The 110,921-nt window shown below is 43.6% G+C and overlaps 5 protein-coding genes across 12 annotated transcripts; 2 read left to right on the top strand and 3 right to left on the bottom strand.

Annotated features, from left to right (window-relative positions):
- The first annotated feature begins 259 nt into the window (after nucleotides 1-259).
- Nucleotides 260-20,382, top strand: NUP85 (nucleoporin 85). Its single transcript, XM_063120270.1, has 19 exons — nucleotides 260-360; nucleotides 2,294-2,387; nucleotides 4,504-4,666; nucleotides 5,013-5,083; nucleotides 5,470-5,513; nucleotides 7,106-7,175; nucleotides 8,116-8,237; nucleotides 9,064-9,198; nucleotides 9,847-9,969; nucleotides 11,114-11,245; nucleotides 11,910-12,016; nucleotides 12,292-12,375; nucleotides 12,951-13,016; nucleotides 14,049-14,200; nucleotides 14,299-14,416; nucleotides 16,214-16,314; nucleotides 17,120-17,271; nucleotides 18,046-18,132; nucleotides 20,190-20,382. The coding sequence occupies exons 1-19, from the start codon at nucleotides 328-330 to the stop codon at nucleotides 20,289-20,291; spliced, it is 1,956 nt and encodes a 651-aa protein (XP_062976340.1). The 5' UTR covers nucleotides 260-327; the 3' UTR covers nucleotides 20,292-20,382.
- A 2,003-nt stretch (nucleotides 20,383-22,385) lies between these two features.
- Nucleotides 22,386-57,858, bottom strand: GGA3 (golgi associated, gamma adaptin ear containing, ARF binding protein 3). 5 transcript variants are annotated; one of them, XM_063120285.1, is made up of 17 exons: nucleotides 57,816-57,858; nucleotides 46,976-47,060; nucleotides 45,017-45,092; nucleotides 43,530-43,628; nucleotides 41,652-41,775; nucleotides 40,806-40,909; nucleotides 37,942-38,022; nucleotides 36,440-36,577; nucleotides 33,127-33,208; nucleotides 31,137-31,253; nucleotides 29,265-29,543; nucleotides 28,288-28,358; nucleotides 27,597-27,907; nucleotides 25,830-26,086; nucleotides 24,330-24,499; nucleotides 23,918-24,028; nucleotides 22,386-23,791 (listed from the first exon to the last, which is right to left on the bottom strand). In XM_063120285.1, the coding sequence occupies exons 1-17, from the start codon at nucleotides 57,853-57,855 to the stop codon at nucleotides 23,681-23,683; spliced, it is 2,256 nt and encodes a 751-aa protein (XP_062976355.1). In that variant the 5' UTR covers nucleotides 57,856-57,858; the 3' UTR covers nucleotides 22,386-23,680. The 5 variants fall into 5 exon arrangements, with proteins under 5 accessions (XP_062976355.1, XP_062976360.1, XP_062976358.1 ...); XM_063120290.1 differs by lacking the exon at nucleotides 57,816-57,858 and adding an exon at nucleotides 49,806-49,922; XM_063120288.1 differs by lacking the exon at nucleotides 57,816-57,858 and having other exon boundaries at nucleotides 45,017-45,085; nucleotides 46,976-47,057.
- Nucleotides 57,859-61,101: 3,243 nt separating this feature from the next.
- MRPS7 (mitochondrial ribosomal protein S7) lies at nucleotides 61,102-67,704 on the top strand. The gene is made up of 5 exons (XM_063120271.1): nucleotides 61,102-61,210; nucleotides 62,570-62,761; nucleotides 64,023-64,086; nucleotides 64,852-65,019; nucleotides 67,052-67,704. The coding sequence occupies exons 1-5, from the start codon at nucleotides 61,134-61,136 to the stop codon at nucleotides 67,271-67,273; spliced, it is 723 nt and encodes a 240-aa protein (XP_062976341.1). The 5' UTR covers nucleotides 61,102-61,133; the 3' UTR covers nucleotides 67,274-67,704.
- A 679-nt stretch (nucleotides 67,705-68,383) lies between these two features.
- On the bottom strand, nucleotides 68,384-82,735 carry MIF4GD (MIF4G domain containing). 4 transcript variants are annotated; one of them, XM_063120300.1, is made up of 7 exons: nucleotides 82,663-82,735; nucleotides 79,540-79,676; nucleotides 77,177-77,286; nucleotides 74,104-74,259; nucleotides 72,449-72,541; nucleotides 71,219-71,449; nucleotides 68,384-68,572 (listed from the first exon to the last, which is right to left on the bottom strand). In XM_063120300.1, exons 2-6 carry the CDS (start codon nucleotides 79,619-79,621, stop codon nucleotides 71,222-71,224), a joined length of 669 nt encoding a protein of 222 aa, XP_062976370.1. In that variant the 5' UTR covers nucleotides 79,622-79,676; nucleotides 82,663-82,735; the 3' UTR covers nucleotides 68,384-68,572; nucleotides 71,219-71,221. The 4 variants fall into 4 exon arrangements, with proteins under 4 accessions (XP_062976370.1, XP_062976371.1, XP_062976372.1 ...); XM_063120301.1 differs by lacking the exon at nucleotides 82,663-82,735 and adding an exon at nucleotides 82,357-82,650; XM_063120302.1 differs by lacking the exon at nucleotides 82,663-82,735 and adding an exon at nucleotides 81,859-81,880.
- Nucleotides 82,736-86,360: 3,625 nt separating this feature from the next.
- On the bottom strand, nucleotides 86,361-96,750 carry SLC25A19 (solute carrier family 25 member 19). Its single transcript, XM_063120272.1, has 7 exons — nucleotides 96,693-96,750; nucleotides 95,104-95,290; nucleotides 94,209-94,364; nucleotides 93,218-93,388; nucleotides 91,852-92,035; nucleotides 91,287-91,417; nucleotides 86,361-89,738 (listed from the first exon to the last, which is right to left on the bottom strand). The coding sequence occupies exons 2-7, from the start codon at nucleotides 95,233-95,235 to the stop codon at nucleotides 89,547-89,549; spliced, it is 966 nt and encodes a 321-aa protein (XP_062976342.1). The 5' UTR covers nucleotides 95,236-95,290; nucleotides 96,693-96,750; the 3' UTR covers nucleotides 86,361-89,546.
- Nucleotides 96,751-110,921: the final 14,171 nt, after the last annotated feature.

Consider the following 110,921-nt stretch of genomic DNA (forward strand, 5'->3'; position numbering starts at 1 on the left):
ACTTGCAACAACACAGTCACAGCTGTGCTAAAATCTTGGATATCTTCATTGCTTTCTATGAGCAGTTCTCATTTCCAACCCGAGGGCGCAATGGGGGCGGGGGTGGAGAGCGAAGGTATAAAGGAACCTGGAAGTGCCATCTCTAGATCACGCTTAAACGGCCGAGCGAGTTGTTCTACTTATTTTCTATCTCTGGGAAAAGGGGCCCTTTCGCGAGCATGCGCACGTGAGGCATGGCTATTGGCTGGGAAATCCCGGCCTCAGCGCAGAGAGGAAGCGTCTGTTCGAGGCAAGAACGGAGCGCGCGCGAACTGTCGGGAATTCGAGATGGAGGAGCTGGACGTGGAGCCTTCGGTCACTGTGGGTTATTGTGTCCTTCTCTCCTGGATGGTTGCGGGTGGCGTTGCGGAAAGTAGCAGCTTGAAGAGGGCAGGACTAGACTGGGCTGGGCCGGGCCGGGGGGGTTAGCCTAGACTTCCATTCCATAACCTTGTATCTTCCCTATGGTTTCGACTACAACGCCCATCAACCGCAGCCAGCATAGTCAATGGCGAGGAATACTGGGGGTTATAGTTTAAAAAAACATCTGGAGCACACCAACTTGGGGAAGGACTTCAACTGTCAGAACGCAAGGCTTTGTTTTGTTTTTTAACTGAAAGAATTTTCAATAAAAGATTATTTTAAATAGAAATGAAAAAGGGAATTCACCTCTATGTTGGCTAGTCAGTCCAGTCATTTGCACACACAGCACTATTACTGGAAGCGATAGCATAATAGAACCTTTTTTTAAAAAAACACCCCGCCTTTCTTCTGAGGATCTCAAGGGTTTTGTCCAATGATAGTCCTACTTAAAGTAGACCCAGTGATATGAATAGGACGAGTTAGACCAACATTGGATTTAACCCCAACTCAGTACACTTTGTTTTCTTACACACTATTTTATCCTCAGAACAATTCTGAGGTAGGTTAGGTTGACAGATTGTATGACTGGGGATTTGAATCCGACTCCGACATTAACTGTTGCACCATACAAGTTCACTATTTAATCATTTATTTGATTAATTTAAAAGATTTGTACCCTGATTTTGCATCCACTTAGCTGCAAGGCAGTTTATAAGAAGTTAAAACGAACACCCAATGGGCTTATTCAGAAAGCCTTCCTCTGGCTTCTACAGTCCCAGGGCAACTAGCAGTTGGGTCTGACTGCTCTTCCTGGCATGGAGAGGGCCAGCAAGCTCCTTGCAGCTGTTCCTTCTCTGGCTAATGCATGAAGTCACGCTGGTCTTTCCCTTCTTTCTGGAGCCAGGAGCTTCAACCTCGGAGTGGTTATTGGTCACCTGGTTGATCCCATAGCTTCTGCATTCCACAGGGCAATGTGATATGCAGAATTTTACAGCTGTCTTCTTCAGACTGGGAATGGACATACTGCTGAGCTTTTCTGCACTTTATTTAGGTCTTATGATGTAACAATGGCAGCCTTTCCAGACAAATTGGGTTCAAATCATGCTCTTACATACATCCTAAATAGGATGGTATCAATTCATACAAAGCTCAGTACTAAAGACTCCCCCCTCCCCAATTGTCAAAGAAAATGGCTGGGCTGGGGGGGGGGTAAGCTGGTATTCACTTTTTAGTGTGTAGCTGAGCAAATAGAAGATGAAACTTCGGTGGTAGTCTTACACAGAAAGCCCATTAAATATCGAATATCAATCCTTAAACTGTGGATACATATACAACATAAATGATGCTCTGCAGGAGATTTGACAATAATTTCAGAAGAAATAGGGTCAAGTGTTTGGCAGATGGTGAGAGATGGAAGTCGAAGGGAAATGATTTAATGAGGCAGAATGTATAGCCCTATTCACAACTAAAGTGCACATGTTCAATCAACACATGAGCAGGTATGCAGTAATTAGCCTTGCATACCCTGGTTTGCCCGCCTTGATATCCACATGTACTGCACAAATGTATGCAGAGAAGAAGTCTTGTGTACAACTAGATGTGAAGGCTTCCTCTCTGCAGATGTTTGTGATATGTGCAGATGTGAAGCAGTGGGGTAAGCCAGCATGCGCAACGTTGAGGCTGAGGCTGTTTGGCACAATGGTGTTGATCCCGTGAGATGTTCTTTTGAATAGGGTTACTCCATTCCAGATTTCACTGCTGCTAGTGTATGTAATTGCAGTTGTATTTAATCCTTTAAAAAAGTATAGTCCGTAAAAGATGAAATGTCTTTTGATTTAAGCAATGTCTCCATATTTGCCTGTCCTATTCTCTCCCTTTTTAAAAACAACAGCTGATTCCAGGAGTGAACTCTGACAACAAACAATTATGCTTTGCGTGGGGACCTGGGGAGATGCTGGTGTGTGAAACATTGTTTGGATCAGCAGGTTGGCAACATATGTTATTAATATGCATGTTTTTTTTTAATGAATTCATGATGATCAATAGACCAAAACTTGGTAGTATAATGCATTAGCCCTTTTGGAGTAGGCCATGCTCCAGGTTTTTCTTGGCTCTTGGGCAACAATATCTTCCTGCTTTGGCGCTACCTCTTCTTCTAACCACCTTCCCTCTTTGGCCCTTTCTACACCTAAGGATTATCCCAGGAAAATAGAGGGATCCTCTGTGTGTCATTTGCATGCACAGGGATGATCCCGGGATGATCCCTGGAAAAAAGACAGGTGTAGAAATGGCCTTTGACTCTTTCTACTTTAAACAAAAACAAGTCTTATAAATGTAAAATGTAGCCACTGTTTTTCTGGTTCCTTTGTTTTTAAACTGAACAATTTTAATTTGCTATTACAATCTTTCTTTTACTGTTTATACCTATGTTCACCGCTCTGGAATCAGTGTTAGATAATTGAGTGGTATATAAATATTTTTTTATATTCCAGATATTTTTTTATCTGGTTGAGCTTTTATATTGTATTTTATATTATGGTTTTATACTGTTGTTTTATACTTTGAATGGTTTTAATTTTTGTGAACCTCCCAGAGAGCTCCGGCTATTGGGCGGTATAAAAATGTAATAAAATAAATAAATATTGCAAATGATAACAATAATAACAATAAGGAATTGTAATGATACGTTATAGTGGACATGTACTTTTATATTGTATTTTTTATAATGTGGTCTTAAGGTTTATATTTTATATTTTACGATGTATCTTATGGTTTTAATTTTTGTGAACCATCCAGAGAGCTTTCGCTATTGGGTGGTATAGAAGTAAAGTAAAGTAAATAAATAAATACAATAAAAGCACTAAATAAAACACGTGCTGGTCCAGACCCTGAACCAAAATGAATACCAAGTTGTAAATTGGTATTATTCCACTAACTATGCTGTTTGTATTGATGGTGTTTCAACCTGAAGATTATAATTACCAAGGGTGCAATTCCAAGCATGCTTACTAGGGATAAGCTTCCAATTAAAAACAGTGCAACCTATGTTTGAATAAACATGCATAGAATTGCACTGCACAGATCTGAATTTACAATATGCTCTAGTGTATATTTCCAAGCACTGGTTTGTGTAAATGTTTATATACTACTGATAGGTTTTCATAAATAATAACTGAAAAGTTTTGCTCCATTCACTGGAAATGAAACACTATGTCTACATTTTGCAGTATGTTTCCACCTCCTTCTTCCCCTGGACTTTCCTTTCCTTTTCCTATGGCAATCTTATGTGCCTTCTCTCTCTCCCTCCCCTTCAATCTCTCCTTCATGTTCTGTTTCTCAGAGAGAGAGAGAGAGAGACTTCCAAGATACCCCCATAGATCAAAGTGGGAGTTGTCCATAGAAATCAGCAGGCAAATCTAAGATTCTACTATATTTGTGATTGAAAAGCAGGTGTCTTCCCCCACCACACCCAAAAAGTAGCAGCAAAGACAAGAAAGCAGGGCTTGGGTTTTATTTAGTGTACAGAATTTTTATTTTTATTTTTATTTTAAAAGCACAACACATCTACATGCAAGTCAATAAAGCACAAGTCAATAGTGCATCTGCATCTAGTTGACCACTGGATTTGACCTGGAAGACATTTTGAGAGAGCAATTTAATTAGATCTACCTTCGTTGCAACCTGAAGGGTGGTTTATATGAGACTACACAGCAGGATTGCTGTAAGATACTTTTAGCCCAACTTCAGACATGGGGACTAGCAACACTTGAAAACACTGCAGGGTAGCTCTAAACCATGCTCTCAGTCTGACCCCTATCCTGCAGTATTCATATATTTATTGAACAATGGGCATTATTTTGTTACTTCTGGAATAAGTTTAATGACAATGTACAAGAATATGTGTTTCCAAGTCATAATTGTATGTCCTTTCAGTTGCTAAAGTTTTGAGTTGCTATGTAAAATCAGTACTTTATATTTTAATTTTAAAAATAATAAAGGAAGCTCCTCCTGTAGTCAGGATACAATTGCATTCTTCTAATTGTGGATTAATAATCTTTGGCTGTATTTTTTATATTAAAACTTCTAACTGGTTTGTTTCAGAGTGTAAAGAGAAAAGGCCAGGCTGTCCATATGTCTACGTTGTTCGCAAAGATCAAGACGTATACTCTCAGACTTTGCGGAAGCTTTTCAATGAATCTCATGGGATCTTTGTTGGGCTCCAGAAGGATGAGAAAGAAAAGGCTGGGAAGTCAAGGACTGCACAGTAAGTGATCTAAAGAACCTGATGCTGCGAAACTATCCAAACAGGATCGGGGGTTTATATTAACTTGTTCTTTGATTTGCAGCCCAGTGGCTTACACGTAGATGAGCAGCCTCAGCATATTAATCTGTTTATTTGATCTGGATGTCTACCTTATTCTTCTGTAGCTTCTTCTATTTTTGGTGAATGTGTATTCACTTGCTGACAAAAAGGAGTACTGAAACACCTATAATGCTTGGAAGTACAATTGTGGCAACTGAGAGAGCAAGATTGCTTCATCCTTCCATCAAGGGGCTTGTCATAATACTTAAACAAAATAATTCTAATCAGGCTCTTCTACATTTGGCAGATTGGTTCGAGTGAGCAAAAACTACCGCTCAGTCATAAGAGCCTGCATGGAAGATTCGCATCAGATGGCAAGTAAGTTGTTCTACACTATTTATGTGATATCAGTAAGGGATCATTTTAAAGGTAATCTGAATGATCCGTGAAATCGAATTGGTGTCTACAAACATGTCTTAACAAAGTCAAGTCAGTTTGTAAATCTCTTGGATCAAGATAGGATTCCAGGACTGCTCAACAAATTAGTCCACTGAGACTCAGGTGATTGTAGCAATGGTGGTCTAAGCATAGGATTGGGCACTGCAGTCTTTTGAATGTAGCTAACAAAGCTTATAATTAAGCACACAGAACAATGTACAGATCTCTCTCTACAGTGTGGTAAATCTGGAATAAAAATACTTTTTGGTTCATTGAGTTGGAAAAAGGGGGGAAAAACCCTGACTGACATATTTTTCTCTTGTTAGCTTCTACACGGGACCCAATAATGCACATGCACCACAGTACCCAGGTAATCTAAATACTTTTGTTGACACATTTGAGAATGATCTTCTGCTAGCATCTTCCATAGATTTTTTCCAGCGTTGATGCATTCAGATGAATTAGCTTTTTGGATTCTCTTGGGATATTAGCCAGAGATCCTGTTGCAATAGCCAGAATTATTTGCTTGGAAAGAGTTAAATGGTGCTTCTGGAAGAATTTGTGTGTTCTGTTAAAATCCTTCATTCTATCCAAGCTCCCACATATGTGAAGCTCCTAAAGATGAGTTTTTCCTTCAAAATATCCTGATGCTATTTACCTCTAAATCTGAAAACTGTCCACTGAGGCCCTAATTATAAACACTATATGCAAATGTATATAACAAAAGCCCTTTTTCTAAGAAGAAATTAGCTCTTGGGGAAGAATTTGGAAAGGAGATGGGGATTGCTTAACCCTTCCCCCAGATGCTACTTCTTCACTCTAAATCCCATCCCCAAACTGCTTTACACCTGTGGGTTTCCAAATGTGTGCATGACACACTCCTTCTCCCCCACTATTCTAAATCTCATTCCTGAAGCTGCTTTCCCTAGGAGAAGCAGCTGTTGGGCATTTGATACATGCATACGCTTCTGACATTTATTTCTACCTTGAGATATTAACACTAATTAGATCTTTATAGAAAAAACAAGTTGCCTTCAGGTCTAAGTTGTATTTCAAGAATTATGAGACCACTGTAATGCAGAATTTTGCAGGTTGTGCATACAATACACTTTAGCTTCTTTTTTTAAAAAAAAATAAGAATAAATCCCAACTCTAGCTATTTATGTGGTCCTCATGGAAGGTGAGAAACAATTGATATATTGTGGCAAAATCTTTTGAAGTAATTATCTAGTATTTATCCACCTTTTCTTTGGTATGCGACTATATTCAGAGGTCCATGAATTTCGACTGTCCTTGGTAGCCAGCCAAAATGTGTTCTCACTGCTGATCCCCCTTTCCTCCTGAGAGGGTTGGGGGTCTAACACCATGTTAGAGCCACTGAGAGGCAGTGTGGTGTGGCTAGAGTGTTGGACTGGGAGTCGGGAGATCCAGGTTCTAGTCCCCACTCAGTCATGGAAACCCACTGGGTGACTTTGGGCCAGACACAGACTCTCAGCCCAACCCACCTCACAGGGTTGTTGTTGTGAGGATAAAGTGGAGAGGGGGATTATGTACGCCACCTTGGGTTTCTTGCAGGAAAAAAGGCGGGATATAAATGCAATTAAAAAAATATAATGTTGCATTTCAAAGGCACTCAAAACCATCTCCAAAGAATGGCAGAACACTGTAGATAAACTCACTTCCCAGTCCAAGCTACAGAGGAGGGCAGGCACCGGAGTAGGGAGGAGGAGGCTCGCCATAGTGAAAAAATTTGTGGAGCCTTGACTGTATGTTGTATTTGTCCTCTGAAACTTTCTAAGCGTCCAGTTACTTAAAGTGTAAAAGTAGATGATCAAAGTCTTATTTTAATAGCATCTTGTTTGTATACAGCAAAACTCATCTGAACAGTATTAGGCTATTTGTTATGATGACTCCAAGCTCAAAACATGAGGAGTGTCACTCTTGAATTGGTGTCTTTCCCAGGTCTCCATTCTGTCTGCAATGGAACTGATCTGGAATCTTTGTGAAATCATGTTTATTGAAGCAGCACCAGGTGAAAATTGAACTACAATGAAGTCAAAATAGCATACTTTTGTGTTAGCATGCTTCCATTTCAGAAATGTGTATGCTGTCCTTAGGAGCTATAAAAACGATAGAAGGGAAAGGAATGCCTTCTTTTCCCCTTTCTGCCTTTGGCAAGAAATATATCCCATTTCTTGAATTATATATTGACATTGCATTTCTAACAGTGACGCATGCATTTTTCTCTTGGTCAAATGTTATGGAAAACAGATGTTAAACAAAAGCACATTCTAAACTTGAGTTTCATGCAAACTGAAGTATAAAATGTGATCAAATCTGCAATAGTAATATGGAGAGAAAATTCAGTATTTTCTGCTGCTCTAGCCCATAATGCTTGCGTAAGAGCCCTCAGGTTCAGAAGACCCTGAGGGCTCAGGTTCCTCAAGGTCTCCTGATGTGAATGGTTCAATGGCATCATCCGTCTCTGGGGGCAGGGACATAACACCTTCTGAGTACCTTATGGATTTATCAGGACAGTGCCATCATGTGTTCGAGCCTGTGTGTTGGGGTGGAGAAACAGATTGGGAATATCTTCTCCCAATATGTACACGCAGCAAGCTAGTCCGGTGAGCTCATTACAGTTAATACACCTTTCTATATGAAGTGATACCTTCTGTGTCAGAAATTCATCTTTTGTGAAATTGCTGTAGTTAACTAATATGAATCAATGTGGAAAAGAGTGACAACTTCCAAGAATAGTAGCTAAGACAGAGCAGACATAATTTGTTCTGAGGGCTAGGCTGTAGATTAAAGGGTGAGGAGGGAGTAAGAGCATGCAAGGCTGTGAGTTGGGTGTTTTTTAAGGTGCTCGGGGAAACATAATTCCTTAAGCCCAAATATGTGTGCATACATTCAAGAACGAGAGTTAAGACTAAGCAGGAACTTTATAAAAAAAAGGTTTCTTTTCCTAGCTGGTTCTCTTCTGTGCCATCTTCTTGACTGGGTTCGTCTTCATGTGTGTGACGTGGACAACATGGTTTGTGAGCTTCTGAGGAGTGAAAATCCAGCAAAACATGAAAACTTTTGGAATGTGGTAAGTAAAAAATGTTCTTGTCCAGGCACCATGCATACTTGCTCTCTGTGCTTCAGTGTTTGCTTGGGAAGATGTCTTGTTGGACCAAATGATATCTGCTAAAGGTTTATATTGGACAGAATCATTCTGTGGAAGGGAAGCTCTGTTGTATTTGAGCCCCCTTTAAGTGTGAATTAGAAGCCCTATACACCAAGCCTGTTTAGGGTCTGATATTGTGAGACATTTTGCCAGTGAAACAATCGTGGAGACTGAGTGGCCCTATTCAGAAGACACCTTAAACCATGGCTTTAACCACGGTGGTTAAGCCAGAAAGCCAGGTTGTGTTCAGAAGACACCTTAAACCACGGCTTTAACCATGGTGAATAATTCACCATAGTTAAAGCCATGGTTTAAGGTGTCTTCTGAACACAGCCTGACTTTCTGGCTTAATCACCATGGTTTAAGGTGTCTTCTGAACGGGCCTAGTGCAAGGCTGTAGTTTGTAGCTTTATGACTGCAATATATGTAGACCCAGGGTGCACCATGAAGCTGCATGTAGTCAGTATGGCCAGCTATGTGTAGTGCTTGTGTGCAGTGACCTTTCAGCCACCAGAGAGTTATTTGCATCAGTGCAACTTTATGTGCTTGCTACGATTGACTAACCCTACTTGTCTTGTTTAAGATGCTGCTGTAGCTATTTTGCTGTAATGTTCTATATGTGCCACTTCAGCACTATACATGTATAGGTTTGGTGTTAATATGTAGGTGATTTCTCATATTTAATTCCACACTCTACCACAACAAATCTTGGTTTTTTTCTCCCCCCCCCTTCCCCCCCCCCTTTCAGATAACTCTCTTTGTGCTTCAAGGCCGGATGGATGAGGCTCGACAATTGCTCTCTAAGGAAGCCAATACTAATCCCAGTTCAGTGAGCATGTGCAAAATTTTGGATGAATTGATGAAGAAAATGCCTGTTCTCTGTGTATGTAACTTGTTTTTTCCCCCCATACAGTTCTACTTGGCTCATGTTAGCAGGGATGTGTTCACAACAGTTCTGTCTGCTTTGACTAGCAGGAACTTTCCAAGATCTCCAGCAGTGGTCTTCCCTGCCACAGTGTCTGATATCTTTTTTAACTAGAGATGTTGGCAATTGAAACCAAGGCCTTCTTCATGCAAACCTTTTCTCTAGCACTGAACTATGGATTGATAATGAGGATTGCCATTCTTCATTATACTAGTTTCTTTGCTGTAAGAAATAAGTTTCTTTTGTGTCTGCAAAGTAATGCTATAACCATATTTGATGCAGCTTCAAGTAGAGTGTTGCTTTGGGGCTTCAGCTATAATGCCATGTATTTGGAAAGAAGTTGCCCTAAAATTATTGAGAATTATGTATAAATGTAGGCAGAAGGGTTTGTCAGCAGAATGCTGTCCAGCTTTCTCTTTTCCAAGAGAGAAGGTCTCTGATATAGTATCTACTTTGGAGTTTCAGCTTACGTGCTACTTCCATTGGGTAAAACAAACATTTAAGCTATTTCTGTTTTCATTGGAACTTTTGAAAGCACTGCTATGATGATTTTAGAGGCATTTTCCTTTAGGAAATAAAATTGCATACTGGTATATCCCTTTCCAGCCTGGCAACACCCAGACTTTGACAGAGATGGAACTGAAATGGCAGCATTGGCATGAGGAATGTCAGCGGTTCCTGAAAGATGGGACATTTGCGTCTAACCCTCATATGGAAACCCTCTGCAAGGTGTGTAAGATCTAATGATGATGGATTGTGGGTGAGCCAGTGGTGAGTTTAAAGCAGTTTGGGGTACAGGTGTGTGTTCTCATGAAGCCATTCAAGAAAAATGTTTGGGGCTGAACTCTTTAGATTTGTTCTCTTTTCTGTCACTGTGTGATCTTGGGCAAGTTGACACTAGATCAGGATGTTGATTTCATTCATTCTTAAGAGAGTAATAAACTGAATGTGGGGGCTGAGACTAGTTGTGTTTGTGTAGAGATTATATTTGATTGGGTCTGTATTCTGAAGTTGGAGGAGTCATATAAATCTTGTTCCTAAACCTGATCATCTAGTAACTTTGTGGCTTATGTGATCAGCTCTGTTGAAAGTGTTGTTAATAAAATATTGTCCTATTTGATCACAAGTATGGATTTTGTGCAATAGCAACCCCAAGCATAGTTGCTCTTCGCTTCGTATTGCTCGTGTACTTCTTAGTTGTTTAGAGGGTAGCCCCACTATTTGCCCCACTAGTTAATCTGTTGTGGGGAAATCTTTCTTTTTCCACTCTGGCCACAATATTTGTTGGTTGGAACATGCCATGCCCTGCCCAGTTATTGTGCCTACTGTTAGACTGGGATACAGTGTAGACTGTGGCTGGGAGAATGTAACAGGCAGCTATTGGATAATGCTCTTGATTATGTATGATGCCTTCTTCTCTTTCTACTCATGGCTATGCCACTCTATGGATCCTCAAAAAAAGATTTTGTTTTGTCTCAAGAGTCTTAGCACACCTCTAGAGTACTTGTACCTTTTCTTAAAGGGGGAGACTTCGAGAACACCAATAAATCTAATAGTCCAGTTTTGTGAACTTTTAAAAAATAAGGTTTTATGTTCCCTCCTCCTCCACAGTAACATTGTGGAGGAGGAAAGAACACTGCCTAAAATTAAATTTGAAACAAGCAGAACATTTGACGAACATGATGGCTCTTGGCCCTGCGTGGGGACAGGAAGATGCACCAGCAGCAGTTGAGCTTGGAGAGTTAGCATTAATAAAGAACTAAAAGCTGCCAACAAATGAAATTCCCTTAAGGTCAAAAGATCAAAGTAATGATCTATAGGGTCTCTGGCAGGGGAAATTAAGGTGTTTGTTGCTTTCTTCTTTGTGAATTAGATTCTGCTAGGAGATGAAACCACCATTTTAGAGAAGAAAGACCTCATGACTACCTGGTACCATTTCCTGGTAACCCGGCTGTTGTACTGTCATCCTACAGTGAAGCATATGGAACTCCATCTCTATGCACAGGTGACTTGGAAATTCTTCTTTTAGATTAGAGGTAGCCACAGGTTTTTTTGCTATACAAGCAGAAAAGTAATTGACAATGGTGTTCTGTGCTCTTTGCCCTCCGGCGCCTTATGACAGCGGGAGGAGGAAGGGATGATACCATTTTGGAAGGACTGTATGCAAGCAATGCACACGTGCATTTGTCATATCCATGATCGTGCCATCCATCGTCTGTGGGCACCAGTTCTCAGGAGAGCTTTAAGAAGTAGCCAGAGTTGGAAAGATTCCAAAATTTGTCTGTTGTATTGCATCAGATTCCATCTTACTAAAGCAAAGCCTTCAGCCCATTTCATAATGGTACTAGCATTGATTTGGGAAGCCCAAATGCTACCTTGACTTTGCTACTGACTGTAAATGGGCAGTTTGGCTGAAGAAGCTGTGATATGCATTTTAACTAACTCAGTTGACTTACATTGGCTAACTAGAAGCAGGGTTTGTTTACTAGATACCTTGAATATTCTTTATGAGGAAGTGGAAGGGGGGGATCTTGTTTGACATGTTTCAGTCCATGTTTGTTTACCTCTCTTCCATATCTTCCCTGTCATGCGTCTTCCAAGAGTATAACTAAGTCACACACACACATCCTTGGTGTTGAACACATCTTACCTCTTTGTGTATTCCACAGTCCAGTCTAGATCTGTTCCTAGGAGGAGAAAGCAGCCCTGAACCTTTAGACAGCATCTTACTGGCAGCGTTTGAATTTGATATCCATCAAGTGATTAAAGAATGCAGGTGACTCCATCATCCTTGTTTTTAGAAAGCTTAATGTGTATTCTGGAATTTCTTGTGTACTTTTAAGGAACGACAAGATTCTTGTAGACATAGTGAGTGCATGAGGAGGAAAGATTAAAACATAGTAGTTACAATATGCACAGAGCAAATGTAATAAAGTTTGCTAACTTGGTTGGGAGGAGGTGGTTGTTTTTCTGAGATTAAAAGAGAAATCTTGCAGTATGTGTTAAGAGTCTAAGCTTGTGTTCCCTCTCTTTCAATCCTTGTATGCGTAGCATTGCCCTGAGCAATTGGTGGTTCGTAGCTCATCTGACAGACCTCCTAGACCACTGCAATCTCCTCCAGTCTCACAACCTTTAGTAAGTTGTCCTTTCTTTGTGCCTTTTGGTCTGTTCAGTGGCCAGACATCCCCATGGGTGGTGCTATTTTGAGAAGTTACTTAGTGATCTTGTGGTGACTGGCAATCCAAAGGAAAAAAATTTATTACCAGCCAACAGGAGAATACTGGACTATCTTACAGGATTGTTGTAGAATTACTGAGATAATGTACGTGGAGGATTTTGTAGACACTGAAGTGCAATATAAATGCTAAGCATTATTTTAAAAAAGGACGCTTACAATTAAGCTGCCTTTTAAATTTTTTAAAAAATGTGTTTAAGAACCAACCCAATTTGTTATCGCTTTTCCTTATTAATGGTTAGCCTTGGCTCAGTTCTTGCCACTGACTGCTGAGTGACAACGTTGCCAGCTGCTTGCTTCTTTTGCATGTTGGTGAAAGATGAAACAGTCATGAGGTCCTTAATAAGTCAGAAGTTATGTGGATGCAGAGGTAGCCAGGGGCTTGACAATAAAAATATATCAGAAAAATATCCTAAATTCAGTGGAAGTGATTACATGGTAATGGGAGATTTATTACAATGTGTTTTTCTTTTAGTTTTGGTTCCAATATGCGTGAATACCTCCTGCTGGAATATGCATCTGGACTCTTCTCCCATCACAGGTAGCAATCATTTTTGTTTGTTTTAGAAAAGCAATTCTGAAGGAAAAACAGGAGAACATTTATTTATTTATTTATTTATTTGTATAGCACCAACAATGTACTTGGTGCTGTACAAAATATACAAATAAAACAGCGATACCCTGCCTAGAGGCTTACAATCTAAAATCACATTAAAACATATGAAGAGGGGAAGGGGTTCACAAAGCAGAAATAAGAGAATAATCATAGTAATAAGAACAGTAGATCAAGCTAAAATACCAAAAGCTATTGAAAACAAATGAGTTTTCGTGGGGCACCCGGCGCTAAATCATTCGTAGATGACCTGATGTCTAATGACCACATGTCTAACACATGAGGAGGCAGTCATGAGAGTCCTTTAGAAATTCTGGATGGAAGAGAGCAATAAAACACAATCAAGCCCACTAGGCAGAATTCTGCCTTTCTTAAATAACATAGACGTTAAGTTTGCAAAGGTGGACTAGATAATATTTATAATTGTAGTTTTACCCAAATGGGTCATTGAAAAGCCCAAAGCAAAACTAACTTCAGGGTCTCCTGCATTAACATGGGGAGTCGCATCAAATTTGGGTGTGTGTGCCCAGGGTATCTTCTGTAAAAGAGTTCAAGCACAGAATGACCTTGTTTGCACATAACAACAACCCAGAGTATGGGTTGAATTGTGGGTTGCTGTTACATGTGAACTCTGCACTATTAACAACTATGGGTTGTTAATAACGAACAACCCACAATTCACAATCCAAGAACAAATCATGGCTTCTCTTTCTGGGTTGTTTGTAGTTAACAACCTGTAGTTAAACTTTAGTGCAGGGTTCATATATAATGGCAACCCACAATTCATCAACAATCCACAATTAACCCATACTCAGGATTGTGACTTCATGCAAATCAGGCCAGTATGTGTAGCACCCTCTCTGGCTCACTGCTTATGTGTTGTGCTGCTAGCTACCACTAAGTAATTCTGTGAGAATTCCTGAAAAGAACTATTGAATAATTCTTGTCCCTCCTTTGTAGTTTATGGCAACTTGCAGTGGACTATTTTGACCACTGTCCAGAATATGGTGGCGCATACTTGCAGCATCATATTGAACGGATCCCTCTGGAAACAGAACATAAAGCCCTCAAAGTTCTGAGGATCTGTGAGAAGAGAACGATGGGAGAGCAAGGTAAATCTCCCTGAACCTTGCTTTTGTTTTTAAAAATGTAGTAATGTATTCGTGAAAATGCCAGTTACTGAGTATACCTACTTCTCCATCCTACAAAGTCCGTAGCATCTGTAAAACCATGGCCATGAAAGCTGTCCGGAATAATCGACTCGGCTCAGCATTGTCCTGGAGTATCCGAGCAAAGGATGCGGCTTTTGCCACCCTCATATCAGACAGGTAGGCTCTGGGTAAATAGAATCATTTTGTCAAGATGTAGTCGTAGCCAAGGAATAGGGAAATATAAAGGTGTGGGGGATAAGCTAGCTGTTGGGGAACAGCACTCCATTCAGAATTCATCTCTGCAGTGACCTTTTGAACATTTGAAGTGGATTGTGCATGGCCACATTTAAGGTTTCTTGCACACAGGAGTGGCAAGATGCAGAGTGGAGAACATCTGACATAAAATATTAATCTGTTCATTCCCTTCAGCCCCTTTTTGTACAGCTGGGAGTGGAGCCACATCTTGTATTTCCAGAGTTAACTGTTGGGAGACTCAATGCTGCTTCTCTCTCTAAAAGTAGTCCGATGCTCTAGTACCCTTGTGTAGCTGTGAAAAGAGGGTACCTCTGTGCTGAACGCAACAAACAACCCAGTTTGTTTAGCATGGATTGTTTGGGAGCAAGTGAGTGGTAATGTTTGTTGCCAATTGTTTACCCACATCTGCTGCGCTAAACATCCCAGGAATGCCCATGCATTAAACACCCCATTCCTGGGTTGTTCTCCATGATGAGCAAACATGGAACTCCAGGTTGTTAAGGAAGAAACAACTCAGAGTTCTCCCTCACTTACTCCCAGGCACTTCCAAAAAACTGGGGTCCCAGTCTTCCTAGGCTGAGACATCCTACCTGTACACTACACTCAACATCTAAGGTTCTCCTCCGAGTGCCTAGCTCAGAGGATGGCAGCAAGGGAGAGGGGCTTTTCAGTGGTGGCCCCCCAACTATGGAACAATCTCCCCGATGTGGTGCCGGCTGGCACCAGGTCAAGACTTTTCTCCCAGGCATTTAACAGCATATGCTGAGTTTTTTAACTGACCCCTGGATAGTTGGTATGTAGTCTGTTTTTATGCCTTTTATTATTTAAAAGTTTATATATTGGTTTTTAAATGTTCAATGTTTTTAATCTTTGTAAACCACCCAGAAAGTTTTGGCTATGGGGTGGTATATAAATGCAATAAATAATAAAATAATAATAGTCCCTGCAAGGCAAGAAACCTCCCTCTCCAAGCTGTGGGCAATATGCTAATTTATGATGAAACTGCAATCAGCATTCAAATACTACAAGGAAGAGGTGCTTTCTTTCTTGATCTAAGCTCCAGCTTTTTGAAAAATGGGAAGTAGCTTGAGGCAGGAATTCCTTAGAAGCTGGCTATAGGGACAAGCTATTGCTCAGGCAAGCTGCCTTTCATGGCAAATACAAGTTTCCATTTGCAAGCTATCACTTTGAGAGAAACACAATTAATGCTTTTGTTAAGCGAATGAAAAGCTTTTAAAAGAAATCATTTGCGGTTCCTGCTTAAGGGGGTTTGGTCAGATAGAGCTTCCCAATGGGGGAAAGGTGTGGGGTGAGCGAAAACCAGTTCCAACCAAAATTGAGCAGGGTCTGATTATGTTGGCTGAAACCGGTTGCTCGGAGGATGCAGCCACCTTTGTGCAAGAATCAGGAGCTTGTTATAAATAGGGACTCATACAGAAACATAGGAGTGGTCTGCACTGAGGATAAAAAATTAAACCTTTAAGGGTGTAAGACCAAAGTGTGCCTCCAGTTTAGTTCAGGGGAAAATGCTTGGCATGACTATGAAATGTTCAGAAAACACTGTTATAAGTACTGAAAGGCAATTCTATTCACAATAATAGGGTCTGAATCTTTAGAACGCTTGCTTGTAAGTGGAGAACTTACTGGCTTGCAGTAGCAAAATGTATATAATGAATTTTGTGAGTGTTAATCTGGCTTCCCACCCATCCTACCCTTTAGATTCCTGAAGGAATATTGTGAAAGAGGCACTTTCTCAGACTTGGACCTCATTGATAACTTGGGACCATCCATGCTGCTTAGCGATAGACTGACATTTCTTGGTGAGAGCTACTACATACAATGGTTGTTGTTGTTGTTTTTAGAAAAAGGAACAGTGTGGTGTGAGGAATTCCTTTGATGACAGCACTACTTTAGGAATCCTGACTTGATATGCATGCCTAAGGCAGTACAAATTACATAGCTCAGGGGGGGAAATGCAAGCCATAAACTATGGAATTTGGAATCACATGATGTGCTGATGGCTACCAACTTGGACGGCTTTAAAAGGTGATTAGACAAATTCATGGAGGATAAGGCTATCAATGACTACTAGTTGTAATGGCCATATATTACCTCCAGTTGGAAGGGTAGTATGTATTGCTGATTGCTGGGCGGGTGCTATTGAATTCATATCCCGAAGTGAGTTTCCCATAGGGAGCTGCTTGAGAATGCTGGACAAGATAAGCCTTTGGTCTGATCCAGCAATGCAATGTGGCTATAATTGTGCTTCACTTGGGGAACATCGTGAGCTGTACTTAAGTAAATAGCAGGCTGTCTAAGCTGCTTCCTATTTATGTCACAAAGGCCACCTTTGTTTTAAAGACGCTGTCAAAAGAAACAAACGTTTCTAGATGCGCCAGCAGTATATGTTGTTTGCTTGCAGCGCAAACCACCACTGGAATGTATTCTACTGCTGTAGGCCTCGTTCTGGGATTGTCCCCAGTAAATTGTGCTCTTCTAATAATAAACATGCTGGGCAGCAGCCCTCTTGCAACATTCATGGGTCGGAGACAAAGAAATGGCTTTGGAAGCCAACGGTGTGGAATTCTGCAAATATGACAGGGCTGACTTTATATTTGGATACAGGGAAGTACCGGGAATTTCATCGGCTGTACGGAGAGAAGCAGTTCTTTGCAGCAGCCAAGCTGCTGTTGATGTTGATGACCGCGCGTATTGCTCCTTGCTCCTTCTGGATGACTCTGCTGACTGATGCACTTCCCCTACTGGAGCAGAAAGAGGCAAGTGTGGTATTTCTGAACAACAGTTTACCCAGCCACTGGTGGTAGTCAAAGGAATGCATCCTTTTCCTGGAGAGATTACTACTGAACAGGAGAGCATGTGGTCCCAAATAGCTTTCAGAAAGAGCACAAAAAACTCCAATGCTATATTGTTGTCAAGATTCAGGCAATGGTGGTGGAGTAGCAGTCAAGTACTCTCTGCGCAATTGCTAAAATTCCAGCTGTGCTGTTCATAAGGGAGATGGATACACAAGTGGCCTTTCTCTTTGATCATCTGCTTCCTTCAAGGAACCAGTCTCATTACTGTAAAAGCTTTGCCTTGCTGCCAGTGGCATCAGTTAACCTTGACGCTTGCTGTAAAATATAAAGATCCCTTGACATTCACGTTGCTGGAGCCGATTTCTCAACGGGCTGTTTTCCAGCAGAGCTGGTTAACTCTGAATCGTTTTCAGAGTAAGGTGGATGACGTAAGCAGTGGTCTATGGAAACTAATTCTATCTGTCCCTGGCCTACAGCCGCCAAGGTGTAAGGGCATCCTAGACCATTCCTCATTTCATACACACTATACTGGACTTCCCTAAAAGCCACCACTAGCCAAAGAAATCTCAAGGGTGCACATAATGTAGATAAATAGCTTCAGCATTTTCTCTCCAGCAGCCACTGTGGTAATACCATTCATGCTTAGCGGCCTGACCTGCTTAAAAGCCCACCTCCAGTAAATACATTATGCAGGAAATTTCAATTGTATGACGGGTAACTGACATTTTCTTCCAGGTGATATTCTCTGCTGGTCAGACGTATGAATTAATGAAATGCTTAGAAGATGTAACAGCAGCGGAGTTTAAAAAACAGAAACTCCAGGTAATCCTGTTTCTGGGCAAGCATTTAAGCTGCAGAACAATGACTACTTAAGGGGTCTTTTACATGTTATGATTTTAATGTGTACGCACAGGGCATCATCTTGCCAGCATTGAGCACTTTTTTTGTCTCATTTACTTCAGTGGAGATAAGTTTAACGTGTCCTGTTGAGGTCAGTGGGCTGGGAAACAAACATTGAATGGTTGGTGCCTATAATATTCCATATGCATGTATAAAAATGTAATTTGTGCATGCGCAAAACACACCACTGTTTGTATCACAAAGCAGAAGGGTTGGAATTAGCCATAGCTTCTGCTATAGCTTCAAGTATACATGGTGATAAGCATACATTTGCCACAGAGTGGTGTGTGAAATATCTCTCAGACATTATGTGAAGGGATCCACAAATATCAACTTAGCCATCCTCTGATTGTTCCTCCCCTTCCCTGCACAAGTGGTGTGTACAGAGGGCTTCAGCGAGAAGCAGAGATTTCTCACTTTTGCATGGTAACATTTTCAAGGCACGTAACAACAGCCAACTGCATTGTGAGAAAACTTTTGGCTTTCTTCCAAGCCCTTGCCAGAGGGCTTACATGTAAAATAGAATCTTGTTTCTCTTGTGTGAACGTTTGGATAAGAAAAATAAGGAGAAATTTCTGCCATTTCTTATCTTATCAACTCCTTTATGCAAATAGAACAAGCAGCCCCAACACCAAGTCCTTGGCAAAGCCCCCTCTAGGAGCAGCAACACTAGTGTTCTGAGCAGTGGTGGGTGGCCTGGTTCTAGCCACTGTTCTAATTTCCCACAATGCCCTGGAGTGATGGTATGCTAGGGGCACTATGGGACATACAAATATGGATAATCTCAGCCACCTGTTGATGCTCAGAGCCCTGAGGTGGGAAAAATATGGGGTGGGGGAAGGAGAAGGGCAGGTGTCAGTGGTAGATTCTGCTGGGGTACTGAGGACCCAGAAGCTGCCCACAGGCAGCAAGTGCTAAATGCAGAAAACGAGGCCCCTGAGGGCTTGGGAGAAAAAATGAGTTTCGTTCATTTATGATGAGTGTTTCCTTTGCTGTTCCTTCCCTTTTTGAAACGGCAGTGTAAAGAGTCTGTCAGAGGCTGCTGGGAATCCTCCTAGCCAGAGGTGGTTTTATAAGAAGAGAGGTTTTGGTTTGAAGGTAGTAACGTAAGGATTAGAAGCAAATTGCTGTATGTATGACTGTATTTAGCAGCCTAGAACATCACTGGCTATTTTTCAAAGAAGGGAAAAAGATACCCAGAGGAACTCAATTCCGTATGCAATACAATTTCCTGTGCTATAGCACATCTCAGATGCTCCCAGGTGCTGAATATAGATCACCTGGAATCCTTTGCTTTCCTGGCAGCTAAAAAATGAACTGTCTGGAGGATCTTTTGCAACATACAATTTGCAGTTCATGTAGAATGAGCAGTTTAACCATGAAGTAGCCTATGTTTGTTAGACATATGGGCTGTTAAATAAATGGTACAGATACTAGGCCCCACCTGAATGACCAATTGCATTTCCCCTGATTATCATTCTGAAATTTCAAAATCAATTCCAGTATAAAGGCTTTTTTTAGAAAGCCCTGCTGTTTGGTAAAATTAAACAACTTATTTGAAAACTAATTTGAGTTTTTAGTGCAATTGCTAAAAAGAAAAAAAGGAAACTTTATAACTTATACAGTATGAGCTAAACATCCGATTGTTTTTCGTGAAAGTAGAGATGGAAAGGGAACATGTGTCCTGAATAAAAGTACCAATTGTCCCTATCTAACTGTATAGGAATCAGATGGAAAATGTGTCCTTGGGAGTCAAAGGCTGTAACCCTATGCACACTTATCTGGGACTAAGCCCCACTGAATACACTGGGACTTGATTTTGAGTAAACATGCTTGCACTGTAGGTGTGGGAAACTTGCAGAGATAACTGCATGCAGTTTTCTCCTGAAGAGGACATTCTGGTACTCCTGGGAAGCTAGAGAAGAATCCAGGATATGTTATCTAATTTGGTGGATTTCTAAGATTATTTTTGGTTCTAGGATGATGATGCAGAAACAATGAAGGTGGAAATGCTGAGACTTGCTCTGGCACGAAACCTTGCACGAGCCATCGTAAGAGAAGGCACATTGGAAGAACCGTGAGAGCGGATTATTGGAGTAGCTCAAAAACGTTGCTTCTTTTTACTGTACATACCATGGCTGTTTTTTCTAAGAATAAATGTCATATTTTGCATCTTTCTTGTAATCTCTTTTCCAGTGAATTCATCAGAAATCATACACCAGCAACTTAAGATGGCCTAATTATCACAGCGTAAGCCTATGCAGCAGGGTCTTGCTATTTACTGTTTTACTCTGTACAGCACCATGTACATTGATGGTGCTATATAAATAAATAAATAATAATAATAATAATAATAATAATAATAATAATAATAAAGATCTAATCCATTTTTTTCAACTAAAATGGACCCAAATGTGCTGCATTCACCCAAAAATCAAAGGATGTATATCTTTATTAATTTCACAATTGTTTTTTTAAATCTTCTACCCTAAGAGGCAACTGTCATTACAGGGCAGTCTGGCCTCTCTCCCCTATGAACTACTCCAACATCCTGGATTTTACATCATTTAGTCTGCAAGCTGCTGTATAATGGCAATGGCCAAATAAAAAGCACAATGCGATGCAAGAAGATATCCTCCATTATCTTGGTGCAGGAAGTCACAGAAACTCACATCCCCTATCTGATGGAGGGAAGAAAAAATTAAAAGATCCCACCACAGAAATAACAAGGGAAAAAACACTCTGATCTCAAACAGCTTTGAGACAAGCAGAGTCAAGACTGAATGGGGTTCTCCCCTTCTAGAAAAACGAATGTATTGACATATTTGACCCTGTCTTTCGCAGAAGAGGGAGTTAACCCTTCCCTGCCTAATGCACTCCCTCCCTATCCAAGACCTTGTAAACTTCCATCTAAGCCGTCTTTTTAGTCACAGAACCTTTGGGCCAGTTCGCACGACCAAAATAAGCCATGCTGGCTTTATTTAAATCTCAGAACGTGCAGGGTGCGATTTCCATAATCTCCACGGCTTGTCATGTAGTTCAATCCCAGGAGTTATGGCTCATTGGAGGGGAAAACCTGTTGTAGTGTTAATGCAGGGTTAATCCCTCCAACAAGCCACAGCACCACAAGCCCTGCCTGGGCAGCGATTATAGAAATTGTGTCCGGCACACTCAACAATTTAAATAAACCATCATGGCTTAAATTTTGATCATGCAAACCAGGTCTTTCTGTCACAACCCTATATAGTCGTTGAGAAAAATTGTAGAATGAGTTGTTGGACCTTGTTGCATCCTGTGATTTAGGAGCAAAACACAATCCGGTATGAAGTGTCTGCAAGTCAGTTGAAGCAGAGTAGAGAAAGCAATTTTATTGAACGTGCAGAAAAACAAACGCATCTGAGACATATTTACAGTCTTGAGTGTTTGGTAGGAAGCTGCAACTTCAGCCTATGAACAAGTAACATTCATAAATAATTTCTGAAGCTTGAAACAGTACATTTCCACACAGTGAGACTATGGGATCTTTGCTGAATTATACAGTATGGGCATGGCAGCACAGCTGACACCGAGAAAGCCATTTGGTAGAAAGCATTTGTGCTTTTTTCCGGTTTCCTCAGTCAGAAAGAGAGTGACTTGCTGGCAGTCAAGCTCTAGCAGTGAAACCTGCTCTCTATGACTAGGCTATGGCACTGGGGCAGACTTCAGTAGCCTAAGCAAAAACCTTATAGCGGGGAGTAAAATACTAGTGAGGATCAGATCCAAGAGGCAAAAGTAATGCGATCCTGTTCCCACCAGCTAAACAGCTAATGCAGTCCACCACCCACCCCATCCCTCCCCTCTTGCTCATCAGGGCTATGTCTGTCCCTTTACAGACAGTTGACGGCTATGTACACAAGTCTGACTCTTCCAAATGCCATTGAAGCTCTTCACACTGTGACAGTTTACTTTCTACTGTCTATAAAAACTTAACCTGGTGGGGATACAAGCCATTGTAAGAGATATCTGACTGTTCCATGATGCTGTTAATATGGAAGATATTTACGTACAAGGTAGCCAGAAATACTTCAGAGCTGCTGTTTGTAGCACTGGGTTTTTTAAAATGCCATTAACTTAGCTTCGGCAAAACTTTTAATCCTCAGTTGCACAGTGTAGCAAGGAGTACCAAAAACGACACTTCTCTCCATAACCCAAGCAAAATGATCAGTTCAGGACAAGAGTATAATATAAAGACTTTTGACAGAATATTCAGATCGAAAAATCATTTTATGGTGGATAAAAGGAATCTACTCCTTGACCCAAAGCCGTGAATACTCATGTTATGGCTTAGGTGCCAGATTACAGATACCACTAATATTTAGAAAGGTCTGTCTGTCTCAAAACAAGGATCTCTCCTCCTGGAGACAATTGCACTTAGCCACTTAATATTTGGAATGAATAAAATACAATATAATCAATCCAGCACATGCATTGCCATGGCTTCTCTTTCCCCTTATCTGCAGGTTCGACATTTTCCTATAGCTCTATGTACATTTTATATTCCTAACTAATAATACTGCCTTCACGAGAAGACTCAAGGCCTTCGCTGCACCACTTCCCACCTTGGACCCTGGTTAACAGTTACACCAAGAGCGGATGCCCTTCCTCAGTCATTTCTCTCCATCCTCCCCATTTGAGCAACGGATAAACTTGCCTTTGTGACACTAGCCTAGTTTCACCTCGCAACAGAATACAACTGTTGGAACGCAGAGGAGAAACGGCCCATTGAGCTGTGTGCATACAAAACTAAACAGTTGCCTGGAAAGCACACATTACAGAGTCAGATGGAAGTATAAAATCAGATGATGCAGCAGCTTCAGAGCTCTGTGTTTGTTAATGTTCACACGTGACAAGTGTAAAATACACAGCTGTTATTCACCTGTATGGGCTGTGCTGGCTTTTAGGATAGGCGTTACCTAAAAAAGAAAATGGAGTGTCGGGTCATGGCAGGAACCTCCTCTTTTGGAGCCTGTGTTATTGCTCAGCAAGCCTACAGGTTGTCCTAGTTCTGGCACCAAGGAGGTAAAAATTGAGCACAGGAACATCCATTAGAGCTCTGCCCCAAAGGAACTTAGGAAGGCATCATAGCCCTTTGTAGATATTTGACCAGCCTTAAGAGAGCACCAGCGTGCCCCCTTTCTGCTTACTGAGCTCTCCAGAATGATTGTATTTCAAGTTTAAGAAAGTGGAAGGTAGAACTGGATTGGCCAAGATACAGAAGCCAGCCAGGCCTCTGTTCCTGGCTCCTGACACAAGTTCATGCTTGGCGTTCATGCCCCGGACTGCTTCACCCCAGAGCGCAGGAAGCATTCTGGACTAAAGCTACAAGTGGAGTGGACGGAACATGTAAAGGAAGCTAAATATCACTAACGGATACCGGGCATCTGGCCTTTCCACTTCACATTCTTTCTAGTCCCTCTTGAATGCCTCTGGGTCATAGGTTCCCCCACTGCTCAACGGGGGGAAACTGATCTACCTCCCCCACTTCTGTGGTGGGCTGGTCGCCCAGTGCGAAAGTCAGTCGATACCGCAGCCTCACTTTCTCCTGTAAGGAAGAAGAAAAACAAGACAATAAGCCTAGAACGCAGAGTAGAAGGCAGTTTGTAGAAACACGATGGAAGTGTCCATCCTCCGAGAAGAGATGGAGCAACCATGAATGCAACCTTCTCACCTTTCTAGGATTTGCCAGCAACATGACCTGGGTGATAGCAGCTGGTGGCTGGATGGGATTGAATGGAGCGAGCTCTGTCCCCGAAGGTGGCTGCAACTTCACTTTCATGGACTGCAGGCAAAAGCAAAGGAGAACATGTTAGGTAACATTTGTTCACGCAGAAATAACAGAAGTCATGCTGTGTCATTGAACGTAAGTATATTGGGGGAGAGGGTTATATTTACTCAGCAGTCAGCAAACTATTAAAAGAAATACTTGTCTAGTGGACTGCAGGGAGATACACTAAGGCAATGTTTCACAACAATGATCCTGCAAAGGGGTAGCAGGAAAGGCCTCCTGTTTCACATTAGAAATAGCTAAGAAGTAATTAACTTCCTCCCTCTGAACCTGCAGTAGTCTCCGGTGCCCCTACCTTTGGCACTGCAGCTTGTAGGACCATGTTCTTGATAGGAAGGGGTGCGGTATTTAACATGGATACCACCACTACCAACACATCAGGCCGCCCAGGTGGGCCCTCCTTCGCAAAGTGCAGTAGGATGCGCAAACCGCTCTTGTCATAGGCAGTCACAGGAAGAGCGCTGCCTGCAAAGGGAAGAAATAGTAATATTTCTTACCCGCCTCTCTGTTTTGATCGAGGCGGGGAACAACAGTAAATATAAAATACATAAAAAACTGAATTAAGAACATAATATACATTGTTTAAATGTCCTAAAAACATTCTAAAAACATCCTAAAATTCCCCTGGATAGGCCTTCTGGAAGAGATCAGTCTTGATAACTTTCTTGAATGCTAATAGACTGTCAAGTTAACGAGTCTCCTCCGGCAGGCCATTCCACAGTCTGGGAATTGTTTACACAACACAAGAACACATGTGAAATCATGGACGTGCGCAGGCTTACCCCCTGGAATTCTGGGAGCAAAGCATCACTTTTGAACAAAAAATGCAGCAGAGCAGGAAGTTCGGATGAGACAGACACTAAAAGTAGATGTAGCGGTGTCTCCCTTCAGTTTACACATTGTTATTATTATCATCATCATCATTTATATCCCGCCTTTTTTCCTCCAAGGAACCCAAGGTGGCATACATAATCTTCCTCCTCTCCACTTCATCCTCACAACAATAACCCTGTGAGGTGGGTTGGGCTGAGAGTCTGTGACTGGCCCGAAGTCATCCAGTGGGGACTAGAACCCAGATCTCCCAATTCCCAGTCCAACACTTTAGCCACTACACCACACTGGCTCTCCCATATTTCTATTTGGGGAGCAACTGCCCCTTGGCAATGCTTTCACTCCATCCTTGAGAAGTTAATTGTATATCCTCCTTAGATGTGATCAAGTCAGGGAACCTTGAATATTGCACTGGAGTCTAAACCTGACATTCTTTTAGTGCCACTGGACTATATGGTGTGAATGAGATAAACGTGCAGACATTTTTGTAATTTCCGGAACATGTTCTCATTACAAAATGTTGATTTTGGGGGGAAAGGGTAGAGTGGTAAAAGAAACACTGAGTAGATGCACTGCAAGGAACAACAGATGCCAGAATTAACGGGTACAAAAAGACAGAGGCGAAGGCCTATGCTGTGTATGTAAGTAACAGACAACTACAAGAGTAGAGAGGCTGTATCCTTTGGGTCCACTAATTTTCAGACTTGCCCCTTCAACTGTAGGGTCTTTTTCTCACTAAAGCAAAGAAACGGCCACTTTGCTGGGGGTGATGCAGCCGTGCCAATTCCCCAAGTCCTTCTCTCATGCTACGCACAAAATACTTGCTTCAAGACAGTAGGTTGGGTACATAAAGGGGAAGAACCTGTCCCTGAATTGTCAAATTACAAAAATAAGGTGGCTTTAATGAAATAAAACACACAATCTAGATTCAAAGGGGAGGAAGGAAAAAGTCTGTGATGCCTACTGGGTTTAATGGACTCCAGTGGAACATGGACATTGGCCAAGGAGATCTCCGGTCCTTTCAGAGGACTTCCTTGCTGCTGGAATGAGGCTGGCTGGAAGAGAGGGCTTCCTGACCCAGTAGGGCAGCTGCTCGGGTATGGGATCGTGGGGACTCCAGGAGCAGTGACTGCAGCTGTTGCCAGAGATGCAGAAGTAGCAGCAGGCAATGCAACTCCTGCGTGGAACACAGAAGCTGCTATACTGGCTTGAGCTGAAGGCCTGGAAAGGGTTGGAAAACAAACAGAGGTAAACAAATTAAGCCACACAGCAACAAACAAACACTCTGCTAACTTCTCTACTAGTGCCAGTCTGTGCCTATATCCCCCCACTCAGTATACACCACTTTGGAGTGCACCTGTGCTACTATTGAGCCCTATCCTAAAGAACAACTGGAAATTCAGCGTTGCCCACCAATGCCTTGTTGTATGCCATGTACGTCAGCAAATGAATAAATTAATAAATAAAGCATGCCGCTGAGATACCACAGCAACAGGAATGAAGTGAGAAGTCCTGGATATATGCTCTTATACTCCGAATCCAGGATCTTTCTCCCAAGAACAGATTTTGGGGATTCAGTTTAATACTAACTTACCTAGGCCTATTGTGACCTTCTTTTAAATAGCAACTGGGTTTTACTGGACAGCAGGGCTGCAGAAGCTCCAGCCCGCAGGGCGCCGCAATTTGCCCCACACAGCTTCTTGGGGTGCTCCAGGGGGCAGGGCTGATGCTCCAAGCAGGCTCCTCCTGCTATCTCCAATCTCAGATGGTGGCGCTGTGACTCACCTGTGCCGGGGAAAGCGGCTGCTCTCCTCATGTATGGGAAAAGTACCAACGCCTCTTAACCCTGCTACTAATTCTAATCAGAGACTGGAGATCACGGCAATGAGAGGCGGTGGGTGCTGGGATTCACCCACACCAGGGAAAGCCCCTACTTTCCCCATGTGCAGGCAAAGCCCTTCTGCTTAGCCTGCCCCCCTCCTTCCCAGGAGTGGGGCAAGGAAGCAAGGTGGACAAAGCACCTGAGTCCTCCTTGCTCCTTCGTCGAAGAAGCCAAGGGGACTCAGCTGCCTCTCCTTTCCGTACCCCATTGTGGGAAGGAGGCGGGGTGCGCGAAGATGGGGTAGAGCTGACCTAGTCTCTGTCGTTCCCCGTTGGAGGAATGACAGAGGGCTAGTCTGGCTCGGGTTTGTTATGTGCAGGACTTCCCTAACCGGGAAATCCCACGTGCAGCGAAACCTGGTCCCTGGAAGATCCATCCAGTGGTTGGACCAGGGAGCAAAGAGCGTCACCTGGGCATGGCCACGGCCACCTGACGTCATACACCCCACAGAGGACGGGGTGGTGGGTCATATCAATGGAGTGGACCTCTGTGAGTCATCATTGGCCTGTACGTGCTCAGTCCCGACCCACCCCAAACTGCACAGAGGCCAGAGAGATGAACATTCATTGTCTTTTCCCCCATGGTTGCAGGAATGTACAAAAATCATTGAATGTGTCTGCACTCTATATTTTTATGTGGAAATATAATACAGTATACATTATTTCCACCCAATACCCTTTTATCAATGTCTTTTTTTTTACCAAGCATTATGCTTTCTCTAAATATACTATAATTTCACACACATCATTTCTTAACAAACGTGTACTCAGGAGAGAGAGAGAGAGAGGCAATCTGATTCATGGAAGCAATTATTTTCAAGTAGAAGAACAAGAGAAAAAACACCCTTACCCTTTGCTTTCATCCAGAAGATGTCCTAATGGATCCATCTTGTGCAGACCATTGCTTCCCATAGCAGAGCCTAGATACCCAGGGGCAGCTGGCGTTGTATTAGGGGGGCCCAGGGGTGGTCCAGCAGAGAATATGAAAGGGGCAGGGGCAGGGATACTGGGGACAGGCTGAGGGGTCGCGAAGGCGGAAGCAAGAGATGCTGACGTTCCACACCCTGGCTGGGACACAGCAGGAAGAAGAGGGTTCACTGCAGAGTTGCAGGCCACAGAAACCGGTTTTGGATTCAAGAAGTCCAGGTCTCCTGGTTCGTTCTGCAACAGAGGAAGCAGACGAACACACTGAGAACTATTTTACTTCCCACCCGTTATGCTCCTCTGTGATGGGCATGCTCTTAAAGAGGGTGGAATCAAGTGGCCAGAGGAACAAGAGATCCCAAAAGGCACTACCCCATTCCAGGCTCAGTTTGCCTTCTTGCCCCTGACAGATCTCACTATGGATGAAGGGCTGATCTTTAACCATTGAGTAAATCAGGCTGATCTTTACTAGTGCATCCCTGATAGTATAAAGCCAGAAAATGAACGCAAAGTTCAACTTAGGGCACACTCACATATGTTACCAATCATTTGGCCTGGAGACCTTCCTAAAGTGTACTTGAGTGTAAATTCAGTCCCAGCAACATAAAGCGAAATACCTGGAACATGTTCCATTGGCTGCTCTCAGTGGATTCTTTTGCTACAGTGGGGGGAGCTGGGTCATTCAGGCCTAAGCAGAAGAGACAATATTAGGGAATGGAAGGAACAGACATGAAAAACAGTTCAGCAGGGGAAAAGACACAGCAGAGTTGGTGAGCATGCAATATTATGGACTGAGATCACAGAGGCCCGAGTACGAATCCACACTCAGACATGCTTCAATGTGAGCAAATCTCTCTCTCTCTAAGCCTGCTGCTGTGAGGATGAAAGACAGGCTACAAATCTGAGAAATACATTAAGGTTGCAACCCTCAGATGTTTAGACAGAAATAAGTCTGGGTAATGCTGGGAGTTGTAGGACTTACTTCTGTCTAAACATGCATAAGATTCTGCCCAAATCCACCCCCCCCTCTCTCTCTCTCTCTCTCTCCAATAGGAGGAGTCGCTCCAGAAAACTCAGCCTGGTGAAAGACACACATGGGGTCCATTCATATATTCGCTTCTTCACTTTTCACTGCTCCCCAACTGCAAGCAGATTGCATTCATTACAATTCATACCACATTTATTTCACAACCATCAGGAGTAAGCAAGGTGCTGCAGGCAAGAGATGCTGTTCCCAGTCTAATGAGCAGGTTTGCTTTATTAAACCCAGCTCATTCAAGTAAACAAATATTGTTACAATTACATACAGAGAATTTTTTTTAAAAAAAAGGCTATCCTAGGTCACTAGCCAATCAGGCACAACCATAAGACACACATTTTGTGCTTCTAGCATCCCATCTGTGTCAGCCTCCTCATATTCAATACTTTGCCACCTACGGTAGCTCTCAACAATAACCCGTTCTAGTAAACTCAGACAGACTCTTTCTTTTCCCCCCTTAGTGACCTGTACAACAATCCTGGAAAGCCTGTGTGATGCCAGCAGCCGCTACCTGGCAGGGCCTCCTACAGCATGTCCAAACCACGCCTGCCTTACCTAAGCATAGCAGTTCCTCATCCAGCAAGGAGAGGGAATTGGCTGCGCTGATCAGCTGACCAGGGGTGGCTTCAGCCTGGCTGGACGAACGGCTTCGGGAGTGACCGGCTGTCTGAGGAGGCGGTGGGAGGATGGGGATTTCCGACAAGGCTGGAGCTGGAACTAGTGTCGGTGCCGGCGTCAGTGTTGTCGGAGGCATTGGCGGTGGCGGCGGCGTGCTAGAAATGTCCAATCCCGCCAAATCAATGAGTGTACTGATGTTATTGGCAGAATCACTTCCTGCAGGGATCCGGAGAGAACAGAAAGGATGGCAAGGGACATAACAAGCCAGAGCAGAAGCACACATACATAAAGTGGGTAGTTATATGCCGAGGGCTGCAATCAAGGAGGGCCATGGTGGCTCTAATGCCTAGGTGTTGCCAGGGTTCAAACATTTTAGGCGATGACCCTTTCCCTGAGCCATCCAGTCCTTTGAGCTTCCACGAGCATGGTTGCAGGTCTCCCCATTCCAACAAACTCTGAGCCGGAAAATTGGCCACCTTTACGCAAATGTCTTAAGTATGTGTCCTTGGACGGTGTCCAGGCACACACAAGGGGTTTAGTCCCACTTCTTGGAAACCACTGCATTAGGGCAGGAAAATAATAATAATACTCATTCAGAATCGTACACGGGTCACACACTGAACTCGAAGAAATAAACAGACTCAATTGCACCGAACTCACAAAACACCGCATGCAGGAAAGAAGGAGGAAGAGAGGTCTGCTGACATCAACATAATCCATGCTAAACAGATAAAATTCTGTTCATTCTCATATGAGTCCAGTCTTGAGAAAGGTTTCCAAAGCTCTCTGTTGGTACCCTAAACGCAGAGATCTCCACCCATGTCCATTTTTTAGTAGAAACTGAGAACTTCTTTCCCAGATCTGAAGAAAAATATCTCTTAACCCTTGATAATTAATAACGCTAACTCATGCTTTATGACACATATTGCTCTGACTAGATTCTATCAGCACTTTGTCCATTAAAAGCTGAGAAATGTAAAGTCCCCAGCAGTCACTGGTGAAATTCACAACGACATGTTGATGATAACAAAAGCAACCTGGCATTGGAAAGCTAATAAATACTTGGAGTGGGATAAAAATCCATTATATCAATCAAAGCCAGTAGTGGCAGAACTGAACATCTTGATTTCACCTTCATGCTGGAGTCTCCCTTTGAAGTTGCTTTGTTCAAGAATTAATGTCATTGTTGACCTGCTCAACCCCAAAAACCTATAGTTTAAAGCCAAAATCACATTTGTATGCTGATTTGTTGAGAAAATGAGACATTTCAGCGCCAACTTGGAATATGGCGGAAGGAGTACCCTGACAATTAAAAGAACATATTCTTTTAACTCCTTGACCCTGAAAACCTATAATTTGATACCAAACACTTTTATAGTTGACGAAAACTAGTGACTTAGAAAATTGTCCGCCATTTTGAAAATAGCTCCTAAAAAAGTTTCATGCAGGAATCAGAATGTCTACCCAAGAAATTATGTTAATCCAATACCTCAAGATCACATATCAGCACAGAAAATCTGTGGACCTCAAAAATTTTATGGCGGTATATTGTGGGGACTGGATTAAATCCTATGTAGCCACTTTTAGACAAAAGCCTTTTGCCTGGTTCAGACAACATGCTAAACCAAAATGGTTAAGGGAATGCATTAAGTTTAATGCATTCCCTTAACCATTTTGTGGTTAAGCAGCATGGTTTGGCGTGTTGTCTGAACCAGGCCTATAAAGTATTCTATGCATTAAGAGTGGCATATATTTTTTAGATCAGCTAGAAACAAGGGGAAGAGATGGCTTCTGGAAAATGTGACTCACCATCTGTTGTAGGCAGCACGGAAACATCCACTTCACCATTGATGACTTGTCCCTCAATAATTCTTTTATAAGAATTTATTACCCGCGATAAGTTGTCACTGGCCTGCAGGATATCTCCTGTAAGAAACAAATGTCACGTCGCAGATGTAAATCATTTCATTCTCAGTCCTGCTTTCTGAAGTCTAGGAATATAATCAACTCACTTGATTCATTCACTCTCATGACAAAGAACACTCCCCACTCAGAGCCCGGCCCTTCTGCCCTTTGATGCAATGCAATCAGATCCCTCTGTAGCTCTTGCCTTATCCATTTCTGCTATTACAACTTTGGACTTGTATACACAGGAACGTGACATGATTTGGCAATATTAAAAGCACCCCCACTGATTGGAAAATAGAGATTACAGATTTTCCCATCTGATTTTGCTTATGGTCTGAAGGCACCTTGCCCAAGCTAAGCAGCTTTGGGGCTGGAAAGGGCTTGCGTGGGAGAGACTGCCGGAGAGTTCTGTGTGCTTCAGTTCCATGATGGGAGAAAGATGGGATGGAAACATAATAAAAAAATGTAATGGCATTTCACCCTGTATATTTACTGGTTTATCATAGAATCATAGAATAGCAGAGTTGGAAGGGTCCTACAAGGCCATCTAGTCCAACCCCCTGCTCAATGCAGGAATCCACCCTAAAGCATCCCTGACAGATGGTTGTCCAGCTGCCTCTTGAATGCCTCTAGTGTGGGAGAGCCCACAACCTCCCTAGGTAACTGATTCCACCGTCACACTGCTCTAACAGTCAGGAAGTTTTTTCTGATGTCCAGCCGGAATCTGGCTTCCTTTAACTTGAGCCCGTGGAAGTGTGGAAGTGCAAGAGGGGAATGTACTGTAAATATAGGCTTGGATCTATCATGGGCTGAGCCCATGGTCCCTTTAAGAGAACATCTTTTTGCTTCATCCCAGGGAGAGGGAGAGGGAGAGGGGTTTCTGTGTGTCTGAAAAGGGAGTAGCAAGTGAAATGCCAAGGCGTTTGCCCCTCCCTTCAGGTGAGGTGTGGGTTGCTATGTCGTTTCTATTGGTCAGGGTGGGTCTGGTGACAAGGGGGGCCCAGAAAGGGATGAAAGGCTTAGGCACTTAAGGGTCTGGTCTCTTTCCTGTGGGTGTCAGGAGTCCAGCGTGTGTGTGGTGAGTCAGAGCGGACGGGCCAGGCCAGATGGATGGCGGAGGCTCCACGTGGCCACTGAGGGAAGGAGTCTTAATTCGAGTGGCGTGAAGCCAAGTCGGAGTGAGCAACACGTGGTTAAATCGCAGAGTTATATGTGTTTGTTTTGTTTTAGTTTAGGTTTGGGTTCAATTGGGCAAGGGACCTTGCCAGAGTTACGGCTGGTGGGTAGTAAAAGTGGGGAGTGAGTGTGAATCCTGTTAGGCTTGAGCATGTAAAGGGGGAGGATAAGGTATTAGTCCCTGCTGTCCTAAGTGTGTCATTCCTTTGTCCGTGTTTTTCCCCCAAACCTCTTATGTGTTTACCATAATGTATGGACCCTTGTGGAAGTGTGTAGTGTAAAGAATAAAAGTGTTTGGTCCCTATTTCTGGAGTGTGGCGTGCTTCCTTGAGAACCTAGACTATGAAGGGTTAACAAGCGGCAGTGAAGGGGCAGGAGTCTGGGCTTGCTAAGTCAGACCCCCCTTCTCCGGCTGGGGAATCGCTGAGTCAAACGGAGCGATTCCACTACAGGATCCAGCATCTCTGGAGAAGATTTAGAGGGCACATAAAGGCTGCAACAGGGAGGAGGGGACATGGAAGTCCTCTTCTTCTGCTGGATCCAGGCCATTGGTTTTATTCTTGTTAATGCAAAGCTCCTTCCAAAAATCTTGCCACTATGAGCCCTGAACATCTGCAATTAAAAACTATTCTTCCAGTGCCCATGGAGCATTGTCAGTTGCAACCAACATGACTAGAGTCACCTCCTGCCATGCAAAGAAAAGGTTTCTGCTTACCCAAAGTGGTGTCGTTATCCTCCGTCTCACTGGCCAACTTGAATAATGTCCGCCTCTTAGTTTCACATCTGTCATAGAGCTCCTGGAGGGAAATGTGGGAGAAAGGAGCCAATAAGCCAAATCAGGCAACCCTTCTTACTAGGGGTGTGCACGGACCCCCCGCTCCGCTTCACTTCCAGATCCGCGATTTTCAGATCGGGCCGCTTCGCTCCGCCCATGTCCGCTCCACTCCGCTCGGAGCTCCGGATCCGGATCGGAGCTCCGTTTCCGCCCCCTCCCATAGGCTTGCATTGAAAGCTAAAAAAGTAAACAACTTTTTTTCTGTTCAAGTTAGAAACCTCACGTTTGGCACCATGACACCTCATGGGGGTATACACATGCACGCCAAGTTTCAAGGGAATCCCATCATCCCCTGATTTTTGGGGAATTTTTGAAAATCGGGCACCCCATTCACACCCCTTTCCATAGCTCCGTCAATTTGCATGCTAAAAATCTCAAACTCGCCACCATGAGAGCTTATCCAGGGACACACACGCACGCCCAGACTCAAGGCAGTCCCATCATCCCCTGATTTTTGGCGCGGCTCTAACCTCTAACACACCACCCATAACCCTAATTCACACCCCTTTCGATAGCTCCGTCAATTTGCACGTTAGAAACCTCAAACTCGGCACCATGATAGCTTATCCATGTGTCCACATGGACGCCCAGACTCAAGGCAATCCCATCAACCCCTGATTTTTGGCGCGGCTTAACTCACCCCAAATTGTCCCATTCTACAACTACGTCAATTTGCACATCAGAAACCTATCCTTTGGTCCCATGACAGATTACCCATGTGTCCACATGGACGCCAAGTTTCAAGGCAATCCCATCATCCCCTGATGTTAGGGGAAGTTTTGAAAATCGGGCACTCCAGTATGTCAGGGATTTAAAGTTGCAATGCAGACAGCTCAATGGGGCCAGTTCAAAGGAAATCCCAACATGTCACGAAATAACCCTAAATCTTCTTCCACATTTGAAAAATGGATTATTGAACTTGATAAAGTCTAAGTGAGCGCAGGAAGGACTTCTCCCCTGAATCAAAGCAAGACACATACACCATCCCTGCAAGGCGGGAAGGGGAGAAGGGAGGGAAGGCAGGCAGGCAGGCAGGCAGCATGCATTGTAGTGCCGCAAGGATGGCTTGAGCATTAACGCATAGCAAACCAACCCGTAAGCGGGCGCAAGGAGCAAGTGAGGCAAAGATGGCTGGTTGTTTCTTTCTAAGCCAGCAGTTACGCATTGAGGGGCACAGAGGAGGACGACTGGGAGCAAGCGTGCTGGAGGGTGCTGGGCACGAACCGCAAAGCCCATCTCCCAGGCACCAGGCGGGCAGAGAGGGAGGCAGAGCAGGCGTGGAATCAGTCCTGGCAGATGCCCCACCACAGCAGCACCCCGGGGGAGGCGGGCAGACAGGCAGGCAGGCAGGCAGGCAGGCAGGCTGCGGGCATTTCTGGGGGCACAAGGAAGTGATGGCTGGTTTCTAAGCCAGCACTGCAGTTAGTCATGCATTGCAAACGCAAACCATCCCAGTGAGTCGGTCACCAAGGAGGAGGACAGGTCCAGCAGCAGGCTCGTGGGCTCAAACGATAATGAAGGACTTGGGGATACTCCTCCTCCTCCTCTAATGCCACCTGCCTCTTGTAAAAGGGGCACTTTTCCCATTCCCACCCTCAAAAAGAGAACGCCGGGCACAAGTTGCAGAAGAGAGTGCCTCTGCCTGCTCCTTCTCCTGCTTCTGTTGCGGAGCAGCCAGCCAAGGAGTTGCCCGTTTGATTTTCACAGCAGGAGAGGCAGCCTGCTTACTGGTGCCAGCCTGACCCTTGCCTTGACCACTGCTTTCAGCACGCCCCGCCACAGACATGCGCCTGCTCCCTCTTCTCATGATGATATTACTAATAATAATATCTATAAGAATATACTAATATACTACTACTAATATGTATAAGAATAAAATATTAATACTAATAATAATATGTATAAGAATATACTACTACTAATATGTATAAGAATAAAATATTAATACTAATAATAGTATGTATAAGAATATATGTATAAGAATATAAGAATATGTATAAGAAAATTAATGTATGTAGGGAAATGGGACAAGAAGTGTGTGTATGCTTTGCCCAAACAGGATTTGAAATGCTCAGTCAGTGGCTGTTGCACTTCACAAACAGTGCACTGCACACACAGCACGCTCACACAATCACACAGTCACACACAGAGTCCAAGTAACAGAGAGAAGAAATAGAGAATATTTTTTTTTGGTATTTTCTTGTATTTTTTGGTATATAGAAGGAAGGAAGATGAAACACAGTCAGACTTTAAGAGAGGGGGGGGACAACCAACCAACCAACCAACCAAACACACTCCAAAGTTTAAAAATAAAGTTTATATTAAATCAAAGTAAGGGAAAAACACAGAGCAAACTAAGCTAAAAGTCAGAAAGAAGCAAACACGCGCCAAGCTAAATCCTAATCTATCTCCAAAGTCCAAACACAGCAGCAGGACCTATAACTAACTCCTCTCTCCACGAACGCCAACCCACAAAGAGACACAAAGCAGAAATCTCTGAGGGTGCCTCTGCCTTAGTCCCCCCCCTCCAACGCTGGGATTGGAGGATGCTTCATGAGGTGATCACTTCTCATCAGGATTGGGAGTTGAATGTGCCTGTCATCGCTTCAAATAAACCCCGCCGCGCCGCAGCCGGGTTTACCCTACCGTTTGTATTGTAAATGTACCCGATTTTTTTAAAAAACATAGCACGCGAACCAAAGGACACAGAAAGTTGAGAGTAGTCTCAAAATGACCCCCATCCACGACTGTCTAAGCACAAGAACAATAGCTTCAAAAACAACCCAGTTATCTATGGGCGAAATGTTTCAAGATGGCGATCAGAGCGCTCCACGGAAAGAGAAGTGCTCCGAAAATGGTCGCTTCTCTTCGCCTTGCTTCTAGGGGTCTGCGGTCCGCTTCTACTCCGCCTCTGGGCAAGGCGGAGCAGGCCAATTTGCTCCTGCTTCTGCACTTCTAATAGGAGCGGAGCACATGCCTACTTCTTACTTATGCCTTGCTTGCTCATTTATAAAGAATCCATGCATTTGTTAAAACCGCAGACGTTAACATCTCCCTATGAGTGTGCTCTGAGCGATGCTGGCAACTGTTCTTGCACAGAAAGCTGCGATATGAAATTCCTTTTCATTGGAAGATGGAAGTCAAAAGAGCCCAATGATAGCAAGAATTAAACAAGGATAAGACTCGCACCCACCTTCATGAGTTCTTTATCGCCCTCTGAGGAATCTTCTTTGCTGTAGTGAACCAACATTTCATTCAACAGTTTCACATTGTTGTTTACCTCTTCCAAGGTATGCAGGCGCTTTGTTACTTTCTGTATTCGTGCCTCATCCTTCAAAGTAAAAGAGGTAAAATAAGTCTACACTTTTTAAATGCAATCACAATCCAGGACAGACAGGCTGTCTTGAAGAGCCAAGAAGCCTATATGTTTACCAGCAGCGTGTCCAGAATTCTGGCTACAAAGTTCCTACAATCTGCTATCAGAAAAGTTAAATTTTGCCTTTGGGAAAGCATTATGCAAAATAGGCAAATCTCAATATAAGAACCAGTTAGGTTCAGAGGGATTTACTCTTTGGTACATTTGCACAGGACTGTAGTCTTACTTTGCTCTCTCAAGTTCACCTTACATTGTTTAAGATAAAATTGCTGAAACAATCTGGTTTGACATTTTTGAATAGGGAACTGAGGAACTAGACGGGGAAGGGGTACAGACAGCCCTGGCCAGTATGCACGTGATCAGGGGAAGCAGAACTAAGGATCATGGGAAGAAAGAGGAAGCCATGTGAAATGAAGCACGGATAACCAAATGCAAAGGAGAACAGAGGTCTTGTACCTTTAATAACTGCCTAGAAGAGGGGTGTTTTGACGGGTGCAACTCTTCATGCAGGGGTGAGAAAAGCTGTGCATGCCAAAATGTCTCTCTTCTAGACAAAGATGAATAATACAGGGGTTGTATCCTCCTTTTCATCAGGTCACCCTAAGTGAAGCAGGTTGACACTCATCCACCAGACCTCCCCAATCCTGTCCTTTTTGCTTTCTGAGCCTTTAGGAAATGCTGCCCACAAATCTCAAGTATTTCTCTTTAAAACTGAAGAACAGAACTGTGGTGTTGTTAGTGTTGTTCATCTATAATAGTTCCAGTATATATACACAACACCAGTGTAAGATCAAAGGGAATCACAAGCCAGAATCCCATACTTGCTGAGGAAAAGGTGAACAGATGGAACTTGAGAAAAAGGGAACTTCTATCCTTAAAACCTACACCCCCAACCTCACCCTAAGCAGAGTTAGAGTGGCCTAAGCCCATTGATTTCAATGAATTCAAGCACATGAAGCTCTTCATAAGGTAAAGTTGTTCAGTAGGAGAATGAGCAGATGAGCCGGAGATAACAGAAACTACCAGAGTCAACAATCCTGATTAAATCCAAAGCTGGGAGACACAGCGGAGTTATAAATTGTGGATTGGCTTTTCTTATCTCATTACCCAAACTCTAGTCACAACTTCAAACCTAGATAAGAACCTGGTGTTTCTGATGAAGGAAATCAGAGCACTGCTTACACAGAATAAAGATGCTCAGGTCTTCTGGGATCATGCAACCCAACAGTATAAAGAAAAAAAGTTTCTAAAATGCTTCAAATTACAGAAACAAGCCCCATGCAATCATAACATCTACAGATGTGTTATTAAGTGCTTACCTCTTTCACCATGGATTTAATAAGCTTGTTTGCCTCTTGTAAATCATCGGGATTTTTGCTTTTTAACAATTTAGCTAAAAGCTGGAAAAAATAAAAGAAAAATTAAAGTGCTTAGGGTTGGCTGAACTTTTCCTGGGTTTTTAGACTTTAATTTTGAGGAACTGGTACTCGATGCTCACATTAGCAAACTTTTGACTTTTCTTTGAAGCATTCAACTCTTGGCACTTTGACCATAGCCATTTGAGGTGGAAAGGCAGGACATAAATGTAATACATAAATAAACAAGCAAATACATCACGCAGAAGCAAGAAGGTAGGTAACAGGTGCTGCTGGAAACGGTGTAACGGGTGATGCTGGAATGCAAATTTGCTTAAGACAGTGGCCTCAGTGCTATGACAAGGGAACCTATTAGCATATAACTACCCCAGAGTCAGTACTAGGGTTCCCAGGACCAATGCCGGATTGCCTCTGTTTAAGGTGTGGGAGTCTTACGCCTCAGCTAGGCCTACCGGTCTAGCGTGACAGAGGGGTGAAGATCTCGCAATATTTTTATCGCGAGATCTCTCCCTCTGTTTACACGTGGCGTGCGACGACCTCAGAGGGAGATCACATCGCGCCCACCATTTTTTTTAAAGAGGGAGCGCACCAGCTGTCATGCGCAAAAGGTAAGTGTTTCCCCCCCCCCCGCTCACCCCATCCCCGATGGTCCCAGCTCCTCGCAAGTAACTGCGAGGAGCCGGGACAAACCGCAACACCCGCCCACACGTTCCGCGGTCTCGGGATCAGACCGAGACTGCAGAAAAAGCGGGCCTAAAGAGTAGGGCCATATCCCAAGGCAAGGGAGAGACCATCCCTCCCTGATCTTGGGATCCCCTGTGCGTCATGTGAATGCACAGGGACGATCCCTGGGATCGCCTTGGGATAAAGCCCCGTCTAGCTATGGCCTGAATCTATGACAACTTTAATTAGGACTGGGTTTCACTTCGCAAAAAAAAGGAGAGAGCAGGGAACGATTAATTTCAGTTTTAGAGTATCCATTTGACACCCACCTCTATCCCAACCTCTCTCAAGAGAGCCACAGTAGACAGCAACAGTATTTCCATACATGTATGAGCTGAAGCTAACATCATGTTAAACAGCATGAGCCATTACTTGGAGGTTTCCAATTCAAATTTCAATTCAGCCCTGACCTCATGGAGTTGACCTACACAAGTCATTATCTCTCTCAGGGACTCATTGGCAAAGAGGGCTAATAATACTGGTGTATTTACAAGGTTGCTATAAGGATAATTGAGATAATGAAAGTGAAGTATTTAAGTACTTAGGAAAAGTGCTGTATAAGGACACTTTATTACTATTATTCATACATGTTTTAGTCCTCGACTCAGTGAAGGCATGCAGGGCTTTCCGAGACTTTATTTCTGCTTCATTTCCCCCCCATAATATAAAGCAATCACAAACTCTTACCGCCACCACCTGCCCACTTTAGTGTTGCTTTCAGTATACAGTAAAAAGACATTTAAATAAAGCTAATGGTTTGGTAAGCTGAGGCAAGTATTTCTGAGAACTGAGTTTTGCTCTACAATTAGAACATGCAGCCCTCAGCTTTCTCTGCCCTCAGAGCAAGAGATGGCAAGGAGAATAACACACTGTGTGAAATACAAGAGCACTTGGGAAAGCTTCCAAAACTTACCTAGGGGAAATAAGAACTATTCAAAACTTTGAACCTTGACCTTTATTTATTTGTTTATTTGTTTTGGCTTTACAGTAGTAGACTGTAGATTGGAAGGCGGGAGTTAGAATCATAGAATAGTAGCATTGGAAGGGGCCTATAAGGCCATCAAGTCCAACCCCCTGCTCAATGCAGGAATCCACTTTAAAGCATTCCTGACAGATGGCTGTCCAGCTGCATCTTGAAGGCCTCTGGTGTGGGAGAGCCCACAACCTTCCTAGGTTCCATTGTTGTACTGCTCTAACAGTGAGGAAGTTTTTCCAGATGTCCAGCCAGAATCTGGCTTCCTGTATCTTGAGCCCATTGTTCCATGTCCTGCACTCTGGGGTGACTGAGAAGAGATCCTGGCCATCCTCTGTGTGACAACCTTTCAAATATTTGAAGAGTGCTATCATGTCTCCCCTCAGCCTTCTCTTCTCCACGCTAAATATGCCCAGTTCTTCCAGTCTCTCCTCACAGGGCTTTGTTTCCAGACCCCTGATCATCCTAGTTGCCCACCTCTGAACCCCCTCCAGCTTGTCTGCATCTTCTTGAAGTGTGGTGCCCAGAACTGGACACAATACTCAAGATGAGGCCTAACCAGTGCTGAACGGAAGGGAACCAATACCTTGCGTGATTTGGAAGCTATACTTCTATTAATGCAGCCCAAAATAGCATTTGCTTTTTTTGCAGTCACATCACACTGTTGGCTCCTATTCAGCTTGTGATCTACAACAATTCCAAGATCCTTCTTGCTTGTAGTATTGCTGAGCCAAGTATCCCCCATCTTGTAACTGTGCATTTGGTTTCTTTTTCCTAGGTGTAGAACTTGGCATCTATCCCTATTAAATTTAATTCTGTTGTTTTCAGCCCAGAGCTCCAGCCTATCAAGATCACTTTGAAGTTTGTTTCTGTCTTCCAGGGTTTTAGCTATCCCACCCAATTTTGTGTCATCTGCAAATTTGGTAAACCTTCCTTGCACTTCCTCATCCAAGTCATTAATAGAAATGTTGAAGAGCACTGGGCCCAGGACTGAGCCCTGCGGTACCCTGCTCTAGTTACTAGACCCTAGCTTTATATTTACTATCCCATTCATAGCACCACAAGATAACATGGCTGTTGCTTATTCATATAGTTATTTCTTCCGCTTTACCTTGGATTTCTCCTCATCATCAAACACAGGGTTTTTAGGACGGGGTGGAGGAGAAGGGATTAAGGTTCTCTCCACAGGAATTACAGGGTCAGACATAACAATGCCTAAAAACATAAAGGGAAAAAACACTGTCACTCTTTGCAAGCAAACTCTCTGGATTTTCTTGTTCACTGCAAGCTGAACAAAAATAGTGAGCTTTATCATATCTAAGGCGTATGAATCTTGAACTAGGGTCTGCTACTTGCTAGTGGCATTCTTACTATGCTGCTAGGGCCACTGGGTATTATATAATTGCCAGAAAAACAGCCAGACATTATTCTGAATCTTGATTCTGAATGGCAGTACCTAGCTCACCTTCAGAAACGCTATGATGGACTTTTCTCTCTGCAGATGAACCCTTGGAACTCACCATGAAATGTTCTTGTCTTCAGACATGCTTCTGCTCATGATGTAGATTCTAGACCTTGCTAGCCTGTGTTTATTCCTGAATCTGAGAGCTTGCCCTGCATTCTGTTACTTGCCTGATACTTCCTGATATCGTATGACCCGACTACTCAAAACAAGCATTAAGACTTGAGTAGCAAAGATGAAATTAACAGCCAGTGAATGGACTGGCAATCAATGGTAGTGAAACAGTGCAGCCAGCACTATAACCATCATTATACTGCACACTCCGCAGCAGACCTAATATTCTGCAGATCTCTCTATGAGGTACAAATCAACCTCTTAGCTGAAGTAGTCTTTTGCCTAGGTGAGTTGAAACTCCTACCTTTGATGCCACAATATTACAAAATCCCACCTAACAAGGAAAGAGAACGAAAGGCTGAAGAAGGAACTGTTCTCCACCTTGTCTTTTCAACATGTAGTAGGCATCTTTGATTTTGGACTCATCTGGCAAGGCCACCGTCCAGCTGTACAGCAGCTCAATTATTTTGATTTTGACTTTCTCTGACACTCTGTCTCCCAGGTACTGCAAGAATGAGAAAGAAGGGGAAAGGTTTAGATTTCTCTGCCCTCAGATAAAATAATCTACTTTGAACCATTAGATCAGTGAGCTGTGGAGCAAACTATGGTACGAACAGTTTCTTTGCTGGTCTGAGATGCAGCCTCTTAATAGACAGAAGCAATTACTTATATATTTATAAAGAAATTGAAGGCACCAATCACTAGGCCAAAAGTTATTTTCCAAGAATGTCCTCAAAGAATGTGAAGGCTTTGAGATGATGATGATGATGATGATGATAATGATGATGATTAGATAGATAGATAGATAGATAGATAGATAGATATAGGGTTTTTTTACATCAGTACAAAACATACTGAAGTGGTTATCAGTCTTTGAACCTTAGTTATCTGACAGTGCAATCTTATACATGTCTGCATAAGATTCCACTTAAGACATAGTGTTCTGTGAGAACCAGACCAGTAAGTCATGGTGTAGTTTTTTGAAACCTGGGTTGTCGTTGTGTCTGAACAGATCCTGACAAACAAACTATAATCAGCTAAAACCCAGAAAAACCAGCTAAAAAACCCACACAACCAAGGTTTGGTTTTGGCTTACGATATCTGATTTGTTTAAACCATAGTTTGTTGTGATATCTGAACCCAGAATTGTGGCTTATCCCTGGATTGTTTGTGCTGTGGTCTGCCCTGAAACAGAGATGCCCAGCAAGAGCAGCCTGAAAATGTAACTGATCTGAAAGCTGGCAAAACGGGCATGAAAGGAACAAACAAGAAATAGGGAAAATAAGCTATGGTTTGTTTGATCATCTCTAAGATAACTCATGACTAAAGCAACAAATCATGATTAATATAAACTATGGCTTAGCCCATGGGTTGGGGGTAGTTTGTTAACCACACCAACAACCCACCTCCGCTGGCTTTGCACAACACAAGCTACTGGGTGGGGGCTGATTTACAGAACTGGCACCCATAAACATTGGTGGTATATTTGTGAATTTATATGTAAAATAGGTCAATGCTAAACCATGGTTTCCTTAAGTCACTGTGGGTCAATCTGATCATTTGAATTGGGCCACAATGTGTAAACATAGTCACTGACCCAGTTCGCATGTTTGCAGAGTTGTTAACAAGCCATGGGCTGTTGTTGGGTTATTTGAGGGTTGCTGCCCCCACCCACCCCAATACAAGCAAGCCATGCTGCCCAGGTTCGGATGACACAGCAAGCCACACCAGCGAGGGTAATTAAGGAAATTTGGTTGGCATGCTTGCACAGCAGGATTAAGAAGCTACCATGGCTTGATAAACATGCTCTGATTGTGTGAACTGGTTTATTGAGTTCAATGGGATTTCCTTCGGAGTGAGAGTGAGTAGGACTTCAGCCTAAAATTCCTTGCTATTCTAAATTCAGTGTATTTTCTTGGTATAATTCCTTTTATACAGCAGTGTTGTCTACTTGACTTGTTGGACATTGTCCTCCAGCTATTCAGATAAATGGCCAAGATACAGTGAGGCATTTTTGTTGTTGTTGTTGTTCTTAAAAAAACACCTGTGGAATTCTTATTTATTTATAGTCTGCCTAATCCCAAAGGAATCTCCATGAACCACAACATGTTTTATGGATTGGAGCAAGTTAGACACGTAAACATTAATCTTTGTAAACTGCCCAGAGAGCCTCAGCTATGGGGCGGTATAGAAACGTAATCACTAAGAAGGAGGAGGAGGAGGAGGAGGAGGAGGAGGAGGAGGAAACTTCATACTAACCTTGGGAGATACAACTTTAATTAGCTCGTTTAAAAAGCGAAACTTTCCTACTTCATTATGAAATCTTCGTCCACAGTTCTTCATACAAGCTTCCAGAACCTGCAATGAAACAAACAAGTGTAAGATGAATCAGGACAGGCCTGCCTGGAAGGGGTTCCCCAACCAGCAATGAGCCACAGAGGTTGCCTTTGAAACTTTTAAATGTGACCTGAGCCATCAGGGATTAATGTGAGGTGAAGCTCCCTGGAGACCTCCATCTGATTTTCTAAATGTTTGCATGTGCATTTATCCTCACTTCACTTGATACAAACTCTGTGGCTTTTTCACAGAAATATTGTGCCTATGCAGAGGTGAGACCTTTGCATACATAATACTATTTGCCCAAAGCTGTTATGTTATCCACAAGGAGTATTTTTGATAAACAATGTGGTCCCCTGAACCATGAAAGTTTGGACAACAGGGAAAGTAAATACTGGAAAGAGAGACCTATTTCACTGAGAATTCCTGGCACAAATTGACATGAAAGGATACTATCAGCTTTTTGAGTGACATGCAAAATGATGTTGCGATACCATTTTGGCATTAGCCAACCAGTTTAGTGCATTATATCCCAAACTACATGTATTTTACATCCAGGAGAACTGCCTTTCGTTTACCCAAATTATGCACTGCGAAAAAATCATTGCATATATCTCCTTTATATACCTAACTTATCCTGATTTGGATTTCTGTAGGCTTTAGAATGTTTTAGCAAGGACTGGAATTATAGGGTATGAAAGAGAGGGAGGAAGGCATAGGGTGAAGTGGAGGCAGAGAAGCAGAGCGGTAAGAATGGAGGGGGCATTGATACACAGCAGTTAACAGCAGGTTGTCTGAAACACAGACACCCCTTCTCCTAACCACTGAAAACTGAATCCATGGCCTTCAGCATGTACCACAAACACATTCTCATGCTGTACTTCACACTCATGAAAGCTAGAAACGTAGTGTGAAATGAAATACTGAGATGAATGCATCCTGACCGTATGCAACTCAAAAGTAAGCCCACTATGTTCAATGGAGCTTATATGCAAGAAAGTGTGTATAGGATGGCAGCCTCAGAAAACCAAATTCAAGACTGAGGAACATAGAAACATGCAGATGTAGAAAATATCATAACAACAACTGCTAATCTCTTTTGCAGGGAAGGAATGATGAGTCATGAGTACTATTGGTTCATAAAAAAGGTCTCAGGACTGATGGGACCGGACAATCCCCTTGACCAATGTGAAACTATCCACTGTCAACCTGCGTTCTACGTAGAGCTGGAAGGAACCAAAAGGCTATCTAAACCAAATTTTGCCACAAGAGAGGCCCATTTGCCCAGCAGCCTCCAAAAGTTCAGCTTATTTACTTTAATTAAGGCTTTATCCGATCCTCTCCCTAGTAAAGAAACTAATTTGGTTGCAAACACAGAATTTTAAAAATCAGAGTTAATGAACACCTACCGTCAGAGCCTGGACTGCCTCCCATTCCTGTGGTGACTGGATTTTATGAGCCAGCAATCTCACAGCTATCTGTGGACTGAAATAAAGTTATTTATTTATTTATAGAGTGCTAAACCATATACATGACACTTTAGAGAGAATGAGGGGACATCACCGTCCTTGCCCTCAAGAAGCTTACAATCTAGGGAAATGCAGGCAGGGGTAAACAGGGGGGAAATATGAGATTACTGTAGGTCTGGAGGCTACGGGGATTAAAGCGTAATGCCAAAAACGTCACTTTCACAACTGCCAATGCACATGCAGCAGTCTCATGTGAAAGATTTTCTCTTCAAACACCAACGGCTGAAAACTTACTTTGAAAACAAACAAACAAACCTGAAAGTCAACACTACCAAGATGTTAGCCCCCAAGTGAAGCAAAATAGACTACTAAGTGTCAGCTGCTCCCTCCCGAAGATTTTATAAAATAAGAAAGAGGCACGTAATGCAATAAAAAGAAGCAACAAATATAGCCTGAAACCCCTTTGCCGGTATTAACTGTTGTGTCCTCAGCATTGTTCTAGTGTTATCAGGCAGAGAACTGGCAGGTCTCCTTGGAGCACTGCAAATCTTACTGTGTAATCCAGGGGTATGCTGTACTTTTCTGGCCATTCTTCTCCTCAATGTGAGGGAAATAATACTTCCTCCTTGCACAGGAAGTTATGATTCATGAGGGTTTGTTAGGAAAATCTGCAAATTGTTTTAAAAACATAAAAGCCCTGCATGAATATTAAAGGTTGTGATCATTGCAATCAGGGTGGATAAAAATCAATGATTTAAAAACAAAAAAATCTAAAAAATCGGATTTTAAAAAATTTAAATCGGATTTTTTTAAAATAAAATGCTTTTTGAGGAAAAATCTATCTAAATATAGTTTTCTATTTAAGATACATTATTGTCCAAATGTTATTCTTCATGAAATAAGGATTACTTTTTAATTATGTAGCATGAGGCTGTATATTCATGCAATGCTTAAATTTTTTGGTAAATGAATTCCATTCATCCATTCACAATGTCATGCTCTTCCAGAGGTAGATATTATCACAGATGCTTGGTTTTACAGTTCTCAAAACTGTGAATTTGTGTCTGCAGAGATCACAATCCCATTGTTCCTTTGCAAATCTATGTACACAGAATCAACCCCTTACCTCTTAAGTGCGAAGTTTAAAAAAATCAATGAATAGAGTGCACTTTGGGGGGGGGGGGGAGTGTCACATGATTAAATCAAGTCTTTTTGCGTAGTGATTTAAATCAAACTGATTTAAATCAAATCCACCCTGATTGCAATGATGTCCATTTCGAGGATGGAAACCTGAAACAGTAAGCTGATGTTCCTCATATTCTGAAAGCAGTCAGAATCAGAAAATTATCTGGGTTGAACCCAAGATCTTTGTTCCACGGGTGGAATGGGACTTCCCTGTCCTCCTCTCCTCCTCCACGCAGTTTCCTACATGCCTCTAAATCTTCTCTAGAGTGCCCTGAAGACTATTTGCAGGATGCAGGGGGAGGAGAGAACAGAGGAGTCCTGTTCCACTAGTGACATCTTTCTACTTGCCAAACAATCATCTGGGATCCACCCATAGGTCAGCCTTACCCAACTTGGTGCCCTCCAGATGTCTGGAATTAACAAGTTCCAGCATCCCCCAGCCATCAACCCTGGATGTAGCCCTTGGTTTGTTTGCAGATTGCTTCATCACAGCCTATCAAAAAAAGCCCGACTGTTTTATGTTCAGAACTTCTTTACAATGTTTTTGTGTTTTAGGAGAAAACAAACTACACAAGATCTATCCAAAGAAAGTCAAATAACCGTATTTTGAACATGAATCACATTAAATGAAGCATAAAAAACGCCAAGTTTCTATTAAAAAAAATTTCTTCAATAAAACCTTGTGATGCAGCTTGAATGGTTTGGGACACACACCCTTCAAGTTCTTTGTTGATCTGATCGCAGAAGCCAATGATATACTCCCAGTCTTCTTGTCTGTTCAAGGGGTTGGTGGCTTTATCTGACGAAAAGAAACAGCAGCTCATGTGTTAATCCAATGCAAACAAAAAGCCTCCTGCATATCCCAGACAAGGCAGTGGTTGATCATTAGAACACACTGCCACCTTTTCCCATTCAAAAAAGACTTTGAGAAACAAAATCCTCTCACGCCTGGAAACTACGAAGATTTAAAGCATACTCTTTCACTTCGGAATACCTGAGATCAGTCTAAAAATGAGAGTCAAATGCTACACCTCATGCAAATGGCACCAAAATAGCTCAGCTTAGAGAACACACTACAAAACTGGAAGCTGTCTATACATCTTCTAAGTTCCGCCATAGCTGCGCAGTGGCGCTGGGTCAGTTATACAATGCAGCCGCTGAGTCGCAGCCACGAGGCTTTTCATCAAAGCTGCATGGTAAAAAAGTCAGGGACTTATTTATTTATTTATTACATTTCTATACTGCCCAATAGTGGAGCTCTCTGGGCAGTTCACAAAAATTAAAAACATTCAAAGTATAAAACAACAGTATGAAACGATAATATAAAATACAATATAAAAGCTCAACCAGATAAAAACAGCAGCAATGCAAAATTACAAATTTAAAATACCAAGTTAAAATTTATTTATAGACTGTTAAAATGCTGGGAGAATCAAAAGGTCTTCACCTGGCATCTAAAAGCATATAATGTAGGTGCCAAGCGAACCTTACTCTGACTTTTTCTCCAAAGTGAGGTCACCACAGCCCTTCTGCCATGTGACCTTGCTCCGGGGTTGAGCTGGAGGTGGATGACAACCCAATTGGTTGCTGGAAGCCAGGCAGAGGGTTAGGGTTGTGTTAATTAACTTCTCTGATGCCGCATTAATTCACCCCAATTTATATCAAAAACTGCGCATTTGTAGAGGGAGCTTTCATCCTTTACTCCAGTCTATAAAAATAGAGATCTGACTCCTTTCCTGACTGTTTGCTCAAATGGGGCAGATCTATATTTCTATAAACTGGAGATGCACAGCTGTGCATCAGCAAAGCAAAGGATAAAAGCTCCCTCCACAAATGCACAGGTTCTCCCTTCAGATCTTGGGATTTTTGCTTTTTCTCAGAACTGTGAACATAATGGAGGGAGGGGGTGGGAGCTATTACTTCCATCCTGCCCCCAACCTGGAAGTATCTTTTTCCGAGTTTTAGGGATAGCTCACTCTGCAGCATAACACTGAAGGAGCAGAGCCAATTTCATCATACTGCGGAGAACAAGAGCAATGCGCTTTCATCACACGCTAGTCAAGATGAAACCCTGGACCCTAGAAAGTGAAGCATAGGTGCACAGGAAGCGGCCTTATCCTGAGTCAGACCATCGGTCCATCTAGCCCAGTATTGTCGACACTGACTGGCAGCAGCTCCCCAGGGTTTCCGCAGGATTTTTTCCAGCCCTATCTGGAGATGCTGGGGACTGAACCTGGCGCCTTCTGCATGCAAAGCAGATGCCCTCCCACTGAGCCATGGCCCCAAGCAAACAGCCATTCAGCACCCCACATTTACCATTTGGCCCCATGTTAGTGAATTTCTGAAATGACGAACTGACAGATACACAGTTAGTTTTATTCTGATGAAAAGTGCACCTAGACTAGTCAAGCCTTTCCCAACCTGGCGCCCCAAGCATATTTTGGATTACAACTCCCACCATCCCTGACCACTGGCCCTGCTGGTTGGGGATGTTGGGAATTGTCGTCTAAAACAACTTGAGGTTGGGGAAGGCTGTACTAGTTGAAGTAAGGAAATCCTCAGAACTTTCATTCCATCTGAAACAGTTTGTAACAGTCCAAGGATTCAAAGTTACACTCTGTAATCGCTTACTAGCCAAAGAGGCAAACCAACCCAAGGTAGGTGCTTTTGTTCCACTGATTTCAATGGGACTTAAAAAGTACTTTGTTTTGTTTGATTCATATCCAAGTGTCATCCTGTTGTCTTCAGCACATCTACACCTTCAAGTACTTGATGGGAAAGACCGTTGCCTATTAAAGTTTCTGCCGCAACTAATCAATGCATATCTAAGGTGCCACAGTGCTTTTTTCTCTCTCTTCTTGCTGCTTCAGACTAACACGGCTTCTAAAAATGTACTTTTTTGGTTCCTAAACACTAAGTTCAAAGTAGAGGAAAAAGCAATACTAGCTTCTGTATGTCTTTTTCTGATTAGAAGGGTTTTTAAAAACATTCTCTCCTTTTTGCCTTTTAAACTACTTTGCAGAAAGCGTCTCTGTCATTTCAATGTCATATCTTAATCCTTTGTTCTTGTCTGCAGTGGTTTTCACAGCATTGATGTTTTCAGGGAACCCTTTCGCATTGGCTTATCTGCTAAGGAATGGCCATATCCCTGATAAGTCACCCTGTCAGTTGCTGAGGGCTCTGGAAGCATGTTCTAGACCAGGGATGGGGAACCTCCAGCTGAAGGGCCAGATGCAGCACACGAGAGTTCCCCATCCAGCTCAAAAGCTTCTTCAGTAATCTGTGATCTGAGATAAGAGGGTTTTCCAAAGCAATTAAACTTTAAACACCCTGCATAGAAATGAGCTGTGCTTTTTCAGGCATGAGATAATCTAAGCACACACAGTTTGCACGGGGCAGGGGCCAAGCCCATTATGCATGGTTCACTGTTGTCCACTTGAACTGAGAATGTCCCCTAGAACACACCCATCACTTTCCAGCAGCAGCACATTGCAGGGGAAGATCAGTAGCGGTAGGCATATTGTCTTTCAAAAAGCTTACCCACCATTAGTAATATTCTCATTGAGGGACCACTGATAAGCTTCCGAGCATCCCAAGGTTCCCTTCAACAGAGTATGCACCCTTGCTTTAGAGTAGGTACCATTGTTGAGTAGGTTGTGTTGTACTCAAAGGAGGCTTTCATATTTCTCACTGGAAAAGGGAATCACGGTTCATTTCCCCAAGGCCTGCCTCTCTGATGTTCCCTAGTTTTGAAAGCAGCAGATTGCAGAAAATTCAAGCTATCAAGATAGATTTGTGTTTCATGTTTCATCTGTTCCAGATAGATCAGCTCGCATACATAGCACTAGACCGCCTGCCAGTGAGACGCCCAATTTAACCTAATTTTTAAAGCAAAACTGACCAGGACAAAATGTTAGAGACAAAAATGCCATTTATTCTAGGGACAGCGCAATATGTGTCTGTGCCAAATACAAACGAGTGATGATTAACTAAGAACAAGGAGCAGAATGAACCAAAATGTTTGAAAATATAAACTATGCATGTAAATGCAAGCATATGCTAGGCTCTAGCAGCTAGAACAAGGGTGGGCTGATTTCACTCTAGCATGTTCTATTTTCTTTTACCACAATCGCCATGGTCGACTGGTGTGTTTTAATTTGACAAAGCAAGAGGGCACGTTCAGGAGCTCCTCACCATAAAGGCACTAATCTATACACTACAAAGGGTTCCTAACTATTTACTCTTAGTTCTAAACATTGCAGGAGCAGATCAAGATCTCCCTCCCATAATAGTATTTCTTAATATTTCTTTACAGGTTTTTTTAAAAATGGGACCCAGGCATAATGCAAAGCAAAGTGCTTCCCTTTTAGCACCATCTTTATTTAGGGTTAAAAGAGCGATTCTGTGTGTTTTGGAACTCAGACCTACCTCTGCCTTATACCTAGGTTCTTGGGCAGGTTCCTCTTCTTTTAGTCTCACCAGTTTGTCTTCTGGGAAATGAGAATTCTGTGACTGGCCATACCCATCACGGTAGCCATTTTATGAATGGGCATGCCCCATGGCACCCATTTTGTGAGAGTGCTTGCAACAGTGTATACAACATTAAATTATGTAAAAAGTTAAAATTCTGGATTAAGGTAATCAAAATCCTACCTCTAGACACAATACATATTTACATGCAATTACTTTGCTTAATTTAGTCTGCTTTGATTCTCAAGACCAAGGTCAAGGAACTGTACAGGCAATGAACCCCATTGACGCTAGAAACTCTGCTCAGCCCTTGCCCTGACACTTTCCAGTGTTTTCATATCTATCCCTAGGCATAAAGGCTAAAATGTACTTTAAAAATATAGAGACGTAGATCTTCAGGGTGCTGAATTCCATATTCCTGGTGATTCCAATGGTTTGAATATTCTGCACACCATGTAGGAAAATGAAGCAGAACTATTATACAAGAGGAGCTAATATTCCCTTTGGAAGCTCTAGTAGTGTGGCCCCAGGGATAAAAATATTTTGGACACATAGCTGTTAAATGTTCATAGGCACAAACATAGCAATACAATGTTCAAAATTATAAAAAGAAAAGTCTAGAGATAACCTTCCTTCCTTCTTATAATATTCATTCCTAAACTGGACAAGATTATACCGCCACGGTCAAAATTAGCTCTAATTGCAGTGCCAATATCTTTATCCCCAGAAAATGAAGCTTGCTTGTCCAGTTCTCCAACAGCACAAAAGAGCCTTTGATTGACATGAACCAGCAACCTGGAGGCTGGTACTTTTATAATAAACAAATTCACAATTCTGACACAGTGCAGTCCAGGTCATTTGTCACCAAGAAATCCAAGCCACATCCTGCAGTAAATGAACACTGCAAAATATATAGAACATCTCTTTGTTATCCCAAACTGAAACGTTAATGAGAGCTACCTTAATGAAAGCTACCATATAAACCAAACCAAATGCTGTTCATTCTTACTCTGGGAAACTGGTGCATTGGATCTGATGTGGGCATGGTCAGTTGGAAGAGGTGTGGAATGGGAGTGAAGGTGTCAAGTTTCCAGGGAGATGACAGAAAATTCAGGGGAGGTGGAAACATCGGTTAGAGCAGTTGTTGTCAGAACATATATCTCCAGGATGCTTTAGACTTCAGCTTCCAGTATTCCTGACCATTGATTGTGTTGGCAGGAGCTTCATGGAGTTGAAGTCCAAAACATCTGGAGATCTACTTTCTACTCACCCTTGGGTTAGAGTGGGCAGTTGTGAGAGAGGAAGGGAAAGTGATGGATTTGGAGGAAACGTGAGCTATAGTGATAATTCTCCTTAAAGCATGTGACTTATTTATTCTGTTGTTGTCATACTGAGATGTTCCCATATTCCTGGTTCACCCAAAATATTTTCATCCTATTAACTGTAAAATAAACAAAACTTCTGTTTTTGGGAAAAGCTCAAGAGGAGTATATTGTTTTCTAGACTGAACCCACATTGGCAAGGTTTGAGCACACATAAACACAGGTGAACAGAGGAAATATTACTTTTACACAGGAAACACTGATGGATTAATCCAATAGCTCTCTGACGAAAGGCGAAAACAACAACAAGCATCCAAACATAAAGCACTGAGACCTAGTATTAGAAAGGGCTAAATATTTGGACCATGACGCTGTAGTTCTTAATACCTATCTGTGGAGCAAGCAGCATGCCAAATTATAGCCAGGTGTTAATAATTAGTGTGAATGTGCCATGATAGCCAACTAGCAGCCTACTGGCTAGATACAGCCCCTAAGGAATTTTTTAAATAGACCCTGGTTTTCAAGGTGTAAGAAACAGATAATCCACACTTTAAGGTTACACCTTCTCTTTGGATTTTTTGTATGTTATATATAAAATGTATAGCGTTGTCTGTGATGTTATGGCTTAGCAAATGTGCTTTGAAACAGTGAAGTCCTTACTAGAGGATGGAACCAACTTTATGACGGTGTTGACCTGCCCCACCCTACCCTGTCCACTATCTGGAGAACAGGCCATCTCTTTCATATGGGAATCTGTAATGTATACACTCCATTTAAGAAGCATAGAAGCACTGCCTTAGTTACAGGATCCTCCTCAGTAAAACAGTTCAGTCACCCTGTCTGTGCATGAGAAGACACACCCCAATCACCTTTGCTAACACTCTGATAGTCCTATCCTTCATACATTTGTCACCTTACACCTACCTGCTCATTGCCATTTTGTGTGTTTTTGTGACTTCTGGGGCAATGTACCTAACAGATTATGTGCTAAATTTATAGACAATACCTGCTGCATCATAGATGGCTCAGCTACAGAAACAGCTGACAATGTTAAGCAAAAGGAGTTGGCTGTGTGAGAGCAACTAAGTATTTCATTTTCAGCCATTGCTTTTTAGCTGAAGGAAGAAATGGAAGCTCAGGCACAGAGTGTCATTTACCTCCCAGCAACCAAAAGCAGAAGGGGAAGAAGATGTTGCTGGGTCATCACTTATCCCACTGCAATGTCAGGACCAAAGTATAAGATTGCTCTGAGGCTCTCTGTGATAACGTGTTCCACTTCAAAGGGAGGAAGTCCATGGCAAGGATGAATCCTCCCTCCTTGGAGAAACCATTAACAGTTTTCAGATTCTTACTAAAGAATTCCTACCTTTATTCAGGGGTACTTCTTAATAGAGTCTCTGCAGAATTGTTCCCGAGTACATTTGTATTATCTAGTTTCAAATGACCTTGCAATTAAACTTTCAGCATTTTAGAAGCAGAAATTCTTCTCTATTACTTTGCTAAAATGTTTTTTTTTCATACATGGGTGGCATTCAAGGAATACTTGCCCCTAGAGTCAAAAAATATATAACAGTATTTCATATGCATTGGAATAGGCTATAAGCAAAAACAACAAAAATCAAAGTTTTTCTTCTAAAAATGCTTAGATCCAAATTTAATTTCAGAAGTATATATAAATTTATGCATAGCTAGAGAGCTGTTTTTCTCCCTCTCTCGTAATACTAAAACCCGGAATCATCCCATGAAGCTGAAGATTGGGAGACTCAGGACAGATAAAACAAAGTATGTCTTTACACGACTCATAGTTAAATTATGGAAATTTGCTACCACAAGATGCAGTGATGGTTGCCAACCTGGACAGCTTTTAAAGGAAATTAGTCAAATCCATAGAGGGTAAGGCTATCCATGGCTACCAGTCATGAAGAGTATACACTACTTCCAGGTTCACAGACTAAACAGAAGCAGGAAAGGACCATTGCCCTCGTGTCCTGCCTGTGGGCTTCACAGAGGTATCTATCTGGCCACTATGGGAAACAGAATACTGGACAGATGGTCTGATCCAGTCAGGCTCATCTTATATTCTTAGACACATTGCACATCATTAAATAAACCATTAAAAAAGACATTTAGGACACAAAGCCTATTCACCCATGAAATTTTCTTCCAAAAGCATAAAAATACAAGCGGTACCATGCTTGATCAGACCAGAAGCCTATCTAGTCAAACATTCTGTTTACACAGCAGCCAACCAGTTGCCTATAGAAAGCCCACAAGCAAGAAATGAGTGCAATAGTACTCAATTGTTTTCTTCAGCAATTATCATAGCACCCCTCTGATACTGGAGGAAGCATATAGCCATCACGACCACTAGTCATTGGTAGCATTATCCTTCATGAACTCCCCTGATCCCCTTTAAAGCCATCCAAATTGGTGGCCATCACTACATCTTGCACTAGCAATTTCCACAGTTTTAACTATGTGCTGTGTGAAGAAATGCTTCCTTTAATTTGTTCTGAATCTCCTACCATAGAATCATAGAATAGCAGAGTTGGAAGGGGCCTACAAGGCCATCGAGTCCAACCCCCTGCTCAATGCAGGAATCCACCCTAAAGCATCCCTGACAGATGGTTGTCCAGAAGGCCTCTAGTGTGGGAGAGCGCACAACCTCACCAGGCAATCAGCTTCATGTGATGATCTGGGGTTCCAGTATTAGTGAGAAAGGGAGAAAATGTTTACTCTAAACTCTTTCTCCACACCACACACAATTTTGTACACCTCTGTCATGTCTCCCCTTACTTGCTTTTTTTCTAAGCAAACGGGAGTTGAACCAGCCCCTCAAAAAATTTCACTGCCCTTCTCTGCAACTTTTTCAAACCTACAGTATTCCAATAGCTTTTGCATTAGACTACATTTTTGGGAAGTGATACAAATAACATTTATTTTAATTCTAAACTAGAAAACAAAATGATTCCAACTGGGACTTTAAAGGGGCCTGTCAAACCCAATAGCATATTTATACTGTAAATATGAATGGTGTAAGAGGGTTAAAAGTAGGTTTTTAGCTCTCATGATTAAGGAAGTATGCTTGACAGTATATTATTATTATTATTGACAAAAACACCTTAAAGGATAGCAGTGGCTATTATTGATGACAACTACATCCAGGATCAGAGGCAGCATTCCTGAATACCAGTTGCTGTGGAACAATAGCAGGAGAGGGCTATTCACTACATGTCTTGTTTTTGGGTTTCTCAACAGCATCTAGTTGGCTATTGTAGAAAACAGGATGCTGAGTAATCTGATCCGGCTGGCTCTTCTTATGTTCTTAAACTTGTGATATATTTATTTCCCTCCTTTATAATGTAAAATAATAATTGAAGAATCTTGTAGATTTTGGTACACCAAAACAGTTTACTTAGAAAATCTGAGAATGTAAACCAACGGAGAGATTGAAGGGGATGTTCTTTATAGACAAGGAGCTAGTTATTCTAGAAGAGGAAAATGCACATGGAATTTCATGACTTGGCTTCTGCTAGATATGAATTACTGATTAAACGGGCCAGACTTCAGGCTGTCTGTGACCACTGCAGTTGCAGCTCTGGATTTCTGCTTAGATGTCTCAGTCTGAGTGCACTGCTCATTCAACTGCACAGTTTTTGTTGGATTCATATTGGAGAAGAAGTTCACTTCTTTACAGTGGGCAAAACACAAGGCCTTGCTCCCAACTCCATGCAGAAACAACTGAGGGAATACCTTTCTTTCATGCTCCGTCCCCCCCTCTCCCGGAAGCATTTAAGAGCTATAGAATGCACACTGAAAGAGGAAAACAGAAGAGTAAAACCGAGACAGTCTCAGCAGCAAGAAGTGGCAACTGAGTGGATGGAGAGAGCAGGGATACAAGGGAATTGCTACTTCTTGCAGGAAATGGTAACCTTTTCCCACACAAACTAAATGTCGAAAAAGCCAACCTGGATATGATCAAACAAAGGAAAAATGGCAACAACAGCATCATACAGTGAGAACTATCTCAGGAACTGAGGAACAGCCTAGGTGGGCAACCATCAGCCCTAGCCAGCACAGCCAATGATAAGGAATCAAGGGAATTGTAGGCCAAAGCACCTAGCTGTCCACCCCTGGTCTAGCCTGGCAAAAAGGAACAAAACTGAGATGTCTGTAACCTGCTTCTGCAGGTCAGGCAGGCACCAACTTTGTACTCCTTTCAGCACCTCCTGAAAACATCATTATTCCAGGAAGCCTTTCCTTAATATCCAGCCATGTGCCACTGTATTTTAAGTGTTTTATTCTATTTTATTTTATCTTGTACACCGCTCCGAAATTTTCAATGGGGAACGGTATATAAATGTTGTAAATAAATAAATAAAAGAACTACATAAGAACTTGTCAGAGTCCAGAAGATGTGTCCCATTTACATCCAGGAAATGTGGATTGCTAATTACTGCCTGTATAACTAATTATGAAATATTTTAACAACATTATCTGAAGTTGAGAGGAAGTGGGTGGAAGTTGTATGGCCACATATTGGGAGTACAAAAATTAGGAGAGAAAGAACATAGCTAATAAATACAGCATATTTCAATTCTTGAAAGCAGGGCACAAATATTATTAGAAACATCCTTACAATCAGCCTTATAAGGTAGGTGATTTATTATCTCCACATTACAGACACAGTGCTAAGATTGAGAGTTGGTAGCCTGCCTAAGGACACCTAGCGAATTCATTGTTAAGATGAAATTTCAACCAGAGTCATCCTTGTTCATAGCTGACATTATGCTGCTTTGGCTCCAGTTTCCATGATTTCCCAAAATGGAGTACCATTTTGGGAAAGCTGGGGTTCTGTATATATGGGGTGGAACAGGCTGAGGGAAGTACCTTGGTCTTCCCAAGTAACTACACTGCTGTCTATTATTGTTACTATCATCATCATCATCATCATCATCATCTCAAGGTAGCATACATGGTTGTCCCCCCACATTTTATCCTCACAACAACCCTGCGAGGTAGGTTAAGCTGAGAGATATTGACTGGCCTAAGATCATCCTCTGGTATGGACTAAACTAAGAAAGGGGAGATGGGAGGCCATATGATATGGCAACCGAGTGATCAGCAAGACCAGACTACACAGAAGAACTAGACAAAAGATGAGCCTAGAAATGGCAGACTGAAAGGAGGGAGTGGTTGAGACCAAGGTATAACTGGGCAAAAGGTGAGAGGCAAGAGGCACAGACTCGACAGAGGTAGGTGACAGCCACAGGTAAGGCAGCCCAACGCAGCAGGGGCTCCTTATATCTGTAATAACTGTACAGAAAAGGAAATGTCAGCCGGCCCTCTTCGCCAAGACAAGACAATCCACAGTCCCTCATCTTGACAACTGTTCGGGGCGCAGAAGAAGCCCGGCGGTCTGCCTTTGCACCTGGTCCCCCCCTTTTTCAGCTTCTCCCCCTTTGCTCAGCCCTACGGCCCCCAGCTACCACTCCCTGCCCCCAAAGCTCTTCCTTCACAGCTGCTCCCCCGCCTCTCTCCGCCGCCCTGTCTACCTCTCCAGACCTTCCCTTTAGGTTGCCATTGCCCCATTCACACTCCGCTCGGGCGGTGCACGCACCCGCAGCCCCCTCCTTGTCGCCGGGCTGCCAGGCCTCCCCCGCCCCATTCGTGCCTGCCTTTCCCCCACCGAAGCGAGGGGAGAAGCGTGCCGCTGCCACCCCCCTTACTCGGCGGAAGGGGAGAGGACGGGGGTTACTCACTCAGCCAGGACTCCAAGCTTTCCCCTTCCGCCTCCGCCATGTTGCCGGCCGGCCTGGAGACTCCGCCCCCCGGTCAGGCTACGCCACAGCCCAGCCGAGCCCAGGCGGGGGTGGAGAGGAGAGGAGAAGGAGGCCGGGTCGGCTGCTCCTCGCTTTCTGCAGCACCCCACTTCCGCTGAGTGATGTTCACCCTGTCGCTTTTATTACATGTTTATTGAACTGGAGAACTTTTAAATATTATTTTATAATATAATATAACGTTTTATTATATATATATATAACTATCCTTACCATCATTATCTATAACTTGTATATAGAATTATTATTATGTATTACATTTCTATAACTAAAGATGATGATGATGAAGATGATGATGATATCACCACCTGTTCTAGTCACAACCCACCTCCAGCAAAATAAAGAGAGTTTTAAAATGTGATGTGTGTGGAGAAGCCCAGGTCTCTTGCCCCTTTGTACCCCCTCTGCCCTAAGAGTACAAGATCGGTCCCGGGTCCTTATCCCAGCACAAGCCTAGATTTCAGAGTTGGATTCCCTTTCTATGGGGCAAGAACAAAAAGAGTCTTGTGACACCTTAAATGCTAAAACCTTTTGTAGTTTAAGCCTATCTATAGGAGGGGACTCCAACACTTGTATTGCCAATCTATTTGCCTATTGCTAAATTTCCATTGTGGCTGGAACCTTGTTCAACAGATCTTGCTGTATCACAAAGGGCTTATGACAACTGTCAAAGGCATGATTTATCCAGGATGGGATTAGGCTGCCTGCTTGGATTCTGATAAAGACATAGGAAGATCCCTGCTGGAGCCATCTAATCCAGCATCCTGTTTTCCATACTGACTAACCAGATGCCTCCTGGAAGTCTGCAAGAACGCCATGAAGACACCAACCCGCTTCTACTGTTTGCCTTCCAGTAACTGACTGGTATCCAGCTGAATACTTGTTTGTTAAAAATATGACCACCCCACCTTACATTTCAAAGACGCTCAAGGAAAATTATAATAAGTACTGTGTGTGTGTGTGTGAGAGAGAGAGAGAGAGAGAGAGAGAGAATGAAAAGAGAAAACACACAGAAATTAGATAAAGCATATGGAGTTTAAAAATTATCTGATTAAAATGTAACAGTTTGGCAAAACAAATACTTGTCAGAACAAGAAAATATTTTTGCACCACCTTTCCTTTCTTTCACTTACTGCCTTTTACTGCATGCCACTCCTGAATCTGGAATCTCCATTCTCTTATCATGACCAATAGCTCTCTTCCTCCATGAATTTGTCTAATCCATCTTTAAAGCCATGTAAGCCTAGTGGCTATCGCCACCACATCTTGTGGCAGAGAAATCCATAAATTAATTGTGCATAGTTGCAGAAAGGCATTTTCTTTTGTCCATCCTGAAACTTCTGCCAATTAGTTTTACTAGATAAGCCCAAGTTCTCATATTATGAGAGAGAACACTTCCTATCTGCTTTGTCCTAACAGTTTCTACATTTAAACCTGTATTACAGTCTTTCCCAAACTGCTACTCTCCAGATGCTTGGGACAAAAACTCCCAGAAAAGTCCTGCCCATTGGCTATGCTGGTAGGGGCTGTTGGGAGTTGTAGTTAGAAACATCTACCCTACCTACATACCTATCCCTGATCTGCTGGCTGCAAGGGATTAGGATAGTATGAAGGTGCCCCTCTGCCAATGGAGAGGGACATATCCATCCTGGAGACCCTGGTAATGCCTGTAGAAATATCTGCAGGCCCAGACCTACTGCCAGCAGTGTTCCTTCCAGTAGTAGGCCCCAAATCAAAGCTTTCTAGGGACTGGGTGAAGGCAGCTTTGAATCCAGTGGATAAATTATCTCAGTAGTCCCCAGATCAAGCCCCTCAGCTACACCAGCCTGGAGCAGGGATAGCTATTCCCTGCTGTCAACATGCACAGGATTAAAACGCACAATTGTGTCGAGAATTCCCATTAAACTGGATGGTAAAACCCTGGGTTGCTGTCATGATGGACAAAAAAAATGAACAAAATATTTCTGACATGATTGGTGAGCATTAATAGAGTACTTGGACAAACACAACCTAGTAATATGCAATCATGCATTTATAAGAGTTTATATACTTGCTAATGTAGATTGTTCTTGATTATTATTGCGAAAACATTTTCCAGAGGGGTAGCCATGTAAATCTGCAGCAGCAAAAACAAGAAAGAGTCTTTGTGGCATCTTAAAGGCAAAGACATTTATTAAGGTATACTTTCATAGTTTGCAGTTGATATAAAATGCATGAAGAGTTATGCGGAGTTACAAGAATATATACGTTGGTGCAGAATGAGCAATGGACTGGGAAGAAATAGTTGTTTTATTGCAAAACGCGAAACATGTCAAAACTTTTTTTTTAAGCATAACGAATCCCCATTGTTCTATGGAGCTGCAGCATTCCTGCATAAGGTGCAGCCCTTTATGAGAGAATTGGAGCAACATCTATCTTAGTCTCATGACTGTGACATTGAATCATAGAATAGTAGAGTTGGAAGGGGCCTATAAGATCATTGAGTGCAACCCCCTGCTCATTGCAGGAATCTAACTTAAAGCATACCTGACAGATGGCTGTCCAACTGCCTCTTGAAGCTGTATGCAATGTTAGTCAGAGTCTCATTCATTTCAGTGGGCCTCCGTTAGGTAAGGACTAACATTGGATACAACCTATTGCAGGCATAACCTTTCCCTCTGTGTCTTAATCGGGCTGTTTCTTATCTTTAGCGACATGCTGAACCTAACGGGTCTGCATTTCTTTTGCACAGTTCACTAGAATGGGATAGTTTTTCAGTGCAGTCATTCCGCGCAACCAGCATTTTCTATTCTTCTTTAGCCCTCGCCAACTTCTTAGCATAAGCTAGCGCAGCCTTTACACCGTCCAGAAAAGAAGCGAGGAGCCCGAGCACGGGAGGGCAATTCCCATTTGTGCCCACTAAAGCCAAGTCGGATAGGCTCTTTCACTTATAATAGATATGTAGAAGAGGGAATACCTGCTATGGAAGTCTATCGAACTCCTGATTAGGAAGGTGGGAAGAGGCTGGTCTCTGATTTTGCAAGGTTTAGAACTGGTGATGGGTAAAAATCCATTATGCGTTTTTTGTTTGTTTTTAAACACTTTACTCTCTTCTCACGCTGAGTATCACCACGTCCGACTAGCACGTAAATCCTTGCTCGGCAGAAGCCCGCTTCCAATGCAACGGGAGGAAAGTACTGTGCCCTCATTCAGGCAGTCGCTCAGGACAGCTCTCGACGGGGTCCTGAGGACAGAAACAAGATGGCAGCCCCTGTGGTGGGAAAACTCGGGGTGCTTGGACAGCGGCTCTGTGGCCCGTGGAAAGTCTGGTTGCCCGGGTAAGGAAGGGCGGGGGGCTCCAAAGCAGGGGGTCGAAGGTTTTGCATCGATATTGTGCGATGCAGACAGGAGTGTGGTGTTGTTGTTTTTAAGAATTGTACTTTACTCAGCATTGAAGCTCCATATAGCATTGTGAGTTTCCTTGATTTAGGAACTACATCCTAGGATTTTACTTGTGAAGATGTTTGTTTGGAAGTTATAGAATATCAAAGAGCTGCAACACCGACTCGAGCAGTGAGTTCAAGGTGACTTAACGGGTTCTACGAAAAAGATGGCAATTAAAATATGCCTCTTAATTTGTAAGATGTGTAATACTATCTGCCTCCATTGCGAAGAGAAAGACCCAAAGTTGAGCTCTCTTTTAGAACACTGTTTAAATTAGCGTGTATGTTACTTACTATCAGGAGGTGGGTTTAGACCTGCATTGACCTCTGATGAGAGGAAGCGGGGGTGTAATTGTGAATTATCCAACTCCCAGTACATATTTGATGTATGCAGGATCTGTTGGGAATTGGAGTATCTGAGACACTTTATGCAAGCCCAGAACATTGATTTGCACATATTTATCTAACCTATTATCACAAGCTCAATTAAGATCCCATCTGTACATTTCACATCCATCAGGGATAACTGTCATCTTGTTCCATACTAACAATCCCATGTGGAATATAATCAGTCATAAGCATGCATAGGAAAACCTGTAGAAAATCCACACTGAAACCATAATCTAATCATCCTGAGCATGATTGGGAAGTTGAACAGCCTGGCCCTATGCAAAAGCATGTGTGTGTAAGCCCATTGTAGTCAATGGGCTCTTGTGCACCTGACTCTGTTTAGGATTGGCTGAATGTGTGATAGCCAGACACTTCAATTGACATCTGTGGCCTTTCTCTGCTTTGTCCTAGAGAGGCTCAGAAGGTGGCAACAAGGCAGAGAGCCTTCTCAGTGGTGGCCCCCCAACTGTGGAACGCTCTCCCCACTGAGGTCGGCCTGGCACCATCAATGCCATCTTTTCAGGTCCAAGTTAAGATTTTCATCTATTCCCAGACATTTCACAGCATATGATGGGGCATTTGTGCCAGTTTTTAAAAATCAGGCCTAGTATCTTATTGTAACTGTTTTAGCTGTTTAATTTTGTTTTAAATTTTGTATGTTGTAATTTTTGTGACTTGCCCAGAGAGCTTTGGCTATTGGGTGGTATAGAAATGAAATTATTATTATTATTTATCATAATACATCCATAGGGTTGGGTCACAGAATTGGATGTTGGAAAGGGATTTACATGCAGACCATTACCAGTTCTTGGGGTTGAAAATGTACGTGTGACATCCTTTTTCATTTCTTCACATCTTTCATAGGCTGACTCAAGTCAGGTGGTCCCGATACAATCCCAGTGTCCTTGAGCCAGAAGTGGACAAAGAAGTGTATCGCAAATATCCACTACAAATGTCAGAGGAAGAAAAAGCTCAATGGGATCTCAAAACAGTCCAACCTATAAAAGCCACCCCTTCCAGTATCAGCAGCTCTGTGTTCTATGATCCATTGATCAGGTCTGAATGCTATCATACATGACTAGATCTAATTCTTGTACCTATGTCTACCACTTAACAAAGAAATATCACGTATTTCATAGAGAAATTTAGTTGACCAAAGTATATCAGATAGAAATACTAATAACTTTTAGTAGAATTAGCCAAAAAGCATAGCACTGTAAGCAAGGTGTCCCAAAGTCTCAGGGCTTTATTGCTTTTATTGAGATATGGAGCAATCTAAAATACCCAAAGAAATTTTCATATACTTTCTCTAAAACACAGGCACAACACTAGCTCCAACACAATAGATCAATATTCACTGAGAAGTTTTGCACATCCCTATTCCAGGTTTTTCAGTGGAACCTAAAGCCAGATGGGGATAAAATAATTTGCAGTGACAACCACACATTCTCTATTATTTATATACCCCCATTTTTATTTCCCAGTTTTGTAAGCATCTGCTGGCTATTGTCGAGAACCAGCTGCTATGTCTGAATTGTGCTTTGGCTCTTTTTGACCTTTTCTTTGTTCTTTGCCCACTCACAGCTGCTGGTGGCTTGTGCAGTGGTTTGCTTCTACCCCCCAAGCATACCACAATGTGGGGAAGAAGTTATGACTTGGTAGAGGGCATTGCATGGCAGCAGAAACATGGAGGCATGGGAAGCTGCAGATGCCATCGCCTGTGTCTTCATCAGGTGCTAGTACCCCACTGAGCATCATCATGCTGCAGTGGCCATCTCTTCTGGTGCCTCGTGATGCCCTTCAGTAAGGGTGTTGAGTCCTCCTACCCCAATCAGCAGCACTCAGTGGCAGCAGCTCATAGCCCTCCAGCAAGCTGCCACACAAAATCACCACAGCTATTGAGCTTCCCCTCTAGCAATGCAGCTGTTGGATTATAGGCAAATATTAAGTATTTTTTATTTCTTTATTACATTTATATCCTGCCTTTTTTCTTCTTGCAAGAAACCCAAGGCAGCTTACATGTTCTTCCTCCTCTCCATTTTATCCTCACAACGATCCTGTGAGGTAGGTTAGGCTGAGAGTCGGTGATTGTCCAAAGTCACCTGGTGAGTTTCATGGTGAAGTGGGGACTAGAACCTGGATCTTCTTAGTCCCAGTCAGAAACACTAACCAGTACACCACACTAGGTACCCTCCCTCCAAATCTCCATAAATAGCATAATGGATGATCACTGTAGTGGCAGTTTCGTTGTCGGGATCTTATGCCATGGTGCAGATACCTGTAACGCTGGTACAATGCTTGTATTTTCTCATTACAGGAAATTCACTAGCATGATGATGATGGGAGGGGATAAAATTTTGGCCCGAAGCATTATGAACCAGGTATGATGTTAGTGTTTTCATTTCTAGTGGTCTTCTTTGGCAATAATCAGTATTGCAAACCAACAGTATTCCCATTTTAAGGCTGTACAGAAACTGCCTATCCTTGCCTTGATCCCTCCAGCACGGACCCCCATTTCTGCATCTCCAGTTATTACTTCTGTTATCTTCCTCCTGCTAGAGGCCTTGAAAACAAAATGCCAAATTCTGCACAAATGATACATAGCTTCTATAACTTAACCTTAGAGACAGGAGAAGTACGGCAGATCTGTAATTATGCATCAGATTGTAAAATCTGTCTTTCAGCATTAAAACTAGTGCGGATTGGGAACGTTCATCTTTATTAATTTTTTTAAAGGGCCTTCATGCTGGCCAAGACCACTTTAAAAGTCAAACATAATGTCTGCTATTGGCTCTGAGACTTGGGTCAGTCTGACATCCAGTAGCCAGAGAGTAGCATCCGATGAAGTGGGTAGTGTCCACAAAAGCTTATGCTGGAATACATCTGTTAGTCTTAGATGCCACAAGGCTCTTCGTTGTTTTAGTAGCCAGGAACAAATCTCAAGGGTTGAGATTCTGCTCTGAAGGCTTCTGAAATGTCATGTTCTAAATTTATTTATAAATGGCACTCTCTGTGGGAAAGAACCTTGAAGGAATGTCTGGGATGCATATGCATGGGTAACTTTGTTCTGGAGTGGGTAGATCCTGTTTTTAAACATATTTTTCACAGAAGGAGCTGTGCTACTTTTACTTTTGTTTGCAATTAAGACTTTAGAAAACATTAAGAGGAAGCAGCTCGAGAAATACCATAAAGCTGATGAGAAGGAGAAGGAAAACATTGAGTGCAACCCCTACACAATCTTCCACCAGGCATTGAAAAACTGTGAACCTGTCATTGGGCTTATTGGTGTCCAGAAGGGAGGTAAAACCTACCAGGTGAGCCATAAAAGACAGAGAGAAAGAATATGACTGGGTTCGCACATCACGATAAGCCATGATGGTTTATTTATCGTGTTGTATGCGAGCGGTTTCCTTCAACCATGGTGATTTACTTTAGCCAAAATAAGTCACTCTGATAAGCCATGGTCTGCAGTGAGGTTTATTAAAACCATAATGGTTTATTGTGTGGTCTAGCGCTCCACAGTGGCTTAAAGAGTGGTTTAAAGATCAGTTCCAGAGTCGCTTGGCAAGAGCGGTCAAAACTGCTGCCACCGCTCTGCTCCACCCAGATCTCTGTTTCCGAGACCTGCCTAGCTACAAACTGCGTTCGCCCCCCGCCCCAACCCTTCACCCAGCGGTGCACTCTGCAACCTCCCCAAGGGTCAAACATCTTTTCAGTCAGACAGTGGCAGCTGCGCAGAGTTTTTGCCGTGCGTTGGGTGCTTTCGCATAAGGGGATGCTGTGTGCTCTTGGAAACTCACAAGGCTTTAGAGCCGCCACCCCCTTTTTGGTGAAAAGATGCTCCCACTGGCGCAGCTTTGTGATTGCACAAGCTTTTTTGTGTATCAGCTGCCTCTCTACTAGGTGAAGCTCTGTATGAGACACTTTTGGTGTGGGTGAGCAGGGGGAAAGGGCAGATTGGCAACTGCTCAAAAGAAAACAGTCTGGCTTGCTCTTATACACTAAATAGCAGCATGGCATGAACTCCCATGGTGGTGGGCGGAGAGGGGTGGGCGAGAACAAATGCCTTGAGAATCAGGGAGCTGCAGCCATACTGGGAGTGTGAAGGAACGCTTTGGCACCGCTGGTTGGGTAGGGTAGAGGGAGTGGAAAAGTGGCTAACAATTGTCAGCACACTGATAGTGGTGGAGATACGGCAAAGACAGAAGAATATGGCCCTAGTGCAAGATAGGCCAATTGGAGAGATGCAGGTGACGTAGCAGCAGTGCAGGGGATGGCAAGATTTGATTTCTAACACAAAGGAAGCTGGGCTGAACTGGAGGATTGTAGAGGGTGGGGAAAATAAGCTATGTAGAGTAGCTTATTTGTCCGATTGTGTGGCAGAGGAGCAGTAGTTCATTTTCAAACTAAGCTACTGTGACTAGCTTATAAACCATAAGGGCTTATAATGCGCTTAATATGTTTTTAGCTGGGCAAATTATTTATTGTTTTATATTGTTTGAATTGATTTTCTCTGTACACTGCCCTGTGATCCCAATGCTTTAGGGCAGGATACAAATGTTTTAATAAGATAAAGTGATGTGCAAACCCACCCTATGAGTCCATTCAAGAACTAAAACCATGATCTAGTTCCCTCAAGATTGGTTTATGTTTTCCACAAAAGCGGAAGCATTATCATCCTTGTGGAGTAGCATTGAGAGGCCTCAGCAGTTCATGGTTCCACTGAATTGAACACTGGGAGGGGAACCATTTCAGGCCCCTCGAATTAGCCACAGACCTGGACTTCTCTCTGCTGCACTCTTAGCTGAACAAAACGCACTTCACTGGCACTGATTTCAGAGATTTTGGCAACGACATTCTCTATCCCCTCATTGTTTTCTTTTGAAGCGCTTTGAAGTTGTATTGAGTGATATTCAGTGATCTAAAATTTCAGTTTTTACTCTGAAAAACTGGGCAAATGAAGTTGCTGGGGAAATAAAGGTTAGATGTGGCTGGGCAATGTTCCCTTTTTAAGGCCTCCCAACCAAGAGTGGCAAGATAGGGACAGATCTTAAAAGACTTCTGAGATTTCTGTTCTCGCAACTGTAGCTCCCAATCTTGGTAGCTTGACTTTTCTCTGTGCAGCACCATGTGTACATTGATGGCGCTATATAAATAAATAATAATAATATTTTTCTGCTGCAATCCGTCGTTGCTCCCGCCCCCACAAAACCAAAGTTTTTTGGACCCAGATCTTCGTTTCAACATTTCTTAAACAAACACACATATGCAGGGTACTTAAACTTGTCTGGCATTTAGGGGCGTTCAACATAAAGTGACGGCAGCCCTGCTTTTTGTCTCTTGTAGGTCCCGACCCCTTTGCCAGACAGGCGGCGGCGCTTCCTAGCCATGAAGTGGATGATCACTGAATGCAGGGAAAACAAGCAGAGGAGAACACTTATGCACCACAGGCTTTCCCAACAGATGCTCCAGGCCTTCAACAATGAAGGCCCCATAATAAAGAAAAAGCACGAAATGCACAAGATGGCTGAGGCTAATCGGGCCTTTGCTCACTTTCGGTGGTGGTAGAGAACACACCGTTCTGCAAATGAAGCATTTGATGACTGAGACTTTGCTATGAGGCAGGGATATATATATATATATTTTAAAAAAATGTCCTGTATGCTTTTCTTTGCATTTCATGAGCCTTGGAGAGCTAAGGACAGCTTCTCAGCCGGCTCTTTTGAAAGAGTATACCCTAAACAAAACCTTAACTACAATAAAATGTCCCCATTGTATGTCTGGTTACTCTCCTAGGTGACCTCCTCAGTACAGACCTGTCTTCTTTATACGCATCTCGCTTGTTGTATGTAACATTCCAGCCAGAGGGTTTGGTTGTGATGCAGGGAGCAGTAAAAGAAACAGCTTAGGATTTTGTACTTCTGCAGCGTCTTCTGGCAACATCCTGGGTTGAGGTAGACCTGGACTGAAAATTAAGGTTAATAAAGATGGAAACCACATTCTGATGTTCTTCCTGTATCTCTGGTGAACATTCTCCCTCTCTGCAATGTTTTTGTGTCATGGGTTATTTGATAATGATGTGGGAGAATGAATGGACTTCTGAGTGAAAATGGATCTCTCTTAAAAGGTGGTTAACTTCAAAGTATTATATGAATGGCCCTTCGTAGGCCTCCACGCAGGCTTGGTCACACCACTTGCTTTCCCTACAAATGTATGAATTGACTACATTTGAGGTGGTGCAAGAAGATATTAAAAGTTCTGTCTGTCTATGGTACTTTATTCATGATGGAAGCCACCACTTGATGGTGCAATCATCAAACAATGAACATGCATGATTGAACCATCCTTAACCCCAGTTGTGTACTTGTATCTATATGGAGTATATTAATTAATTCATACTGCATCTTAGCAGTGGCCTTGATCACATGAAATGCAGCCCCAAGAGTGCTGAAGAGCAGCATTCTAGATTGCAACATTTTGTTGCAAGTCCAGCTTCTAATACCTGTTATTGATTTTTGCTTGAAAGAAATAAAGACCAAGTTACCATAAAGCGTTCTTTCCTGGTCATCTAGAAACAATTCATGCTCACCCAGCTAAATGACTACTTATACAGCCCTGCCATAAAGAAACCTTTCATCTAGTATAGCTCCTTGATGGATGGAAAAGAGAGAGCATAGGTGGATGTGTAAAATGTTTATTTAAAAAAAATCCCAAAGAGAACCAACCTTTTTAACAGAAATGTACAATACTGTAGTTCAGAGGAGCTATTGTAAAAAAGTTACAAAATCCGTTTGTAGTTACATGTTCTCCAGGGAATAATTCTGCTGTGGTCTGAGGCTTTGGAACAGTATGTTGGCTTCACACCGCCTATAGGGGAGAAGGCACTGCCTTAGCTGTTAGTTACACCTGAGCTGGCCAGGAGAGGGGAAAGAAAGGAATAGAGCACATTGAGGGCTGCAGGTTGAAAGCATTTGCGTACCACCCTCCTGCAGCTATAGAAAGATCCATATACTCATAATGGCATTCTTTTTTCTCTTTTTTAAAAGGAAAGTCCTGCTGAATTGTCAGCTGGAGTCCACAAACACCAGCATTCCTTTCCAGCAACATTGAGCACCACTTGTAGAACCAGAAGCTGGACAACAGCTTTTACAGTGGGGAACGCCCTATGATTAAACTAGACCATTGTCAGGAAAGTTGTCTCCTGATCTCTGCATAGCCCCTTAAGAATCTAAAAAAATCTAAGCAATTTATCAGGATTGTTACTGTAAAGGCAAGAAGTAGAGGAAAAGGCTGCCCCTCACCCAATCCTGAGTGTACTTTCTTGGAAATATCCAAACTTATTCAGCCCTCTAGGGAGTGTCCCACATCTGAATGCTGCCGCTTGGGAGTGACATGACTGAACGCGCTCCATCAAAACCTCTTTGCTTGTGCCATGCTAGCATGGCAAAGGGAAGGGTTCTAGCCTTGATCATTTCCCTGCCATGCTAGTTTTCTGTATGCAGGGAGGGGTGTTTTGGTTGCATCAGGAAGCATTCGAACTTACAGTCTAAGGGTGTACAGTCCTGGCAGGCCTGAACCCCATATTGCTGAAAGTGTAGCTCTAAGCATACTTGGAATTTCAGTTTTCAGGCAACTTATTTTCCAACGGAAAAGCCAAGCAAAAGAGCAGCACTCCCAGTGATGCCATTCGTTGGTGGAAACAATGCATATTTTTAACCTAATGAGAATCTGTTAGATATTCCCATTCGTGCTTGCAAATTTGAAGTGACCAGACATTTTTAAAAACCTGCCTGCTTTTTGACAAGAAGTAGGAAGTGCGGTAAACCGATGAAACCTTCTGCCCTTGAGAAGTAACACTGCCGCACAAATAAAGCATCTTTTGATTTCAGGACAGCGGTCAGGTTGTCCACACAGCCAGGACAAGTGGGGCAAAAAAAGACTCCTGAGAACATTAGAAGAGCCCTGCTGGACCCAACCAAAGGCCTACTGAGCTCAGCGTCCTCTTTCCCACAGTGGCCAACCAGATGCCCGTGGGAAGGCCACCAGCAGGAGGTGAGAGTAAGAGCACCCCCTTGCTCATGTTCCACAGCAGCTGGGATACAGAGCACCCAAAAGTGAGTTACAAGGTAGCAAACCGAAATTCTCTGCTTGTGCTTGGATTGCGGAATCACCTTCCCTTCTCAACGGAAGGGCAAACTGAGTTCAGCTACGGAAGACTGAGAAACTATAGAATGGGTGGGGAACCTTAGGCCCGCGGGACAAATCTGGCTCTCCTGGGGTCCCAATCCAGCTCTCCGAGGGTCCCCAGATGGCTATGCCTGCTTTCCCCTGACCACAGATGCCTTGGTAGGTTCCAAGCTTTCCCCCTGGCTTTTTCCCCATTCTAAAAGGCTGAAATGCCTTTCCTAAGGTTACTGGCAGTAAGAGCTTGATGCTACACTTTTAAATATATTTTTGGTCCCACCCAACACTGGAATGTGCCCCCAACCCTGCCTGAGCTTCTCTGAAATTGAATTCAGGTCTCGGGCTGAAAGGTCTCCACCGCACCACCGCAGCTGAAAAATAGCAAACTGCAAATACAGGCTGGAGAGTGAGACATTCTCACTGTCTGTCCTTCCAGAGTAAGAACATAAGTGCCATGCTGGATCAGACCGAGGGTCCATCTAGTCCAGCACTGTTTACACAGAGGCCAACCAGTTGTCGACCAGGGACCAACAAGCAGGACACGGTGCAACAGCACCCTCCCACCCATGATCCCCAGCAACTGGCGCACACAGGCTTACCGCTTCTGATATGGAGGTAGCATATAGCCATCAGGACTAGTAGCCATTGATAGCCTTCTCCTCCAGGAATTTATCCAACCCCCTTTTAAAGCCATCCAAATTGGTGGCCATCACTACATCCTGTGGTAGTGAGTTCCATAATTTAACTATGCGCTGTGTGAAGAAGTACTTCCTTTTATCTGTCCTGAATCTCCATCCAGACAGCTTCCTGGGATGACCCCAGGTTCTAGTATTTTGAGAGAGGGAGAAAAATGTCTCCCTATCGACGTTGTCCACACCATGCATAATTTTGTACGTAAATTAAGGTTATGATCAGGCTGGTTTGAAAGCTCTGTCTCTTTGCTTTCTAGGCTGCATCCATTAAAGTTTAGCACATGTAAGTAAGGAGAGGCAGCAACCCTGTGTAAAATGCCAGTCCATCACGCGGCAGTGATTCATACAGGCCCCTATTTAGTGCAACACAGCGAGAGCAGCAGTTGCAGAAGGCTAGCCTCTCTGCTACCAATCCCCCCCCCAACCCCAATCAAACGGCCCTCCCAGCTCCTCAGTTGCAGCCAGCCGTTACCCAGCGCAAAAGAGCTATCGGGGGAGCACACTGTACGTCCTAGGTTCAAGAAAAGTGCTAGACGAAAAGCGTGAAAAAGAATTGCAGCTTTGTTTTGTATGAAATTTGCTGGTGAAAGGAGTCGGGGTGGCAATTCAAATGCGGCACAGCGTGCTGGCAACTGACCGTTCAGTCGGTGACCTCGCTGTAATAGTACTTCTGTGCCGCATCTGTCATTTTCCAGTCAGCGGCCCGGAACTCAATGATCTCCAGCAGCAGCAGCTGAGAGAGGGAGCTGACGCCCTCCTGCAGAAGGAAGCCGTCTCGCAGGAGGGAAAAGAGCTCATCCATCCGCTGGGTGTTCATCTTCTCCAGCTGTTCGCCAATGCGGTGCAGCTGCAGCACCAGGCAGTCCACCTCAATGGAAAGAAAGGAAACACACACACACTCACTCCCTGTGAGGCCTTCGCTGCAAGGAAATGTCTTGTGTTGAGAGCTTCACCTTAAACCCGAAGAGAAGGATGGCGAAAAAGCGGGCCTTGCTTCTCCTATGCAAAGGCGCCAGTCCCTTTGGGAAGGCTCTTTTAGTCTGCAATGCCATCAGCATGTATGGGGATATGGAACAGCAGAGGGCCTTTGAGAATAAATTATCACGGAATCATAGATTAGTAGAGTTGGAAGGGGCCTATAAGGCCATCAAGTCCAACCCCCCCTGCTCAATGCAGGAATCCACCTTAAAGCATCCCTGACAGATGGCTGTCTAGCTGCATTTTGAAGGCCTCTGGTGTGGGAGAGCCCACGGCCTCCCTAGGCAATTGCTTACATTTTCGTACTGCTCTAACAGCAAGTTTTTCCTGATGTCCAATCAGAATCTAGCTTCCTGTAACTTGAGGCCATTATTCCTTGTCCTGTACTCTGGGAGGATCAAGAAGAGATCCTGGCCCTCCTCTGTGTTACAACCTTTCAAGTATTTGAAGAGTGCTACCATGTCTCCCCTCAATCTTCTCTTCTCCAGACTAAACATGCCCAGTTCTTTCAGTCTCTCCTCATAGGGCTTTGTTCCCAGACCCCTGATCATCCTGGTTGCCCTCCTCTGAACACGCTCCAGCTTGTCTGCATCCTTCTTGAAGTGTGGTGCCCAGAACTGGACACAATACTCAAGATGAGGCCGAATAGAGAGGAACTATTGCCTTCACTTCCCAGTGTTAGTAGCTGGTCTCTTTCCCAACCACTTTTTTGTTGTTGCTGGCACTAACAACCTGTCCTAATCTTCCCTACATCACCACTCTGGCTCCTGTACAGTCTCTTCAAGCGCCCTCAAAAGATCAGACACCCTCTAAAGTCCCTCTACACTGTCTACCTTCCACAGCTGTGTTTCTGCAGGGTCAAACTGCTCTCATCCCTGACAACACTCACCTCTTCCTCTTTCCTCAGGCTGTCCGGCTGTGCCAGTCGGAAGAGGCAATCATAAACTGGGTTCACCAGTGCCATCATGGGCATGTTGTTGACCTGTGAATAGGCAACGGACCCATGATTAACATTGATATGCAGCCTTATCTGCTAAAAAGCCAACTTCGGGATTTTTTTGAAGGCCTCCCCCAAAAGTTCCAAGAGAAGAGATGAGTTAAGTCTGTTGCAAAGAAAACAACAGAGTTCTGTGGCTCCTTCAAGGCGAACAAATGTATTCTGGGGTGAGGTTTCGTTGGCTTAGAGCAGCCTTTCCTAAGCTGGTACTTTCCAGAAGCATTGGATAGCAACTTCCTTGCTGGCTGGGAATGATGGGAGTTGCAGTCCAACACATCTGGAGAGTGCCAGGTTGGGGAAGGCTTGCATAGAACCCTGCTGCCTCAGGTGCATGATTACAATGCAGGCATCTGACGAAGCAGCTTTTGGCCTGCAAAAATTCGTGCCGCAATACTTTTGTTAACCTTGAAGGTGCCACGGCAGCCTTGCCCTACCTGGGCCCCTCCAGATGTTTTCGCCTACCACTCCCATCATCTTTAATCATCGGCCATGCTGGCCGGGGCTGATGCATGTTGTAGTCCAAAACAACTGGAGGGACCCAGGTTGGAGGAGCCTGTGTCATGGAGTGCTTTGCTATTGTAGGGGTGTCCGTGCAACCCCGTCCATACATTCAATGAATGCATGGAGGGGTTTGTGGGGCTGCAGGAGTGTGCACCACCTCCTTCAAGTGTCCAGTGCGTGTCCATGAGGATGAGTTCTCTGTATGTGCGGAGAGCCGCTGCACTTAAAGAGGCACCCTGAGCTAGAAGGTAACAGTACAGGCTGAACTACGTATTAGTTGACCCTCATGGGAGGCTGCTTCTGAAAGACGTCCAGCTAAAACAGCTAGGACAGCTTGCGGTGTGAACCTTTTGGGTTGTGTGGAGAATGTCCATATCCATGACCGGGATGCCAGGAACCTCCTAGAGAGGAAGAGAAGCCCCGTCCTCACCCTCAGCAGGAACAGCGCCAAGCCAGATGATAAGAATCTGCTTCCCCTTTAATAGACAAAGGCGGCTGCTGCCAGATTAAAGCTATAATCCTATGAACCTGTCAAGCCTTTCCGCCCGAGGGCCCAATGCCATTTCAGAGAAGCGCACCAGGGTGGGAGGTGGGGCATGTCTTAGCTTAGAGCCCATCCTGCCATTAACTCAGCTTTTGGGAGACACTTTCAATCTTTCAGAAGGGCAGAAGGAGAGAACTGTACAAAAGCCAGGAAACCCCAAATGTGGTTCTCTGGGGAACCCCAGAGGGCTGGATTGGGACCCCAGGCCTGAGGTTCTGCACCCTGGCTATACTTATCTGGAAGCAAGCCCCAATGAATTCAATGGGACTTACTCTTGAGTATATGCGTAGAATTGCACTGTTTCAGATTTACAGCAGCCTTACTCAACAACAATGGGTCTCCTTTTCCTCTCTGGGAGCAGATTTAAACTGGGAGCATAATTTAAAAAGACTGTATTAAAAAAAAAGAGAGAGACTGTATAAGCAGTGCTATACGAGCTCTGAAGTTTGATCCAGAGACACGAGCAACGAGAAATAACCCATTTTCAACATCGTCCCCTTACCCTCAGGTAGTCAAAGATGTTGCAGATAAAGGTGACGAAGCAGATCCATGCCTGGAGGGACTGAGCCCGCAGTTCGTCACGGTCCTTATACTCCTGCTGCAGTCGGTTCAGGAGGCCTCGCCGGAAGACGCTCTGGCCCACCTGTTTGCTCTCCGCCTGTGACAAAGGCATAGATGTGAAGCCCAGAAAGATGCTCTTCTAGGCAACCTTAGTTGTAGCAACAGGTGTCTTTTTTATCTTCCTCATGCTAGTGGACTGAGGTGTCATCAATATGCGGATGATACCCAGCTCTACCTTTCCTTTTCATCAAACCCAGGTGAGGCAGTGACTGTTCTGAACCAGTGCCTGGGCACGGTAATGGACTGGATGAGGGCTAACAAACTGAGACTCAATCCAGACAAGACGGAGGTACTGTTAGCGGGTGGTTCATCTGTCCGGCGAGGTGATGTTTGCCCTGTCCTGGACGGGGTTCCACTCCCCCTAAAGGATCGGGTCCGTAGTTTGGGGGTGCTCTTGGATCCAGAACTGTCACTTGAGGCACAGGTGAACTCAGTGGCAAAGAGCACCTTTTATCAGCTTAGGTTGATATACCAACTATGCCCTTATCTGGACAGAGATAGCCTAGCTACAGTTATCCATGCTCTGATAACCTCTCGCTTGGATTACTGCAATGCGTTATACGTGGGGCTGCCTTTGAAAACGGTCCGGAAGCTTCAGCTGGTACAAAATAGGGCAGCAAGGTTATTAACAGGGACTGGCCGGCGAGATCACATTATGCCAGTCCTTTTCCAGCTTCATTGGCTGCCAGTCCAGGTCCAGGCCCAATTCAAAGTGCTGGTATTGACATTTAAAGCCCTAAACGGTTTGGGGCCAGGTTATCTGAAGGAACGCCTCCTCCCATATGTACCTGCCCGGACCTTAAGATCATCTACAGGGGCCCTTCTCCGTGAGCCCCTGCCAAAGGAAGTGAGGCAGGTGGCTACTAGGAGGAGGGCTTTCTCCGCTGTGGCACCCCGGTTGTGGAATGAGCTCCCCAGAGAGGTCCGCCTGGTGCCTACACTGTACTGCTTTCGTCGCCAGCTGAAGACCTTTTTATTCACTCAGTATTTTAACACTTAATTTTAACTTAAATTTAAATTTTACTGTTTTAACTCTGTATTTTAATCTTATATCAACTTTGCTGTGTGGTTTTTTCCTGGTTGTGCTTTTTATACTGTATTTCGTAATTGTGTTTTAACCTGTTGGGTGTTTTACTGTGGTTTTAATTTTTGTGAACCGCCCAGAGAGCTTCGGCTATTGGGCGGTATAAAAATGTAATAAATAAATAAATAATAAATAAATAGTCAAACCCCACCACTGCACAGAAAAAGATCTGGCGTGATGAGCCTATACGTGCACAGAGTGTAGTGGGAGGCAAAACTTTACATGGGTTGTTAATGAGTTTTGCTCACCAAGCTTGGGCTGTAGTTGAAGGGATAAATTCACCTTCTATCCTCTCAGCTAGGCTGGATACCCAACATATTCAGCAGGACAGGTTAAACAAAGCTCCATCTGCAGGAAAGGAAGCATGGCTGGTGGTAGAGCCAAGATGAACAACATGCACATCCAGAACTGCTTTTATGCAACCTACAGGCTCCATGTGTCTCTCTGTGTGTACACAATGTTAGGTTCTTCACTTGCATTATTGTTGATTCCCAAAAAGGTTAGCATGCCATAACCTATCTCTTATCCTTCCATCAATCACAAAGAAAATATATTTCAAAAGAGTTAAAGAGAGAAGAAAAGAAAGAGGACTAGGACATTTAGAGCATCTCTACATTAAGTTGCTTACACGGAGCTTTGTGCTTCCTGATTCTTTTGCATGATTGTTATGGGCTGCATTACATAGGGTGACCATATGAAAAGGAGGACAGGGCTCCTGTATCTTTAACAGTTGTATTTGTATAGTTGTACAGTTGTCATTTGTGTATATGGAGAACCTGGTGAAATTTCTTATTCATCACAACAGTTAAAGCTGCAGGTGCCCTGTCCTCTTTTAAATCTGGTCACTCTACAGGTGTCATTTGTGTATATGGAGAACCTGGTGAAATTTCCTCTTCATCACAACAGTTATTATTATTATTATTATTTATTTATATAGCACCATGTACATTGATGGTGCTATATAAATAAATAATAATAATAATAACTGTTGTGATGAAGAGGAAATTTCACCAGGTTCTCCATATACACAAATGACACCTGCTGAAATTCCCCTTTTCTATGCAACTGTTAAAGATACAGGAGCCCCGTCCTCCTTTTCATATGGTCACCCTAACATTACATGGGTGGAGAAGGGCAACCACATGCTTTGAATAACCCCTCCCTTCACTTCTATTGAGACACTGTCATCTAGTATATTACAACATTAAAAGTGCTTCTTTTCATAGCGGGATTTCCAGGGGATACAGAGGGAGACCTTCTGGTCATTGATGACGTCATGTAATGAACCCAAAACCTTCCATGAGTGGCCATGAGCGTGCAATAAATCACTCATTTAGAGGAGCCCTTAAATAGCAATCCTTTTAGAACAGGGGTGCAGAACCTCTGTTAGCCCAAGGACTAACCACAATGGGGGGGAGGGGAGAGGAGGAGTTTGAATGTCAACAACCATCTCGGGGGGGGGGGGGGAGCTGAGGGCAAAGCATATTATGGCTTTATACTTTTGTTTTATACTTTGAATGTTTTTAATTTTTGTGAACCGCCCAGAGAGCTCCAGCTATTGGGCAGTATAGAAATGTAATAAATAAATAAATAAATAAATAAATAAATAAGGACTGACATTTTGGAGAAGCTTTTGGGAACCACATTCTCTATTAGTTTTGTGCTTTGGGGGCTACAAATATCCAGAGGGCAAGGGGGTATCACATTATTGGATCTGTAGATTCATGGTGAGATGTGATTTATGTTTATCCTTTACAGCCACATCCATGAGAAGTAAGTTGTGTGTCTACCAATAGAATCTGCAGTGTAGTGACCCACAGTTAACAGTGCTGAACAAACTACCAACTTTCAAAATACAGGATGCTCCCACCTGGATGATGGTGTAGCAGATGCGCCCGGCCTCTTTGCTGAACACACAGTCTTTGAGGGACTGGTCCACAATTACATTGGCCACTTTCTCCAGATCCACGCTGCTGGGGTCTGCAGAAGAAGAGACAACACTCTCAGTAGCACCTTGAAACAAACGTACAAGCATTCTGGGCATTTTAAATTGTGCAGCAATAGTTTATTGCTGGATTCCTTAATTTTTGATGGATGTTTAATTTATAGATCAAAACTATCTCCACATCTGTTGTTCCATTTGAAAGATGGAAGGAATCTGAGCCTCAGAGGTGAGCAGCATCCTGAAGGCCACACTTGGGGAGTCCATGGCTGAGCCGGATTGTATCTGCCCCACGGAATTAATCCTGTTTCCAACTTCTTGAACTGCCATGCCTCCCAACAAAGGAGACCTGGGACCTTTATGAAGCATCTGGGAATTCTAACAAAGTATTTTTGAGAAGCTTTAAACTACAATTCCCAGGATACTTTGGGAGCTGGGGGGGGGAGAACCACAACTGTGACCTGATTTCACACCAGTTTATGTGTATTTATGTACTTAAAATATTTGTACACCACCTTTCAGTTTAGAACTTAGACTAAAAGAACAAAATACTCCTTGGCTTTTTAACTATGATTGAAGTGTTGTTATCAGTTCTTGTTAGTTTTATGTTTGGAAATTGATCCTCTACGCCAGCTTTCCTCAACCTGGTGCCCTCCAGATATGCTGGACTACAAGTCCCAGCCAGCATGACCATTGGCCATGCTGGCCAGAAATGACAGGAGTTGTAGACCAACACATGTGGAGAGCACCAGCTTGGGGAACTCTGCTCTGTACCCCTGCAGTTCAGGTGCTACCGGCAGTCTATGGGCTCTGCTTCCTCAGACTTGCTGAGCATGTGCTCTCGATGTTGCATGCTGAACGAGGACAGCCACGTGCATGCCATATTTTATTTATTTATTTATTTATTACATTTCTAAACCGCCCAATAGCCGAAGCTCTCTGGGCGGTTCACAAAAATTAAAATCATAGTAAAACAATCAACAGGTTAAAAGCACAAATACACAATACAATATAAAAAGCACAACCAGAATAAAAACCACGCAGCAAAATTGATATAAAATTAAAATACAGAGTTAAAACAGTAAAATTTAAATTTAAGTTAAAATTAAGTGTTAAAATACTGGGAGAATAAAAAGGTCTTCAGCTGGCGACGAAAGGAGTACAGTGTAGGCGCCAGGCGGACCTCTCTGGGGAGCTCATTCCACAACCGGGGTGCCACAGCGGAGAAAGCCCTCCTCCTTACACATACACCTGGTCTCACCTGAGGTCGAGAGTCCAGTACACATTCTCATGGCCCAGCACACCTTCTGTTTAATATCTAATATGTCCTCTCTTTGAGGACTTCATATTAAATGGAATTTTGGAGCTGGGACATGGTTGGAATAAGAGCTTTCTCCGCCCAACTCCGAAAACAAACAAATGCACATAAAATAAATAAATGAACAAGCACAATTTTAAACTCTATCCAAAAACCAGGAAAAAAATAGAATGGTCCTAAAACAGCCGTCAAAGACCAAAATATCCATTATTAAAAGCTGAACAACACAAGAATGTAAGAAGAGGCACAATGGATCAGATCAAGAGTCTATTTAGTCCAGCATTCTGTTCACATAGTGGCCGATCATCTGCCTGTGAAAAACCCACAAATCGGGGGGGGGGGGGGGGCAACAGCATCGTCCTACTTATGTTTCCCTGCAACTGGTGCGCAGAGGCAAACTACCTCTGATAGTGGAGGTAGCATATAGCCATCATGACTAGTAACCCTTCATAGCCTTAGGGTGCAATCCTATGCCTATTTAGACAGAAAAAAAGTCTTACAACTCCCAACATGCCCCGGCCAGTATGCTGGGAATTGCAGGACTTTTTTCTGTCTAAACATATGCATAGGATTGTGCCTTTATTCTCCATGCATGTGGCTAATCCCCTTTTAAAGTTGTCCAAGTTGGTTGACTATCTCCCGGCTTGAAAGAATAGAACTGTCCTAACCTGGCATCAATTAAGTAGGCACCAGATGGTTGTCCTTGAGCAGAATATTCTGCAATTGGGAGGGGGGGGCTATAGAAAAGGTCCTATCTCCACTTACCACCCTTCTAACCTCCAAAGGTTAGACTTTCAGAGTAGGCCCACTGAAGAAGATCTTAAGGGATGGGAAGATTCATATGGCAGCACACTGACCTTTATAATGTTAACAGACCTCCAAAAGCTCCACAGCCTCTCCACTGAATCATGCTTGTTCATGTGGGGGCCGAATGTTTGGGGGGGGGGAGAAAGAGAGAGTGAGAGATGCTAACCTTTGAGGGCTGTTTTCAGTAACTGCTGGATTTCTGTATCAAACGAGTGAATTTTATAGTCTTCTTTGCTGGTGTCTCCCATCTCTTTCTCTCCTTCAATGGTTGTTAGGTCAGGGAGGCAGCTGAATTGGTGGGAACTGTGAGGAGAGAAGAGATAAAAAAATATTGCTTGCTCAGGACTGGGAAGGATGTAATATTGATCCTGACTTTCATACCGTGTGGTTCTCCACAGAACAAGAAAACAGCTCTGCTAGTCACACTGGAATGAGTATAATGAAATCAAACCCCTCAAAACAAAGATGTCGTTAGAGAAAAACAAATCTCCACAGACAAGGATCCTGCCTGTTCTAATAGGCTCCAGAGACTTCGCCCTGTTCCATTCTCTCGGGAGCTGAGGGGGAGCCTTCGTTTTGCATAAAATCCAGCCTTACCTGCTTGACCCTGTTCGGTAATAGAAGAAATGATCTGTTGCGCAGTTTCTGAAACCTGAATGGACAAGTGGCCAAACAAGTGGCACATTGCTCACTCATCAGAATTCCACAGCTGTGACATGTGCTTCCGCTGCAATCAGGCAAAAGCGAGGTGACAAAACAAGGCATAGTTCCAGGGGAAAGTTGCAGCAGATGTACTCAAACAGACGGGAGTGTGCAGTCAAAAGAGAAGGGCAACTACGTTGAAAACCGTTGGGTTCTCAGTTAGCTGATGCCACTCAAGAAGCCTTGGGCCTCATTCAGGTTCTGAGTTCTCTCCAACTCTCGGCCAATCTCGCATCCCCTTCTTGCTCTCCATTTTCAAGCTCATCTGCTATTCACCCCAGAGGCTGCTAACTCTGTGCCTTCTGCCATGGCTGAAAAGGCCATCTCCTTTCCATTGATCAAGGTATTTCCATCTCCTCCTGCAGAGTTCTCTTTAGGATAATCTTCAGCAAAGACTTTCCTTAGCCATCTCACCTACATCTCCTTGCTGTCTGACCACCGCCTTCCCCATCTTGACTCCTTTTATCACCAGTCCCTGGCATCCTGCCCCCACTTTCCTTGCATCAGAATAATGCAGTAAATCAAACTTCTGAAGACAAAGCACAGAGAAATTTCAGCAGGGAGGGGGACACACAGGTAAGTAGAGGTTGCGGGTTAGATTCAGCATGGTCCAACACCCTGCCCTTGGATGCCATCATGGATACCAATGCAAAGCCAGAATGTTTATAAGAGCACTTGTTCTCAATACTTTCTATCCTTTCATACTTCATAATAGCTATTCTATGATATTTCTGCAAGCAACTTTCACACACACACAAAAAATTCTGTTTACACAAGTTGTATAACTTCAGTGGCACTCACTCATGTAAATCCATTCCTTTCATTCCATAGACCCGAAAATTGCATTGCAGTTTTGTAGATTACAGAAGAGGTTCTAGTGTCTCACCAGACTTCACAGCCCCACTGTTACACTACTCATGGAAAATGACTGCTCGTGTGAGCACATTCCTCCTCCTTGCCACGCCTTCCACTGCTTCTATCGCTGTCTAGAACCAGTGAGCAGGCCAGAGATATGGGTGCTCCCAACGTACAATGTGACACTATATGAAATACCAAGTAGGGGACGGCAGCTGCCCCCAGTAAAAAGTGTCCTCATATACGAAGGAGAGAGAGAAAAACAAGTCTAGTTAAATCATGGTAATTTGCAAACTAATCCTCTGATTGCCTAGTTTTTGCACATGCCAGAACAAGTCACACAAGCATTCTGTGCATGGTGAACAAAACCTATCAGATGCAGAAGATAACGTTATTTTGGGGTCAATTATCTCTGCGCAGGGTGGTTGGCGTTCACCATGTGCAGAGGTGGTTATACAACTGCTCTGGCATGCAATTGGATTTCCACGCATGTTAAGCTTTGGTCAGAAATGTGGGTTGATCAGTGGTGGGCTAACTTCTGGGGAGATACTGATTGAGTCACCAGAGGCCCTTGAGTTGAGTGGTGGAGTGCTTTCTTTGCACACATCAGCAGGTCCCAGGAAGGAATTGCTAGCCTCTCCAGCTATGAAGGATCTTGATTGGCAAGTAGAGTGCTAGGAAAGGCACTCACATGAGAACCTATAGAGCTGAAGCCAGTCAAAGTAAGGGCTAGAGGGACTTTCTATGTTCACACAAGACCTCAGCAAAGGTCTTGAGTGCAGCTTTCCTGGATCATGAAGACGACAGGCTAGAAGGTTGACTTTTGGCCTTATTATACTCGTCACAATGGCACCTTGTGGCAGCTTCACTGCAACGGGTTCAGAAACTGTGAAGGAGATTCCAACCACCTCCCCTCCCACAAACATACATGAGTTACATCAGCCGCTTCCATGGTACTGCTAGCCAAAACTTCTGCATGTGCAACTTTATGCACATCCCTCACAACACGTATGCTGCTGTTGTAGGGCGGGTGGGTAGAATTGCCGAGATATACAAGGGTAAACTCCAGGTCACACATTAACTTGCGCAGGTTGGCCGGAAGGGCATGTAGAGCTATGAAGCGCTGCTGTGTGCTCACAGCATTTACAGTCGCCTAAAATGGGAATTGGCCTATAAATGGGAAGGGGACTTTTGGAGAAGGAACGCCGAACACGGGTTTTCAGACAGCGTTGACACGTACCTACAAAACTTAGCATATCCGCGCGTGGCACTTTTCAAATCCAGACCAAAAACGCAAAAAAGAAAGTCAGTCGGGATGGGAGGGTGGGAAGTGAGTGCTCCACCCATATTAAGAGACACAAGAAGTTGCTCTCTGAAACGGAGGCAGCCCAGAGAAAAGGAAGACAGAGGTTTAAAAGCCACCAACCTGCTTTGATTATTGTTTTTAAAAACGCCTCCAACTTTCAGGACTGGAGTGCCTGCTGCATCTTTACGTGGGAGAGACCGGGAGCCCGCCCACGCGCCCCCACCCCTAATTCTTTTTGGTTTCTGCTTCGGGTCTCTGGAGATAGATCAGGAAAAAGCCCAGAGCCAAGAACAGCAGCAACAGCAGCAGGAAAGGCAGCAGTTCAAGCATGGAGTGCAAATGCAGGATGGGCATCGTCCGTGTATTCGCCCCGCCACCAGCCAAAGCAGACAAACTCCCAACGGCGGCCTCCGCGGTGGCTCTTACTTTTTTCACCCGCTTCAGGGCCAGGCGGCGACTGCAGAAAGACGGATTCTTTCCATTGCTTGTAAACCCGGAGGGCTTCCTCTTAGGTCATTTCCTAGCCAGCCGGAGCCAAGGGAGGCCGAGAGGCGGGGGCAGCAGCGCCGCCTGCTGGGTGTCTCAGCTACTGGACGGAACTGGCGGCGGGGTAACGCGGGGGTTTGGGGGGTTTCTACTAGGGTGACCATATGAAAAGGAGGACAGGGCTCCTGTATCTTTAAAGTTGTATAGAAAAGGGAATTTCAGCAAGTGTCGTTTGAATGCATGTAGCAGCTGGTGAAATTTTGTCTTCATCCTAAGAGTTAAAGCTGCAGAAGTCCTGCCCTCTTGACCAGATACAAAAGAGAGGAAGGCACCTGCACCTTTAACTATTGCTATGAAAAGGGAATTTCACCAGATGCAGTCTGCATACAAATGACAGCTGCTGAAAATCCTTTTTCTCTACAACTGTTAAAGCTACGGGAGCCCTGTCCTCCTTTTCATATGGTCACCCTAGTTTCTACTAGAACTCAACCCAACCCAACCCCAGGTCCACCAGCCGGAGCCAGGTGCAACATGCGGGGAAAGAACTGGAGGACCCAGGGCCAGTCGCAAAACGGTGGAGCGAGTACTACTGCGGCGTAGGCCTACATAGCTGCGGATAACACTCGTCGTTCGTGCGAGAAAACAGCGAATTATTAGCCCGAGACAGAAGTGATCCTGAGGAATAATCCTATATCGAGAGAGAGCCTCTCCGCCCACCCTGAACTATAGTTCATTTCATCAGATTCATAGACTATTATCGGGAGTTTGAGGTTTATATATAATACATGTGGTGGTGGAGAGTGTAAACATTAAAAGGTCAGAAGCAAATTAAATGCAGAAGTTATTTAATGAAGGAACGTATCCTTTTCATTCAATATTTCAGTCACCTCCCCCACCCCCGGAATGCATTTCCCTAAAAAATATCCGTCCACTAGCAAACTAGATAACTCTGGCCTACACTGCAGTGCTGTCGTACACTACTCTCCCTCACAGAAAGATGGGTATAACCGCTATGGACTACCTGGCAATGCTGGATGTGCTACCACCCAATCGCAGTACTGCCCAATCACTAAAATTCTGAATTTTCCAAGGTACTGCCTGCACAGCGGTGGGCTGTCACCACGATAGGCAAAACCCTGCACTTTTGCTGTGTCGGGGCGATGACATTATTGTTATTTATTATATTTATATACTGCCCCATAGCTCTCTCTGGGTGGTTTACAAAGATTAAAACATTGAATATTTAAGAAAACAGATATACAAAATTTAAAACCCATAAAACATAAAAACAGATAATATACAAAATTTAAAAAACAAAACAATATACAAAGACAATATTAGTTTAATCCCAGGGCCCAGCAAAAGTGTGGGGATCCCTGCGGCTGGGCCTGCCCTCTGCCTAGATGAATGGCGACCAATCAGCTCACCATCCACTAGGCCATACCTCCACACCAAGGATGGAGCGAGGTTAGATGGTGGAAGGGCCGTGTTCACCTTGCTCCAAAAGCTGGGATAAGTCCCTGACTTTTAAAATGCAGAGCTTCTCTGGAAAGCCCCACGATGGCTTCGAGGTGGCTGCTACATCGTATAATCAACGCAGCAGCACCGTGGAGCCACCTCAAGGCTTCCAGAAAGTATAGGCCGCCTTCAGCTGTTTTCTATGAGCAGTAGTCACTATTCCACAGGGAAGGGGGTTCAAAATGAATCAGGAAGTCCATTCTACATGCAAGTCTTCCTTCCATACTTACCCCTATGGACAAATGTCGACCATGGCCTTGGTCAAGCACATGGAAAGCAGGCTTTTTGTCTTATATCTTGATTTTACAAGGGCTAGAGACTTGCTCTTTCTTTTATTTGAAAGCTGGGAATCAGCTGACTAATGGGCTCCCTGAGAACTTGGTCCAGGGGCCTAGAGCCCTCTTAGCCCTGTGATTAATCCAGCTATGCTGCTAACCCTGGGGCAGATGGATTGATGTTCTGAGCCAACTCAAGGCATCTTCATATATGCAGAAGCAGCGGTGGGCAACTTGTTTTGCTTTACAGCTCCCAATGATGAGGAATGATGGGAGTCATAAGCCAAAGCATCAAGAGGGCTACAAGTTTCCCATCCCTGCTCAAATTGGACAAAACAGTTGGGAAAGGGTCGTGTTCACACTTACCTTTGTGAAAGGGCAGTACTTACCTCACCACCACCCAGTAGTGCACCTAGGTGATTTTCTATACTGGATTTAATTGACTCATGCCCCCTTCCCCCCACATTTTAGAAGACCTTGGGTGTTACTTCATTTATGAAGCACACAGCTAACTTTGCCCCAACTGTTATTCCAGATTTTATAATTGCTTCTTGCATTCCTGATGTTAGAATGTTTGCCAACCCTGGAAAAAAAATCTGCTGAGCGTGTGCAGTGTTGCATTTTAAGATCACTTAAAACATAGCTCCATCATGCCTACAGGAATAAAATGGAGTTTGCCTTGACTACCCTGATGCCACTCTTTGGATGGTCATTTGGTGGGTCCGGGACTTTGGCCTCAAGATCCAGCCACCATCTACCACTGCTGCCACAACCACCTTACCTTCAGCAGCAAGTGCTTTGCTTCCCTGTGGTATACACCTACACCCACACCCACCATCAATAAACCCTACCTCCAACAGGCAGTAGGCAGCTGTCCAAGGTTATGCGAGGTACTTCTAACTTGTCTTTTCAGCGCCTTCCCATGATCAAACACTTGACATTGAAACGGCACTACCCGTCTTCCTGAATAGTATTTTGGTCTTGTTTCCAAGATGGGGCGGGGGAAAGCCACCCAGTATTGCTGTCTGCCCTGAGTGCAACAATTAGGTCAGCCATCTGTTGTTTTAATAGTCCTTTCATGCCTTCTGGTCTGACCCAGCTTAAAGCTGATCTAATTAAGACACCACTGTTTGTGACAGCAAGCGCAGTGGTGCGCCTCTCCTGAGTGTGGCAATAGCACCCCCTGGTGGACTAGACTGAACTTTGGAGCAAATTAAATATGCTCATGATTTAGCTACATCCTATTCCCACAGGAATCTAGCTAATAAGTCTTAGCTAGTGCTCTGCTTGTAATACCACCCTGAAGCTGCCAGCTTTTCAACCATTTTCTGCTTCTCTTAACCGCAGCCTGAAGGATTCCTGCATTGAGCTGGGGGGTTGGACACGATGGCCTTATAGGCCCTTTCCAACTCTACTATTCTATGATTCTAGGGCAGGTATCACCCAATGATACAGTTCATATCCATGCTGTGAAAAGCTCCTCCTGCTGATTCCTAAACCTCAAGCTACCAATAAAAAAGCCCAAGAGCTTTTTTTTCCTGACCAGTGTACAACTTACATGCCGTAATGCTCAATTATCAAAGGCACTTCATACAAGACATTTTGTACTTGGGAACACATCCCCAAATACCAAACGCACATTGATAGTGTTGATTACAAAAACCATGTGCGTATAAATAAACTTTCCCCCTCAGAACGCTTGAGACCCAGTCCTTTTTGGACCATTGCTTGTGTAAGGTAAGAAAGAAAACAGCATTGGCAAAGTGCTTCTCCGCTGGGATTCAGGGACAAAGGAGGATTGAATATTGCAAAAAGAAAAAGGAAAAAAGAAGCAAGGGACAGATGTCTGATAAATATATTTATTACTCTTCCAAGAGAAACACATCTTCCATACAGGGTGAAAAACTGAGGTTGGTCCAAATCCTCATAAGCCGTGCCCTTGAAAAATATGTGTTATATGAAAAATACAAATGTTGTAATGGGTTAAGATTTGATGCAAGAGAGTTGAACAACCATCTCAGTGACTGATCCTGAAACATTAGTCTCTTGTGCTTGTACATGCAAACAGAGTCCTCAAAAAGCATCCCAAGAAGCACAAACCAAGATGTGCAACTCACATCATTGAATCTATTGGAAATAAAAAAATATTACATTACAGGAGTACATTAGAGATATCTAAGTCGAGTTCTCAAAGGTACAGGGGTCCAAGACTCCAGCTTTCAACTACTGTCTGGATGTGTGGAGAGATGAGCTATTGATGCCATGACACCCAGTAAACAGCTGGACTTTTAAGGCTCTGCTTAGTAAAGTGCATCTGGATGTGGAGGTGGCATAAGGCACAAGATTACATTTAACCTACATAACTAAGCAGATTGGAGGGTGAGTTAAAGGGCACTGGATTATATCAGAGTAGAAACCTCATATTCATAAACACTAGCCAGTAAACCAAATGTCTCTCCAGAGCTTCCTCCCTTTGGTTGCTGTCACGATATCAGGCCGGTCAAAGAGTGTGATTATGGATCTTACTGAAGAGGTGTCTTCTAGTCGGTTGTGCAGATGTAGCTCCACCTCAAGTAAATGCTATAAAAGAGTTTGAATCAACTAGCCAGTCCCAATCGTTGAAGAAAGAACCAGCCTGCCCAATGGAAACACTTGAGGAAGTGCAAACAAACTATTATTCTTGGCGTAGGTAACTCGTGCTGTACAGTCCAATTCTCTTCCAACAATACTCAGTAGCTGGGATATGACCCTCACGTCATTTACATAAATAAATGCAGGCAAGTGCACAAAGATGAACCCTGTCTTGTTGGTAGGAAGGAGAAGGTGACTTGAAGGATCTTTCTGGTTTCTAATTTCTATGCCTCTAAATAATATGGCTCCAGCATGACCTGACAGCCCCAGAAATAAGATCCACCCTGTTGGCTCTGAAGATTTTGTAAGAATCCCTTTAATACACTTGCGCTCTCTTCTCTCCCTTCCCTCCTGAGGCCTTGCTTACATTGATCTTATGCTGTGGCAGATGGGAACATGGGTACATTTTCTTCTACTGTGCCTTTCAAATTGGGATGTGGATGAAAATGTGCTGCTCCATTGTGAGGGGTGGTCATAGGATGGAAAGTCAAACAATCTGCCTAGTGAGAAAGGTGGATGGTTTGCATTAGATCTCAGTCAGCAACTCAACTTGTGAGGCTGCATAGGGTTCACTCTCCCTATTCTGCCTGGGGGGGCGGGGGGGGGAAATAAAAATATCTAAATAAATAAAAATAAAATCACCAAAACTACAGTGCATGCTCCACTTATACTAGTACACAGGTGCCTAAAGGGGATGAGAAATCTTCTTGCCGTAAACTGAAATGGGACTAGGAAAAGTGCATACATCTTTTACAGCAGGCAAAACTGAATTCGCACAAGTGCATCCAGTTTATGAGGATAGAGACTTCAAGCAAACCCATGAGCCTAAATGTTACTATGCCTTTAATGAAGAGGACAGAGCGCCTACCAACGGCCCAAGAAAACGATTGGCGGGTTAGAACATGAATTCTGTCCTTCCAAGAATATAGCACCAACCTTTAATCCCTCAGGGCCCGAGACATACACTCAGGCTGCAATCCTAGACGCACTTCCCAAGAAGTAAGTCCCACGGAATGCAGTGGAACTTACTTCCAAGTATACCTGCACTGGATTGCACAGAGATGTTTCCAGGCTGGTTTTCCTTGCAGGTTCTTTCATACCTAAGACCGGACAAGTTCAACTGGACAAATGGTCCCATTTAGCTCTTCATTTGCTACGGTAAATGCTAGCTTTTGGGGAGTTTGCTGTAAAGAAGTATCTCTTTCAGCTGTGCTTGAAGCTTTGTCTTGAGATGAACTGCCAGGAGGAATAAAATAATTTGATAGCAGTCATTAAACTATGGATTAAAATGTGCTAATATTAGTATTGACAGGCATTTTTCTTCATTATTGATCAAAAGTAAAAGACAAGGTATGTCCAGAAGACAACTTTGAACCATTTAGATCAGGAGTTCTACATTCAGCATTTATGGGTTAAGCTAGGAGTGCAGATGTTGGTACTGTCAAAACATAAGTACCTCAATTGTGGGCCTGTCACACTGGCAGTTTGGAGTGGCAGTAACAAGATGGGGGGCAGGGGAACGTATAGAAAACACAAGCACCCATGGAACTGCCAGCACAGAAGACTGGTGGGCAGCAGATACACACCCATTCTTCCCTAAAACTGCCAGATGGATGGGCCCTGAGATAGCTGTGCAGGCAGCACACTATCTATTTTGACTGTTTGCTTCATCGCTGTGGAACTCCTGTGATACCGTGGAGCCCTCTAAGACCATCGCTGAGAGGTAAGGGCAGGGAATGGAGATGGCATGACGCTAGCATTGCCTGTGCAGAACCACCAAACTACGAACTGGCTAGGCAGGCAGGCAGGCAGGCAGGCATAAACACACACACACACACACCCCTAAGAAAATGCCTGCAGCAAGAAACAGCCAGCATTGGTTTCCTATAAACTCTGCAAAACAGCAATGCTGGAGAAGTCTGACCAGCCACAAAGCTGACTGCAGGGGCAATTGGAGGGAGACTGGCCCCCCGGGAGAGGGGGTTTTTTTAAAGGGGGCATGGGCACTTTGACTAGGGGCTGACTCAAAGCCGCTAGAAAGGCCTCAGTCACAGGAAGAGCAGACAGAGCTTTGCAAATGAGGCAAGAATATTCTCCATGGTTTGAGTGAACTGTGCTAAGTCAGACAGCCTCAGTGGGAATATCTGTAGAATATTGACTCCATGAGTCAATGCCTGACAGAAAGTGCTCAATGCAGCTGCTGCAGACAGGAAGCTCAGGCCAGAAGTGCTTTTGACAGAGCCAAACGGATTACATCCTGGACTTCGGCAGAGATAACTCCACAAACCCATCCACATTCTCCTGACACCCCTCGGTCCCGCAAGTATGATGGCAAGGCAGACAGAATGACATCTCCATAACATTCACTGCAGACTGCAGCTCTTGCTTACATCAGCCTTCCTACTTCTTAGAGCCACTGGAGTCCTTCAGGTTACGCAGGAAGCCGCAGAAGAGCTCATACCAGAAAAAGGTGAAGCCCGTCGCGAAAGCAGCCTTCAGCAAGCTCGGGGAGAGGCCCTTGAAGAATCCCATGGCTCCCTCATGCTGTGCTATCTGTCGGGCACAGTCTATTAAACCTGTGTAGGTCTGCACCTGGGGAAAGGAGAGGTGGGTGAGTGAGCAACAGCACCATTTTCTCCTTGAGGGGAGAAATCGCCTTGATGGTCAAGTTCCTTAAATATGGCCAAAAATTGAATACAACATACAAAATGAGGCTTTGTTGCCAGGGTGCACTATTATGCCTTGAAAGGCAAACTGGCCTGATTCAGATGTAATGCTAAGCCAGCTTTCCCCAAACTGCTGCCTTCCCGATGTTTGGGACTCTATTTCTCACCAGCCCCAGCTGGCATTACCAGTGGTCAGGAATCCTGGGAGTTGCAGTCCAAAACGTCGGTAAGGCTACAGTTTGGGGGAGGCTATACTAAGCCACGTTTGTTGTTTCATGCACAAGCCATGGTGAGCTTCTAATTTATGATGTAAGAGCTTCCATTCACAGTGAGTAACAAGCCACAGTTTCCTGTCTCATCCAAATATGGGAAACTATGATTTGTACACATTGTAGTTAGTTCACGAATCAGGATGTCAAATTAGGATCTAGATGCAAACAGAAGCTTTGAATCTCCATCGCATATGCATGAAGGAGGACAAAAGGAGAGGAGGGAGCATTTGAGTGCAACAATCATGCCTGCTTGTTTTTTCATAAGAGTTTGGAGGATGATCTGAATGTAACTATTATGTGGGAATCTTCATTCTGCTTTATCCAGCACAGGTGAGGGTGGGGGCAGAGATTCCACTGAGTTGTAAAGGGGCTGAAGAAATTGCCAGTTAGGGAGAGAGAAACTGACCTTTGAAAAGTAACAAATCTACCAAACATGCAATTGGACCTGCAGTTCTCTGGTCAGTGAGGAATCTAGAACCAACTTTCCAGCAAGATCAGCAATGAACCCCCTTTGTTCTTCTAACCCACAATTCCAAATAAGCAGCGAAAGAGAAAAATGTCTACCATACTGTACATATACTACAGGATGGATCATTTGATGCTGTTACAAGTCATACATTCATAACTAGCACTAGGATATTCTAGGTTTTACAGCCTACTTCCATAGCTGTTTTAGATAATTAATCAACAAACCAAAGATGGCAACAGTTGAACAGAAAACAAAACTAAACAATGCTAAAGAGTACACATATGCATACAAAGTCAAATTGTTTTATACAAATCAAATAGGTTGTTTTTTTATAAGTCAGATAAAACAGTTCCGTTATCGCCATGAATGAGCAATACCGTGGGAGTATAGGGGTTTGCAAACTTTAAATAGTCCTTCCATCCTGTTTTTTAGTTTATGCCCTCAAAATGAGATTTTTCTCAATCCCCAGCAAGTAATCCAAGATGCTTCAACGGCGGCAAGTATATGACGAATCAGGACAAAAACTGGATGCCTGTAATCAGACTTGTAAAAAACAAGCCATTTGATTTATCTGACTTATAAAAAAAACAACCTACTTGATTTGTACAAAACAATTTGACTTTGTATGCAGTTGTACGCTTTTTAGCATTGCTTAGTTTTGACTTAGATAATTTACATTCTGTGTTAGGTATACCGAAAAAGGAAGGTCCCTGCAATTTGAAACATCTCTCACCTGCCCAAAGGCTGCCCGGGCTTGCTCAAAGCCGCCCACCTGCAGTCGTTTCTTGAACAGGTCGCAAGGATAGGTGAGGGTTTTGCTGAGGACTCCAGCACAGCTGCCGCACACAAAGTTTTTTACATTACCTGAAAAGCAAAAGAAGCCAGGAGGGAAGGGATGCATCTCAGAGCGAATCATTTCTCTCCTCGCCCCCCACTCCATTTTTATTTATTTTTTATTTTTCCAGAGGCGCGGGGCTGGAAAATTTGCACTTGACTTCCTTCCCATGCAGATGCTGGGAAGGAACGCAAATGTGAGTGCAAGGTGCCTTGTGGTGCCGAAGCGTGGCCGTAAAGACAGGGGCCAGGAGTTCTTGTGGCAACTCTTAGTGTGGTTGTGCACTGCCTAGTGACAAAATGTGGTAATAGGGCAGTCTTCCCCAACATGGTGCACTCCAGATATGTTGGACTGCAACTCCCAGCATGCCCCAACCAACACATCTGGAGGGCACCAGATTGAGAAAAACTGTAATAGGGATTTTCCACAGTAACACAGACAGTTCACCCACCCCTGGACTAACCTTTTTTCATTTCTTCATTTGGAACGATCCAGTCATACAGCTTCTTCAGGAAATTATAAAAGGAAAACTGGAAGCCAGCATAGGGGACAATAGCAATGATAGTAGGGCTGAGCCCCCGATAAAAAGTCCGCAGCCCTTCTGTCTGGTACATGCTTAACACAGCATGGCGGAGGTTCCTGTAAATCTAAAGCAGTGTAAGGCTTAATATCTGTGTTTTTATTGTGCAATTACTCTGTTTCATTCATGGAATTTTACAGGGCTGTTCAGACATTGTTATCTCTCTCATTTGTAACCCCTCCCATGTTTCCCCAATGCAACTTCCATCCTTTTCCTTATCAGAAAAAAAACATTAAGTAGGAAAAGAGAGAACAGGTGCATGATGCCTTTTGACTGGTACAAGCCTTCTGTCTGGAAACACCTCCTATTTCTTTGTGTGACCAATCACAACAGGCTTGTGATGCAAATATTGCTTGCCATGCATCAGGCAGATCTCAGCAATGCTCACAAAAAAGCTCCAAAGGCCCCTGCATCCACCCTACCTCAGGGGTGGTACTTTGTTTCTGTGCTAGAACCTCAAGATCCACCAACCATAGCCTGATGCAAAGGACATCCACTTTGCATTAAAAGAATTCTGATCCCAGGAATTTCGTTTTGAGTACCAGAACTGAATGGCGCTCACAATCCTTCTATGCAAAAATTCAATCCAGTTTACCCCAAGCTTTCTTCATTTCTGCAGTATAATTTGGAGCAGGGGAGTAATTTTGTTGCTTAAGCAATAAGGAGTCAAACAACCTTGTTGATCTACCACAAATCACCAGCAGACCCAATATATCTACTAGAAGATCGAGATCTACCTTCTGTCCACCCAAGACCCTCTCTTCTGCTTTCCACCCAAGATCAACTATTGCTTCTATTTGTCTTCTTCATCAGTTCCTGTTTCCGTTACCCGGCTGCCTACACTTAGAATCACTCTCCCCTGTTCTAACCATTAAGCTGCTTCCCTGTCACGCTTCAAGGCTCTCCTTAAGACCCAGTTCTTTAACAAAGCCTCTCCTGAATTAAATTAACCTCAGCTTATCTGCCCCTCTCAGACCTATTCATTTGTCAGCTCCTATCTGCATCCCCAAGTCATGTTCATCTAATGTAGACAGAATGACAGAATGTCATTTCTGTGCCCTGGACACCACTGCCACTAAAGAAATATTCAGCATTAGGAAAGAGACACCATGCTCTTCCAAGATCACGATGTGGCCATCACCTAGCTTGGTAGGAGCAGAACTAATCTGAAAGGAACCCAGGTTGCCACATGGCCGAGGATACATGTGCATGTGTGGAGGAAGGGGGGAACTTTTCATCCATCTCTTACCTTTGGCTCACCTTGGGCAGCCATGCGAGTGCGCAGTGTGTCAAGGGGCTGAACTGTCACTGTGGCGGCACAAGCAGCTAATCCACCACAGACGAAGTGCACAGTGAAGTCGCGGGCGTCGTACGCTGTGCCATCATGCACGAACTTTGTCAGGAATTCAAAGCTTACAAACTTGCAGAGAAAAAACAACAACCAGAAATGTAGACAATTGGGCTAGTTCAGAAATGTGATTGCTACCCACACTGTAGAGAATGAGATCTATGAGCTGTAATTCATCCCCCACCACAAAAGTAATCTATTTTTAATACAAGTAGCTAGGGGGAAGTATAGATGGTAGGTAGGTGTGACCTTAGAAGAGACCTTTGCCAGACAGTCATCCTGAAAATACAAGAGGATAAACCGGGGAGCTAAGGAGTGGCAGGGAAGTCCTGGGGGGCCTATAGAAGACGGCCTGGAATGAGGTGCTTTGCACATGCCATGTGCTGCTGGTTTTTTGTTTTATGTGGTGTTTTAGATGGTTTATTTGTTTTGGTATGGTATGTATTTTACCGTGTGTGTGTGTGTGTATGTAAGAAGGAATGACTTGCATTGTTCGTAATTGTACATACTTGAATACCAAGTGCGCTAAATAATCAAAGGGAAGAGAGAAGGTTGGCTGATGTGGTGTTTCTCACCCCAAATCAATAAAATAGTAATGATCAAATAAACAAAAAAAAGGCCTGGGCTGGGAAAATCACAGAAAAATCACGGCAGGATCTCCCAGCCCTCAAGAGAGGCTTTAGTGAGAGTGCAAGGAACAGCAGTAGGGATGGAAATCCCCTTGCAAAGGCATCCTTGTATACATGCTGCATGGCTACAACCCTAGTCTTTGGAGACAGACAAGAGAAAGGCAGTTACAACCAAAGCGGGTTGCTGAGGATGCCATTGAAGAAGCTTAACATTTCAGGGCAAAGAGCAAAGTTTTGGCTTAGCTCTTTATCTTGTTTCTTACCTGGACTGCCCCATAGGTAACTGAGAGGAGTTGAGCAGGGACATGGCCCTTCCAGAATGCTGTTGGCCCTTCCTCCTGAAAAATCTTCCAAATGGCCTGCCAAAGACCATGATACTTAGCTTGTGGATTTCTGGCAGAAAGTTGCTCTATCTGAAGCTGAAAGACGAGTTGTTAGCTTTCAATTTTAATAATTGCATTATGAACTGCATCAGGAATTGAGCAAAACTTCAAGATTCAAAACCAGCTTTCCCCAACTTAATGCCATAGAGATGTTTTGGACTTCAAATTCAATTGGCACCAAGCCAACATGGCCAATAGTCAGGAATGCTGGGAGCTGTAGTCCAAAGTATCTGGAGGCTATCAGGTTGGGAAGGCTGTTCAAAACAAATTAGGGTCACAATAGTTCTGAATAACTATGGTTTTCTACTAAGGCTGTAATCCTATAAACAGTTACTTGGAAATCTAATTTAATTCAGTGGGACTTACTTCTCAGTAAACATGCCTAAACAGTTAAACAGTTAAAGCTGCAGGAGCCCTGCCTTCTTTTGTATCTGGTATCCTGCATTGAGCAGGGGGTTAGACTCAATGGCCTTGTAGGCCCCTTCCAACTCTGCTATTCTATGATTCTGTGGTCAGGGCAGGGCTCCTGCAGCTTTAACTGTTGTGATGAAGAGGGAATTTCACCAGGTGCTGCATGTGTACAAATGACACCTGCAGATTTACCCGTTCAATACAACTGTTAAAGATACAGGAGCCCTGTCCTCCTTTCCATATGGTCACCCTATTTAACACAGTAATGGATTATGGAAAGGGACAACTTACTTTGTGCCCTGTTTTCATCCGTTTGTTCACCATCATAAAATAAAACCATCACATGAATTGCAAGAAATAGTACCTGGAAACGGATCTTTAAGACATCAAAGGGGCCGATCATTGCCCGAGTGACCAACCCAGATGCGGATCCTGCTGCTGCTATTTCCCCTGTTGAAAGGGACGAGCACTCGGAATCCGGGTCATAGCCAACCATCCCTACAGGACCCACAGGTACCCTCGATATCCATCCACTCCTGTGAACACTGATGCTGAGGGCAAGGAAGGAAGAGTCCCAACTGAAAATGCAGCTTTTAGATCAGATCTTAAGGACTATCCACCTGGGGTGGTAAATTTCTCATTTCCAAAACTGCATCATTTTTATAAAATGAGTAAGGGCTGGGGAATGCTGGGGCCGTAGGACGTTTTTCTGTCTTAATATGCATAGGATTGCGACCTAAATAGCAAAATGAATGGATACAATACCAGTCAAATTGGGCATACTCAAAACTGTCATTAACTTTTTTCAGGTGACTATCCCTAGGAGGAATACAGAGCACTTTGGGCATGCTAAAATGAGTATGTTAACAATGGCAGTGTTTTAATTTCCCCCCTTAAAATCTAAACAGTATAAGGGAAGTGCATGCTACCAAGTTGCCATGTCTTAAAGTATTTACATAAATATATATATATATATATATATATATATATATCACTGCTCTACTTGTTTTATGTAATATATAAATCATACAAACATCATTAATAATTAACCAAAAAATCAGACACAAGTGCTAAATTTCAAAGAAAAGCTTTGAATATGCTTCAACACACATCAAATGCTTTAAGTTATTATAGTTCAACTACTTATGGCTATTGGAAAAACCTCTGAAATATTTATACATCACATAATATTAACACATAATATTATACATCACATAATATTAATATTTTTATTAAATACTAGCAAATGTGCCCAGCTTCACTCAGATTTAGGGTGACTATATGAAAAGGAGGATGGGGCTCCTGTGTCTTTAACAGCTGTATAGAAAAGGGAATTTCAGCAGGTGTCATTTGTATGCATGCAGCACTTGGTGAAATTCCCTCTTCATAGCAACTGTTAAAGCTGCAGAAGCCCTGCCCTCTTTTCTATACAACTGTTAAAGATACAGGAGCCCTGTCCTCCTTTTCATATGGTCACCCTATTCAGGTTGGAATAGCCCTTAGTTTGATGCACGCAGCCTTTCAATGAGTATCAGAACCCCACAAAAACAAGCCAGTGAACACATTTCTGCTTATATGATACAGCAGTTAGAAATCAAGTCAATCTTACAGAAAATGATAACGGTTTTTCAACCACAAGGTTTCTTGAGGGATGATCTCTGCCAGGGCTCGGATCTAGAACTTGAAATGTGACGAAAAGGCGGGCAAGGCAGGAGATGAAATAAGTTCACCTGAGCATGTTCAGAGTGCATTCCCATCACCATTGAAGTACTACAACCGGACCCTGCATATCCGTGATCAGGAGACAGAGCAGAGCACATGTCTTCAAGGACTAATTTGTTGTTCTCGTTTTTTTTACTTGGAAATTAAACCCCGTGCAGCAACACACAACCCCCCGACCCTCTTTTGCGTCACGACCCCAGAGAGCCCCCCGCCCAGACGCTTTGGACTCACCCGGTTGCTGATCCCGGCAGCAAAGCAACTGCCAATGACAGGCCACGCAACGCCCCAAGCTCACTCCACCCAAAGACCGGGGGGGTTTGAAGGACAGACTCACGCGGGAATGTCAACCGCTTGGCTTTCTGGGAAATGTAGTTCTCCCCGTGGAATACAAGGTCTACGTGTTCTCTCTACTGATCCGACTCGCACGGAGTTGGGGAGGAGGGGGTTGTGTTTAAATAGGCTGTGTGTGTGTGCAAGCTCACGTGGGAGTTCATTGTATAGTCTCGTTATACTTAAAGACAGACACCCCTCGCTCTTCATATATTTTGCACTTCAACTCCCATCAGCCCTGTCCAGCATGGCCAACGGTCAGGCATGCTGGGATTTGTAATCCAAAACTTTTGGAGGGCGCCAGGTTGGGGAAAGCTGCTTAAAGGTATCCAGATTTGAAATGGCTTAGAATGTGTTTCTCAACTAACTGAAGAAGGGGGGACTCTAGATGGCGAGAGGCGATTAGGAAAAGCACGCGTGCCTTCCAGAATTTTTCCTTCCTTCAGAAAAAACACACATAGCAATTTGTTCTGGTCATATAGATGCATTAAAAAGTGTGCAGTGTTGGACTCGAGTTTCCTTGGGAACATGCTGCCGGATATATTATTTCTTTTTATGTTAGGGCACAGCACACTCTTCCCTTCATACAGAGGTGGTGCATAATCTTTACAACGGTTCCAACTCTCACTGTTTATTATAAAATGTTATTAGTTTAATATATGGGCAGCGCTAGACGTAGACTAACTGGCGCCCCAGGCAAAGCGTGCGTATGTATGCAACGCCCCTCTCCATTTGTTCAACTTCTGAATACTTTGTTGTTGTTGCATATGTTGTATGCAAGATTTGGCCTGGTCTCACAAGACGATAAATTGCACGCTATAATCTGTAAATTTGCACTAGTGCATTCGTGCCATTTGAATTGTTTGTAGGAGGACTATGCATCCTCTGTTACAGAGGACCGTCCTCTGTTTGAAAGGTTGTCCAGTCTAATTCCTGTTTAAAGATTTTTTTAAAAAACCCCTCTCACCTCCTATAATGCAGTGGATTGAGCACCTTACAACACTTTCAATATGTGAAGGGTAGCATATAGACATCACCTTCAAATTAATACTTATTTGGTGGACGGTGTAAAAGCCGGAACGGAACGGAACAGGCCGGAACAGCCCCATTATATTAAAAAACCATACCAAAAACAGTGGCATGTGTTAGCAACACTTGAGAACAATATTTTAAGACTAAAACCATACCAATATTATATCACTATTAACCCCAGAACTCCCAAAACGACGTCCGGAACAGAATGGGATGGCCGGAACGGCCACTAGGGAACGAGCGATATCAACCAAACTCACCAGACATGCATAACTAAATGGCAGGGATGCAATAGGCCACAAAAGTTGCCCCGAAACCACGTTCAGATACCCATTCCGGGCAAAAACGCGTATTGCGCAAAACGGGCCATAACGGCAGCTTCCCAATGAGATAAGTGAACCAAACTCACCAGACACACATTACTAGGTGGGGCAAATATAGAAAGCTCCAAAAGTTGCCCCAAAACCACGATCAGATACCCGTTCCGGGAAAAAACGTGTATTGCGCAAAATGGGCCGTAACAGCAACTTCCCAATGAGATAAGTGAACCAAACTCACCAGATGCACATGACAAGGTGGGACAAATATAGAAAGCTCCAAAAGTTGCCCTGAAACTACATTCAGATACCCGTTCCGGGCAAAAACGTGTATTGCGCAAAATGGGCCGTAACGGCACCTTCCCAATGAGGTAAGTCAACCAAACTCACCAGATGCACATGACAAGGTGGGATAAATATCGAAAGCTCCAGAAGTTGCCCCGAAACCACGTTCAGATACCCGTTCCGGGCAAAAACGCGTATTGCGCAAAATAGGCCGTAACGGCAGCTTCCCAATGAGATAAGTGAACCAAACTCACCAGATGCACATGACAAGGTGGGATAAATATAGAAAGCTCCAAAAGTTGCCCCAAAACCATGTTCAGATACCCGTTCCGGGCAAAAACGTGTACTGCGCAAAACGGGCCATAACGGCAGCTTCCCAATGAGGTAAGTCAACCAAACTCACCAGATGCACATGACAAGGTGGGATAAATATAGAAAGCTCCAAAAGTTGCCCCGAAACCACGTTCAGATACCCGTTCCGGGCAAAAACGCGTATTGCGCAAAATAGGCCGTAACGGCAGCTTCCCAATGAGGTAAGTGAACCAAACTCACCAGATGCACATGACAAGGTGGGACAAATATAGAAAGCTCCAAAAGTTGCCCCCAAACCACGTTCAGATACCCATTCTGGGCAAAAACGCGTATTGCGCAAAACGGGCCGTAACGGCAGCTTCCCAATGAGATAAGTGAACCAAACTCACCAGATGCACATGACAAGGTGGGATAAATATAGAAAGCTCCAAAAGTTGCCCCAAAACCACGTTCAGATACCCGTTCCGGGCAAAAACGTGTACTGCGCAAAACGGGCCATAACGGCAGCTTCCCAATGATATAAGTGAACCATACTCACCAGATGCACATGACAAGGTGGGACAAATATAGAAAGCTCCAAAAGTTGCCCCCAAACCACGTTCAGATACCCGTTCCGGGGGGAAACGCGTATTGCGCAAAACGGGCCGTAAAAGCAGCTTCCCAATGAGGAAAGTCAACCAAACTCACCAGATGGACATGACAAGGTGGGACAAATATAGAAAGCTCCAAAAGATGCCCCAAAACCACGTTCAGATACCCGTTCCGGGCAAAAACGTTTATTGCGCAAAATGGGCCGTAACAGCAGCTTCCCAATGAGGAAAGTCAACCAAACTCACCGGATGCACATAACTAGGTGGGACAAATATAGAAAGCTCCAAAAGTTGCCCCGAAACCACGTTCAGATACCCGTTCCGGGCAAAATAACGGCAGCTTTCCAATGAGGTAAGTCAACCAAACTCACCAGATGCGCATTACTAGGTGGGACAGATGTAAAAAGCTCCAAAAGTTGCCCCGAAACCACGTTCAGATACCCGTTCCGGGCAAAAGTCTGTATTGCCCAAAACGAGCCGTAACAGCAGCTTCCCGATGAGGTAAGTCAACCAAACTCACCAGAAGCACATTACTAGATGGGACAGATATAATAACCTCTGAAATTTCCATGAAAGTCAGGTTCTGTTACCCATTCCGGGCCATAGTTCATATTCCCAAAATTAGCTGGAAAAGAAAATTATGGGTGAGGAAAATGAGGCACTATCTATTGTCGGGAAATTGCCTCGAAAGGCAACTTCTTTGTGTGTGAATGCAATCAAATAAACTACTTTCATTGTACTAACTGGAACATTTAATAAACTTTCTCAGAATCCAGAGTGAAGTTCTGCAAAGATGGTTTCCTACAGAAGCCCATAGTTGTCATGTGGTTTGGTAATGTGCTTAAAATATCAGTCTATGATGGCATTGTTGGGGTTGGGCTGTCTCATTCCATCATGAAGCTTACAATGACCTGTGGCTATTCACATCTTTCAACCTAACTTATTCCACAGGGTTATTACAAAATTGGGAAAGGCCATTGTAGTTCACCATGTGTTTCTGGGTGGCGGGTGGGATATAAATGTTCTGTCAAAAAAGCCCAGGTCTTTTGAGGATTGCCATGGGAGTACTGGAGGCTGCATTCCAGGAAGTCCAAAAACGCAGCCCCCAACCCCTTCCAGGGCTGATGGAGGCCTTCCCCCTCAGCCCTTTCCCCGAAGAAATTGGGTGCCAGTCCCGGTTGCCCTGGAGATCTCCGTTTTTCCAGAGGTCTCCCGGGTTTTCCGGGTCATCTGGTCACCCTTATCACACCAGGAGACAAAGCGTTAATGCCCACATTCCACAATCTTGACAGGTACCCCTCCCCTCCCCAAACATGGAATTTATTTTTAAAAGCCAATCACACAATTTTAAATTGTATGTTAGGTGTCTTGAATAGGTTAGCCCCATGTGAATAAGAGGGAGCTAGGTTGACCATTTGTTTGATTCAGTATAACCCATTGTCATTGGCTGTGATGTTCTGAAGCTTTATTAACATATATGCTTCTTTAGTCATATTCTTTATGAAAACATGAATACAAGAAAAATAACCACAAACAGTAAGAACAAAAACAATGTACATAATATCTATATACTCTCTCTCTCTCTCTCTGTGTGTGTGTAAATGTAAATGCTAACATACAGCACCTGTTAACATAAATTTTTGCTTACAGTGTAGATTATTCATTTCTCACAGCACTTTGGACATTTGAATATACCACGAGAAGCTTGATTTATCTCAAGGCAAGAATGATGGTGCCAGTCCTGACATGCTCCCTCGCACAGAACCATGGTGTCCTCCTTTGGTTTCTTGCACTGATCACCCATTAAGCACAAAGACCAAGATGAAGTGTAATACTGTTGTATTGCTGAAGACAAGAACTGGATTGTAGAAAATGTTCCTTTCGGTGGTTTTCTAGAAACAGGACTATTGAATTGCTTAATTTCTCTCTGATTTATTTGCTTCTTTATTCTCTGCTGCTGTCTCTGCATTAAACTTGGCCGTGGAAGAAGTGATTTGTGCTTGAGAAGTTCATTTGCAATCCACTGCCGTACAGGCACCATGTCTGCTGGGAAAGGGACAGGTGAGCCACTGCATAGCACATGTGCAAAGAGACATACAAAAAGTTTGGTTGACTTACCTCATTGGGAAGCTGCCGTTATGGCCCGTTTTGCGCAATACGCGTTTCCCCCCGGAACGGGTATCTGAACGTGGTTTCGGGGCAACTTTTGGAGCTTTCTATATTTGTCCCACCTTGTCATGTGCATCTGGTGAGTTTGGTTCACTTATCTCATTGGGAAGCTGCTGTTACGGCAGGTTTTGCGCAATACGCGTTTTTGCCCGGAACGGGTATCTGAACGTGGTTTTGGGGCAACTTTTGGAGCTTTCTATATTTGTCCCACCTTGTCATGTGCATCTGGTGAGTTTGGTTCACTTACCTCACTGGGAAGCTGCCGTTACGGCCCGTTTTGCCCGATACGTGTTTCCCCCCGGAACGGGTATCTGAACGTGGTTTCGGGGCAACTTTTGGAGCTTTCTATATTTGTCCCACCTTGTCATGTGCATCTGGTGAGTTTGGTTCACTTACCTCACTGGGAAGCTGCCGTTACGGCCCGTTTTGCCCGATACGTGTTTCCCCCCGGAACGGGTATCTGAACGTGGTTTCGGGGCAACTTTTGGAGCTTTCTATATTTGTCCCACCTTGTCATGTGCATCTGGTGAGTTTGGTTCACTTACCTCACTGGGAAGCTGCCGTTACGGCCCGTTTTGCCCGATACGCGTTTTCCCCCGGAACTGGTATCTGAACGTGGTTTCGGGGCAACTTTTGGAGCTTTCTATATTTATCCCACCTTGTCATGTGCATCTGGTGAGTTTGGTTCACTTATCTCATTGGGAAGCTGCCGTTACGGCCCATTTTGCGCAGTACGCGTTTTTGCCCAGAACAGGTATCTGAACGTGGTTTTGGGGCAACTTTTGGAGCTTTCTATATTTGCCCCACCTAGTTATGTGCATCTGGTGAGTTTGATTGACTTTCCTCATTGGGAAGCTGCCGTTACGGCCCATTTTGCGCAATACACGTTTTTGCCCGGAACGGGTATCTGAACGTGGTTTCGGGGCAACTTTTGGAGCTTTCTATATTTGTCCCACTTTGTCATGTGCATCTGGTGAGTTTGGTTCACTTCCCTCATTGGGAAGCTGCCGTTATGGCCCATTTTGCACAATACACGTTTTTGCCCGGAATGGGTATCTGAACGTGGTTTCGGGGCAACTTTTGGAGCTTTCTATATTTGCCCCACCTAGTTATGTGCATCTGGTGAGTTTGGTTCACTTACCTCACTGGGAAGCTGCCGTTACGGCCCGTTTTGCCCGATACGCGTTTTCCCCCGGAACGGGTATCTGAACGTGGTTTCGGGGCAACTTTTGGAGCTTTCTATATTTGTCCCACCTTGTCATGTGCATCTGGTGAGTTTGGTTGACTTACCTCATTGGGAAGCTGCCGTTACGGCCCGTTTTGCGCAATACACGTTTTTGCCCGGAACGGGTATCTGAACGTGGTTTCGGGGCAACTTTTGTGGCTTATTGCATCCCTGCCATTTAGTTATGCATGACTGGTGAGTTTGGTTGATATCGCTCGTTCCCTAGTGGCCGTTCCGGCCATTCCATTCTGTTCCGGACGTCGTTTTGGGAGTTTTGGGGTTAATAGTGATATAATATTGGTATGGTTTTAGTCCTAAAATATTGTTCTCAAGTGTTGCTAACACATGCCACTGTTTTTGGTATGATTTTTTAATATAATGGGGCTGTTCCGGCCTGTTCCGTTCCGTTCCGGCTTTTACACCGTCCCCTTATTTGGATATTTGGTCCACTTTTATTGCTGCTCATGTATGATTACTAGTAGGTTGTATGCATTTCATACAAATTCATGTAGTATATTAAAAACATGGAAAAATATACATGTTTATTTAATTTATTATTTATTTATTACATATTTAATGGAATATGTAATATCCCCAATGCTGTTTAACATCTACATGAAACCGCTGGGAGATATCATCCGGAGGCATGGGGCGGGGTGCTATCAGTATGCTGATGACACCCAAATATATTTCTCTATGCCTTCAATAACAGCATCAGCTAAGGATAGTGTGTCTCCTCTGAATGAATGCTTGGAGGCAGTAATGGGCTGGATGAGGAAAAACAAACTGAAGCTGAATCCAGACAAAACAGAGGTACTTGCTGTCAAGGGCTCTGACCTAGGTTTGGAGGTGTGTCAGCTAGTTCTGGATGGGGCTACACTCCCCCTGAAAGACTGTGTTCGCAGTTTGGGGGTGCTCCTGGATCCGTCGCTCCAAATGACAGCCCAGATAGATGCGACGGCCAGGAGTGCCTACTATCAGCTTCGGCTGATATGCCAGCTGCGCCCCTTCTTAGAGTCAGAAGACCTAAAGACAGTAGTGCATGCGCTGGTAACCTCAAGGCTTGACTTCTGCAATGCGCTCTACATAGGGCTACCATTGTACCTAGTTCGGAAACTTCAACTAGTTCAAAATATGGCAGCTAGGTTGGTCACCAGTACACCTAGGGGTGACCACATTACACCAACATTAAAATCACTCCACTGGCTGCCAATTAGTTTCCGGGCAAAGTACAAAGTGTTGGTCATCACCTTTAAAGCTCTAAATGGTTTGGGTCCAGGTTACCTGCGGGATCGCCTTCTCCCATATAGTCCGCCCCGCACACTCAGGTCCTCTGGGGTGAACTTACTTCAGTCAGCTAAAACTAGGCTGACATCAGTTTCCCAGAGGACCTTTTCTTCTGTCGCCCCCAGATTGTGGAATGGCCTGCCGGAGGAGATTCGTAAAATTAACACTATGTGTGATTTTAAGGCAGCTTTAAAGACTAGCCTTTTCCGGCAGGCCTATCCAGATCAATGTTAAATCATGATTTTTTAAGATGTATTGATTCCTGTTCTAATGTTGTTCCCCGCCTCAATCCAAAGGGAGAGGCGGGTAAGAAATAAAATTATTATTATTATTATTATTATTATTATTATTATTATTATTATTATTATTATTATTATTATTTATGCTGTCCAACAGCCTATGCTCTCTGGGCAGTTTACAACTAAAACCATAATATAACAACAATCCAGGGAAGGCTTGTCTAAAAAGATATGTTTTTAGGAAGCGTTTAAAATATTACATTTTCCGCCTCCCGAACTGCACGAGGGAGGGTTCTCCAGAGGGTGGGAGCTGCTACAGAGAAGGCCGACTGTCGAGGTTCTTCACGACGGCATTCTCTTTGTCTGGGAACGACGAGCAGGGCCTCCTCTGACGATCATAAATGTCGCCTGGGTGTGCTAGATATCCTGGTCCCAAGTCGTTTAGGGCTTTATAAGATAATAGCATGACATTGTACATGGCTCGGTAGCCAACAGGCAGCCAGTTGAGAAGGCTAAGCCTATAATACTAGATGCCTGGCTGTTAAGGATGGTAGACATCCATCATTCCCCTTTAAGAAGTCAGTACTATTTGAAAGATATTATTGTAAACCCACAAATTGATTCTGAGGAAACTGTGAGGAGAGCAAAGGATGCAAGAATCGGGAAAAGAGGTTCTGATGGAACTGAAGAGGGAAAGGCAGGAGACAGAAAAGACATTTTCTGAGGAGGCTGAATAAAGACCAGATCTATACCATCAGGATATGACATTGCGAAAACTGTTTACGGAGTGTGTCCTGGGCTCCAACAGTTGTCACTACTGTTATAAACCGTTTTAAAGCTGAAATGTAGATCCTGCCATGGAAAGAAAGCTGCAACGTTCTGCCCTTTCCCCATTTTCCAGACCAATGGTCAATACATGAGGCCTACAGTTACTTCCGAGTCCTGGACTGCACAGCTACAGAGAGGTTTTAAGAAATAACCTACCTTTGTGGACTGTATAACCCTCCCCTCCATTTAATTGTTTAGAGATTTACTTCAAACCATTTCTTCATTTGGAATGTTGTTTTGTTTCCTCCCCATTTCCCTTCCTTGTTAAATAAATCTTGTTTTATAAGCTGCTCACTGGGTTTCCCCGCCTCCCCACCTGCTTTCAGGGAATAGGTGGCCTGGTGTTTCCCTCATCCATTATCAGTATTGTGTGTATGAAACCAGGTCCCATGGTTTCCACCCTACACACACACTGGGCTGCCAATAAGCACCGCTGGGAGAGAAAAAACTAACCCTATACTAGTGTTCAGTGCCTCCAGCCGACAGGGACCCCTGTTCCCTGAAAGCAGCTGGGGGGGGAAACAGTGAGGAACTTCTAAAACTAGAAATAGGATTTATTTAACAGGGAAGGGGAAGGGGGAGGATGCAAAATAAATATGCAAATGAATAAATGATTTAAAGTAAGTCTCTAAACAATAAAATGAAATGGAGGGAAGGAAACAGAGTCCAATAGTGACATGTTCCTTAAATATAGGTTATTTCTTAAAATAAACCTGTCTCTACCTGTGCAGTGCAGGACTCAGAAGCAATTGTAGGCCCCCTTTACTGGTGGTTGTCAAGCATCTACTTAGTGGTAACTGAGGGAAGGCCAAAATACTCCAGCTGCTCTTTTTCCAGGGGTCTATACGACTTCTAAGCCATCAGTTATACAACACAGCCGCCAACTCGCAGCCACCACAGGGAAAATACATGAAGCTGCATGTTGGAAAAGTCGGGGACTTACCCTGACTTTTGCCAAAGAAGCAAGGTCACCACGCCCCTTCTACCGTGTCACTTCCCTCCATGGCCAATTTGGGGATGTTCCTGGGTGGATGGTGACCGTTGATTGGTCGCTGGAAGCCAGGAAGAGGGTACTGTAGGCTCCGGTACCCGGATGACTCCCAGGAACCCCCACACTCCCTCTGGCGTGGGGATTTCCCACCCTGCAGCAGCAATACTGGCAGGGTTTCAGGCAGGGCTGTGCCAGACTGTTTTGCGCCCTAGGCAAGGCAAGTTACTTGCACCCCCTCCCCCAAATTGCCAACTTCGGTTCAGCTGTTCAGCAGGAAGAGTCTCTGAACTATTATATTTTCCTTTTATTATGTTTTTTTTTCTTAAAACAGCTAATTTGTATAAAACTGTGACCCTTAAAGGGCAGTACTGCGCCCCTCTGAGGTCTGTGCCCTAGGCGGCTGCCTAGTTGGCCTAATGGTAGCGCCAGCCCTGGTTTCAGGGGGAAAGAGTGGCAAAGCGGTGCTGTGAAGATAGTCCCGTCGTCTGTCTCCAGCCTTCTCAGGACCTGTCTCTTCTGTTTCAGTCTCTACCTTTTAATTGTTTCTTCGAACCTTCCTTTACAGTCTGTCTCTTTCTCTGCCCTCACAGTCTCCTCAAAAAGAATCTCCCTATAGTGGCTCACCGGGGCCAAAAAGGGTTGAGATGCTGCATCCCCCTTACCTAAAGTGACAAACTTTCCTGGAAGATGCTCTGCAAATGGAGAAATATTACTACAAAATGAACCCAATGTGAATCTATGGTGAAACAACCGGCAATACCTGTCAAACTGCTGGTGGGTATTCATCAAACTTTAAACTCCTATAGCTAAGCCCTTTCTTTGGGTCATTTTATTTACATCTCAACTAATTTAAAACTTTATTTAAAACTCATGCTTCAAAAAAATAATTTCTAAATGTAATTATATTTCTCCAAGTTTGAACTAGTACCTTTGGTGTCTCTTTCATCCCGAAAGGGAAAACTCTCCTATTGGAGTATAAACTATTTTAATGATCAGCATCCCAATTTATTTTTTGATGCTTCAGCAAATCTTACCAGAGATCACTATGGCCTGATCATCTCTCTCCAAGGATGCAGCTGGTGTATTAGTTCAAACGGCTAAAAAGCACTGCAAGCTACTGAAGCATCTAGCAGCAATCCTGGATTGCAGCAACCTCATACTCTGAATCTGGTCCTTAAGGGGGAGTGCAGAGCAGGCTGCATACCACTTCCCTAGCTTAAGCAATTATTGACCAACTGCGCTATATTATCTGATGATCTTGCCCAGCAGTTTGATGTCAAACACCGTGGAAATAACATGGAACGTTATGGAACATCATAACCCCAAACTGTAGTCCCCCAGCACCAACCCACTAGATAAGAGTAGAAAAAAACTCCCAAAGAAGTGTCCCCAACAGACAAACAATGAAAGACACTATGTTTAAAGGAATAAAATGCCAGTGAGATGTCTAGAAGAATTGACAGATACACATGTCCTGTTGCTCTCCTGCCGTAGGTCATCCAAAAGTGACCAAAACTGTTCCAGTCCTAAAAGTGGATTGAAAAACAAATTGAAAAGGGTAAACAACAACTCATTCTTACTCAGGAAAGTATGGAGCTGGATTATACCCACCACACCTCAAGTATTTTGCCCCCAAAAGGAAGATCTGTTACTGGCCAGTACTTAGCTAGATCATCAGGTTCCATGGAAGGTTTCTTTGGAAGGGACTCGCAACCAGGACAACCCCCTCTGTCAGAGGATTTGCCACTTCTGCCTTGGCTAAATGTTACCAGCCATGATCGGCAAAAGTTGAATGGATCTGAAGTAGGCCAAAAGCTCTCCATGCAGCCTATCTGAACCCTTAGGCTGCAACAACAAAAATTCATCCATAGAAAACAAGCCACACAAAGTTTTGGGAGCATCCTGCAATTCTGTTTCCACAATGGGAATCAGACCAGACTGAATGTGCATCTCAAAAATTAATCACAGCAGGCTTCTTAGAACATGCCAGAGTCTCTGGGGGGTCAATGCAGAAAAGCTCCACTGGACAGATGCAAAGTTGGCAGAGACAACTTCTTTACCACAACCCAGTTAACTTCATGGCTGAGCAAGAATTTAAATACTGTCCACAACATACTGTGTCTCAAAATGGTCTACTTCTCACCTTGTTAATTTGATGTAGCTTATAGCGAGTACACACATCCATACAATTTCCTCAGTGGACCTCATGAGTTTTATGAAATAGCCTATTACAGATAGAGGTTCATGACACACAGCATATTTTGTCTCCATGTTCACATTAAAAAGTAGGCAGGGTTTCTGCCTTCTAGTCCTGTCGGAATGTCCTACATGGTCACCTGATTCAGATGACACAGCAGCCCACCTTAATTAACTCTTGAGGAACTACTGTGTGTGTCAGCCGACACTATGAAACCAGGTGTTGTTGGGAGTTTTTATGTCATGTGAACCCAGCCGGTGGGAGTTATTTGCAGGCTAAACAACCCTCTCATAACCAACCATCTGCTGTAGGGTTATGCAAGGGTTCTTTAGCCCTCAAATGACCCCTGCTGGCCAGGTTCACATGATAACCACTGGTCAGGGGTTGCATATTAAATAATGCGCTGCCACTCCTTGAGGGTTAATTAACCCATGATGTGCTGCTGTGTTTTCAATGCAACCTGTTATCTCTGTCCAGAGTTCAACAGAGAAATCCATAATAATGCTCCCCCTCCCCTGGAAGATAATAAATTACTGCAGGGTGGGTGGGGAGAAGTTAGAGAAGATATCAGGTATTTTTTCAATTTAAAAAAAATATACATATCAAAACAGGCATTACATTGCAATTTAAATACATAGCCTACAGGATAAAGGTTCGTTCTGTGTTTAAACAAAGGACGACATGCAATTATCCACCCATCAATAGAACAGCATTTGCCAGCAGAGCGGATTTCCCCTCCCTGTGCTCCCCACCCAAATCTGCTCCAGAGGGTTGGGGGGCCATTCAGAGAAGATTTTAAGGTATACTTGGGGGGGTGCACAAGGGAGAGGACTTAAAAATTCCAATACACGCGCAATGCTGGAAGTAGCCCAAAGTGCTACACATTGCTTTAATATTAAATAAGGATATACAGCAAGTTCATTGTTGCTGTGGTTACTCACTGGCTAAATTTAGAGCTTTTGAAGTGTAGGCTCACCAACAGCCAAGATTTAAAATTTGAGCCATATGCCTCCTGATGGCTGATGGTTTGCCAGCAATCAGCACAGCAGGCAGGTATGCAGATTTCCTTCTTAAATAGCAGCTTAGATGGAGTGACACATCCAGAGAGATTATATTTGTCACAAAAAGAATTTTTGTATGCAAAACACACCACCACTCGTGAACAGGACGGAGGCAAAGATCACATTAGCAATAAGCCATTGTGTGATCAGGAAAGATGTTCTCTAAGTATCCTCCCCTTTCTAGGGAGATCTCCTTTTTCCTTTGTGGAGTAGGAAACCAATAGCTCTGTTGACCTTTGGCCAAAAGCCCCCTGCAAAATTTCCTATTTTTGTTGTGTGTGTTTTGCGGGGAGGGTATGTGCGTATCACTATTTCTTCTAAAATTATACACCCCAAAGCCATTTTTGCAATGCCAGTTTAAAGAATTTGGGGCTATAGCATTCACACTTCTTGCCTAGTTTGAGGCCAAGCAGAAGTGAAGCTCCCTTCACTCCTTGCTGGGAACATGGGGGAGTAGTGATGCTTCCTCCTTGTCCAAGATCCTGACTGGAAGGACACTCCCTCCAGCCAGTGCCTCAGTTTGTCAGCCAGCTTTGCTTTGCCTGGGTTTTCCTTGGCTGGGAAAAGCATGTGCGAAGTAAAGTAGGCCCCCTGACTCAGGCAGTGCTGGCACTTGCCTGGGGACCCAATGTCAGGAGGAAGCCCCCAGCAATAACATTTGCCATAATTCCCACCACCCCAACTGCTCTCTCTCATACAGTTCCCAATTTTCATTATTTTATTTTTTTAGGAAGAGGAAGACTGACATGGGCATGCTGGGCTGAGTTATTTCCAATCTGTGTTGCATGCCTAAAACTGAACGCTTTAAATTTAGCCAAAACTGGTCAATCCAGCCCTCCTGGGATTCCAATCTGGCCCTCTTGGGTTGCCCAGATGGCAACACCCCATTCCCTTTAACCAGTTGTTTAGTAGTTTCCTAATTATTGTGCAGTTTTCCCCATTCTAAGGGGCTGAAATGCATTTCTTAAGGCTTAATAACTGGCTGTAAGAGCTTTTAAGTTAAAATAAGATGGTATTTTGATCCCACCCATCTCTGGAATGTGGCCCCTCGAGAGCTTTTCTGCAATGGAATTTGGCCTTCGGGATGAAAGCGATTCCACATCCCTCGTATAAATATTCAGTCAAATAGATAGTACTAGTTAATGTATTGTAGTGTTGCGGGAGGCTTGTGGCTTCATTTGTATATTATTCCACACGTGACCACAAGCTGAAGCCATTATGCTACATGGTAACCAAACACACACAGTGACCTTGTTCAGACGACACGCTAAGTCACAGTGGTTAAGTATCTTGAGCTAAACACGGTTTAGCGTGTCATTGTGAACCATTCTTAACCATGTGGCTACATACATAACCATGGTTTAAATATGCTCACTAACCAATTGCTGCAAAAGAGTTAGTGGCCAAACCATGTGTCGTCTGAACAGGCCCACAGAGTCTGAGTCATATTTTCAAGTGATAATATTCTCTACCCAAAGCGCAGTCATAATCTGTACAGTCTCACCTCAGGGCAACCTCTGTAATAGTGCCCTTCACTAATCCAAAATGAACTGTGAAGGCACAGTCCTAAAAGGTGTTCTAACTGGCTGCTCCTTAA

Source organism: Elgaria multicarinata, chromosome 3 (genome assembly GCF_023053635.1).
Source record: "Elgaria multicarinata webbii isolate HBS135686 ecotype San Diego chromosome 3, rElgMul1.1.pri, whole genome shotgun sequence".
NCBI lineage: Eukaryota > Metazoa > Chordata > Lepidosauria > Squamata > Anguidae > Elgaria > Elgaria multicarinata.

Excerpts from the sequence above, each read along its gene's own strand:
- NUP85 (XM_063120270.1), top strand. The coding sequence starts at position 328 with ATGGAGGAGCTGGACGTGGAGCCTTCGGTCACT. Across the intron at positions 12,017-12,291 it reads CAAGTGATTAAAGAATGCAG|CATTGCCCTGAGCAATTGGT; the intron begins GTGACTCCATCA and ends TTGTATGCGTAG. Across the intron at positions 14,201-14,298 it reads GAGAACGATGGGAGAGCAAG|TCCGTAGCATCTGTAAAACC; the intron begins GTAAATCTCCCT and ends CATCCTACAAAG.
- GGA3 (XM_063120285.1), bottom strand. The coding sequence starts at position 57,855 with ATGGCGGAGGCGGAAGGGGAAAGCTTGGAGTCCTGGCTGA. Across the intron at positions 28,359-29,264 it reads TGAGGAACTGCTATGCTTAG|GCCTGAATGACCCAGCTCCC; the intron begins GTAAGGCAGGCG and ends TCTTCTGCTTAG. Across the intron at positions 27,908-28,287 it reads GCCAATGGAACATGTTCCAG|AACGAACCAGGAGACCTGGA; the intron begins GTATTTCGCTTT and ends CCTCTGTTGCAG.
- MRPS7 (XM_063120271.1), top strand. The coding sequence starts at position 61,134 with ATGGCAGCCCCTGTGGTGGGAAAACTCGGGGTGCTTGGACAGCGGCTC. Across the intron at positions 62,762-64,022 it reads TTCTATGATCCATTGATCAG|GAAATTCACTAGCATGATGA; the intron begins GTCTGAATGCTA and ends TTCTCATTACAG. Across the intron at positions 65,020-67,051 it reads AGGGAGGTAAAACCTACCAG|GTCCCGACCCCTTTGCCAGA; the intron begins GTGAGCCATAAA and ends TGTCTCTTGTAG.
- MIF4GD (XM_063120300.1), bottom strand. The coding sequence starts at position 79,621 with ATGGGAGACACCAGCAAAGAAGACTATAAAATTCACTCGTTTGATACA. Across the intron at positions 77,287-79,539 it reads ACTGAAAACAGCCCTCAAAG|ACCCCAGCAGCGTGGATCTG; the intron begins GTTAGCATCTCT and ends CTTCTTCTGCAG. Across the intron at positions 74,260-77,176 it reads TCTGCTACACCATCATCCAG|GCGGAGAGCAAACAGGTGGG; the intron begins GTGGGAGCATCC and ends CCTTTGTCACAG.
- SLC25A19 (XM_063120272.1), bottom strand. The coding sequence starts at position 95,235 with ATGGTTGGCTATGACCCGGATTCCGAGTGCTCGTCCCTTTCAACAGGG. Across the intron at positions 92,036-93,217 it reads CTGCCCAAGGTGAGCCAAAG|ATTTACAGGAACCTCCGCCA; the intron begins GTAAGAGATGGA and ends ACACTGCTTTAG. Across the intron at positions 89,739-91,286 it reads CCCGGGCAGCCTTTGGGCAG|GTGCAGACCTACACAGGTTT; the intron begins GTGAGAGATGTT and ends TCCTTTCCCCAG.